At 45.4% G+C, this 144,179-nt stretch overlaps 2 protein-coding genes across 5 annotated transcripts; one reads left to right on the top strand and one right to left on the bottom strand.

Moving 5' to 3' along the window:
• The first annotated feature begins 46,617 nt into the window (after positions 1–46,617).
• On the top strand, positions 46,618–66,408 carry LOC116971381 (selenoprotein P). Of its 2 annotated transcripts, XM_033018516.1 has the most exons (5): positions 46,618–46,745; positions 51,569–51,780; positions 55,917–56,129; positions 61,724–61,841; positions 65,014–66,408. In XM_033018516.1, exons 2-5 carry the CDS (start codon positions 51,587–51,589, stop codon positions 65,284–65,286), a joined length of 798 nt encoding a protein of 265 aa, XP_032874407.1. In that variant the 5' UTR covers positions 46,618–46,745; positions 51,569–51,586; the 3' UTR covers positions 65,287–66,408. The 2 variants fall into 2 exon arrangements, with proteins under 2 accessions (XP_032874407.1, XP_032874408.1); XM_033018517.1 differs by lacking the exon at positions 46,618–46,745 and having other exon boundaries at positions 51,554–51,780.
• Positions 66,409–67,741: 1,333 nt separating this feature from the next.
• Positions 67,742–142,561, bottom strand: ccdc152 (coiled-coil domain containing 152). 3 transcript variants are annotated; one of them, XM_033018513.1, is made up of 9 exons: positions 142,438–142,561; positions 133,956–134,046; positions 114,422–114,527; positions 90,074–90,142; positions 82,969–83,033; positions 79,661–79,763; positions 76,030–76,157; positions 73,134–73,223; positions 67,742–68,229 (listed from the first exon to the last, which is right to left on the bottom strand). In XM_033018513.1, exons 2-9 carry the CDS (start codon positions 134,031–134,033, stop codon positions 68,107–68,109), a joined length of 762 nt encoding a protein of 253 aa, XP_032874404.1. In that variant the 5' UTR covers positions 134,034–134,046; positions 142,438–142,561; the 3' UTR covers positions 67,742–68,106. The 3 variants fall into 3 exon arrangements, with proteins under 3 accessions (XP_032874404.1, XP_032874405.1, XP_032874406.1); XM_033018514.1 differs by lacking the exon at positions 133,956–134,046 and having other exon boundaries at positions 142,438–142,548; XM_033018515.1 differs by lacking the exon at positions 90,074–90,142 and having other exon boundaries at positions 142,438–142,518.
• Between the last annotated feature and the right edge of the window lie 1,618 nt (positions 142,562–144,179).

Below are 144,179 nucleotides of genomic sequence, written 5' to 3'. Positions count from 1 at the left end.
TGGCGTCGCCACCCCGGTTGAGTGACAGGAGCGGAGACCAATCTGCCTGGCGCTGACTGACCAATCTGCACATGCGCGTTTTTTTACGATTTTTAAACCTTAACAACTTTTGCGATATACCATCGATCGGAACAAAACCTCTTGCACTTGCAGCACAGGGGAAATGGGAGTAAGGTGGCGATAAAAGGTAGCGCTATCGGGTACCATTTCTGGCACAATGTAAAAAAAAAGAGAGAGAGGAAGATAAAGAGAAAAAGAGAGACCGACGGAAGCGAGAGAGGATAGAGAGAGATCAGAGAGAGAGAGAGACTAGAGACGGAGAATAGCTCTCGTTCTCGCTCTCGCTCCTCGTCGCTCTCTCCGCGCGCGCGCGCTATCTAGCATCTCTCGCAGCGACCTCTATCGCTCGAGCGCTCTCGCTCTCGCGCTGCGACTACTCGATTACCTCGTCGGGGATAGCTCTTACCATCCCATCTGCAATATAAAAAGGTTCATGGGTAGGAACGCTTTTAAGGGATATGGGCTACACAGAAGCAAATGGAAATAGCTCAGATAGATAACTCATGGATGAGTTGTGCCTGTTTCTGTGCTGCCTAACAATAGGGCTTTAAGATAACAATATTGTATCTCTGTAACGATCCTAAGTTAGCAATTACTTATAATAATAAATAATGGATGGGATTTATATAGCGCCTTTCTAGAATACTCAAGGCTGAGGTAATCAGTTAAATTAATTTAATAAATATATGCATCTCAATAATGTAACCCATTATCTGAAGAAGGGTCTCGACCCACAATGTCACCCATTCCTTCTCTCCAGAGATGCTGTCCCGCTGAGTTACTCCAGCATTTTGTGTCTCCCTTCGGTGTAAATCAGCATCTGCAGTTCCTTCCTACACATTTTAGTACACAAATTCTTATTCGTTACTGGTAATTGAAGCTACATGCCAATAAAGCTGTGCTTCCTAGTCTACCCGCATGTTTGACACATATCATCTGGAATCATCGAATAGCAAGGCTTAGATACAGTTGACCATTGTACAAATTCATTGAACTGGCTGGTATATAGCCAAGATTCCATCTATAAGGTGCTTTCAGCTAATTACTGATAGCTTGCCGGTTACCATTAACCCAGCATCCCAAGCTATGAACAATCTAAATCAGCCTCTTCTCAGCTATCACCAACTGTTCATTTAGCACAAAGCAGACCAACTTCAACTGCACATTATTTGTCCTCACTTTCCAGATGGAAGAAAATACTAATTGTGCTCTTGCCTTCATTTGCTTTTCATGCATAGTCTTTTTGTGCGGGGATCGCTGGTCGGCGCGGACTCGGTGGGTCACAGGCAATCACATGCTTTAGCGGAAGGTAGAAAGGATAAGCAAATTAACAGAATGTCCAGCCAAGTTGAGTTTATTGCCGTGTGAACAAGTATGTGGAGAGATTGGTGTGGCGATAGTGGTGAGGTTGGTGCGGCGGCCAATGATGGCGCCAACCGGCCGACGGACGAGGATGGACCACACGCCGCTGCCGAGGGAAGGAACAAAGGAGAACACGGCGTGGGGGAGGAGGAAGAGCAATGGGGACCCCGCGTGGTGGGACTGTCGTGAGGGAGAGGGGAGGAGGGGTGAACAAAGGGGGAACCTGGCGCAGGGATAATTTGTAACTTTGTAAGTCCTCTTTATGGGCGACTATTTGCATACCTTGGGTGTGCAAGCAAAGAATTTCACTGTGACTTGTTACATGTGACAATAAAGTATTCAATTCAATTCAATTCAATTCAAGTATGGTGGGGTGCAGGTACAATGAAAATCTTGCTGGCAGCAGCATCACAGGCACAAAGACAGACAACGAAACAGTAAATTATACATAAATCACACGTAAGTTCTGAAAGACAGTGAAAAGTTTAGTTTAGCCTAGTTAGTTTAGAGAAACAGCGTGAAACAGTCCCTTCGGCCCACTGAGTCCACACCGACCAGCAATCCCCGCACATTGACTCTACCCTACACACACACTAGGGACAATTTTACATTTTACACTGACACCAAGCCAATTAGCCTACAAACCTGTACGTCTTTGGAGAAAAGAAAAAAGGCTGCATGAAAAGCAAATGAATGCAAGAGCACAATTAGAAAAACAAATGCATGGTGAAGCAAACGGTGATGGCAAGTGTTCCACAGTGTAGCCGTGTAAACAAGTCCTACATCACTAAAGGTATCCCAGCCGGCAAAGAATCAATGCTCAATTCTTAAACACATCATTCTCTCGTGCAAACCATAACCACAAAACATGTATTATTTTGCCAATGACGTTTAAAAAAAACAACTTTAAACAATAAACGCACCTGCGGCAGAAGATTTTTGTGTTAAGGTGAAGAGAGTCAGGATGAGTAAACTAATCACAGGCATTGCAGAGGAAAGGCTCAACCTGGTGAAGTGCGGAATTGTTTTGTAAGATTCCATCCCATTCCTCCCTCATCCAAATCTTCTGTCTCATCTGCTCCCAACCTTTATGCAAACCTGATATCCGTGTGACACAACAGGTGAATGGGGCGTGTTTCGACAGCAGTAAGTAAATAGCTAACTTGGAGCAATGCTTAAGATGACAAGTGTCTAAACAGCATATTTAACATTTCACATTAACATAAGCTCCTTGTACTTGTGCGTACGTCTTTACCTTTTAATTGAGCTGCTCTGCACTGGCATTTATATAGAACCTCCTTCAATGTTCCAAAGTACTTTACAGCCAATGGAGTTCTCTTTGAAATGTATTCACAAGTTTCAAGGCGCCCAGGCCGAATTGGGGGCAGTGAAATTCTATGGAAAGCCTGATAACTACCCGGATTTTAGGAAAGCCCGATTAGGGATACATATTGCCCAGTTCATACAGCATGGCAAAATTCTGGAAATACTCAACAGATCAAATAACATCTCCACAATGAGAAAGATTTAGTGTTGCAAGTTGAAGATTGTTCATCAGAATTCTTTGCACGGAAAACAAAATGTTGCTATTTTAATTTCACATAGTGCTGACCCCCATCAAATTTCATCCTCTGAGCAAGTAACGTTCTGGAGAATTTCCAAAGCTTCCCTGCCAAATTATTTTTTTTTAACTTTTCAATTGAAAACCTTGACTCTTCTTCAGAAATAGCTCCACGGCACTACAGGAATGCAGTGAGTTGACATTTTTCGCTCCAATCCAGTGCCCGAGAATGCTTAGTTGGTATAAAATGAATCAATCGACAATGCTCATAACAAGCATCCAGCAAACTCAAACTCTGCAACCAATAATCACTGCAATCAGCCTCCAGCCAAGTATCGTGAGCAATTTTGGGCCCCGTATCTGAGGAAAGATGTGCTGGCATTGGAGAGATTCCAGAGGTGGTTCACGAGAATGATCCCAGGAATGAGTTTGACAGCGCTGGGCCTGAACTCGTTGAAGTTTAGAAGGACCTAATTGAAACTCACCAAATAGTGAAAGGCCTGGATAGAGTGGATGTGGAGAGGATGTTTTCACTAGTCTCAGACCAGAGGTCTTAACCTCAGAATTAAAGGACGTTCCTTTAGGAAGGAGATGAGGAGGAATTTCTTTAGTCAGAGGATGGTGAATCTGGAATTCATTGCTACAGAAGGCTGGGGAGGCCATCAATGGATATTTTTAAGGCAGAGAGTCTGAAGAAAGATCTCGACCTGAAACACCCCACAATCCTTCTCTCAAGAGTTGCTGCCTGACCCACTGAGTTACTCCAGCATTTTGTGTCTATCTTCGGTGTAAACCAGCATCTGCAGTTCCTTCCTACACATTTCGTCTGTCCCACTGTGAATTTTTCTGTGCCAATGTTTTTATACAGCCGGAGCGAGTCAAGTGAAAGCTCAGCTCTTCCATGTCCTCAATAGTCACTATGGAAACCTTGTGGAGGTCATATATCCCTATCCTCCGAACGTCGACATTTCATAATACATTTCACGAACTAAAATTTGCCATGCTAGGCTTCCAAATAATTTCTTCCAGTGGGATCCTCGACTTCATAGGTTCATGTGATAGGAGCAGAATTAGGCCATTCAGCCCATCAAGTCTACTCCGGCATTCAATCATGGCTGGTCTATCTCTCCCTCGTAACACTATTCTCCTCCCCATAACCCCTGACACCCGTACTAATCAATAATCTATCTATCTCTGTCTTTAAATTATCCATTGACTTGGCCTCCACAGCCTGTGGCCACGAATTCCACAGATTCACCACCCTCTGACTAAAGAAATTCCCCGGTCGCTCAGCACTTCAACTCCCCCTCCCATTCCGAATCCGACCTTTCTGTCCTGGGCCTCCTCCATGGCCAGAGTAAGCACCACTGTAAATTGGAGGAGCAGCACCTCATATTTTGCTTGGGCAGTTTACACCCCAGCGGTATGAACATTGACCTCTAATTTCAGGTAGTCCTTGCTTTCTCCTTCAGTTCTCAGCTCTCCCTCAGCCCATTGTTGCCGCATCTTCCTTCCTTTCTTCTTCCCACCCCCCAACCCCCCCCCCCCCCTCACACCAGTCTCAAGAAGGGTCTCGACCCGAAATGTTGGCTATTTCCATCCCTCCATAGATGCTGCCTCACCCGCTGAGTTTCTCCAGCATTTTTGTCTACCTTTGATTTTCCAGCATATGCAGTTCCTTCTTAAACAAAGAAATTCCTCCTCGTTTCCTTCCTAAAGAAACATCCTTTAATTCTGAAGCTATGATCTCTGGTCCTAGACTCTCCCACTTCCTGACCAAAAGGCCACAATCAATGAGGATAGGTAACAAATCATCCTCTATGATCAACGCTGGTGCCCCGCAAGGATACGTCCTCAACCCCTCTTCTTTACTCCTTGTACACCCACGACTGTGCAACCAAATTCAAATCCAACTAAATTTACAAATTCGCAGACAACGCCACCATTGTGTGCCGGATATCAAATAAAGATGAGACAGAGTACAGGAAGGAGATTGAGAACCTTGTGTGCTGGTGTCAAGACAACAACCTTCTCTCAAGGTCAACAAGACAAAGGAGATAGTGATGGGCTTCAGGAAGTGAAGCGGTTCACATTGCCCAGTTTGCATTGATGACGCCAAAGTAGAGATGATTGAAAACTCCTAGGAGTGAATCTCACCAACAACTGGTCCTGGACAACCCATATTGAAGCAACGACCAAGAAAGCACAACAATGCCTCTACTTCCTTAGAAGGCTTAGGAAGTTCAGCATGTCCCCAACAACTCTCACCAGCTTATATAGATATGCCATAGAAAGCATTTTATCAGGATGCTTCACCACATGGTTTGGGAACAGCTCCATCCAAGACCACTTGAAATTACAGTGAAATGTGGACGCAGCCCAGACCATCACACAAATCAACCTCCCTTCCATTGACTCCACCTACACCTCATGCTGCCTCGGCAAGACCAGCAGTATCATCAAGGACGGGTCATTCCCTCTCCCCATCAGGCAAGAGGTACAGAAGTGTGAAAACGCACACCTCCAGATTCAGGGACCGTTTCTTCCCAGTTGATATCAGGCAACTGAATTATCATGCCACCGACTAGAGAGCAGTCCTGACCTCCCATCCACCTCATTGGAGACCCTCGGATTATGTTAATTGGACTTTACCTTGCACTGAATGTAATTCCCTTTATCCTCTATCTGTACACTGTGGATGGCTTGACTGTAAACACGTATAGCCTTTCTACTGACCGGATAGCACGCAACAAAAAAGCTTTTCACTGCACCCTGGTGCACGTAACAGTAAACTAAAAAAGGTGAATCTTTTTCCCTGGGTGGAAATGTCAAAGACTAGAGGGCATAGCTTTAAGGTGAGAGGAGCAAAGTGTAAGAAAGATATGCAGGATAAGTTTAATGATGGGTGCCTGGGACACACTGCCAGGGGTGATGGTGGATGCAGATACAATGTTGGCGTTAAAGAGACTTTTAAATATCTACATGAATATACATGGGATTGAGGGATATAGACCATGTGCAGCCAGAGGAGATTAGTTTAACCCGTTGCCATGTGCGGGCGGCACAGATATTGCGGGCCAGAGATCCCGTTCGTGTGCTGCGCTGTTCCAAGTGTAGGAAGGAACTGCTGATGTTGGTTTTCACCGAGGATAGACACAAAATGATGGAGCAACTCAGCGGGGACAGGCAGCATCCCTGGAGAGAAGGAATGGTCTGAAGAAGGGTCTCGACCCGAAACTTCACCCATTCTGCCTCTCCAGAGATGCTGCCTGTCCCGCTGAGTTACTCCAACATTTTGTGTCTACCTTCTGTACTGTTTGATGTCCTTTTGCAAATATACTTTGATTTTTAAAGTTAGGCCGAAGATATCTCCATGACAACAAACTCATTTGCGCTCACTCAGTACTAAACGCGCTGACAAGGGAGGTGCCATTGTAGTCTGTCAGGCTGGCCTCTACCATGCTGAGGCTAGGTGCCAGCTCTCGGACACCTACCTCCTCAACTGAAGCAGTTATGTGCTTAACCACAAACTTACGATGTCCCACCAACAAAGCTCCCAGTCTTTAGCCCACTGAATGCACTTCTGAAGCAGTGAACAGGGTGGCACGGTGGCGCAGCGGTAGAGTTGCTACCTTACAGTGCTTGCCGCACGAGAGACCCGGGTTCGATCCCGACTACGGGTTCTGTCGGTAGGGAGTTTGTACGTTCTCCCTGTGACCTGTGTGGGTTTTCTCCGAGATCTTCGGTTTCTTCCCACACTCCAAAGACGTACGGGTTTGTAGATGAATTATTCAAGAAGAAACTGCAGATGCTGGAAAATCGAAGGTAAACAAAAATGCTGGAGAAACTCAGCGGGTGCGGCAGCATCTATGGAGCAAAGGAAATAGGCAACGTTTCGGGCCGAAACCCTTCTTCAATCTGAAGATAGGTTTCGGCAAGAAACATTGCCCATTTCCTTCGCTCCATAGATGCTGCCGCACCCGCTGAGTTTCTCCAGCATTTTTATCTACCTTGTAGATAAATTAGCTTGGTGTATGCGTAAATTGTCCCTAGTGTGTGTAGGGTAGTGGTAATGTGTGGGGGATTGCTGGTCAGCGCGTTTCCTCGCTGTATCTCTAAACTAAACTAAACTATTAATGCTCTAGAATGATGATCAGCTCTGTTCAAGCTGTTCCGGTGCAAAAAAAACACGGTTGCTCAATCCAGCTAAGACTTCTACCCACTGCATGAATCAAGGGAAGTGTAGATCAATATGAAGTAGAGGATCAGGCACGTTTAGTTTAGTTTAGTTTAGTTTAGTTTAGTTTAGTTTAGTTTAGTTTAGTTTAGTTCAGAGATACAGCGAGGAAAGAGGCCCTTCGGCCCTTCGGCCCACCGAGTCCGTGCCGACGAGCGATCCCCGCACACTAACACTATCCTAAACACACTCGGGACAATTTACATTTTATACCAAGCCAATTAACCTACACACCAGTACGTCTTTGGAGTGTGGGAGGAAACCGAAGATCTCGGGGAAAACCCACACAGGTCGCGGGGAGAACGTGCAAACTCCGTACAGACAGCACCCATAGTCAGCATGGAACCCGGGTCTCTGGTGCTGAAAGGCAGCAACTCTACCGCTGCGCTATCGTGCCAATTATTTCTGAATGTTGAGCGTGCCATGCAGGTTGCTCCTGACATATTCCTCCACCAACTTGTGAAAGGCTCTTAAAGAAATACCAGCCGCGTGGGTGAAGCCCACATTAATATTCATGTAGTCATGCAGCACAGAAACAGGCCCTTTGGCCCAACTCATCATGCCAACTAAATTGCCCTCTCTAAACTAATCCCAGTTCCCCACCTTTGTCCCAAATTCCTCTTAACCATTCCCATTCATGAACCTGTACAAATGCTTTTTTAAATGCTGTTCTAGTACCTGTCTCGAACACTTCTTCTGGCAGTTTGTTCTATACCAACTACCCTTTAGTATAGTTTTGAGATACAGTGCAGAAACAGGCCCTTCGGCCCACCGAGTCCATACCGACCAGCAATCCCCGCACACTAAAGGGCCTGTCCACTTTCACGACCTAATTCACAACCTTTTTTACTCATGGGCATTTTTTATGAGGCTAAACAAACGGCCCATCCTACTTGATGCCACAAGTACCTACGACTAGCATCACGACCTACCTACGACCTCCTACAACCTCGTGACGACCATGCTGCGAGTACGAGTCAAGGGCAAACTCGGCAGAGGTTGGGAATTAGGTTGTGAAAGTGTGACAGGCCCTTAACACTACCCTACACACACTCGAGACAATGTTACATTTATACCAAGCCAATTAACCTACAAACCTGTACGTCTTTGGAGTGTGGGAGGAAAACGGAAGATCTCGGAGAAAACCCACACAGGTCACGGGGAAAACATACAAACTCCATACAGACAGCACCCGTAGTCAGGATCGAACCAGGGTCTCTGATGCTGTAAGGCAGCAACTCTACCGCTGTGCCACCGTGACGTTCTCTGTGTGAAAAAGTTGCCCCTTGGGTTCCTATTAAATTTTTCACCTCTCACCTTAAGATCCTGTGCACGCACACTATCTATTCCCCTCTTGATTATATAAATCTATATTATCATACACCTATAATTTGTACACCTATATTTTATAGACCTATATTATCGCCCATCAGCTTTCTATGCTCCAAGGAATGAATCCTAAACTCCCAAACCTCTCCCTATAGCTCAGGTCCTCAAGTCCTGGAAACATTATTGTAAATCTTCTCTGCACTCTTTCCAGTTCCTTTCACAAAATCGTGACCAGGGACTCGCACGCCACGGACGGAGGACCTGCGTCACGGACTGGGAACCCGCCTGGAATTCCCGGCTCATCCGCCGCGTATCGAGGACCCACAGGAACCCACCTGGAGGGCCGGTAAGGAGACTGGCTGTGGGAGGCCATGCAGTAGTCTGGGGCTCGGCTGGACCGGGCGCTGCTCCAAGAGGCCGAGCACGTGGACCGCACGCAGCCTACAGCGGTGGAGCAGCGGCGGAGGACACCACGGCAACGCTTGGCCAGGCCCACCCTGCAACATCGCCATGGCAACGGGCCTTCATGGTCCGGTCAAGATCCCTGCACTTACAACAACTGGGACTTGAAAATGGTGCCAAACTGGCGACTGTGTACTGTCTCAGTGTATGGTACTACTGCTATACACTTGTACTGTAGCTGAGATGCTTATCTAATATGCATCTAAATGCTTATGTATAGTGATACTGGTGCTGAACTATATACAAAAAAAATATTTAACTGTCAAATAATGTACCATACCGCACCCTTGCCTACAGATTACACAATTGGGACTTTATATAAAGACTTGCAAATTTGCCACACAATACCAATTTGCGGGCAAGTGAAAGTTTCTCAGGAAGGTAGACACAAAATGTTGGAGTAACTCAGCAGGACAGGCAGCATCTCTGGAGAGAAGGAATGAGCGACATTTCTGGGTCAAGTCCCTTCTTCAGAAAGTTTCTCACGTTGCTGCCATTGAATGGGATTTGACCATTTTATGTACAAAGGTGTTTTCTATCCAGAAGGCATCAATTCATAAGGTCATGTGATAGAAGCAGAAATAGGCCATTCCGCCCATCAAGTCTACCCTGCTATTTAATCATGGCTGATCTATCGTAGACAAAAGTGCTGGGGAAACTCAGCAGGTGCAGCAGCATCTATGGAGCGAAGGAAATAGGCTGATCTATCTCTCCCTCCTAACCCCATTCTCCTGCCTTCTCCCCCGAACCCCTGACACCCACACTAATCAAGAATCTATCTATCTCTGCCTTAAATATATCCACTGACTTGGCCTCCACAGCCTTCTGTGGCAATGAATTCCACAGATTCACCACCCTCTGACTAAATAAATTCCTCTTCATCTCCTTCCTAAAGGAACGTCCTTTAATTCTGAGGCAATGACCTCTAGTCCTAGACTCTCCCACTAGTGGAAACATCCTCTCTACATCCACTCTATCCAGGCCTTTCACTATTCTGTACGTTTCAATGAGGGGCCCCCTCATCCTTCTAAACTTCAGCGGGAGGCCCAGTGCCGGCAAATACTCCAACAAACACACAATATTTTCAACTTCTCAATAAGTAACTGAAACTCAGTAGTCTGACTGTTGGCATGAAGCTAATCTTAACCTGCTAGTTGTAATCCTTTAAAGTACTTGATTCAGACAGACAGTTAGTTGGTGGAGATTAATAAGGCATGTCGGTGTGTGCAATTAAATGCCTATTCTGAAGTTAGTGTATCATGACATCCAACACAACATAATTAACCATTGCGAAGAAGTCCTCCCAATGTTCCGTGTACATTTTGTCTTTCGGTTAACCCCTCAGAACCTTCCCCTCTCTGAACAGACTGCTTCCAGACGAAGAACTCCCCGCACTCAGTTTCCATTGTTTTATTGAAACCAGAGGCTGCAGATGCTGGAATCTTGAACAAGAGCAAACTCAGAACTCAGCGGTCAGGCAGCATCTGTGGGTGGAAATGGTAAAAAAATCCGAAGAAGGGTCTCAACCCGAAACGTCGCCTGTCCATTTCCTTCCACAGATGCTGACCCAAGTTCCTCAAGCAGTTTGGTTTCTCCATTTCATGTATTTCTGCAAATGTCAAACACGATGATCAGGCAAAAGAACAAATATTTTTGTCTAGGATTGTGTAGGAAGGAACTGCAGATGTTGGCTTAAACCGAAGATAGACACAAAAGCTGGAGTAAATCAGTGGGACGGGCAGCATCTCTGGAGAGAAGGAATGGGTGACGTTTCGAGTCGAGACCCTTCAGGTTCTTTCAGAAATATTTTTGGCTGGTCTACACTTAGTTCCTTTAGGCATGCTCCTCCCAGCAACAAGAATGTAGCAAGCTGAGTGTGCACGTATCCCTCATTTCTACATTTAAGGCTAAATGCTGGAGTCTTGATAGATACCAGTGGCTAAAGAAGACACAAATATCTATCAAGGCTCCTACAATCTCTATGGTTGTAACAATATATTCTGCACTCTGCACATTTCATTGTTTGCACTCCTGATGTTCTCACGTATAGTATGATTTGCCTGGATAGCACGCAAAACAGTTTTACACTGTATACATAGAAACATAGAAAATAGGTGCAGGAGGAGGCCATTCGGCCCTTCGAGCCAGCACCGTCATTCATTGTGATCATGGCTGATCGTCCCCAATCAATAACCCGTGCCTGCCTTCTCCCCATATCCCTTGACTCCTAGAGCCCCTAGAGCTCTACATGCCCATAATAAACTAACGCCAGCATCAATCTCCTCCCTTGCAGACCCATCTTCAGACTGAGAGTCAGGAGAGAAGGAGTCTAGAGATAGGTGTGAAAAAGACAGATGAAAGGGAAATATGTTCAAGGAAAATTTAGAATGGTTCATTGTTAGCCGAGGAAAAAGGTGACAACGAGGCATGCAATCAGTAAACATTAATCAAGAAACTAGAGAAATCAATGGGTAGTAAGCTGCACAACAAGGAGTTGAATATAGGAGCAAGGAGGTCCTACTGCAGTTGTACACGGCCCTGGTGAGACCACACCTGCAGTATTGTGTGCAGTTTTGGTCTCCTAATTTGAGGAAGGACATTCTTGCTATTGAGGGAGTGCAGCATTCGTTCACGAGGTTAATTCCTGGGATGGCAGGACTATCATATGATGAAAGAATGGAGCGACTGGGCTTGTATTCACTGGAATTTAGAAGGATGAGAGGGGATCGTATGGAAACATACAAAATTATTACGGGATTAGACACGCGAGATGCAAGAATCATGTTCCCGATGTTGGGGGAGTCCAGAACCAGGAGCCACAGTTTAAGAACTTTTTGGTGCCTTCCCTCACAATGGAAGGTGTTGATTCTGCTGTGGGGGGGACATTTATGTTGAATCCTATAGTGTATTGTGTTTTTTTTTCTTTCTTATTTTATATGGATGTATTGTAATCTAATTTCTTCTCTGTAAAGCACTTTGGCTTCAATGTGATTTAATTTAAAAGTGCTATGTAAATAAAAATTACTTACTTACTTACTTACTAAGAATAAAGGGTAGGCCATTTAGAACTGAGATGAGGAAGAACTTTTTTCCCCACAGAGAGTTTGTGGAATTCTCTGCCTCAGAAGGCAGTGGAGGCCGATTCACTGGATACATTCAAAAGAGAGTTAGATAGAGCTCTGAGGGCTAGCGGAATCAAGGGGTATGGGGAGAAGGCATGGATGGGGGTAGATAAGAAATGCTGCAGAAATTCAGCGGGTGAGGTAGCATCTATGGAGAGAAAAAATAGGCGATATTTCAGGACGAGACACTTCTCCAGACGGAACAGGGTTCTGAATGTGATCAGCCATGATCACATTGAATGGCGGTGCTGGCTCGAAGGGTCGAATGGCCTACTCTTGCACCTATTGACTATGTATCTACTGTATGTATCTATATGAGGTGCTGTTTCTCCAGTTTGCGCTGCACCTCATTCTGACAATGGAGGAGGCTCAGGACAGAATGGTCTGTGTGGGAATGGGAAGGGGAGTTAAAGTGTAAAGTGTAAATAGGCGTAGGCGGACTGTGCGGAGGTATACAGTGAAATGATCTCCGAGCCTGCGCTTAGTCTCGCCACGTGGTTCACCTCTGGGTGCTCCGGTTTTCTCCCGCATCCCAAAGACGTGCAGGATTGTAGGTTGATGGACACAAAAAGCTGGAGTAACAGGAGAAAAGGAGTAGGTGACATTTGTGGGTCGAGACCCTTCGTCAGACGGTTTGAAGGTTAATTGGCTGCTGTGAATAGGGAGAGTAAGGCAAAACAAGCCGTCAAACAACAGTAATGTTAAAATGAGAATGGTTGCCAACAATCACTGTGAAGACTTTTCCATGCATGAGTTACCAGAGGGTACTAATGTAGAGGAAAAATCATCCAGATTATAGTTCAAGTAGTGAAGAAAATTGGCAAGGGATGAAAGACTCGACACAATGTTATTTTCTGAGCACAAACAGATCCAATGTATTACATAATTAAGCACAAGATACAGCAACACAATGGTTACATCTAAGGTACCAGTTCTGGGAGTTGTTGAATTATCAAATTGTTATGGCTCGAAAGGAGGCCATTTGACCTTCTAAGTTTGCGTTCATTCTTTTGTGGAACAATCCGTTGGTCACTCTCCTCTTTCCCTGCATAGAATTGTGAATTTTTCTCCCACAGTTGCCTATCCAGCTCCTTTTCATAAAAGTTCATAACTTGTCGGAGCAGAATTCGGCCATTCGGCCCATCAAGTCTACTCTGCCATTCAATCATGGCAGATCTATCTCACCCTCTCAACCCCATTCTCCTGCCTTCTCCCCATAACCGGCCAACTCCCGTAACAATAGAGCAACACCTTACTAATTCAGAACCTTGACTAGCAAGAGAAATTCTTTAGGAATTGGACCTCTGCTGTCATTGGTCGGTGGGGGCGCTGCAATGGCGGCAGCCCTGTCAGCAGCGCGTTAGTTTTTTCAACTTTTTTTTTTTTTTAAGTATGTTTTAAAGTATGTTTTTAATGGTTCTTTGTGTGTTTTGTGTGGGGGGTGGTGTGGAGGGGTGAGGGGGAAACCTCCATGGAGAAGCGACTTTTTCCAGGTCGCCTTCCCTGTGGTCTAACAGCAAGGATCGGGCGGCCTTTCCCGGAGACGCGCCCGGGGCTTCAGCGGCGGGCGCAGCGTGGACTCTCGGCGTGGAGCGGGTGAGCCCTCGCTGGAGGGGAGCGCTCCGTTTCGCTGGCCCGGGGCAGCCGGCAGCCTGAAGCCGCGGTCTGCACAGTTCCAGCTGGCGTGGCGTCTGCAGCCCGGGATCCCTCGTGGGGGACCCGGGGGAAGAAGAAGCCATCACTGCCGGCCAGCGGCCAACTTCTACCGCGGGCGCGGTGGCGACTTACCATCACCCCTGGAGGGGAGCTTCGACCACTGGCCCTGCGGTCTGCGGTGCTTCTGGCTGCGGCTCGGCGGGAACTTTAAACTTTAAATCTTCGGCCGCCGGCCTGCGGCCTACACCAACTTAAAGCTGCGGTCTCCGGTGGGGAAGAGCCGACTCTGGACTTACCTGGACTTGTACCTTGTCCTTTTACCATCTGGACGCCCGCAGCAACGGCTGCGGAGGGTTGAGGTCCCGACCACGGGGGAAAATGGAGGAGGACTGGCCAAATTGTGTGCCTTCCACCACAGTGATGAATGCTGTGGTGGATGTTTGTGTTAAATTTTTATTGTGTTTTTGTATGTGTTTATAATTGTACCGCTGCTGACATATTCATTTCACTTGCACTTATGTGCAATGTGACAAATAAACCGTATTGTATTGTATTGTATTGTATTGTATTGTATTATATTGTATCCATGGAAACTGAGTGTTAAAATGATTGAAATATTGGGTTTACAATTGATAAATGTGAAGTGGTGGTTTTTGAGAGAAATAAGGATACAATTAGTAAATGCCTAAATAGGGAGAGAAAAAAAGAGATCAAATTAGGCGGCACGATGGCGCAGCAGTAGAGCTATGACCTTACAGCGCCAGAGACACGGGTTTGATCCTAGATATGGGTGCTTGTCTGTAGGGAGTTTGTACGCTCTCCCCGTGAACTGCGTGGGTTTTCTCCGAGTTCTTCGGTGGAATAAATGTAAAACTGTCCCTAGTGTGTGTAGGGTGGTGTTAGTGTGCGGGGATCGCTGGTCGGTGTGGACACGGTGCGGTGCGGGCCTGTTTCCGCACTGTATCTCTAAACTAAAAATACTAAAATTATTGATGTAGCAAATTAGATTAACAACTCATTTAATTTCCATACCACTGATGTAATTTTGGATCGAATTAGCCAGCTTGACTTGAACCCGATGTGCCTTAATCCTCTGGATCAACCTACCAGCTTGTCAAACATCTTACGGAAATACATGTACACCAAATAAACAACATTGCCATCATATTTCTTACTTACCTCTTCAACAAATTCAAATCAAATGTGTAAGACGTGATCACCCCAACAAAACCATGCTGACTCCTCCTAATGTGTAGATAGACTCAAAATGCTGGAGTAACTCAGCAGGACAGGCAGCATCTCTGGAGAGAAGGAATAGGTGACGTCTACCTTCTGACCCTTAGGAACCTCTCCATTAACTTCCCTACCACTGACTTAACGGAACGAGCTGCCAGAGGAACTATTGAGGCAGATACCATAACAACGTTTAAAAGACACTTGGACAGGTACATGGATAGATTGGAAGGATATGGACCAAACGCAGGCAAATGGGGCCAGCTTAGTTGGGGCATCTTGATGAGCATGATTGAGTTGGGTTGAAGGGTCTGTTCCATGCTGTGTGACTATGACTCTAGATCCAGGGAAAGCTTTTCCACAAATTTCAGACATTGTCCTTGAATGGGTGTCATAAGTGCCTCTAAACATTGGTTACTTTAATAAAATTCCATAAAACATCCCTTGCACAATTAGACCGGCAACCATTAAAATCAACCTTCGATTAATTTGGCACGGTGGCGCAGCGGTACAGTTGCTGCCTTTCAGCGCGAACAACGCCGGAAACCCGGGTTTGATGCCGACTACGTGTTCTGTCAGTACGGAGTTTGTACATTCTCCACGTGACCTGTGTGGGTTTTCTACAAGATCTTCAGTTTCCTCCCACACTCCAAAGACTTGGCTTGGAATAAATGTAAAAATTGTCCCTAGTGTGTGTAGGAGAGTGTCAATGAGCGGGGATCACTGGACAGGGCGGACTCAGTGGGCCGAAGGGCCTGTTTCAATCGTGGCTGATCTATCTCTCCTTCTTCACCCCATTCTCCCGTCTTCTCCCCATAACCCCTGACACCCGTACTAAACAAGAACCTATCTCTGCTTTAAAAATATCCATTGACTGGGCTTCCACAGCCTTCTGTGGCAAAGAATTCCACAGATTCACCACCCTCTGACTGAAGAAATTCCTCCTCATCTCCTTCCTAAATAAATGTCCTTTAATTCTGAAGCTACGCACACTGGTCCTAGACTCTCCCACTAGTGAAAACATCCTCTCCGCATCCACTCTATCCAAGCCTTTCACTATTCTGTCAGTTCCGATGAGGAGTTCCTCCCCTCATCCTTCTAAACTCCAGCGAGTACAGGCCCAGTGCCGTCAAAAGCTCCGAGCAGGCAATAGCATCTCATGTTTTAATGCTCTTGCTAGCCTGGCAGTTCCCAGATCTATTGCCACAAATGGATGCAGATTCATCACCTTGCAGTGGAGGCAATGGAGACAATTTGTGTTGTGTAATTCAAGCTAAGCTGTAAACAGGATGAAGAGAGGCTAGTTTACATTTGCAAAAACTAAAAGTATAATATCAAGTTCAAGTTCACATTCATTGTCACATGCACCAATTAAGGTACAGTGATATTTGCCTTACCATGCAGCCATACAAGTAAAAAGAACGCAATACACAATAAATTTAACATAAACATCCACCACAGTGGAATCAACATTCCTCAATGTGATGGAAGGCAATAAAGTTCAGTCATCTTCCTCCTTTGTTCACCCGTGGTGGTCAGGGCCTTGAACGTTCTCTGCGGAAAGCAGAAAGGGGTGGAGATGGGAAGATGTGGCCAGTAGTGGGATCCCGTTGGAGGTGGCGAAAATGTTGAGGGATTATATGTCGTATGCGACGGCTGATGGGGTGGAAGGTGAGGACAAGGGGGACTCTGTCCTTGTTACGAATAGGGGAGGGGGAGTAAAAGCGCAGCTGCGGGATCTCGAGGAGACCCCGGTGAGAGCCTCATCTATAATGGAGGAGTGGAAGCCCCGTTCCCAAAAGAATGAGGACATCTCCGGTGCCCTTGTATGGAAAACCTCATCCTGGGTGCAGATGCGGCTTAGACGGAGGAATTGGGAGTAGAGGATGGAGTCCTTACAGGAAGCAGGGTGGGAAGAAGTGTAGGCAAGATAGCTATGGGTATGGCGCGCTGACCTTTACCGGTCTGTGGTCAGGCGACTACTCTCAGACACTTCCTCCTACTTATCCCTGGACCATGACCCCACAGCCGAGCACCATGACTTAATCTCAAGCACTATCACTGATTTCATCACCACCAACCTTTGTGTGAAAGAATGACCACTCAGATTCCTATTAAATCTTTCCCCCTTCACCTTAAACCTATGTCCTATGTCCCGAAAAATTGGATTTAGATTGCCGACAGCACATAGTTTGTGACTGATTGTTTGCTTTCATATCTCTCTTCAGTCTGACGTCATCACCCTTCAGTCTGAAGAAAGGTCTCGACCCGAAACGTCACCCATTCCTTCTCTCCACAGATGCTGCCTGTCCCGCTGAGTTACTCCAGCATCTTGTGTCTACCTTCATATCCTTCAAATTGTGCAGCACAATAAATTTGGTCATCAGCGCCTGATTACCACTTCCAGATCATGTAGAGAATAGACTGCAGAAACAGGAAAAGACTCCCCTATACAGTCCTCACCTATTCTGCTGCAAGGGACAAGATGGCAATTACATACAAATTTATCGTTGAGATCTGAGAGGAGAAGTGGTGATGATGTCAAAAGAGCCTTAATTGTTATCACACAGAGCTGAACACAGATCAACAGAGGAAACTGAAAATGAGCAATAGCAAGAATGACATACCTGCTCCGTACACAGTGTCCTAAACACTTTGGAATACTCTCTGTACTTTTGCAAAAAAGATTTTAAAAATTAACCAGGACACCAATTTTCTTTTATGTGCTTGCTATTTGCTTGCAAACACTAAAGGAAACGATAATGTCACCTTGATGTTTAATTGACAGTCTTCATTGTTCATTTGATTCACTAAATCCACAAGGACCATTTGAAAAGATAAAAGAAACGGTGCTGAATGGATGCAGAACTTGCCCACGTTCGACACTCTGAACGTGGGAAAGGGACTATTCCAATGACGTGTTTCATTCAAATTCATGGCATTGCAACATAAACTGATGGAACACTCATGAATTATTGAATCATTGCTGGCAATATCACATAGAATCACAGAGTCGTAGAGTGATACAGTTTGGAAAAAGGCCCTTCGACCCAACTTGCCCACACCTGCCAACAATGTCCCAGCTACACTAGTCCCACCTCCTTGCGTTTGGTCCATATCCCTCCAAACCTGTCCAATCCATGTACCTGTCTAACTGTTCCTTCAACGTTGAGATAGTTAGTCCCTGCTTCAACTACCTCCTCTGGCAGCTTGTTCCATATGCCCACCACCCTTTGTGTGAAAAAGTTACCCCTCGGATACCCATTAAATCCTTTCCCCTACACCTTAAACCTATGCCCTCTGGTCCTCGATTCACCTTCTCTGGGCAAGAGAATCTGTGCGTCTACCCAATCTATTCCTCTTATGATTTTAAACACCTCTATTAGATCACCCCTCATCCTCCTGCTCTCCAGGGAATAGAGTCCCAGCCCACTCAACCTCTTCCTATAGCTCAGACATCCCAGTCCTGGCAACATCCTCGTAAATCCTCTCTGTACCCTTTCCAGCTTGACAATGTATTTCCTATAACATGGTGCCAAGAACTAAACACAATATTCTAAATGCAGCCTCACCAACATCTTATACAACTGCTACACAACCTCCCAACTTCTACACTCAATCTGGCCACCTTAAATGTCAACACTGAAAAATAATCGGAGACAGTGAAGGAAAGCCAAACAGAATAGACAAGACAAATAACTTAAACAGTGTTAGATGAAGGCAAACTGGGTCTGAAGAAGGGTCTCCAACAGAAACGCCACTCATCCCTTCCATTTTGTTGCATGCTAACCAGTCGGCGTAAATGGTAAATGGTAGGGAATTGAAGAATACAGTTGAACAGAGGGATCTCTGATCAAGGATTATAGTTCCTTGAAGGTGGAATCTCATATAGATAGGGTGGTAAAGAAAGCTTTTGGTATGCTAGCCTTTATAAATCAGAGCATTGAGTATAGAAGCTGGGATGTAATGTTAAAATTGTACAAGGCATTGGTGAGACCAAATCTGGAGTATGGTGTACAATTTTGGTCGCCCAATTATAGGAAGGATGTCAACAAAATAGAGAGAGTACAGAGGAGATTTACTAGAATGTTGCCTGGGTTTCAACAACTAAATTACAGAGAAAGGTTGAATAAGTTAGGTCTTTATTCTCTGGAGCGCAGAAAGTTAAGGGGGGACTTGATAGAGGTCTTTAAAATGATGAGAGGGATAGACAGAGTTGATGTGGACAAGTTTTTCTCTTAGAGAATAGGGAAGATTCAAACAAGAGGACATGACTTCAGAATTAAGGGACAGAAGTTTAGGGGTAACATGAGGGGGAACTCAGAGAGTGGTAGCGGTGTGGAATGGGCTTCCGGTGGAAGTGGTGGAGGCAGGTTCGATGGTATCATTTAAAAATAAATTGGATAGGCATATGGATGAGAAGGGAATGGAGGGTTATGGTATGAGTGCAAGAAGGTGGGACTAAGGGAAAATAATTGTTCGGCATGGACTTGTAGGGCCGAGATGGCCTGTTTCCGTGCTGTAATTGTTATATGGTTATATGGTTATAAAGACAATAACACGTGATTACAATCGAGCCAGTCAGTGTACAGATACGTAATAAGGGAATAACGGGAATAATTTAGGATTCCATATCCTAAATAGAGTGGAGGGGAAGACAATGGGGGACCCGGAGTGGAGGGACCGCCGAGAGGGAGGGTGGGAGAACAAAGGGGGACCCCGTGTGTGGGGAGGGGGGGCACTCTAGTTTAGAATCCTCTGCCCAGGGGATAAGCCTGTGTTTGTTTGTTTGTTCATTCGTTCGTTCTAGTGAAGGCGCTGTGAACAAGGCAGCCAGACAACACTCGCTTTTCACAATTAAATTTAAATTTCAATTCCAGTTTTCGTGTACCTTGTTGTGTGTTGTGACTGTCGGCAGTCCAATTTCCCTCATAGGATGAATAAAGTTGTATTGCATCGTATCGTCTCGTATCATATATATCTTTCGTATCTTGTGTTAAAGCAAAACTTTAAAACATACTGCAAAGATCGGGTAAGACAATCGATACTTTATTTAAGAGCGTCAAATACAGTGATCACTGGGAACAATCTAGCAGATTGCTCACTTAACAAAGATTCATCTAGTTAAAGCCCTGTCCCACGGTACGAGTTCATTCCAAGAGCTCTCCCGAGTTTAAAAAAAATCAAACTTGTGGTAAACACGGAGAATGAACGTAGCGGGTACGTCGGAGCTCGGGGACGTCACTTAGCGGCTCATAACGCTAACGGCAGGTTTCCGGGAAGACTCGCTAACGACAGCTAAGTTCTGGATAACTCGTGAGGATTTTTCAACATGTTGAAAAATGTCCACGAGAGCCCCGAGTACCGACGAGTGGCCATTACCGTAAATCTCCGAGTTCGAATCAGGGCAAACTCGGGAGAACTCTTGGAATGAACTCGTACCGTGGGACAGGGCTATAATGGACAGAAATAGTAAGATTAAACGAGAACTTACCAGTTTGAAGTTTGATCTTTATTTTATGAGGAGTTACGTCGAGGGACTACATGAAGAAGGCCGTCCAGGCGCACGCGCGTCAAACTTCAAAGCAGCGGTGTGAAATCACAGATGATATATACCGAAGCATAATAGTAAGCTACGTGATACAAACTTAACTTACCTTTGATCTTTATTAGGGTGGGAGCGGAGGGCACGTAGTCCCTCGACGTAACTCCTCATAAAATAAAGATCAAACTTCAAACTGGTAAGTTCTCGTTTAATCTTACTATTTTACTTCGGAGTCACGTGAGTGACTACGTGAAGATTTTAAAGCTTCTGTGATTTCAGGCCGTAGATTCAATTCCGGCGTATCACTGCATTTAGATCGACTCTATGAGTGAAAAACAGTCAATAACATGCAACCCTAACATTTGTTAATCAGTTAATGGTTTGTTTTATGATAAACATTATGTCCCATTTTAATCACTGGGAACATTTAATACTGAATCCAAACAGTACCACCAATTACACCAGGGTCTGCAATCTCTTTGTGTTAATATTTGTAAACATCCTTTCATTTGACTAACCTGCGGCCGTGAGGGTATGGTCTATTGGAACGTCCAAATCCTTGGCCGCCGATGTTGCCAAGATTAAAAAATTTTCAGTATCAATTCCTGAATCCAATAGCACCTTATTCAGCCATCTTGAAATTGTTTGTGTTGTCACTTTTTTGTGTGGTTATTTATGGTTGATAAATAATGCGGATTCTACACCTCTAAGGTGCTTGGTGGTCTCAATGTAGTGTTTCAAATATGTAACTACACCTGCACATTGACGACTGCTTTGGGGCCACCTCCTGCACCCACACACAACTGACTGACTTCATCCACTTCACCACCAACTTCCATCCGGCACTCCAATACACCTGGACCATTTCCGACACTTCCCTACCATTCCTTGACCTCACCATCTCCATCGCAGGGGACAGACTTCTGACCGACATACACTACAAACCCACTGACTCACACGGCTATCTGGACTACACATTTCCCACCCTGCCCCCTGTAAAGACTCCATCCCCTACTCCCAATTCCTCCGCCTACGCCGCATCTGTTCCCAGGATGAGACGTTCCACACCAGGGCATCGGAAATGTCCTCGCTCTTCAGGGAACGGGGATACCATAGATGAGGCTCGCACCAGGGTCTCGTCCATACCCCGCAATACTACTCTCTCTCCCCATCCCCGCACTCGCAACAAGGGCAGAGTCCCCCCTAGTCCTCACCTTTCACCCAACCAGCTGGCAAATACAACAAATAATCCTCCGCCATTTCCGCCACCTCCAACGTGACCCCACCACTCGCCACATCTTCCCATCTCCCCCCATGTCTGCCTTCCGCAAAGACCGCTCCCTCCGCAACTCCCTTGTCAATTCTTCCCTTCCCTCCCGTACCACCCCCTCCCCGGGCACTTTCCGTTGCAATCGCAAGAAATGCAACACCTGTCCCTTCACCTCCCCCCTCGACTCCATTCAAGGACCCAAACAGTCGTTCCAGGTGCGACAAAGGTTCACCTGTATCTCCTCCAACCTCATCTACTGCATCCGCTGCTCTAGATGTCAGCTGATTTACATCGGTGAGGCTAAGCGGAGGTTGGGCGATCGTTTCGCCGAACACCTCCGCTCAGTCTGCAATAACCTACCTGAACTCCCGGTGGCTCAGCACTTCAACTCCCCCTCCCATTCCCAATCCAACCTCTCTGTCCTGGGTCTCCTCCATTGCCAAAGTGAGCAACACCGGAAATTGGAGGAACAGCACCTCATATTCCGCCTGGGCTGCTTGCGTCCGGATGGCATGAACATTGAATTCTCCCAATTTTGCTAGCCCTTGCTGTCTCCTCCCCTTCCTTAACCCTCAAGCTGTCTCCTCCCATCCCCCCGCCCTCGGGCTCCTCCTCCTCCCATTTTCCTTCCTTCTCCCCCCCACCCACCATCAGTCTGAAGAAGGGTTTCGGCCCGAAACGTCACCTATTTCTTTTGCTCCATAGATGCTGCTGCACCCGCTGAGTTTCTCCAGCATTTTTGTGTACCATGTAACTACACCTAGTCTTTTCTGTAAGATATACTGAAAATTTACTCCCCGAGACTCCTGGTCTGCTCTGTTTTAGCAGGTCATAGACATAGAATGTAATTTCCTCTTCTGCCATTCCCATTCTGTCTACTCGTAACTTGTGTAAAGTTTGTACTCTTTGGGCTGAGACTAAAGCCATTAACATGACTACTTTCATAGTGATTTTGTCTAAAGACAAATTTGAGATGGGACTCCAATCCCTAAGTAGTGTGAGTACATCCCAGATCTCCGTATATCTCGGTCTGGGAGGTTTAGCATTAAAGATGCCCTTCATATATCTACAAATCAAGGGGTGTGATCCTAGAACTTGTTGTTCCGATGTTCTCGATAAATATGCAGAGAGGGCACTCCTTGCAGCGTTGATCGCACTATACTCAAATTAGCATCAAAATGTAATGTTGACAAGAATTCTACAACATCTGACTTGTGTGCAGTATGATAATAATATTTTGTGTTGAACAAACTGCTCCCATTTCTTAATGTAAGAGATATACTGCTTCTGGGTATTATCCCTCCAGCATCCTGTAATTACATACATACTGCGATCCGTTAGTCTCTTCCAAGATATCTGCAAATTTGAATCTGCAAATCAATAAATCAATACGATCATGTAAATGATGAAATCACCAGTTACAGGGTGCACGAGTAGGTTTTCTTGTCTTGAGACATGCATTATAGGTTCTGTCATAATTTTTAACACTAGTTGATAGCATGGTTGTGTGGCCAGTCTGGAACCACGAACAATCCTGAAGCATTATCTTGTTTGATCTTCTGTAGACTCTACTGATCAGACAAAAGGGAGGAAATGCATATAAACATTCCACCCCAATTTAACGTAAACACATGTACCCTTGTTGCACCTAGGTCTGGTTCCCACAACCATATTGAGGTACAGTAACTGGTGGTTCAATCTGGATGCAAACAAGTCAATTTCTGGTTTCCCAAATTTATTCACAATCTTATGGAAAATGTCACGGTTTAACAGTATACTGAGTTGGATGATCAGCCATGATCACACCGAATGGCGGTGCAGGCTCGAAAGGCCGAATGCCCCACTCCTGTACCTATTCTCCACGTTCTATGTTTCAAACATCCATTCTGTATTGTCATTAAATTTTCGTGACCTAGTGTCTGCAATATATTGAATTTACCTGGTAGGTAAATTTCAGAACCAAATGTCTCTCTTAATGCACCAGTGCCAATTCCTGTTTGCTAATCTGTCAAATGCTTCTGATTTGATTCCACCCATATGATTGACAAATGCTACTGCCGTAGTATTGTCTATCTGAACCTGAACATGCAAATTTTGTACCTTGCGGCAAAGGGATTTAAGCCCATGAAATACACTTAGTAATTCAAGATAATTAATGCCATGTGTCTCGAGCAAAGGTTCTTCCTCTGCATACGATCTATCTCCACAGCTTGAGATGGTATCAGCATCTCCCCAATCTAGTGCACTTGCATCGGTTTGTAGGCTGATAGCTGGTGATTCAACCTGAATCTTTCTGTAAGATCAATCAACATTATTAATCGACCATTTTATATCATAATTGCTGTGTTTGGTAGTTACATGGGTCTATCAAATACCCGAAATGTCTTTTAACCTTTGCTCACTGCAGTTGATGGTAATGCAGTGGGCCAAGCTGAACAGCTGGAAAGAAACAATTAGTTTGCCAATTAGGCTTGTCACTTGCCTGATTGATGGTTGTTTGCCTGCAATTAGTTCCTTACAACCCTCAATTCACTGTAGCTTTAGTCCTTGGGTAAATCACTGTCATGTGCTCTGAATTAATTGTGAACCCCAAGTAATCAATTATATTGTTAGGTGTCAATCTAGATTTATCTGGAGATAAAGAAGCCCAGATTTTGAATGTTAATTTGACTTTTAAAACTGATGCTGTCGTTATGGCTTCAGTGCCACAACTAAATGTCATCCAAATAAACCATTATCAAATGGCCTTGGGCTCTTAACAATGCTAAGATTGGTTTTAGCAGTTTAGTAAACAATCTAGGGCTGAGGTTAACGCATAAGGCAATGCTTTGAATTGCCACAATTGATGCATCCAGATAAATTTCAAATATCTACAATCTTATCTTGCACAGCCACAGAGTAATATGCATCTTGGAGATCTATGCTTGCCATATAGCCTCTTGTTGAATTTAACTGCAAAGCATAAGTAAATGTCTCCATTTTGAAATGTTTATACTGTACAAAAGGGTTGAGACTTGTAAGGTCGAAATGATTCTACTGCCACCATCCTTTTTTAGGTATAGGGAAAATACTAGATATGCACTGGTGGTTTTGATAAGTTGTTTTCTCAATTACCCCTTTTTTACTCAATATGTCAAGTTCTACTTGAATAATTCTAATCTCTTCTTTAGAGAACATGTATTCGTCTTGGAATATGTTGAGTTGGGGAATTTTCATTTTTTGGTAGAATTCAATTCTAAACCCCATTATACTGCACAGTATATAGGCATCAGATGTTATTTGTTGCCCTTCTATTAGGAAGAATTGTAATTTTCCCCCAATTTGTGAATAGGATACATCTGATATGTTTGTCTCAGAACCAGAACCACCTACCTCAGGATTTGCTGGTGTCACTTTTTGTACCTTGCCCCTTGTGGGAATAACCATGTCCTCCACATCCTGGGGTCGTACGCCAATATCGTGTGTGCGGGTACGAGCGACTTGTTCCTTCACCAGTTCCAGCCACCCTTTAGTATGAATATTGCCTTTGTTATGGCAATTGTCTATTAGATGGTTTACAGAGCCCTGCAAACTTAGGATGTATGTTAGGTCTTATCGTATTTTTACAAATATATTTCAAATTGTGCATTACACATCATTCCCATAACATCCTGATGTGACTTTATCACATTTCCTTCTTCCAGGTCTCTGGCAAATGCCGTGATGCTTGACCACATTAATCTTAGTACCCGCTGTAACCTCATTTCTTGAACGCATACTGCAATGCCCATATAACTCCACACTTCACTGTTGACAGATGGGACTACTAGCAGAGCGCAATTCTGTGGGATTTCATATATGTTCTCAATCTCATCCATCATTGGTTATTCCAAATGATGTGAAAGCAGGTATTTATACTTCTGCTATATCCTCTTTTAGAGGTTGTCCTTTTTTTCCTGGGACTAGAGAACTTATGGCCAGCCCTGGTACAATTCTTTTTTTGTATGGGCTCTGGTCCTTATATTATTCATTGTCAGAATATTCTGGATATTCCTCCGCATAATGGGTTTCACCTGGATATTCATCATCAGGTATTTCATGCGATGGCTCTCTCATAAGCCTACGCTTTTTTGTCCCTCTTTGGGGTACATCAAGCATTGAGCTGTATATTGGCAGCCCACTTTTGGGTGCTGCTCCATATTCTAGGTCTCCTGTAGACCAACGCCTGTATTGTCTTTCAGACATTTCTGGTGCTGCCTCCGTGTCAGGTCAGCCCATATATTCATCTTTATCATCAGGCATTTCGGTCGTTGGCTCAAATCTGGGCAAACGTTTCCCAGAACCTCTTCTGGGTGTTCCATGCTTTTGCTCTTTAAGCCTACGTTTTTTATACTCCTTCTGGAGTTTGTTTTACCCATGAGGAATTCCAGTTTATAAATTTTGTCTGACATGATTTATAGTTCAGACTCCTGCGAGTCTTCCAGACCTATTATTTCTTTATGGCCTTGCTCCCTGTGGGAGTTTCAACGGGACTTTTTCCCCCATGTAAAATAGTAATTTCTTTACAATCGACTTTTTAGTCGGGCGCCCGCTACTCTCAGCCACTTTGTCTTATTGAGTGCTTACTGCGGTGCGCTTACCATTCTTCCTCCCACCTTTCTCCATACATAAGACTTGCCTGTGTCTCTGAAAAGCAGCCTGAAATGAAAGTAAAATACTTTCAGGTTTTCTTTCACTCATCGCTTGGAGGTCCGTCCTCCTACCGCGGTCGCAGCGCAATGCGTCTGACGAGATGACACGCATGCACCTGGACGGCCTTCTTCACGTAGTCACTAACGTGACTCCGAAGTAAAATTTCCTTTGATGTGATGTTAAGTGTAGCAGGCACTTAAGCATTTTTCCTTCTTACGAATGGTCTTAAAGCAATTATAACCAGCTTATAACAATAATGGGCCTGTCCCACTTAGGTGATTTTTCAGCAGACTGCCGGTGACTGTCAAGTTGCCGGCAGTCGCCTGAAAAACCGGCAACTGGAACGGCGACTGTCAGAATGGAACACACACACACGCACATCGATTCCTTCACCAGCCCGTTATGCAGGCGGGGGACAGGGCAAGCAGGTGGAGCGCTGTCTAAAAAATTCACATGGTGCAAAGCCAAGGTGAAACAGACACGCACCGCGATGAACAGGAAGGTTGGCGCTGTAAAAAGACGGCTAAAGCACAGTGTACAGTAAGTCCTTTAAAAGAGGGGGGAGAGGAGGGGGAGAAGGTGGGAGAAGGTGGGGGAGAAGGAGTGGAGACAACTTTTAAAAAGCCAGAGATACACGGCTGTGAAGCTCGGCGGACATTAACATTACGAACAGTCGGTTATTCTTGGTTCTGAAAACTATTGCTTACCTTTTTTTCCCCCAATGAACCAAGGAAATTCATCGGTCAGCACCGGCTACAACCTATGAGAACCTTTGAGAACCTTCGACCTCCTGGCAACCCGTTAGGACCTCCTGGCGACCCACCCACGGCTCGAGAATTCTCGCTACTCTCCATGGCGGCTTCATTCTAGTTGCCGCTAATTTTTCAACATGTTGAAAAATTCACGGCGACCATAATGAGGCCGCGACTAGTTCCCAGAAGGCGGGAACGCCTCACGACCATGAAGGCGACTCCCCAGCAACCACCCGCGAACATGCGGCGACTGCATAGTCTCCTGCAGTCGTCTAAAGAGTCGCCTAAGTGGGACAGGCCCATAAATCATGCACCTTGGAAAGACACAGATCAGTAAACACAGCCCAATTACACCCCATTACAGATTAGCAAACAAAATGTGTAGGAAGGAACTGCAGATGCTGGTTTACACCAAAAATAGACACAAAATGCTGGAGTAACTCAGCGGGACAGGCAGCATCTCTGGAGAGAAGGAACGGGTAACGATTCGGGTCGAGACCCTTCTTCAGACTTCCAGCAGATGTCCAGTTACCCTTTCAACCTCATTTCATTGTTTTCCGATTGCCATTTGTCTTTTGACAACAGGGAACAGAAGCTGACTAAAGTAGACTGCAGTAGTGTCAGCTACACATGCTCCATTTCAGCCTTCTTTAAAGCACAGAATGGTAATGACACATGAAGAGGACTTTGACCAAAGAAGGGTGCAAAGAATCACTTGGATTGATAGAATCCCTGAGTTCCTTTGTACTAAACAGACATTATCAATTCCTGCTGTCATATTTGAAAGTTCTCTGCCACACTTATAATGCAATGGAAGGGAATACCTCCCTCTGCTGCACGTCACAGATAAAGCAGCTATTTAAAAAATGTTGAAACAATCAGACTGAAGAAGGGTCTTGACCCAATACGTCACCTATCCATGTTCTCCAGAGATGCTGCCTGACCCGCTGAGTTACTCCAGCACTCTATGAAACGTCACCTAGCCATGTTCTCCAGAGATGCTGCCTGACCCACTGAGTTACTCCAGCACTTTGCGCTTTTTTCTTTGTAAACCGGCATCTGCACTTCCTTGTGTCTCAACTTACTCATGTGAAAGCTGCCACTTTAATATGAGAGCACTAAAAAGAATTAACTTTGGAGCTTGAGTATTGATCTCCACAGAGACGTTACGGATCTATTGAACCTAGGCCGGCATGTGAAGGCCTACTACTGCCAAAGATGGCAAATCTCATTCGTTTAGAATTCCCCGTGGTCTTTTGTCAGGAAATGGTGGCTGTTCTATCCTACCGTTCAAGACACAAACAACACACTTGCAAGTGCAACTCTGAAACCTATTCAAGTTGATCTTCAAGAATCAGATGATCCTTGTTGTGGATGTTCCATCACCCAACCTGGTTCATTACCATCACTTCTGAACAAATTTAGTAACCTTGTGTGTGTCCTTTGTCCATTGAAAAAGAGTTGCCTAAATGGGAAAAGGACTTTCAGTGATAAGACCATCAGCTGGATCATGGGGCTCAGAACATACTCCGTGGAACAGCATAGCACAGGACCAGACAAAATGTGTAGGAAGGAACTGCAGATGCTGGTTTACACCGAAGACAGACACAAAATCAAGGAATCAAGGGATATGGGAAGAAAGCAGGAACGGGGTACTGCTTTTGGATGATCAGCCATGATCATATTGAATGGCGGTTCTGGCTTGAAGGGTCGAATGGCCTACTCCTGCACCTCTATTCTATGTTTCTATGTTTCAATGTAAAAAGCTGGAGTAACTCAGCGGGACAGGCAGCATCTCTGGATAGAAGGAATGGGTGCCATTTCAGGTCGAGATACTTCTTCAATGGGTGACGTTTCAGGTCGAGACCCTTCTTCAGACCCTGAAGGAGGTCTGAAGAAGGGTCTTGACACGAAGCACCACCCATTCCTTCTCTCCAAAGATGTTGCCTGTCCCACTGAGTTACTCCAGAATTTTGCGTCTAAGGCACCAGCAGGCCCTTCGGCCCTCAATGTTGGTGCTGACCATGATGCCAAATTAAACTAAGGCCATCTTTCTGTAAATGATCGATACCCCTCAATCCCTGCATATTAATGCAGCTGCTTAAATGCTAATGGCAATAAACAACCTGGGTGCTCGGCAAATCGAGTAGCATCTGTGGAGGAAGAAACCAAATGAATGTTTAAGGTTGATGAACTTTTATTGGAACTGAGTAATAAAAGTCATGGGTTTTTGCATGAGTCAAGGAAGAAGCCTTGGAAATTATATGAAACAAAAGACAAGAAAGATGCTCTGGTATAAAAAGGAATAGATGTTTGCAATGGGTAGTGAGCTGTGGCTGTATGTCGGATGGAGGTGAGTTTCGTGTTTTTAAATGGGCCAAGTGGGGTGGTATTCCATTGTGCCATATCTAGTTCAGTTCATTTAATTTACTTTAGTTTTAGTTAGTTTAGTTTATTGTCACGTGTACTGAGGTACAGCTTTTGTTGCGTGCTATCCAGTCAGCAGAAAGACAATACATGACAATTCAGACAATACGTCTGAAGAAGGGTTTCGGCCCAAAACGTTGCCTATTTCCTTCGCTCCATAGATGCTGCTGCACCCGCTGAGTTTCTCCAGCATTTTTGTCTACCTTTTGAATACATGATTACAATTGAGACATTTACAGTGTATAGATACAGGATAAGGGAACAACATTTAGTGCAAGGTAAAGCCAGTGAAGTCCGATCAAAAATGATCCGAGGGTCACCAATGAGGTAGTTGAGGGGGAGGGTGATGGAGGGGAGGGTGATGGGGTGGAGGAGGGTGGAGGGGTGATGGTGATGGAGGACATTTGGTAAATGTTATAAAGCTGCAACATGACTTCCTGACTCTTCCACTCAATGCCATGACTGATGGATGCAAGCGTTCCACGTTGACGTATTGCAGAGCAATGGACCTGGACCCCAAATCTCCATGTAAAATCACTGCTGTTAAGTGTTCATAAGTTCACGTGATAGGAGCAGAATCAGGCCATTCGGCCCGTCAAGTCTACTCCACCATTCGATCATGGCTGATCTATCTCTCCCTCCTAACCCCCATTCTCCTGCCTTCTCCCCATAACACCTGACCTGTACTAATCAAGAATCTATCTAACTCTGTCTTAAAAATATCCGACGACTTGGCCTCCACAGCCGTCTGCGGCAATGAATTCAGGTGTTCATTTTTGGTCACCCTCTTATACGAAAGATGTCATCAAGCCTGAAAGGGTGCAGAAAAGATTAATGAGGATGTTGCCAGGACTCGAGGGCCTGAGCCCTAGGGAGAGGTTGAGCAGGCTGGGACTTCATTCCCTGGAGCACAGGAGTCTGAGGGGTGATCTTACAGAGGTGTACAAGATCATGAGAGGAGTAGATAGGATAAATGCCGGGAGACTTTCACCCAGGGTAGGGGAATCATAAACCAGGTTTAAGGTGAGGGGAGGAAGATTTAATTGGAACCTGAGGGGCAACTTTTTTACACAAAGGGTGTGAATATTATGGAACAAATTGCCAGAGGAGGATGGTCAGGCCCTGGAGATTTGTCTGACTTTGTAAATCCTGGCCAGAATAGAGCCAAATTATAGCAGAGGATTCATGCATTCACAAGGCCTTTCAGCCATTTCTGTATTTCAGTATAAGAAGCCACAGGCTGCTAGCTGGTGCCAGGAAGTCTAGGTCCCAGATCAGTACCTCAGACAAGGAAGGTCTAAGTATCTTTGTAATTGTTAGTATGTATGAGAATCTTGCAGAGGAACTCCAAGGCATTGTAACGGCATGAGTTTGATTGGATTGCTGCAAAGGGATAGTAAATAATGTTGCAATACAGTTACCCTGCTGTTTCTTGATTGGCCATAGTGTTAAGCCCTGGCAGAATTGTTTTGTGTTCCAGGGTAAATGTTGCATTATTCAGTTAACTAGCTTCCTTCCAGAAGCTTCTGTAAGAAACATTGTTTAAGACTTTCTGTAATTGGGTTGGGGAACTGTCAATAATATATTGATGTAATTTATATGTATGATTGGATTGTTTGGGGAACCACCGCTATGTAGTTTGGCCCCTCAAGGTTCGTGGACCTATAAAAGGTAGCCCCCATTTAGATCGGTGTCGATCTTCTGGAAGGGCGCTTGGGACTGCATGACCTTTTGGGCAATATCTGCTTGCACGAGGCCGAATGGCTTGGCCAGGCAGAGACAAGGATCGAACCTGCGTGGTTAGGTATTGTATAGGGGAATTTGTGTTTGTTCTAAAAATAAGGATTAGTTTGTCCAGTGCTTGAATCAGTGAACTAGATTAGGAGGGTAAGCTTTAGGGGCGTATTTACACCTTCATACACAATAGTACTTTCAGCACCTCTTCGACCATGCCACTGACTGCTCTCATGTTCCTCCGTCCTCCTGCCTTTCTCCTCAGTAAAAACAGAGGAGAAATACTCATTGAGGATGCCCATCTCCTGTGGCTTCACACAGAGGTGACCGCTTTGATTCCTGAGGGGTCCCACTCTCTCACTGGTTACCCTTTTCCCCCTTATGTATTTTTCCTTGTGGCAACCAGAACTACACACATCTACTAAAGGGTGGAAGGGACTTGACTTCATAAGACGTATGCGCAGAGCAGTTTTTCCTTGAGGGATTATCTAGGAGATGAGTATTTCCGAGTGGCCTCATTAACCTCACAAGGCACAGTTTTTGGACAGTTTGCCAGATCAGTAACTCTTCCAGCTGATGGTAGCAAATAACGATTTCACAGAAGATGGACACAAAAAGCTGGAGTAACTCAGCGGGACAGGCAGCATCTCTGGAGAGAAGGAATGGGTGATGTTTCGACGTCGAGAGCCTTCTTCAGACTGAGAGTCAGGGGAGAGGGAGTCTACAGATGTGGAAGAGTAAGGAGTGAAAATGACAGATCAAAGCACATGAAGCTACGGAAATGTAGAGTGGTTCATTGTTGGGTGAGGGGAAGGTGACAACGAGGCATACAATCAGTAAAATTAATCAGGAGGACAGGGAAACTAGGAGAACTAGGGTGGGGGAGGGACAGAGAGGGAAAGCAAGGGTGACTTGAAGTTAGAGAAATCAAATGCATACCGCTGGGTTGGAAGTGAAATATGAGGTTCCGTTTCTCCAAATGAGCCTCACTCTTTGCTCAAATCCCTGATAAATTCTCTAATCCCTAAATAGATCAAGCAACGTTGTTTGTGTTGTGCTGCTTCATGATTTATTAACTTAGAATGACCCTGTAAAGCTGATTGTTTTAGTTTTGCAGATAGATCATTCTGATACAGATAATGATGATAGGTGGAATTATTGCTGGAAAAGCCACGAACAAGGGGACAAATGTCATGTGAAGAGTGGTTATATGAACTGGAACAGTGAAAGCTTCTGTGCTGCTGCTTTACAGATGCTTCAGTGCGTTAACAGCAATAAAAACACAATAAATCATCAGTTATTCTAAGTAAACCAGATCATGAGACAAAATGAGGTGCTGGTAATTTAAAACTGAGGTCCGCAGAAAACTGTCTTTTCTCAGAGGGTGATGAGTCTCTGGAATTCTCTAGGTGGTGGAGGCCAGATCATTCGATATGTTTAAGGTGAAGATCGATAAATATTTGGAAGATCGAGGAATCAAGGGTTATGAGGACCTGGCGCCTCAAGAGGAGTTGAGGCCAGCATAGATTAGTCACAAATAAATACAAAATGTTGGAGTAGCTCAGCGGGACAGGCAGCATCTCTGGAGAGAAGGAATGGGTGAGGATTCGGGTCGAGACTCTCCCTCAGACTCAGAAGTGTCTCGACCCGAAAGGTCACCCATTCCTGCTCTCCGGAGATGCTGCCTGTCCCGCTGAGTTACTCCAGCATTGTGTGTCTATCTTCGGTGTAAACCAGCATTTGCAGTTCCTGTGGATTATCCATGATGGGGCACACTGGAGGGGCCGAATGGCCTACTCCTGCTCCTGTATTCTTAGAAGCGAATGAAGAGACTTCTATTTCTATCAGTTTATTGTGTCAGAAATCATTCTCCTACACTGCTGCAAAATAGTTACACAAGATATGTTTGCATTATCTCTCTTATCTCCTTGTTTACAAGGGAACGGCCTTGTTGCACTGAATGTTCTTTAAGCACATCGGTCAATGGTAATTATTTCCAAAGGCTACATTTTGACCTTAGTAACTATTTTATTGCCTTTTCCAATTGACAGCTGAAAATTCCACCAAAGCTCAGTTCACTGAACTGCTCAGAGCTCCAGGTAATTCTCGTGGGGAAATCATTTTTGACATATCTGTTCGTTAAATTCTTGTAACTTGAAGTCAGTTATCAGAGACCAGCATAGATAGAAGATAGACACAAAAAGCTGGAGTAGCTCAGCGGGCCAGACAGCATCTCTGGAGAAAAGGAATAGGTGACGTTTTGGGTCGAGACCCTTCTTCGGACTGAGAGTCGAGGAAAGGGAAACAAGAGATAGAGACGGTGATGTAGGGAGATATAGAACAAATGAATGAAAGTTATGCAAAAAAGTAACGATGATAAAGGAAACAGGCCGTCGTTAGCTGTGGGCTAGATGAAAATGAGTTACAGCCAATGAGACTCAACAAAACGACTTTGTAGCTGGTACGACTTGGGTGGGGGAGGGATAGAGAGAGAGTGGGGATGCAAGGGTTACTTGAAGTAAGAGAAGTCAATGTTCATACCACTGGGGTGTAAGCTGTCCAAGCGAGATATGAGGTGCTGTTCCTCCAATTTACATTTGGCCTCACACTGACAGTGGAGGAGGCCCAGGACAGAAAGATCAGTTTGGGAATGGGAAGGAGAATTAAAGTGTTTGGCAACCGGGAGACCAGGTAGGTCTACGTAGACTGAGCAAAGGTGTTCAGCGAAACGATCGCCCAGTCTACGTTTGGTCTCGCTGATGTCTAGATAGATTCTGTAGCATGGATAGATTCTGCTACAGAGTGCTAATCCCAAAAAATCTGTCTGTAAAACTAAAGATTTCATACCCCATTTGATATTGCAATCTTAGTACCAGCAGATCAGCAGACCATTGTCTAGTTAGGCCCTTGGATGTTGACATAGTTAGTCATTGATGATGAAAATACACCATCCAATTTGGGCACCTTGCCCAAATGCCTCTAAACCTTTCCTATCTATGTATCTGTCCAAATGTCCTTTAAATATTGACGCCAGACCCGAAATGCTGGAGTAACTCAGTGGGACAGGCAGCATCTCTGGAGAAAAGGAACGGGTGACATTTCGAGTCGAGACCCTTCTTCAGACTGAGAGTTAGGGGAGAGGGAGACACAGAGATATGGAAGGGCAAGGGGTGACAAGGAGCGATCAAAGGGAGATTGTTAATGTACCTATTTCAATTATTTCTTCTGGCAACTCATTCCATATACCCCTCTCTGTAAAAATGTTTCCTCTTGGATTCCTATTACATTCATCCCCTCTCACAAGCCTATCTATGCCCTCTAGTTCTTGTTTCTCCTGTTCTGGGAAAAAGACTGTACATTCACGATACATGTATAGGAAAAGTTTGGAGGGACATGGATCAACGCAGGAAGGTGGGCCTCATGTAGGTGGGACATGTTGGCCGGTGTGGGCATGTTGGGCCGAAGGGCCTGTTTCCACACTGTATCACTCTATGACTCTATGACATTATACATCTCTATATTATAATCCCTCAGGCTCCTGCAATTCCAAGGAATAAAGTCCCAGTCTGTTCAACCTCTCCCTAGAGCTCAGGGACAGTCCTGGCAAAGTCCTTGTAAACCTTCTCTGCGCTCTTTCCAGCTTAATGACATCTTTCCTACCACAGGGTGACCAAAACTGAACACCATACTCCAAATGCAGCCTCACCAACGTCTTGCAACTTTAACGAGATGTGGAAACCACCTCCCATCCCTTCCCTCCCCACCCATCCCACCCCTGTGCCCCATCTAGACTTCCACTACTTCTCCCCTTCTCCTAGCCCATCCCTCCTGTTACCTTCCTCCCTTAGCCTTTACAATCCGCAACTCTTCTAACCTGTTATATACCTTCCGTTCTTACTTCTGACCTTTGTTCCAATTATCTGCCTAACAACCCCGCCCCACCCCCTACCATTGTCATCCTGTTACCTGCAACACTTTGTCCTACCTCTCCCCTTTACCAACTTTCATCTCCCCCCCACCCCCATCAGTCTGAAGAGATCTCGACCCGAAACGTCACCTATCCATGTCTCCAGTGATGCTGCCTGACCTGCTGAGTTACTCCAACACTTTGTGTCCTTAACTTAAAAAACATGATGCCAACTTCTACACTCAATATGTGTAGGAAGGAACTGCAGATGCTGGTTTACACTGAAGATAGACACAAAATGCTGCCTGTCCTGCTGATTACTCCAGCATTTTGTGTCCATCTTCCTGATTGCTGAAGGCCAATGTGCCAGAAGCCTTCTTGTCCATCCTATCTAGCTATGACACCATTTTCAATAAATCATGTACCAGTACTGCTGGATTCCCCTTCTGTACGACACTCCCCAGGGTTCACTATGAAGGTCCTGCCCTGGTTTGGCTTCCCAAATGCAGCTTATCTGAATTACCTCTATTTGGCATTCCTCAGCCCACCTTCGCAGCAGGTCAAAGTCCCGCTGTAATTTTTGATAACCATTTGCACTATCTACGATACACCCGTTTTAGGACAATCTTGGAGACAGAATCCTTAGGTCACCAGGGAACAATTTTCCTGAAGGTCTGAAGAGGGTCTCGACCCTAAATGTCACCTACTACTTTTCTCCAGAGATGCTGCCTGACCCGCTGAGTTACTCCAGCACTCTGTGAAACGTCACCTATCCATGTTCTCCACAGATGCTGCCTGACCCACTGAGTTACTCAGCTATTTGTGTCTATCTTCAGCTTTCCACCACTGCTCTGTCATAAAAATCAAGGCTGAATGAAATAAGGTGGTGATGAATCTGTGTCCTGGAGTGAGATGGAACACTTGGTTGAGTGGTGGGTCAACAACAACCTCTTCACTGATCGTTGAGCTCAGGAAGGGGAAGTCGGGAGTCCGTGCACCCATGTTCATTGGTGGGGCAGCAGTGGAGAGAGGAATCGGCTTCAAATTCCTGAGCATTAACATCTTGGATGACCTGTCCTGAGCCCAGCATAGAGATGTAGTCAAGAAGAAATGTGGATGAAGGAGCTGCAGATGCCAGTTTGCACTGAAGATAGACACAAAAAGCTGGAGTAACTCAGTGGGAAAGACAGCATCTCTGGAGAGAAGGAATGGGTGACGTTTCAGGTCGAGACCCTTCTTCAGATTGCCCCTAAATTCGTAGAAGTTTAAAGAGATTCGGCATGTCACCGAACACTCTAACAAACCTCTACAGAGATACAGTGGAAAGTACCCTGACTGGTGGCATCATGGCCTGGTACAGCAATTCCAACACACAGGAACACAAGAGGCTGCAGAGAGCGGTGCACTCAGGCCAGTCCATCACGGGCACAGCCCTCCCCACCATCGACAGCATTGACACCAGTCGCTGCCTCAAGAAGGCGGCATCTATCATCAAGGATCCCCACCATCCGCGCCGTGCCCTCTTCTCACTGCTACCGTCGGGCAGGAGGTACAGAAGCCTGAAGTCCCACACCACCAGCTTCAGGAACAGCAAAGTACTTACAACTATCAGGTTCTTGATCCAATCTGCACAAACCTAAACCAACCTGGACATTGAAACACTATGGACCTCCTCGTGCCTCACCAAACAAGACATTGCATATCACATCCTTTTTATTGTGCAGTCTTCTTTCTTTTTTTCTGTCTTACAGAATTTGATGTGTAAATTTTTGGTCTAATTTATGGACAATTTATGTGTTTGTGTTTAGTTTAGTTTCGTTTAGAGATACAGTGTGGAAAAGGGCCGAGTCCGCGCTGACCAGCGATCCCAGCACAGTAACACTATCCTACACACACTAAGGACAATTTACATTTTATACCAAGCCGATTAACCTACAAACCTGCACATCTTTGGAGTGTGGGAGGAAACTGTAGATCTCAGCGAAAACCCACGTAGGTCATGGGGAAAACGTACGAACTCCTTACAGACAGCACCCATAGTCAGGATTGAACCCGGGTCTCTGGCGCTGTAAGGCAGTAGCTCTACCGCTGCACCACCGTGCCACCCTCAAATCGTGTTGTCTAAGTACTTGTACCTTGCTGTACTGGTTCATATGACAATAATATTTACCTGTCTTGAACTCATAAGTGGTAATTAAGACACTAGTATTGGTTTATTATTGACATATATATCGAGATGCAGTGTAAAGCTTTGTTTGCATGCTATCCCAGTCAATATATATGAGTACAATCAGGCCATAAGTACAACAGGTAATGCAAACCTCCCTTCCATTGACTCCATCTACACCTCACGCTGCCTCGGCAAGGCCAGCAGCATAATCAAGGACCAGTCACACCCTGGTCAATCCCTCTTCTCCCCTCTCCCATCCGGCAAAAGGTATAGAAGTGTATAGGTAAGTAAAAGGTATAGGAGGAAACCGAAGATCTTGGAGAAAACACACGCGGTTCACGGGGAGAACGTGGAAACTCCGTACAGACAGCACCCGTAGTCGGGATCAAACCCGGGTCTTCGGCGCTGCATTCACTGTCAGGCAGCAACTCTACCGCTGCGCCACCGTGACCGTGATGGCAGTATATTCCCTACAGCCATTCGGCTATTAAACACTACAACCTCAAATAAGCTATGAACTACAAAGACTATTATTGTTATTATTGCACAACCACTGTTTGTTTGTTTGTGTGTACTTATGTGTACGTGCGTGTGTACGTGTGTATATATACACACACAGAACCTTTTTCTCTCTCTTGTGTATCATATTGTTTACAGTGTACTATGTTTACATATTATGTTGTGCTGCTGCAAGTAAGAATTTCATTGTTGGGACACATGATAATAAAACACTCAGCACAGACACGGTGGGTCGAAGGGCTGTTTCTATGCTATACAACTCTATAACTCTGCAAGAGAAGGCCATTTGTCCCATTGAGTTGGTGCCAGCAACAAGTAGGTCAAGCTAGCCAGTCCTATTCCTCCACTCTTTCCCATTCGCCTTACAATTCATTCTCTTTCCTGCTCATTCACCTCACTGTACAGGCCCTGTTCCATTGTCTGTAATGCAGTGAATTCCATCTTCAAACAGTCCGTTTTATCCTTTGGTCAAAATTGTGTTTTTCTGTCAACCCTTCTTAAAACATAATCAACTCTCTGAAGAACCTGCCTGTGCCACAGTTTAAATTGCCTGATTGCATTGTAATTAAAAGCCTGAACACATCTTCTACAACTTCTGTAAAGCAAGCTTTTCATGCTGGTATTGAGCTTGTTTGCTTTGGACGGCACGTGCTATGAATTCTTCACCTAATCCATAGAAATAATACTTTTCTGAAAACGTGCAGGAAGGAACTGCAGATGCTGGTTTAAAATAGACACAAAGCGCTGGAGTAACTCAGCGGGTCAGGCAGCATCTCCGCAGAAAAGGAACAGGTGATGTTTTCGGGTCCCGAATGGTCTCGAACCAAAACCGTTTCTCCAGAGATGCTGTCTGATGCGCTGAGTTACTCCGGCTTGTTGTGTCTTATCTCACATTTCTGAAAACGTTGGATTGGAGAGGTTGCCTGCAAACATTCCAGGTCGTTGCTAGTTTCGATCGGGCCCTGATCCAAATTCCTGCCCTATTTCCTACACATTGACAGTTTAAACTAATCTGGAGAGGATAAATTACTATCAGCCAGTTGTTCATTAGTGCGAGTGATAGCGCAGGTTGTCAGCCACTGTCTGAAGCTGGGAGCTGTGACATTTTGCTGTTGCTGTTGCTGTCAGTGTGACCTTCGACAGGACCAAGGCTCACTGGAAACGTTTGACTCATCAGAATTCTCATGCGAGCACTAAATAGACTTGAATGGGCACTCTGCCACCACCGAGGATTTCTCAATCTCTGTAACCTTGACGCCGAGTATTGTGTTGCTTGTTGTTCTGTACTCTAACCTTCCTCTGCACTCATCGTGCCAAGTTACTGGCAAATAACAAATCTAGATGCTGGTCAAGCAGGTCAGGCTGCTGAAGAAAGGTGGTCAATGCACCGTTCAGCAGGGGGGCTGAGGAGAGCCATGATTGAATCGGCTTGATGGGTTGAATGGCCTAATTCTACTCCTATTCCTTATGACCTTATGAGAGGGATGGTGGTTGTGGGGAGGGGCTGTCAGGTAGTCCCCCTCACTCATCCAGGGGCACGGTGAACAATGAAAGAAAGTGTCGCCATTAAGGCTAAATGTTGGCAAGGGAAGATTACTCACCCCCTTCACCCCACTGGTGACACAGGTACAATAACTGCACTTAAAGGACACTCGTTCAGGTCCCTGGACATAGAGGGATGTGGGCCAAACGTGGGCAAATGGGGCTAGCTTAAATTGGGAAATAGACAATAGGTGCAGGAGTAGGCCATTGGGCCCTTTGAGCCAGCATCGCCATTCACTGTGATCATGGCTGATCATCCCCAATCAGTACCCCGTTCCTGCCTTCTCCCCATATCCCCGGACTCCGCTATTTTTAAGAGTCCTATCTAGCTCTCTCTTGAAAGCATCCAGAGAACCTGCCTCCACCACCCTCTGAGGCAGAGAATTCCACAGACTCACCAATCTCTGTGAGAAAAAGTGTTTCCTCGTCTCCGTTCTAAATGGCTTACTCCTTATTCTTAAACTGTGGCCCCTGGTTCTGGACTCCCCCAACATCGGAAACATGTTTCCTGCCTCTAGTGTGTCCAAGCCCTTAACAAACTTATGTGTTTGAATGAGATCTCCTCTAATCCTTCTAAACTTCAGAGTGTACAAGCCCAGCGGCTCCATACTCTCAGCATATGACAGTCTCGCCATCCCGGGAATTAACCTTGTAAACCTACGCTGCACTCCCTCAATAGCAAGAATGTCCTTCCTCAAATTAGGGGACCAAAACTGCCCACAATACTCCAGGTGTGGTCTCACTAGGGCCCTGTACAACTGCAGTTGGGCCGAAGGGCATGTTTCCCTCTTCTACGACCCCATGACATTACTGGTTGCCTGTCTTAACTTACACTGAGTTAAATCTCTCCAAAGATAGACACAAAGAGCTGGAGTAACTCCAGGCAGCATCTCTGGAGAGAAGGAATGGGTGACATTTCGGGTCAAAAACAAATCTCTCCACTCTGCAAGGTCTTATGTACCATCCAAGTATGTTATTTTTGTTCTAGGGAGATATGGTGAGGAGACAAGCGATTGAGTGACAGCAATGCAGAGAGGGCTGACAATAAGGGGTCCCTACTAAGGGCCTTCAATAGCTCAGCTGGGAGAGCGCAAGACTGTAGGATGTACGGAGATATCCTTAGGAAAGGGCGGCACGGTGGCGCCACGGTAGAGCTACTGCCTTACAACGCTGGAGACCCAGGTTCGATCCTGACTATGGGTGCTGTCTGTACGGAGTTTGTACGTTCTCACCGTGACCTGCGTGGGTTTTCTCCGAGAACTTCGGTTTCCTCCCACACTCCAAAGACGTGCAGGTTTGTAGGTTAATTGGCTTGGCATAAATGTAAATTGTCCCCAGTGTGTGTAGGACGATGTTAGTGTGTGGGGATCGCTGGTCGGTGCGGACTCGATGGGCCGAAGGGCCTGTTTCGGCACTGTATCTCTAAACTAAACTAAACTAAGCAATGTAGAGGTCTTTTGAAGAGAGGCAGATGATGTGTGGCCAATGCATTAGGACACACTCCTGCCCACACTCATTCCTTTGTGCCTTGCCATGGCTGCATATTCCCATAGTTTTCATCGTTTAAAATTCTCCATCCAAAATCCAGCAGTATTACATTTTTGTGGCTCAGGAGTAGTGGGTTTGAATATGTCCACAACCCGACCTCACCAATGATCTACTTTGTATTTGTCTAGCTTGCACGATGGACTTTGCTTTGCACTATTATGGTCTGGCTGCCTAGATGGCGGGACTGTCTTATGAGGAAAGATTGGAAAGACTGGGCTTGTATTCACTGGAGTTTAGAAGGATGAGAGGCTATCTTATAGAAACGTATAAAATTATAAAAGGACTGGACAAGCTAGATGCAGGAAAAATGTTCCCAATGTTGGGCGAGTCCAGAAACAGGGACCACAGTCTAAGAATTAAGGAAGGCCATTTAAAACTGAGATGAGAAAATAACTTTTTCACCCAGAGAGTTGTGAAATTGTGGAATTCTCTGCAACAGAAGGCAGTAGAGGCCAATTCACTGGATGCATTTAAAAGTTAGATAGTTAAAAGTTAAGAGTTAGATAGCTCTTGGGGCCAGCAGAATCAAGGGATATGGGGAGAAGGCAGGCACGGGTTACTGATTGTGGATGGTCAGCTATGATCACAATGAATGGTGGTGCTGGCTGAAAGGGCCTGCTCCTCCTGCACCCATTTTCTATGTTTCTATTTTTCTACTACTGATAATTTCTTGTGTTGATTATTGCGTATTTATTTGTTGAGTTGATGAGTTAATGGTTCTTCAAATCTGCAGCAAGAATGAATTTGATTGTTCGGTTCCTAGTACGTACGACAACTAAACACTCTTTACTCTCTCGGTGACCCAGATTTCACTGTACCAATTGGTGCATGTGACAATGAATGTCTCTTGAATCTTGAATCTTGAGACTCTTCCCATGGATGGCGAATGAACCCACTGATCAAAAGATCTTCCTGAGGACCACTCCAACCCCGGCCATCCCCACTTCTCCTCTCGCCAGTCAAGCAGGAGATACAAAAGCTTGAAAGCACAGACTACCAGATTAAGGAACAGCCTCTTGCACCTTATGTTTTCATATTTAATGTTTTCACATCTTACACTTCCTTATCTCTAATCTCACTTTCCCCTGACTCTCAGTCTGAAGAAGGGTCTCGAGCTGAAACGTCACCCATTCCTTCTATCCAGAGTTGCAGCCTGCCCCGCTGTGTTACTCCAGCATTTTGTGTTTACCGTCACAGCTTCTACCCCGCTGTTACGAGTGCTGAATGTCCTTGCATAAGCTCGGGAGTAGTCCCGATCTCCCAACCTACATCACTGTGGACATTACATTTTTTTACCTGTACTTTCCCTGTAGCTGTAACTCTATAATGTTACAAGATGTTCCTGTATCTCGGTACACATGTCAATAATAAACCAACACGAATACCACTGAGGGAAGAAATTCCACCTCATCTTCACCCAAAATGGCAAACGTTCTCCCTAGTTCCAGATATCCCTACTAAGGGAAAGTCCCTTTCTCAATCCATCCTCTCAATCCCCCGCTCAAAATTCTATGTTGCAGTGCGATCCCTTCTCAGCCCCCTGTAGTCCAACAGTCGCAACCTGCTTGCCCTCTCCCATTCGTCAGCCCTTCACCACAGGACCCAGTCCAGTGAACCTTCTCTGCACTGCCCCCTGGGGTTGTGGACACATTCAAACCCACTACTCCTGAGCCACAGCAATGTAATACTGGTGGAGTTTGGATGGAGGCTTTTAGACGTTGAAAACTATGGAAACATGCAGCCATGGCAATGCACAAAGGAATGTGTGTGGGCAAGAGTGTTGGTAGCAATGGCCACACATTATCTGCCTCTCTTCAAAAGACCTCCGCATTGCTTAGTTTAGTTTAGAGATACAGCGTGGTAACAGGCCCTTCGGCCCACCGAGACCGCACCGACCAGCGATCCCTGCACATTGACTGATTACGTTTATTTCTAAATACGTGTGAGGATGATATGATCAAAGGATCAGGATTTTGCACAGGTTTTTCTCTCAGCTCATTCGGATTCATTCACGTACTTTAGCTCTTCAACCTTCTTGCTGGAAAATTACTTGGCACAACATATTAAAACATTCTGACCTATTTTTTCTCAATTCACGCAAGTTGTCTTTTGTGCCTCCTTGCTATCTGCAGGGTTGAAGGGTTTAGTTGTCGTAACTCACTTTAAAAATGGCTTTAAGATTAACCAGGGTATAGATTAATCATTAAAGGATTTTTGACCTTTTGAACAAAAAACACAATTTTGAACCTTATCATGGGATCATCTGGATGCATGACACCATGTCCATGTTGACCTGTTACCTAACTACACTAATCCCATTTGCTTACATTAGGATCGTGTTCGCTTTGTCTGTGTACGTGTCTGTCCCAATGACTCCTAAACGCAGTCAGTCCCCAGACAAACAACCAGGAAGGCAGTCCTGGAAGGGTGTCCTTCTGCCTGTGGTCTGTGACAAATGGGGTGTTGCAGGAGTCTGAGCCAAACGTAGATGGCTTGATTAGTGAGTTTGCAGATGACACAGAAGTTGCTGAAGTTGCAGACAGTAAGGAGAGCAGGATTTATGCAGGGAGGAACTGCAGATGCTGGATTCAACTGAAGATAGACACAAAAAGCTGGAGTAACTCTGTGGGTCAGGCAGCATCTCTGGAGAAAAGGAATGGGTGACGTATCGAAGAAGGGTCTCAATCCGAAATGTCACCTATTCCACTTTCTCCAGAGATGCTGTCTGACCCACTGAGTTGCTCCAGCTTTTTGTGTCTATCTTCAGTTTAAACCAGCATCAGCAGTTCCTTTCTACTCAACGAAATGACCTGGCTTGTTGCAGAATAATTACTGAACGTATTAAACAACTGCTGAGGTACTTCAGCTTTTTGTGTCTATCTTCTATTTGAATGCAGGATATAGTTCCGTTACCAACAGGGCGGAGAAATGGCAGATTGAGACTAATCTAAGCAAGTGTGAGATGTGCCAAATGCAAGCAGAAAGTATACAGTGAATAGGGATAACGGAGGGATCTTGGCGTCCTAGTCCTTAGCTCCCTGAAAGTAGCAGCACAAATAGATGGAGTGCTGAAGTAGTCCTCTGGTATGCTTGCCTTCATTGGTCGGGGAATTGAGTATAAGTGTCAGGAAACCATGAGTGTAGACACAAAATGCTGGAGTAACTCAGCGGGTGAGGCAGTATCTACGGAGAGAAGGAATTGCCGACGTTTCGGGTCGAGACCCTTCTTCAGACTGATTCCTTCTCTCCATAGATGCTGCCTCACCCGCTGAGTTACGCCAGTATTTTGTGTCTACCTTTGATTTTAGCAGCATTGGAATGGTCAGACTCATCATGCAACGGTGAAAGCAACAGGTGTCCTAAACTTTCTGAGGCGCAACTTTCATCATTGTTCAACTTCTGTCAAGGAGAAGCTATACTTCACCCTCGTTAGACCTCATTTGGACTACGCAGTTGCAGCATGGGACCCATACACAAACAAAAACATTTCTTCCATCGGACGTGTCCAAAGACAGGCAGCTCGATTTGTTACTAGCACCTATGAGAGAGAAGCGAGTGTCACCAAACTTCTGAATTCTCTGGGGTGGAACCCTCTCCAAGACAGACGTGAAGCTCACCGTTTGACCTGTTTTTACAAAATGTTAAATGGTCAGCTCGACATAGACTACAAGACCTACACCAAACCCAAACCAATTAGTTGCAGATGAGGGCATTCGATCCAATTTGTGATCCCAGCTACAAAGACAGATGTGTACAGCAATTCGTTCTTCCCCCGCACAATTAAAGCATGGAATAATCTCCACCCTACTATAGTTACCCAACCAGATGCAACTAAATTTAAAGTAGCTCTTTCTTCCCAATAACCCTTTCTGGCTTAAGCCCTCCCTCCACCACCTCCAGTTTAAATTCCATTTGGAATATTTTAGAGGACCAAGAAACCAAGAACCAAGAAACCAAGCATCTGCAGTTCTTTCTTACACAGGAAGCCATGATGAAGGTTTATAAACCTGTGGTTAGGCCGCATTTGGAATATTGTGTGCAGTTCTGGTTGCTCCTGCATAGGAAGAATGTGAAGGCTTTGGAGAGGGTGCATAAATTATTTACCAGGATGCTGCCTGGATGAGAGGTATAAGGAATGGTTGGTGAATTATGTTCTATGAAGTGTCAGAATCTGAAGAGTAACCTGATAGAAGCATGTAAAATTAATGGCGGTTATAGATCAGTATTAGTTTAGTTTATTGTCACGTGTACCAAGGTACAGTGAAAAGCTTTGGTTGTGTGCTAATCAGTCAGCAGAAAGACAATACATGATTACAATTGATCTGTATACAGTGTATAGATACATGATAAGGGAATAACATTTAGTGCAAGGTAAAGCCAGCAAAGTCCGATCAAGGGTAGTCCGAGGGTCACCCAAGAGATAGATAGTAGTTCCGACAGTCAGTAGGATAGATAGATAGGGTACACAGTCAGAATCTGTTAGAAATAGTTGAGTTTGGCATCATGTTCGGCACAAACATTGTGGGCCGAAGGACCTGTTTGTGTGCTGTACTGTTCTATGTTCTATTTATTCCTAAGAGCTTAATGTTCTCTAATGCCTCCACTTCAATTCTAACTGTTGGGTCCCTGGCTGTTGGTGTTAGTATGTGCGTGCTGTCGGTAGACAACTTAGAACACTTGTGTGGATATATCTAGGTCTATTTATAACATTATGACACTGTCTAAGTGTTCAGTGTCGAGCTGTAGAAGCTTGAAGCAATCCTCTAGTTAGCCTAAACATTCTGGATGCACACACCAAATCAATACTTTGATCTGTCGTTTGCGCGCCTTACCCTTCCATATCTCTAGACTCCCTCTTTCCCCTGACTCTCAGTCTGAAGAAGTGTCTCGACCCGAAATGTCGCCCATTCCTTCCCACCAGAGATGCTGCCTGTCCCGCTGAGCTACTCCAGCATTTTGTGTCTGTCTTCGGTGTAAACCAGCATCTGCAGTTCCTTGCTATACACCACTGGAAATGCTCGGATCAATCACATCCAGTATTACTAAACCTGTCGGGGTCTCGACACCCATTCCTTCTCTCCAGAGACACTGCCTGTCCCGCTGAGTTACTCCAGGATGTTGTATCTATATCTCTATTCCCAAACAAGAACCATCTACAACATCTAAAGTCTTCTCAACGTGGAATTCTGGAACTTTCTCTGAGCCTCGTGTGATGATATGGGAAGGTTTTGAGCCAAGGTTTTCCACACAACAGAAACTCTTTGAATCCACTTTTCTTTTGCCGAAAGGCTCACTAAAGTTTAGAGACTCATGCTTGCATATGGATTATTTATTTCCTTGGTTGAATGAAGCAGAAGCTTCCAGAATAAAGAAAAGGCAGCAGTGAGAAGCTGGCATGTGAGTTGTTTTTTTCACTTCTCCGTTGACACATCTGAACTTTGAGCCAAATCCTGTGACCGCTGAGAGAGGGCGGGAGGAGGGGGAGAGAGGGAGGAGGGAGAGAGAGAGAGAGAAAAAAGAGGGAGAGAGAGGAGCAGAGAGAGATAAACTGAGATATAAATAGCGGAGAACATCTGCGATTTCCATAGCAAGAGAAAGATCAGCATAGGAACAGGCGGTGAAGAAAGTTACTACACACGTAAGACTGTGACTATAATCTTGTTTATCATTCATTTATCGGGGAAACAACTTTTAAATTTTAGAAATTTTTGAATTGGGTGAATGGGAATAATCCAATGTCTGAATTTTCTCTGTGTTGTAATGTCTCATGTTTATCCCTCAACCCAACAGAATTTTAACAAATTGGACACACAGTCTAAATTTTGGAATAATTTGAATGGCTGAATCTAACTTTTAATGCATTCATGTTCAGGAGCCATGTAAAACAAATACTTTTTAAAGATACATTTCACCCACGGTGAGATTGTGGTGTTAAGATTATTTTTCGAGCAGAATTAAGAATTTCAGAATTAAAGTACGTTCTTTTGGGAAGGAGATGAGGAGGAATATCTTTAGTCAGAGGGTGGTGAATCTGCGGAATTCTTTGCCACAGACGGCTGTGGAGGCCAAGTCAGTGGATATTTTTAAGACAGAGATAGATAGATTCTTGATCAGTACGGGTGTCAGGGGTTATGGGGAGAAGGCAGGAGAATGGGATTAGGAGGAAGAGATAGATCAGCTATGATTGAATGGGCCGAATGACCTAATTCTACACCTATACCTTATGACCTTATGAGAAAGATTTAGCAGGAACCTGAGGGGCAACATTTTCACATTTATGAGACCTCCTGCGCGAGAAGGTAGTTGTGGCAGGTACTATAACATTTAAAAGATAATAATATTAAAAATACGTGGATAGGAAAGGTTTAAAGGAATATGGGCCAATCATGGTTAAATGGTCATAGTGCAGATAGGGCAAGTTCGTCGTGTGTATGCAACCAGCTGCCAGTGGAAGTAGTTGAGGCAGGGACTATCACACGTTTAAGAACTAGTTAGTCAGATACATGGATAGGACAGGTTTGGAGGGATATGGGCCAAACGCAGACAGGTGGGACAAGTATAACTGGGACGTTGGCCGGTGTGGGCAAGTTGGGATGAAAGGTCTGTTTCTGTGCTCTCTGTTAGGTGTATGACTTCATCTAACTATCTGTTGCTAGAATGGTTCTAGATTAAGGGGTGACTAGGTAGAGAGAACTAAGAAACTGGGATCATTAGCAAAGAGAAGAATTTGACAGAAGTGTTCATAGCCATCAGTGTTCAGAGTTAGGTGGAGTAATAACATAGAACTTTCCGAGGCTGATTAAAACCAAGGCCCAGATTTAAGACGCTTGGGGAAAGAACCAGAGGTCACAGACAGAGGGAGAAAGTTACTTTAGCTGATGAGTATTTACCACACACTGCCAAAAGGGATCTGGAGACGGATTCAATCACAGCCTTCAAAACAAATGTGGTAAAATAGCCGAGGGGGGAAATGTCAGAAAGATGCGGGGAAAGTGAAATGAGAGCCAGTGAGCTAAATAGGCTCATTCAATGCCGCTGTATAGAATCTGCAAATCCACAACACTCTATATTCTCCCTACACCTTGAAGCAGGCTGCGCTGCACATCGCAGTAGTTCGGGTGCCTCGAACAGATATTCACACTCAAAGATAGTCACAAGCAATCGTCACCACAAGAAGCTGTCACTTTAACTTCGGACTCTTGCTTAAAGGGCCTGTCCCACTGTACGAGGTAATTCAAGAATTCTCCCGAGTTCTCCCCTGATTCGAGCTCGTGTAATGTACGTAGCGGGTACGTAGGAGTTTGTGGATGTCCCGTAGCGGCTCATACGAGTAACGGTAGATACTCGCGGAATCCGGTAAACTCGTGACGTTTTTTCAACACTGTGAAAAATGTCCACGAGTAAAAAAATACTCGTGATGAAAAAAATGGTTACTTTTTACTCGTACGAGCCCCTACGTACCCTCAGGGGAGAACTCAGGAGAACTCTTGAATTACCTCGTACAGTGGGAACGGCCATTAATATTTATACTCCGAACTTTATAGTTTTGGACTGTTAACTCCACACTGAGCTGGATAAGGTGCAGAGAAGCTTTACGAGGATGATGGCAGGACTCAAGACCCTGAGCTATCTATAGGGATAGGTTGGGTTAAATAAAGGCTAGGACTTTATTTCTTGGAGCGCAGGAGGCTGAGGGGTGATCTTATAAAAAGGTATGAGTGCAATACACAGGGTGAGTGCATAGAGACTTTTACACAGTGTTGGGGAATCAAGAACTAGAGGAAAAAGCAACATGATGCAGGAACTCAGCAGGTCAGGCAGCCCCCTCTGGAGGGAATGAACAGGCAAGGTTTTGAGTGGAGACCCTTCATCAGACTGGCAAAGGGTTTCCGACCCACAACCTCGTATTTCCACTTCCCTCCACAGATGCTGTTTGACCTGCTGAATTCCTCCAGCACTTTGTGCTTTCTGCTCAAGATTCCAGCAAGTCCAATTCCTCATGTATCCAAACGGGATAATACTGGGAAGTTTCGGCAGGCAGGTAGCAACTGAGGAGAAACCGTTCAAAGATCTTTCTCCAGGGTTTTGACAGAAGAGAATCAGACTGAAACATGACACGCTTTATAGAGGTGTATAAGATCATGAGAGGAATAGATTGGGTAGATGCACAGAGTCTCTTACCCAGAGTAGGGGAATCGAGGACCAGAGGACTAGTAGGTGAAGGGGAACAATTTATTAGGAATCTGAGGGGTAACCTTTTCACACTGAGGGTGGTGGGTGTATGGAATGAGCTACCAGAGGAGGTAGTTGAGGCTGGGACTATCCCAACATTTAAGAAACAGTTAAGACAGTTACATGGATAGGACAGGTTTGGAGGGATATGGACCATACGCAGGCAGATGGGACTAGTGTAGGTGGGACATGTTGGGCGGTGTGGGCATGTTGGGCCGAAGGGCCTGTTTCCACACTGTATCAATGACTCTATGAGGTGGGACTAGTATAGCTGGGACATGTTGGGTGGTGTGGGCAAGTTGGGCTGAAGGGCCTGTTTCCACACTGTATCACTCTATGACTCTCTATGACTAACCACCAGCTGATCATCTGTGTAGCTAGTCAAACAGATATCAGGAATTGATGGCATTTTGTTGTGGATCTCAGTGTTAGCAGGCATGGCCAGTATATAATGGTCCATATGGAGAAATTGTCAAGATCCCTGGAATCCCCCTCCATTGATAATTATATTTTATTGTATACATAGAACAGGGCAGCACAGGAGCAGGCCCTTCGGCCCACATGTCTGTGCCAAACATGATGCCAAGTTAAACTAATCTCCTCTGCCTGCACGTGATCCATATCGCTCCATACCTGGGAGCACCAATGTGAAAGCCTCTTAAACTTCACTATTGTATCTGCCTCCACTGACACTTCTGGCAGTGTGTTCCAGGCACCCACCACCCTCTGTGTACAAACCTGCCCTTGCACATGTACTTTAGACTTTATCCTCTCATCTTAAAGCTATACCCTTTGGTCTTTGAAATGTTCACCCTGGGGGAAAAAGGTTCTGCCTATCCCATCCACGCTTTCATCATTTTTATCGACTTCTATCAGCTTTCCCCTCAACCTCTGACACTCCAGAGAAAACAATCCAAGTTGGTCCAACCTCTCCTTGTAAATTGCCATGACCTGACGAGCCTCCTCACAAATGTTGGTAACACTAAATATAATTTCCAAATAACCAGGAACTCTCTCAGAATCTATGGACGATGGACTTTGGGCTCTGTTTTGTTTTTAGGCTATCATTGGGTTTTTTTTAATTTGTTTTATTTATTATATTATCTATTTATAAAGCTGCTGTGCTGCTGCTGCTGCTGCAAGTATGAGTTTCATTAGGACATGCGCTGGTAACATTGCAAAGGAGATGTTTTAGGAAGGAACTGCAGATGCTGGTTTAAACCGAAGATAGACACAAAAAGCTGGAGTAACTCAGCAGGACGGGCAGCATCTCTGGAGAGAGGGAATGGGTGACGTTTCTGGTCGAGACCCTTCTTCAGACTGAGAGGCAGGGGAAAGGGAAATGAGAGATATAGACGGTGATATAGAGAGATATAGAACAAATGAATGAAAGATACACAAAAAAACGATGATAAAGGAGACATTGTTAGCCGAGGGCTAGGTGAAAATGAGTTAAAGCCCTGTCCTACGGTACGAGTTCATTCCAAGAGCTCTCCCGAGTAAAAAAAATGAAACTCGTGGTAAGCACGGAGAATGAACGTAGCGAGTACGTCGGAGCTCGGGGACGTCTCTTAGCGGCCCGTAACGCTAACGGCAGGTACTCGTGAAGACTCGCTAATGGCAGGTAAGCATGGGAAGACTCGTGAAGATTTTTTAACATGATGAAAAATGTCCACGAGAGCCCCAAGTACCGACGAGTGGCCATTACCGTAAATCTCCGAGTTCGAATCAGGGCAAACTCGGGAGAGCTCTTGGAATGAACTTGTACCGTGGGACAGGGCTATTACAGACTCAACAAGACGACTTGAAACAAGTGCATTGACTGGGGTGGGGGAGAGACGAAGAGAGAGTGAATGCAAAGGATACTTGTAGTTACAGAAAATCAATATTTGTACCACTGGGTCGTAAGCTGCCCAAGTAAAGTTTTTGTCTGGAGATACAGTATGATGCAATCAAAACAGTATCTCCCAGCACTGACCTGCAAGTCTGAGTCCAGAGATAGACACAAAATGCTGGAGTAACTCAGCGGGTCAGGCAGTATCTCTGGAGAGAAAGAATGGGTGACATTTCGGGTCGAGATTCTTCTTCAGACTGAATCCCCATCTCATTCCCAAAATAGTTGAATGTAGCAGAGGTGAACTTTATGTGAATCAAATGATGAAGTGGCGTTTGGTGCAAGAGTTATGTCGAAGACCAGATGGAGCTTTGCCCTTTGTTCTTCTGTTTCAGCCAAAGGCCTCTGTGCCGATGCAGAGGTGCCTGGGTGTTGCCCTGGCTCTCTGCCTGCTCCCTGTGGGCTGGGCAGAGAGTCAGGGGCAATGCGAGAAGCCGAAAGCATGGACCATCGGGGAGGAAAATCCCATGGAACAATCCTTGGGGAGAGTGACTGTGGTGGCATTACTGCAGGCTAGCTGACATTTCTGTCTGGTGCAAGCCACCAGGTAAGGAACTCCAGAAGCAACGCTGTAGATATTATTTGGGATATTATTTTCCCTGCCTGTAGAAACGGTTTAATTGCATAAGCAGCACAACATTGATTAACCATATTTAATAATTAATAAGCAATAACTAGTGTGGCACAGTGGCTCAGCCGTGGAGTTGCTGCCTCACAGCAGCAGAGACCTGGGTTCGAACCTGACTATACGGTGCTGTCTGTACGGAGTTTGCACGCTCTCCCTTTGACCGCCTGGGTTTTCTCCGGGAGCTCTGGTTATGTCCCATACTCCAAAGACATACGGGTTTGCAGGTTAATTGGCTTCTGTAAATTGTCCCTAGTGTGCAGGACATAACTAGTGTATGCGTGTGGGTTTTCTCCGGGTGCTCCGGTTTCCTCCCACAATCCAAAGACGAACAGGTTTGTAGGATATTTGGCTTCTGTGCATTTCCAATTGTCCCGAGTGTGTGTAGGATAATGCTTGTATACGGGAGTGATTGCTGGTCAGCATGAACTCGATGGGCCGAAGGGCCTATTGCCACGCTGTCTCTCTAAAGTTGAAATCATTAATATCTTACCATTTTTCAACCGTTGCTCGCTATGTTCATGAAATAAAATCATTTAACATTTCTCTTGATGGTATCTATCTCAATGTTCCAATGGCATAAGAGAGGCATTCTCGTTCAAGGTAACGGCATGCCTTCAGTTCAGTTCCCTTTCCAGAGCTCCATTCGTGCTTGTTAGAACTTTGTCCTTTTTGTAGCCATGTGGGGAAGCAGCATGGAGGGTGAGGGTGGCCTGGCATGGAAAACCTTCAGGCAATGCAACCAATACAAACTGGCAAACTTCCACCAACACTGGAGATTGGTTCAATGGATCGATGGTCCTTTATTGCCACGTATACCGAGGTACAGTGCAATGTGATTTAGCATACAGTCCTACCAAAAGGCAACAAGATACAAAACTACATATAGATTAAATATTAACAGCCACCACAGCGGCGTGTGCGAATCATAGAAAATAGGTGCAGGAGGAGGCCATTCGGCCCTTCGAGCCAGCACCGCCATTCATTGTGATCATGGCTGATCGTCCAAATCAATAACTGGTGCCTGCCTTCTCCCCATATCCCTTGATTCCACTAGCCCCTAGAGCTCTATCTAACTCTCTCTTAAATCCATCCAATGATTTGGCCTCCACTGCCCTCTGTGGCAGGGAATTCCACAAATTGATCAGCCATGATCACATTGAATGGCGGTGCTGGCTTGAAGGGCTAAATGGCCTCCTCCTGCACCCATTGTCTATTGACTATTGTCTATAAATTCACAGGGCACACAGCATTCCCCAGGGCACACAGCATAAGCGGAGACCCACAGCCATCAGTTCAATGTCCGGGCCACACAGGCGCTCCTTCACCGTGCTGTGACCAGAGTTGTACCGACCGCTGTCGCTCTCTCTGCAGTCCCTGTCCGCCTGAACAGTCAGAAAGCCGTCTCCACTCGCACCAGACTGCGGGATGTTCTCATGGAGCCGCGGTCCCTCCCACGCCGGGTCCTTCTTTGATCCTCCCCCCGGCAGCGACGTCCTCACTCCACAAGGTCCCTCATCGACTGCCGCACCAAATTCTCCACTATCGCCACCGGGTCCCCACTTGACGCCTCCGTGGTGCCGACCCTGCACGCTGGGCAGTCAGCTCAGGGAACCACGCCACAGGATCCATCGAGTCCATATCCTGCAGTGCCTGCAGGATGTTCCATGCTGGCCACTGCCCGATGGACCCGCAGTCAAAGGTGTTGGGCTGGAAAAACTGTTCCACAAATGACTGGCAATATCCAGCTATATTTCACTACCTGAATACCACCACTAGAGGACCTCTGTCCCACACAGCAGAAATGTTGCTCCTCGTGACTGCATGCCACACACCTGAGCAAACTAGAATCTGTCTGCATACCACCTGTTTCATCCAGTATTTCCCATTTTAGATTATGTAAGATTTGTTACTGCTTCCTTACAAAGTAAGTAAATCAGGCATTTTTCTCCCAACCATCTAAATTAATCACACAGACCATAGAACAGTGCAGCATTAGAACTGACCCTTTTGCTCTCAATGTCCGTGCCGAACATGATGCCAATTCTTTACGCTGTGTTTTTAAGAAACACTACTGGGGCTTTTAACAGATAATTGAGACCTCTATAGCATTAGCCTCTCACGCTAGTTCATAGCTTCTTCTGTGGTTCTCAAAGGTAACCATAAAGTGCCAAAATATGAACGATAGCAAAAATAAAAACTTTCCTCCGATTTGACGACCTCGAAAAGATCATCCACACATTTATCTCCTCCCGTCTTGGTTACTGCAACACCCTTTACACTGGCATTAGCCAATCATCCCTGTCCCGCCTGCAACTGGTCCAAAACGCCGCAGCGAGACTCCTGACGGGCACCCGAAAAAGGGACCACATCACCCCGATTCTGGCCTCTCTCCACTGGCTCCAAGTGTGGTTCCGAATCAATTTCAAGCTCCTTCTTTTGTTTACAAAGCCCTTAACAGGCTTGCCCCCACCTACATCAAAAATCCCACCATTCTACCTCCAGGTCCCTCAGATCGGCAGACTTGGGGTTACTGACCATCCCGCGGTCTAGGCATAAGCTCAGGGGTGACCGCGCTTTTGCGGTTGCTGCGCCTAGACTATGGAACAACATCCCTCTTCTCATCAGAACTGCCCCCTCCATCGACTCCTTTACGTCTAGACTTAAAACTTATTTCTACTCACAAGCCTTTCTTGAGGTTCCCTGTATGTATGTATTTATGTATGTATTGTTGATCCATGTACCACTGTATGTAGCACGTTAGTACCTGCACTGATGTAAAGCACTTTGGTCAATGAGACTTGTTTTTAAATGTGCTATAGAAATAAAATTGACTTGACTTGCAATGCTTTTTTCTATTCCTCTAGTCTCTTCCCCGCTGTTATCAGGTTCTTGAACAGACCTTTCAAATGCTTGGGATGAATTCCCGATCTTCCATTCTACCTCTGCACTTTTTCTGTCGCTGTTTATTTTCTCTTTGCACTAACTAATGTTCTCACGTACGGTATGGCTTGCCTGGAAAGCAAGACAAAGCTTTTCACAGCATCTCGGTACACGTGACGTTTAAAGAACCAGAACAGTTCTTTAAATGAGTGAGATTGCAGGCAGCACAAGACTGGGAGCTCCACTAAACTAGTGTTCTCTTCAAGAAAAAAATACCATTGTTAACGTCCTTAATCCTTCGTTTAACGAACCATTATTGGTATTAATGTATTATTATCACATGTACAGAGATACAGTGAAAAACTTTATTTGTGTGCTGTTGTCAAATCATATTATACAATGAACCCATACATAAATACAACAGGTAGTACAATGAGAAAAATACCAGAATGCAAAATATAGTGATACAGCTCACTTACAATGGTTTTCATCTGTCTAATATGTTTTGCTTAGTGCAACCAGACTCATCAATCTACTATGTGCAGGAAGGAACTACAAATGCTGGTTTAAACCATAGACACAAAAAGCTGGAGTAACTCAGCGGGTCAGACAACATCTCTGGAGAGAAGGAATACAGTAGGTACGGTTTCGACCCAAAATGTCACCTATTCCTTTTCTCCAGAGATGACAATAGACAATAGGTGCAGGAGTAGGGCAATCGGCCCCTCGAGCCAGCACCGCCATTCAATGTGATCATGGCTGATCATCCACAATCAATACCCCATTCCTGCCTTCTCCCCATATCCCTTGGCTCTGCTATCTTTAAGAGCTCTGTCTAACTCTCTGTTGAAAGCATCCAGAGAACCTGCCTCCACCGCCCTCTGGAGCAGAGAATTCCACAGACTCACAACTCTCCGTGTGAAAAAGTTTATCCTCGTCTCCGTTCTAAATGGCTTACCCTTTATTCTTAAACTGTCGCCCCTGGTTCTGGACTCCCCCAACATCGGGAACATGTTTCCTGCCTCTAGCGTGTCCAAACCCTTAATAATTTTATATGTTTGAATAAGATGCTGTCTGAGCCACTGAGTTACTCCAGCATTTGGCATCTGTCCTCATCGTTCTACATACCTTGTGATACCAGGTACATTTGTTTTTCAATTGGTTCATAATTTCAGTTTGAAGCGCCTAAAGCACAGCCTGGATCGCCGTGGGTTCGTGAACATCTCCTACCTGGTGGTAAATCACCAAGCCAATGACTCGCGTAAAAATTACCAACAGCTGAAGGAGAAGGTGGAAGGACAGCTGCCCGTGTATCAACAAGGCACTGATCAGCCGGACGTTTGGAATCTACTCCGCGGCGAGAAGGATGACTTCCTCATCTACGACAGGTCAGTAACTCCATCGTGTGGCTGTCTGCCGGCTTTTGACTGCCTTTCCTGCTGTAAATCATCGGCTATGATCAACAAATACCTCCGATACTCTCTCCCTCGCTGCTGCATCGGTATTGTGAAAAGAGCTTTGCTTTTCATCAAGCCCTAATCATTCCCCCTCTGAGGGATTTATTATTTTTTACCCCCTTCTTGCTAGACTATAGTTGACCATGAAATAAATGTGACTATAGGCGGGCCTTTGACTCCAGTAGAGGATGAGGGAGAGGAATTTCTAAGTGTGTGTAGGTTATCCTCATTGTTGTACAACACAACGGGTCCGGGCTGCACGTTCCAGATTTCAAAACCACTCTGAGTAAAAAGCTTCCCAACGCAAATTGGAGGAACAGTACCTCATATTTTGCTTGGGCACCTTACTACTTAGCAGTATAAATAGATAGATAGATAGATAGATAGATAGATATAGATAGATATAATTTATTGCCACACAACCAGGGTCAGTGGAGATTTGGGTTGTCAGCAGCAGTACAATAATAAAGAACACACAATAAAACTGTAACACAAACATACACCACAGCATTCATCACTGTGGTGGAAGGCACAAAAATTTGGCCAGTCCTCCTCCATTTCCCCCCCCGTGTACAGGACCAGAGTCCAGTCAGTCCAGGATCGGCTCTTCCTCACCGGAGACCGCGGCTTTAGATTGTTGTAGGCCACAGTCCGGCGGTCGAGATTTAAAGTCCCCGCCGCAGCCAGAAGCACCGTAGACTGCAGGGCCGGCGGTCGAAGCTCCCCTCCAGGGGTGTTGGTAAGTCCATGCCGGCCCCGCGGAGGAGTTGGCCGCGGGCCGGCAGTGATGACTTCTTCTTCCCCCGGGTCCCCAACGTGAGATCCCGGGCTGTAGACGCCGCACCAGCTGGAGCTCTGCAGACCGCGGCTTCAGGCTGCGACTTCAGGCTGCCGGCTGCCCCGGGCCAGCGAAACGGAGCGCTCCCCTCCAGCTAGCCCCAGCGAGGGTTCACCCGCTCCACGTCGAGAGTCCACGCTGCGCCCGCCGCTGAAGCCCCGGGCGCGTCTCCAGGAAAGGCCGCGTCGATCCTTGATGTTAGGCCACGGGGGAGGCGACCTGGAAAAAGTTGCCTCTCCATGGAGGAGGCGACCGAAGCGGTTTCCCCCTCACCCCCCCACACCACCCCCCACACAAATCACACGAAGAAACACAAAATACATACTTTAAAACATACTAAAAAAAATTAAAAAAGCTGGAAAAACTGACGCGCTGCTGACATGGCTGCACACAGAGGAGCGCCCCCTACAAAATATTGACTTCTCTAACTTCAAGTAATCCATGCTTTCCCTCTCCCTCCATCTCTCCCCCATCCTAGTTCTCCAACCAGTCTGACTGTCCTCCTGATTACATTTTATCTTGGTATGCTTCATTGTCACCTTCCTACAGCTAACAATGATCTATTCTACATTTTCCTTTTTCCTTCCTCCCCTTTGATCTCGTTTTCACACCTTATCCGTCCCCATCGCTGTGTCTCCCTGTCCCCTGACTCTCGGTCTGAAGAAGGGTCTTGACCCAAAACGTCACTCATTCCTTCTCTCCAGAGATGCTGCCTGTCCCGCTGAGTTACTCCAGCATTTTGTGTCTATTTCTCATTCTAAAACGTCATCTTCTCACCTTAAACCCTTGTCCTTATATCCTACGTTAATGGGCCTACTATGCTGCAGAAAGTAAGAATTTCATTGTTCTGATGCTGGTAGATATGACAATTAGATACCTTTGACGAGTTTGAAACCACCTATCCTATGAAAAGGATTCTGACTCTGTACCCAATCTGGACCTCTCCTAATCTTATAGATGTCTGTTATGTCATCTTTCAGCCTTCATTCTGGAAAATCTAATCTAACCTATATCCAACTCCTCTCCATAGCTAAAATCCTCTAATCCAGGTAGTATTCTGGTGAATCTCCTCTGCACCCTCTCCAATACATTCACATCCTTCCTGAAGGCGACCATGAACTGCACACACTACTCAAACTGCAGCATAAACGTCCCAGCTCTTAAATTATATCACCTAACCTATGAAAGAAAACAATATCTTAGAAACAAAATGCTGGAGAAACTTAGCTGGGCAGGCAGCATTTCCGGAGTGAAGGAATGGGTGATACCTCGAGTCGAGACCCGAAACTTCACACGAATGATCCCAGGAGTGAGTAGGTTAATAACCTATGATGAGCGTTTATCGGCACTGGGCCTGTATTCACTGGAGTTTAGAAGAAAGAGGGGGGGGGGCGATCTCATTGAAACATACAGATTAGTGAAAGGCTTGGATAGAGTGGATGTGGAGAGGATGTTTCCACTAATGGGAGAGACTAGGACTAGCCTCAGAATTAAAGGACGTTCTTTTTGGAAGGAGATGTGGAGAAATTTATTTCGTCAGAGGGTGGTGAATCTGTGGATTTTCTTTGCCTCAGAAGGCTGTGGATCCAGGTCAGTGAATATTTTTAAGGCAGAGATAGATAGATTCAAGATTAGTACGGGTGTCAGAGGTTACGGGGGGAGGCAGAAGAATGGGATTAGGAGCAAGAGATAGATCAGCCATGATTAGAAACATAGAAACATAGAAATTAGGTGCAGGAGTAGGCCATTCGGCCCTTCGAGCCTGCACCGCCATTCAATATGATCATGGCTGATCATCCAATGATCAATATGCTGGTAGATATGATCAATATGATCATCCATTGAATGATGAAATAGACTTGATGGGCCAAATGGCTTAATTCGACTCCTATCACTTATGACATGACATGAAATGTCACCCATTCCGTTTCTCCAGAGATACTGCCAGTCCCGCTGAGTTACTCTAGCCTTTTGTGTCTATCTTCGGCGTAAACCAGCACCTGCAGTTCCTTCCTACACATGCAATACGTCTTCTTCACCACCTTATCTGGCAGTGTTGCTGCTTTCAGGGAACTATGGACTTGGACCCTAAGGTCCCTGTGCTCATTAACGTTTCTTACCACTCTACCATGTAATGTATATATCCTATTCCATATGAATACATCACCTCTTCTCCACCCTGTCCAACCCTTCCACATCCTTCCTGCAATGGGGCAACCTCAACTGCAAACTATACTCCAAATGCAGCCTGCCCAAAATTATATAAAGCTATATTGTGACTGCCTGACTCTTGCACTCAATGCCCCAACGATGATGAAGGCAAGCACAACATACTCCTTCAGGTTTGATCCAGACCTTGGATACTGTTTGTACAGGTTCTCGGTTTTACAAGGTTAATTCCCGGGATGGCGGGACTGTCATATGCTGAGAGAATGGAGCAGCTGGGCTTGTACACTCTAGAGTTTAGAAGGATGAGAGGGATTCTCATTGAAACATACAAGATTGTTAAGGGTTTGGACACGCTAGAGGCAGGAAACATGTTCCCGATGTTGGGTGAGTCCAGAACCAGGGGCCACAGTTTAAGAATAAGGAGTAAGCCATTTAGAACGGAGACGGGGAAACACTTATTCTCACAGAGAGTGGCGAGTCGGAGGGCGGTGGAGGCAGGTTCTCTGGATGCTTTCAAGAGAGAGCTAGATAGGGCTCTTAAAAATAGCAGAGTCAGGAGATATGGGGAGAAGGCAGGAACGGGGTACTGATTGGGGATGATCAGCCATTAGCGGTGCTAGCTCGAAGGGACTCCTGCACCTATTGTTTATTGAAATGTGAAGTTTTGCCAGATGCTCCGGTTTTCTCCCCTATCCCCCAAAACTCTGTGAATTGCCCTTTATGTAGGTGAGTGGTAAAATAATTAAAATGGGAGGTACAGGGCATGTGAGAGACTGCAGTCACAGAGCCACGGGGAAGCAGAGGGGTGAAGGGACTGTCCTCTGTCTCCATCAATGGTGTGGATGTGCAGTTTACCAGGGATTACAAACACCTTGGAGTTTACCTGGACAGTAAACTGGACTGGCTGAGGCCCTGTACAAGAAGGGACAGAGCCGGCTGGAGTTTTTGAGAAGGCTTCACTCCTTCAACATCTGCAGTAAGATGCTGCAGATGTTCTACCAATCGGTGGTAGCCAGCGCCATCTTCTTCGCTGCCGTGTGCCGGGGCAGCAGGGCGAAGGTTGCGGACACCAACAGGATCAACAAACTCGTCAGGAAGGCTGGAGGCGGAGTTGGAGTTGGATTCACGGGAGGTGGTCTTGGAGGGGAGGATGCTCCTCAAACTGCGGAGCATCCTGGACAATACAGCTCACCCACCCATGACACACTAGTCAACCTGAGGGGCACCTTCAGCAACAGACTGGTTCCACCGAGATGCAGCACAGAACGCCACAGGAGATCCTTCTTCCCTGTGGCTATCAAACTTTACAACTCCTCCCCCTTCTGTCGTGGGGTAGACTGATACTGACTCCCCCCCCCCCCCTCAATCTTTACACATCCCCCAAGACCTTCCACTCATCATGTTAATTTCATGTTTCATGTATTTTTATGACTGTTTATAATAATAATAGATTTTATTTATGGGCGCCTTTCAAGAGTCTCAAGGACACCTTACAAAAATTGAGCATGTAGAGGAAAAACATGTAAGGGGAATGAAATAAATAGTAGAGACATGACTAGTACACAAAGTAAAGACAGAATTCAATACAAAACACAGTATGAGGCAATTAATGCACAGATGAAAAGGGACGGGGACGAGGGGCTAAGGATAGGCAGAGGTGAAGAGATGGGTCTTGAGGCGGGACTGGAAGATGGTGAGGGACACGGAATTGCGGATCAGTTGGGGGAGGGAGTTCCAGAGCCTGGGAGCTGCCCTGGAGAAGGCTCTGTCCCCAAAACTGCGGAGGTTGGACTTGTGGATGGAGAGAGGAGACGGGCTGATGTGGATCTGAGGGACCGTGAGGGTTGGTAGGGGGAGAGGAGGTCAGTGAGATATGGGGGGGCCAGATGGTGGAGGGCTTTGTAAGTGAGGACCAGGATTTTGTAGGTGATCCGGTGGGAGATGGGAAGCCAGTGAAGTTTTTTGAGGACTGGAGTGATGTGATGCCAGGATTTGGTGTGGGTGATGAGTCGGGCGGCTGCGTTCTGGACCAGTTGGAGTCGGTTGATGTAGGTGGAGCTGATGCCAAGGAGAAGTGAGTTGCAATAGTCCAGTCGGGAGGAGATGAAGGCATGGATGAGTCTTTCAGCAGCAGGCGGTGTGAGAGAGGGTCTGAGTTTGGCAATGTTGCGGAGATGAAAGAAGGAGGTTTTAATGACATGGCGGATGTGAGGTTCAAGGGAGAGGGTGGAATCAAAGATCACGCCAAGGTTGCGGGCCTGGGGAGATGGGGAGACAGTGGTGCCGTCGATGGTGAGAGTGGGGTTATTGATTTTGCTGAGTGTGGCTTTGGAGCCTATGAGGAGGAATTCTGTTGGCAGATCAGTTTCCCTCCTGGGATAAATAAAGTTCTATCGTATCGTATCGTAAGATTGCTCGATTGCGAGCCAGCATGGATGTGGAGTCCCTGTGGTTTATAAGTAATGCCTGCAACTTCCCCTCTTTGACGTGCAAAGATAACAAGTTGTTTCTCCATCAGGTGTGGCCAGCAGACCTTTCACTTGGAACTGCCATTCACCATCCTCAGCCAAGCGTATGTGGAGGAAGCGATCGTGCAAACCTATTGTCACACAATGTGCACCAACTGTTCTCTGGTGGTAAGGATCAAGCAGTGAATTTACTCCGTATTAATGTTGGTGACACAGAGCCTGACACAGAATGTGGGAGGTGGTGCAGTGGGTGGAGTAAGGGCCCAGGAGCACGGACTGACCACACTGGAGCTGCTGGGATGCCAGCATGTGGTCACATACAGACTGATAGTAACAGAAAGTGTAATCTCTATTACACTTTACATGGCCCTCAGTTTAGTTTAGAGATGAATAGAATGAATAATTAATTCAAAAATGTATTGCCACTGGTGGCTATATCCTGAAAATTATTATTTTGAACAATATTACATTATTGATTGTATCTTTATTTGAGGTTAATGTGCCCGTAAGCTGCTGTAAGTAAGGATTTCATTGTGCTGGTCTTAGTGCATTTGATAATGAAACTTCCTTGCTCTTTAGCTACAATGATATTGTTTTCCTTCAGAAGGTAGTGAGTCTTTAGAACACTCTTGGTATTGGTATTTTGTATTGTTTTATTCTTGACATATATATCGAGATGCAGTGTAAAGCTTTGTTTGCATGCTATCCCAGTCAATATATATGAGTACAATCAGGCCACAAGTACAACAGGTAATGCAAACCTCCCTTCCATTGACTCCATCTACACCTCATGCTGCCTCGGCAAGGCCAGCAGTATAATCAAGGACCAGTCTCACCCTGGCAACTCCCTCTTCTCCCTTGTCCCATCGGGCAAAGGGTACAGAAGTGTGAAAACACACACCTCCAGCTTTAGGGACAGTTTCTTCCCAGCTGTTATCAGGCAACTGAACCATCCTACCATAACCAGAGAGCAGTGCTGAACTACTATCTACCTCATTGGTGACCCTCAGACCATCTTTAGTCGGACTTTACTGGTTTTACCTTGCGCTAAACTTTATTTTTCATTTATCATGTATCTGTACACTGTGAATGGATCGACTGTAATCATTCATTGTCTTTGGACTGACCGGTTAGCACGCAACAAAAGCTTTTCACTGTACCTCGGTATATGTGACAATAAACTAAACTCAACTGGAAAGATACCAAAGTGCAGAGCATAACATTACAGCTACAGAGAAAATGCAGATGAAAAAAATGCAGCGTCCACGATGAGGTTGGTTGGAAGATCGGGACTATACCTTAGCTTATGGGAGGACCATTCAGTAGTCTGATAACAGCGAGGAAGATGCTGTTCCTGAAACTCTTCTGTGAATAGAGTCTTTGAATATTATTAAAGCAGAGTTAGAGAGGCTCTTGATAAGTAAGTCAGTAAATGAGAAGTTGACATATTTCTGTCGGCAAAAGGTTACTGTGGGTACATGGGAATGAGTCGAAGGTACAATAAGATCAATCTTACTAAATGGTGAATTAGACTTGAGAGACTGTGTGCTCAACTCCTGACCTGTATTTCTATATTTGTAATATTTGCAATTTAGTAAGAAAGTTCCTAAAGCACTAACAAAAAGGAAGAAAACTTCAGTATGGGAATTTTCAGTGAAGATTAAGCAGGCTGAGCCATTATTTCTGGGAGATATCCAGAAATATACCAACTTCTCATTCCGCTAAGCTGTCCATGTTCAAATCCCTCCCTATTTCTAAACTCGTCTGGGCCTTTCAATCCAGCAAGGATCAGTGTGAATAACGATGATGGGTGGGGGTTGATGCAAGGTAAGATACGAGCAACAGTTTGAGGTAGGTTCATGAAGAGTGAAAGATGGGAGATTAGTCCATATGACAAGTCAGCAGTGACAATGGCAGGGATGGGGATGGAGTGGATGAGTGGTCAGAAGCCGACTGGATTCAGATAGAATGTGTAGGAAGGAACTGCAGATGCTGGTTTAAACCTAGGATAGGCACAAAACGCTGGAGTAACTCAAGCGGGACAGGCAGCATCTTTGGAGAGAAGGAATAGATGACATTTTGGGTTGAGATCAAGTCTGAAGAAGGGTCTCGATCTGAAACGTCTTCCATTCCTTCTCTCCAGAGTTACTCCAGAATTTTGTGTCTATCTTTGGATTCAGAGAGTCTAGTTTATGTCTCAGTAAAGCCTTTAATGTACCATATAAGTTCTAGGAGATGAATTAGGTCATTTGGCCCTCAAGTCTACTCCGCCATTCAATCACGGCTAATCTATCTTTCCCTCTCGACCCCATTCTTGTCTTCTCCCCATAACCCCTGATATCTGTAATATTCAAGAACCTGTCAAGCTCTGCCTTAAAAATATCCATTGATTTGGCCTCCACAGTCGTCTGTGGCAATGAATTCTACAGATTCACCACCCTCGGACTAAAGAAATTCCTCCTCATCTCCTTCCTAAAGGTACGTCCTTTTATTCTGAGGCTATGCCCTCTGGTCCTAGACTCTCCCATCATTGAAAAAATCCTCTCCACATCCACTCTATCTAGGCCTTTCCCTATTCAGGTTACAATGAAGTCTCCCCTCATCCTTCTAAAATGTATGCGCTTATGTGTGTGTTGGAGATTGACTATGAAGTGAAGTCGCATATCATTGGGTGATGTGTGATTCTCCATGAGTGTGCCCGAGTTTAAAAAAAAGAGGAACCCTCCCTCACTCTGCTCCATCACCACTTATTTCCCTCTCCTTGCACTATCTCCTGCTGAATGGAGACACTCGCAGAGGAAGTAGTCCGAGATCGAGAGTGGTGGGTGTATGGAACAAGCTGCCAGGTGAGGTGGTTGAAGCTGGAACTATCCCAACGTTTAAGAAACAGTTAGACAGTTACATGGTTCGGGCAGGTTTGGAGGGATATGGACCAAGAGCAGGCAAATGGGACGAGTATAGCTGGGACATGTTGGCCGGTGTGGGCAAGTTGGGCCAAAGGGCCTGTCTCCACACTGTATCAGTCTATGACTCCTGTAAGTTAGCCTCTGTTTGTCCTTAAAGAGAGGTTATTCAAACTTCATGCTGGAACTATAGTCACGCTTTACTGATATATTGAGTGCATTCGTCAGAATTTCATCTCTGTTAATGCATTTAAAGCAAATGGGAACATTTTAATGGACGGGAGTGTTGTCTGGTGTGAGTGCGTCATGGTTTTATTTGGAAAACATGATTTGTTTAATTGCTGTCCTCATAATATATGCACAGATTCTAAATTAAAGTGTGTCGAACTGTAAACTGTTCTCAGAGAATTTGAAATCTCCTGTGTTCACTCCTGCAGGAAGTACCTTTGGAATGCCTCGCCAGAAATGCAACACAACCAAAGGTGGTAGGGGGCCATCGCGGGAAACACAATCCACATCGGGGCCACGGCCACGATTCCCATAAACCAACCTTAAGACAGCGTCTGCCACAAAACAGGACCCAGATCGAGGACCAAGAAGGCAGGCACCAGCATCCGCACCACCACCACCACCAGCAACATCCGCACCTGGACCGCGCCGCAAAGAGGGAAGAGGAAGACCACTCGGCGGTAATCGAGCAAGGTCCATGAAGGAACGCACTGAAGTGCAAGAGAAAATTCAGCTGAACGCCCAACGGCATGTCAGAAGTAGCGGGAATCAGATGATGCTGATACTGCCGCCAACTGCACGGTCAGAACGCTTCCAACAGCGAAGTGTCTTGACAGTGCAGGAGACGGTCGCCATCCTGACAGTGACAGGGACAGCTGGACGGGCAGAGCCTGTCCGAATCCTGACAGTGACGATGGCCGTCTCCTCTCTGATCAATGCCAACTCGGGTAGGGCAGAGCCAATGACAACCCGGCAGAAACTGAGAATGACAAAGCAGGCAGCAGTAAACATTCTGGCTGGAATGTAAACTGTCGTCTGCTGTCGTAAAGCTTTGAAATCAGCTTTATGGTTTGCTCTAAGTCCTGTGTTCCACCATGAGGGCTAATCTGCTGCCAAACAGTACCACCCGCCCGATCAGTATAACGTTCAGGTTAGTCCTTGTCAGTCTTGCTTTATTCCCCCCAGTCCTTGTGGTTGTTTCTATGAGGCCAGCAGCAAAAACTACTCTGTAGTGGCTGCTGGCTGATGTAAGACAAGCACAAAGGGAGGATGAGTAATAAAGAGAAGCTAATCCACGTTATCTGCAACTATTTAGCACAACATCGACCAATTTGCAGTTTGGATCCATCAAATTTTACCCTGCGATAATTCTGATGAAGAACACTTGTCTCTTGGTCAGAAATGCTGCAAATTGAACTAAGCAGGAACATTTCTTAACAATTAGCAAATAACAGCTGGTGTTGCTGGAATTAAGTACAACCAGTGCAAACTGTGATTGGGGCCATTAACACTTGAGCTGAATCCCATCTCACAGCTGCTTCACCCTCGATCAAATAAATCCTTAAGCACGATCCTCAGCGTCCAGCTAACAGACCAGGTTTAATGGTTTAGTCAAAAACAAAAGACTTGATTCTGAAGAAAGGCTATTTGTAGTTTGTTGTAAAGCAGGCGCCATATTTCATGATAGTCGCTAGGGAAATGATAACCCTAGTTTACCTGAAACCCCTGTATGGCAATTGCAGGCAGATTACATTTCCTGGAAGGTGCATGAACCATTGAAAGTGCAAGAACATGTCAATAAAAGTCTGTGTCTGGAAACCAAAGCTGTGTGTTTGCGAGCATATCTACCTGTGGTTAGGTCACATTTAATACTGGTTAATCGACAATTGAAAGATTAGTCTTTTCAATCTCCACACTACACCCCAAGTATATATACAGAACCGATGAATTTAACATAGACCGTTTTTCAACTATCACTTTGTACTTTGTGGCATTATAGGTTTGATGTGACTGCATTAAATGGGAAGGATTATCTTGCCTTTAGAGAGTCTTAAGCCCCTGTCCCACTTAGGAAACCTGAACGGGAACCTCTGGAGACTTTGTGTCCCGCCCAAGGTTTCCGTGCAGTTCCCGGAGGTTGCAGGTGCTTGCCGGAGGTTGCAAGTAGTGGAAGCAGGTAGGGAGACTGACAAAAACCTCTGGGAACCACCGGGAACCGCATGGAAACCTTGGGTGGTGCGCAAAGTCTCCAGAGATTTCCGTTCAGGTTTCCTAAATGGGACAGGGGCATTAGAGTAAAACAGCATGGCAAGAGGCCATTCGGCCTGCCTTGGGTTATACAGCCTGGGAAAGAGATCCTTCAGCCCATTGAGCCAGAACACACAACGCCAATTTAATTTTTCCACATTTACAATCAACATTCACCCCATTCCACCACTACCACAGCACCAACAAATGGCAATTGACCATGACCATTTAATCTACCAGCACCCAATGGAAGTTTGCACGGTTTATGTGGTCACAGGGAGAACATGCGAACTCCACACCAAGAGCACCAAGGTCAAAATTAAATCCTGATCATTGAATCGTAGTGAGACAGAGGCTCCCTCATTGTGGTGCCGTTGGAATTAATTAGTATTCCATTAATTAGTGCTTCCATTTTCTATGTCGGGATCCTAGAATCTCGACTGAATTTCTTTCAACTTCACCTGCAACTTAAAGCATGTGGTCAGATTATTTAAAAAACTATTGGTCTATAGTGCTGCTCACTCCTTCTACCCAACTGTACCACTGCCTATGCTAACCTTCATTGAATTATCTGTATGATCTTGCAGTCCTCAATGAGATAGACACAAAATGCAGGAGTAACTCAGCGGCTCAGGCAGCATCACTGGATAGATAGAATGGGTGACGTTTCGGGTCGAGACCCTTCTTCAGACTGAGAGTTAATCTGAAGAAGAGTCTCGACCTGAAATGTCACCCATTCCTTCAATTCAGAAGCTGTCTGTCCCTCTGAGTTACTCCAGCATTTTGTGTCTATCTTTGGTGTAAACCAGCATCTGCAGTTCTTTCCTTCGCATTTTGTCCTCAATGGGAAATGACGCTGCCTACAATACTGCTGCTCGTCTGCTCCACAATCTAAACCATTACAAGCACTTAATAATAACTGTAACATTTATTTAAACTCATTTGAACAATGAATGAAAGACGCATCCTTATACATGGAAACACTTGGGACAAATTCATTTATGGCGCCTGGAATTAAACACTTGCAGGAGTGACATCCACCGGCGTTCTCTACCTCCATGTCAGTCCCCGTCAGTGAGACTGAATGAGCAAGAAGGCGAGTGCAACCAGCAGCTAGCTGATCCTCTCACACACCTTCAACATTCAGAACCAAAACTGAATTTCCCTGCCACAGCAAAGCTCTTTGTAAGACCAAGAGCAGCTGAGTGGCAGGAGCTGAACAACCGTCTCAACCCATGCCTCAGGTCGTGGGTGGCTGTGCCAGTAAACCGACACTAAAACTTCCTGCGTTTCAGCTGCAGGCTGTGACTGTAGTCTTGCTGCTGTTCCAGCTCGCGAATGATCCGCCGAAGACCTGCAATCTCTCGGTTTTTCTCCTCCTGCAGATGCTGCAACTTCTGTGAGAGGGAGAGAGAGAGAGAGAGAGAGAGAGAGAGTAACAAACCGACAGGCTGGTCAATCTGACAGTGGGACTGGCGGGCGCCAGAGAGCCTGAGTTAACGTCATCCAGCACACATTTGTTACATAAACTTTGGTTGGACCAACTATGTTGAGATTATTGATGATGCACAGTTTGATGAAGGTAGTGTAGTTGATGTACACAGAGACTTGCAAAAGACATTTGACAATGTACAGCATCATAGACTTTTAAAGGAAGAAGCATGTAGTTTAATGGGATGCTGATAACCTGAGGATAAAGTGGGAACAATTGGAACTTTGCTTAGCTTATTTTCTTCTGAACATTTCCCATAATCTTCGGATTAATTCCCGGGATGGCGGGACTGTCATGTGCTGAGAGAATGGAGCGGCTGGGCTTGTAAACTCTGGAGTTTAGAAGGATGAGAGGATATCTTATTGAAACATATAAGATTGTTGAGGGATTGGACACACTAGAGGCAGGAAACATGTTCCATATGTTGTGGGAGTCTAGAACCAGGGGCCACAGTTAAAGAATAAGGGGTAAGCCATTTAGAACGGAGACGAGGAAACACTTTTTCTCACAGAGAGTTGTGAGTCTGTGGAATTCTCTGCCTCAGATGGAGGCTGGTTCTCTGGATACTTTCAAGAGAGAGCTAGACAGAGCTCTTAATGATAGCGGAGTCAGGGGATAAGGGGAGAAGGCAGGAACGGGGTACTGATTGGGGATGATCAGCCATGATCACATTAAATGGCAATGCTGGCTCGAAGGGCGGAATGGCCTACTCCAGCACCTATTGTCTATTGAGTAAGAAGCATGCAGTACGACCTCCCAAGGATAACATTTCTGGAGATATACAAGCAAGTAGAGTCAGCTAAGTTATAGCACATAAACAGCCCTTCAGCCCACCATGCATATGCCAACAACCCAACCATCAGCTACCCATTCGCACTCATCCAATTTACCAGCACTTGAATCCTAGACTCTCAGCCCTTGCGATTCAAGTGCCTGTGCAGATACGTTTGAAATATTGTGATACTACTCGTCTCCACCGCCTTTTCAGGCCGATTGCAACCATGCTCCGAGTGAGAAAACTTCCCATAAACCCCCTCTAACATTCTTACACCTGAAACCTATGCCCACTGGTCTAGGCTGTCTCCATTACAGAGAAATGTTTCTCACTGTCTCCCTTATCATAGATTTCTCTATCTCTCTCTGACTCCCCTTCAACCTCCTCAACTGTCAGGAAAACAACCCCAGCCTCTCCAATCTCTCCTCATTTCTGTAACGTTCCATCTCAGGAAACGTCCGGGTGAATCTTCTCCGCACCATCCCCAGTGCAAACACACCCTTCATGGCTCGATCGTTGGAGGTATTTCAAGGGGAAGTAAACGTTTTAAAAGTCGGGGAATTCGAGGCAATGAGAATCTGGCACTGTGCAAGGTTTGAGACCGGGGGTAGATCAGCAATGACCATATTGAGTGGTGGGGCAGTTTAGTTTGGAGGCCTACTCTTCCATCTTTACCTGTGTGCTCACCTGTTCTCTACTGGGGACACTGGGATTCCAACAGCGGCCTAATAAATGTTTTCTGAAGTTGTACCATGACCTGGTGTATAAAATTATGAGAGGAATAGATCGGATAGGTGCACACAGTCTCTTGCCCAGAGTAGGTGAATCGAGGACCAGAGGACATAGGTTTAAGATGACGGGGAAAAGATTTAATAGTAATCCGAGGGGTATCTTTTTCACACCAAGGGTGGAGGGTGTATGGAACAAGCTGCCAGAGGTGATATTTGAGGCAGGGACTATCCCAATGTTTAAGTAACAGTTAGACAGGTACATGGATAGGATAGTTTTGGAGGGATATGGGCCAAACACGGGCAGGTGGGGCTAGTGTAGCTGTGACATGTTGGACGGTGTGGGCAAGTTGGCCGAAGGGCCTGTTTCCATGCTGTATCACTCTGATCTATAACTTTATGACCTACATACTCTTATATCCTGTGCACAACTTATTGAAGGTCATCACTCTCTGGCAGAAGAATGTTCTGCTGATCACAGTTGTGATGATTGATCTCTCGCTGTCTCTCTGGAATTCCCGGTCATCGAAACTAGAGATGTCAGAGGTTATGGGGAGAAGGCAGGAGAATGGAGTGAGGAGGGCAAGATAGATCAGCCATGATTGAATGGCGGAGTAGCCTTGATGGGCCGAATGGCCTAATTCTGCTCCGATCACTTATGATCATCCCTCATGTACCTGATTCGTCCAGTGCTGCTAGAATTTTGCAGGTTTCACCGATTCCTCTCATTTTCCTAAACCCCGCTGAATGCAAGTCGAATTGACCCAATCTCTCTTCGTTTATTCGTGATGCCATCATAAGGCCTCCCCTCCACTGACAACACGCACTCCATGGCAAGAACATCCTTTCTCGGAAAAGGAGACCAAAACTGGAGTAGTCCTAACAATTACAGAAGGATATTCCTTCTCCTGTGCAATGTGCTCACTAATATACCTTCTTAATTGCCTGCATTTACATTAGCAACTGGTGCACCAAGAGCACCCTTGCCTCATGGCATCTCCTCTATTACAATTCTATCACTGTTCAGGTAATATTCCTCCCCGTTGGATTGCAACCTTGTCGTGATCGGGGAGCAGTGGGACAGCCCCTTTAAAATTAATGTTCAATAAATTTAAAATACTTCATAATTTTAAGGTGAGAAGGAAAAGATTTAATAGAAACCTGAGGTGCAATTTTTTCAACACAGTGGGTATACGGGACAAGCTGCAGAGGAAGTAGTTGAGGCAGGTACTACGTATAACAACATTTAAAAGACACATGGATAGGAAAGATTTAGAGGGATATGGGCCTAACACCGGCAAATGGGATTAGATTAGATGGGGCATCTTGTTTGGCATGAATGAGTTGGGCTGAAGGGCCTGTTTCTGCGCTGTATGACTATCATTCTATTCCGAAGCTAATTGCCAAAAGAATAAGATAACAAATTAGGAAAGGTATACAGTGTTCGGGACAGGGTTAGGATTTTAGAAAGAGGATCCAGCAAAGCTGAACATGTTTGATAGACCCCAAGTTCAACTACCAAGAATCTTATATATTCCGACAACCATAATTAAACAACAAAAGCAGGAATAAAATCCCTGGTAGAACAAGTGTAATGAAGGGTCCGAAGGGCAGAAAAATGTTGTGTATTCAGGCAAGATCTCAAAATATGACGTCTAAGAATTTGGCATGTCAGACCGGGTGCTACATAAATCAACACTTGGTTGGCTAACAGTATAAACATTGAATTCTCTCATTTCAAGTAATTCCTCTTATCTCTCCTCTCCTTCCCCAGACCCACTGCCCACCCTAGTGTGTACATATTTCTCCCATCATCTCCCACCACCTTGGTCATCCTGCTCCCTTTTCCGAAGGCGTTAAAACACTGTGGCATTAATGAGGATCATGATTAGGTGAAGCCCCAATCTGATCCACAAGATAGCCATAATTTGCAAACATGCAGATGTTGTAAGTGTTCCCCCCAACATGGTGTGCACCCATTTCTCCCACCATCTCCCACCACCCCAGACACCCTACTCCTTTCCCCTTCCCCATGCACTCATCTTCCATGCCCGAGTCCCATATTTGTTTTGTTGCCCTTCCCCCCCATGTCACTCCCTCCGGCATTACATTCCACTCCTTTTCTTTCCTTATCCGACACCCATTTGTCTCCTTTTCATTCAAGCCTTTGTTACTTAATCCAGCACCTGCCAAACACCCACTTGTATTGACCTATGTCTTGCCAGGCATTAATCCTCCCTCCCACTCTCTCTTCCAGCTTTCTCCCCCATAATCCAGTCAGGGTCCCGACCTGAAACATTGTCTGTCCATTCCCTCTACAGATGCTGCCTGATCCGCTGAGTTACTCCAGCACTTTGTTTTTTGTTCAGGATTCCAGCATCTGTACTTCCTTGTCTCCGGTGCCACATAACTCAGTACATGGTTGTTCCACGGACAGGACTAAATTGATCGCTCACATGGAAAGCCTTGCTGGCAACGTCTGTGGACATCCATTAGGGATAAGAGCAAAGCCTGCCGGAAAGTTGCTGAGCACTCTGCAAGCCGGCACCCAACTATCCTCGGAGAGGTGATGGGTGCCTCCAGCTCACTGGCCAAAGAATCACCCACGTTGCAACGTAATTAAATGAATCTCACATTTGACTGGTAGTGGGCCAGATCAGCAGCAAGCACAGAGTCACGGCTGCCTTGCCTTAACAACGTAACTGATGCACTTTAGTTCCAAGGGGTTGTTAGTGACTCTGTGGGTAGTCTCTGGGCCTGGGTTTGCCTTCCCCTTCCCTCTGGTGGCGTTTGCATCTTCTATTTGTGACTAGTTTCCTCCCACATCTCAAACATGCTGATTGTTGAGATTCGTTTAGAGATACAGCGCGGAAACAGGCCCTTTGACCCACTGAGTCCGTGCTGATGAGTTCGTCCGCACCTACACACACTAGGGACAATTTGACATTAATACCAAGCCAATTAACCGACAAGCCTGTACGTCTTTGGAGTGTGGGAGGAAACCGAAGTTCTCGAAGAAAACCCACGCAGGTCACGGGGGGAACGTACAAACTCTGTACAGACAAGCACCCGTAGTCGGGATTGAACCCGGGTTCCTGGCGCTGTAAGGCAGCAACTCTACCGCTGTGCTACCGTGCCGCCTATTGTGCGGTTAATTGGTAACTTGAAATTATTATAGTGTACAGGTGAGTAAATAATTACTCAAGAGTCAGCATTTACTCAGGAGGTTGAATAGTCTCCTTCTGTGATATAAAAGAATATGAAAATACAAAACCACACAGGGAATATTCTTATTTGGGAACTCACCCTCTTGAAGATGTTGTGAGGCAGGACAGACAAATCGTGATGTGGTGATTTCATTGAGGTGCTCTGGATCTTCACAAGCTTGCTGTTAAACTGTGTGAAAAGTATTCCACACTTTATTCATTATGAAGCAGTACACAGGTAATTCTGCTGCCAAGCGTATTTCCATAATCCCAGTTGGATATAACACAAATGAAGAATTAGGGAAAACTAGTTGCATTAGGCAGGCTGAATTGGTTATAACACATTTTAGATTGTGAACTAGAAGAGCCCTTTAGTTTATTATTGTCACATGTTCTGAGGTACAGTACAAAACTTTTCGTTCAATGCTATATAAAAAAAGCTCAGATATGCCATATATAGATACAATCGGTTCAAACTCGTACAATAGATAGAGCAAAGGGAAAACTACAGTGTAGAATATAGTTCACAGCATTGTAGCGCATCAGTTCCATAGGCAAAGTCCAATGTCCTCAATGTGCACCATGTGAATCGATCCGTACCCTAACTTATAAGTTGCGTTGGAATTTGGCTAGCAGAACAAGCTGTCTAACAAATATAAGCAGTAGACCATTACAAAAAACTGTCCTGTGTATTTGTAAACAGTGATTCTAATTCTGAAATTCAATGGTTAAATGAAATTGGGAAATCATTACCTTTAAAGAAAGAAGCATTAGCTCTCAGACAACAAATTGCTAAACTGTTCTGAGAACAATGCATGCTGAGCCTTTTCTAAGAATGACACGCACAACTTGTTTTTCAGAGAACACTGTCAACACAGTCAGTTTACAAAAATAGTTCAGGCGATAAGCTGTCTGGGCCTCATTAAAATGTCGATGGCCAATGACACCTTCACTGGCTTGCTCTTTGTGCAAGGAACGAGTAGTCTGAAGAAAGGTCTCGACCAGAAACGTCACATATTCCTTCTCTCCAGAGATGCTGACTGACCCGCTGAGTTACTCCAGCTTTTTGTGTCTATCTTAGGTAGTCTGAAGGCCTCTCAATTGATGCTTTGGGTGCCAGAGGATGGGGGAGGGAAGGGCGATGCTGGGTTGATTCAAGAGGATCTCACTGGTGCTATCGAACAGGGGAAAGTCCAAGACTGCAGAGGCTCTTTGAGAGGAATGTAATCTAGAAAGCGTGAGCTGGCATACGGGCCTGATGGCAGCCAGGACTCAGGTGCAGCAGACCTCAGCTGAAAGGTCTGTAGTGGCGGCAGCGTAAAGAGAGATGGGAGAGAAGGGGAAAGATAAATGAGGGGAAGATCAGTGGATGGGAGAAGAGAGGAGGTATGGAATAAGGAGAGGCAGAGAGAGAAAAGGTGGGGAAAGAGGATGAGGGGGGTAATGTCAAAAGTTGGAAGAGAGACCTCGTATTTATTCATAAATATTGTATCTCATTTAAAAAAGTCTTGTTATTGCAATAGATACAACAGTGATGAAGGAACTTGGAGAAAGGAATGCAGCATTTATATGCAGGAAGAATAGGTGAGCTAGATATGGGAGGCTGTGGGCTTGTAATGAGACAGAGGCAGAAGGACCCAGAAAGAGAAGTAAAGACTGGGCGTAGGTAGCACAGTAAAAGTTGACCATGAAGTATTGACCATGAAGCAGTGCCAATGGAGTTGGTATTGGTTTTTTATTGTCACCCGTACCGAGCCACGCTGATAGTGATTTGTTTAAGTGCTATCCAGTCAAATCATACTATACATACAAATCATACTATACTATACAATCAGGCCGTACACAAGTGAAAAGAGAAAAATACCAGAGTGCAGAATATAGTGTTACAGCATTACAGTTAGAGAAAAAGTGCAATGAGCTAGGTTGGGAGATCGAGACTACACCTAGTTTACGGGAGGACTGTCCAGTTGTCCGATAATAGGGGAGGAAGAAGCTCCTCCTGAGTCTAGAGGTACGTACTTTCAAACTTTTGTATCATCTGGCCGACGAGAGAGGAAATGACGAGGGGTGAAAAAGATCCTTCACTATCCCTCTGACACAAAGTAAGCAGCTCACCACCACCCAAAATTTCAATCCCTCCTGGCAAAAAAGAGAAGGATCTGCATTTTCGGGAGGATGATGACGGGCGCGCCGGGGGTGAGGAGTGAGGCCGGTGGGAGAGGAGAGGGAGTCGGGGGTCTGGCCCACCGCGCCCTCGAGGTCGGCTGCAGGAGGTGGACGGGCGAGGGGAGGGACGTGGCGTCCGAGGAAGGAGATGGCTGGAGGCCTGCAGTAGCCTGGGACTCGCCTGGAACAGGATCACTGGAGCGTGGACTTTCGACACATTGCATCAAAACATGGCACCTCCTGCATGCAGGCTCAGTAGACTAATTCTGTACACCTGCTAATCGGGGATCAGGGGTATGGTAATACTCTACTAGACTGTCTGTGTGATAAACATAGAAACATAGAAAAGAGGTGCAGGAGGAGGCCATTCGGCCCTTCGAGCCAGCACCGCCATTCATTGTGGTCATGGCTGATCGTCCCCAATCAATAACCCGTGCCTGCCTTCTCCCCATAAAGAATTTCACCATGTTAGCACTTTGCACATATGACACTAAAAGCATCATTGAGCAGTGGGAGTTGAGGGAGAGTCATTGTTTTTTTTTAATTCTCACAGAAACACAGGCGTAAGCCATGCAATTTCCCTTTGCCACACATTTGATGTTTTGCATTTACACATTCCTGTCTTTAATGGCTCTCATTAATCTATTAACCGGATGATCTGTAAATGGTGTATCACTATTGCTACGCTGACACTTTTCTCTAGGATATCCTTACGTCACATCCATCCAGAGCTGCGGAATGTTTTGTGTTTGTATTTCAGTCTTTCGGCCCCACCTCTCCCATTTCAATAACTGGTTTAAGCGATGTCAGAAAGCTCCACTTGCACTTACCTCCATTTGTAATTTGATGATCTCACTTTGCTTTTCCCTCTCTTGAGAACAGAGCTGTCTGTTCAGCAGCTGAATTTCCGTCTCCTTTTTGTCAATAATTCCCTTGAGTTCAGCCTCCTTTGTTTCAACTGGCAATAATGTAAATCACAAATTGAAGTAGCAGAAATAGGTCAGAGGCAAAGCAAATAAGACGTCTCCCAGGAGGCCGCTGCGGCAGACGCCGGCAGCCTCGCGGGTCGCTGTAGCCTCGGGCAGCGGAGCCCAAGCTTCAGCCCACAGATCACAAGTTATTGGGGCAGAATTAGGCCATTCGGCCCATCGAGTCCACTCTGCCATTCAATCATGGCTGATCTCTGCCTCCTAATTCAATTTTCCTGCCTTCTCCCCATAACCCTTGACACCCGATCTAATCAAGAATCTGTCTATCTCTAACTTAAAAATATCCACCAACTTGGCCTCCACAGCCTTCTGTGGCAATGAGTTCCACAGATTAACTACCCTCTGACTAAAGAAATTCCTCCTCATCTCCTTTCTAAAAGACAGCCCTTTAATTCTGAGGCTGTGACCTCTAGTCCTAGACTCTCCTACCAGTGGAAGCTTCCTTTCCACATCCACTCTATCTATGCCTTTCACTATTCTGTATGTTTCAATGAGGTCCCCCCTTAGCCTAAACTCCAGCGAGTACAGGCCCAGTGCTGCCAAGTGCTCATCATATGCTAACCCACTCATTCCTGGAATCATTCTTGTAAACCTCCTCTGGACCCTCTCCAGAGCCAGCACATCCTTCCCCAGATATGGTGCCCACATTTGCTCACAGTACTCCAAATGCGGCCTGACCAGAGCCTTATAGAGCCTCAGCATTACATCCCTGTTTTTTGTATTCCAGTCCTCTTGATATAAATGCTAGCATTGAATTTGACTTCCTTACTACCGATTCGACTTCCAAATTAACTTTTTGGGAGTCCTACACCAGCACTCCCAAGTCCCTTTGCACCTCCGATTTCTGGATTCTCTCTCCATTTAGAAAATAGTCTACAGCTTTATTCTTAATACCAAAATACACTGAATTTCATCTGCCACTTCTCTGCCCACTCTCCTAACCTGTCCAAGTCCTTCTGCAGAGTCCTTGCTTCCTCTACACTGCCTGCCCCTCCACCTATCTTACCATCATCCACAAACTTGGCCACAAAGCCTTCAATTCCCTCGTCCAAATCATTAATACACAACGTGAAGAGAAGCGGTCCCAGCACCGACCATTGCGGAGCTCCACTAGTCACTGGCAGCCAACCTGAAAAAGTGCCTTTTATTGCAAATCTTTGCTTTCTGCCATCCAGCCAACCCTCTATCCATGCTAGTATCTGCCCTTTGATACCTTAGGCTCTCATTTTCCCTAGCCGCCCAAAGCAGCACCTTATCGAAGGCGTTCTGAAAATCTAGGTAAACAACATCTACAGCCTCCCCCTCGGTCTGTCCCACTATTAACTTCCTCAAAGGACACCAGCAGATCTGTCGGTGGAGCTTGGGTCGACGAGCCTCAATGGGTTGGCGGAGACTCGCGGCCGACGGAGCCTGTGTTGATGGAGCCCACGGCCAGGGCTTCGGTCAATTTCCGCATCCGGCCCGCAAAGGGGTGTAAAGTTAATACACACAGCACTGCCAGTTTGGCACTCAATGGTTTAAACAGAGCACTGTCAGTTTAACAAGTGGGAATTTAAACAAAGAGCAGTCGGCTGCAGCGCTATGGGTTGTAAATATAGCACTACCGGCTGCAGCGCTATGGGCTTTAAACATAGCGCCATGGCCACAGTGCTGTGGGTCACGGATTGTTCGGGAGAATTTTCATATAACCATGAGTCTTTGGAATTCTCTTTCTCAGCGGAAGTTGAGCCTTTGATTATTTTTCAGGCAGTGGTAGAATTCTGGATAAGCCTAGTGGTGAAAAGTTACCAGTGGGTAGTGGGATTGCAGTTACATTGGGATTGGCCTTGATTTTATAGAACGGTGGGTGGGCTCAAGGGACCAAGAGGAAGGGGTGGAGGGAGGGAGAGAGGGAGAAGGATGGAGGGAGGGAAACGGGGAGGGAGGGAAACGGGGAGGGAGGGAAATGGGGAGGGAGGGAGAGAGAGGGAGAGAGAGAGAGAGAAGGGGAGAGGGAGAGAGGGAGGGGGAGAGGGGGAGAGGGGGAGAGGGAAGGAGAGAGAGGGGGAAGGAGGGAGGGAGGGAGAGAGACGGATGTAGAGGGAAGGAAAGAGAGGGATAGAGAAAGAGAGGGAGGGAAGGAGGGAGAGAGAGAGAAGGAGGGAGAAAGGGAGCGAGGGAGGGACAGAGAGGGAGGGATGGAAAGGGGGAGGGATGGAAAGGGGGAGGGACGGAGGAGGAGGGAGGGAGGGAGAGAGGGAGGGAGGGAGGGAGGGAGGGAGGGAGGGAGGAGGGAGGGAGGGAGGGGGAGGGAGGGAGGGAGAGTGGGAGAGAGAGGGAGGGAGGGAGAGAGAGTGGGAGGGAGTGAGAGCAGAGACTGAGACACATGAGAGCAGGTTGAAAAAACGAAGATAACGAAAGCTGTTGGAGGCAACGAAAGCTGCCTTGCATAACATTCTACATGTGAGTAACAGAAGCAGGCAGATTCGGTGTCGTCACATAGATCTGTTTTACCTTGTTCTTCTTTGTGTTGTTAACGTGTTCGCAAAAAAACCCAACAACAAATAGCACGCAGGAAGCATTTTTGAAAATTTCAGGAAATACCATCAAATTCCAGGAAATTTGGGATTCTATTTAAGGAAATGTTTGTTTGAGGTATGGAAGCACTGAATTAGCTTGGCATTCTGGGCTAATCCCATTTGCTTGCATTTAGCCCTTATCCCACTAAACTCATTCTACCCATATATCGGCTTAAATGACTTTTAAAAGTCATAATTATATCCGCTTCTGTACCTTCCCCATGCAACTCGTTCCAGATATTCCACTCTTTGAGTGAAAAGGTTTAACTCTCTTTAACTCTCCCCCTCACCAACAGCTCCCATTTGGCAGAAATGAGGAGTAAGCGACAAAGGCTGAAGGTGAAAAGGAGACAAAAGGGTGACGGATAAGGAGAGAAGCGGAAGGAGTGAAATGTAAAACTGGAAGGACTGATATGGGTGGAAGGAGACGGAGGGAAGGGAAAGCGGGGTTAGGTTGGGATAATGTGAGAAGGGAGATAAGCGTACAGAGGAGAAGGGAGCATGGTGAGTGGGGCAGTGGGAAATGGTGGGAGAAATGTGTGGGCACCAGAATGGTTGGGGTAGGGGGCTGTGAAGGGGAAAGAACTGCGGGGAGAGGGCGGTATTACTTGAAATTGAAGAATTCAATGTTCATATTGTTAGTTTGTAAGCTACCCAAGCGGAAAATGATGTGTTTTTCTTCCATTTTGCACGTGTCCTCATTTTTGGCAGGCCAATGAGAGAAAGGTCGTTATGGGAAAAGAAAGAGGAGTTAAGATGATTGGCAACCGGGAGATCCAGCAGACCTTGGCAGCGGGTGTTCGGCAAAACAATCTACACTTGGTCTCACGGATATGAAGGAGCACCGAATGCAGTAGATGAGGTTGGAGGAGGAATGTGGCAGATAGCACTATTGATCCCGAAAATCCACTTACATTGTCTGGTCAGTTTCTGGTGAATCTCAGCACGCTCCACCTGGTGCTCCTGCTCCATTGTGTTCACCTGTAACTGCAGCTTCTCCACATGTTCTTTATCTTCCTGCAAAGATATTGCGACGAGGCTTACACTTCCTAACGACAGCATCAACAAAATACATTGCAACATAGATGGTGGACATGGAGAGGGTATTTGAGGGTAAATCCACACTTGGCCGGTAGAAGTCTATTAAAAAGCCAGCTGGCTAGTGTTCGGGGCCAGTATGTTCCTGTGCGGATGAAAGATCGGGATGGCAAGGCTCAGGGACTTTGGATGATGAGATATTGTACGTTTAGTCAAAAAGAAAAAGGGAGCACAAGTAAAGTCTGGGAAGCTAAAAATCAGACAAGATCTTGAGGAATATAAAGGATGGAGGAAAACTTACCAAAGAATTAGGACAGTTAACGGGGCCATAAAATACCCTTGGCAAGTAAGATTAAAGAGAATCACACAGAATTTTTCTACTCTACATAACACAATCATACTCAAGTACAAGTGTGTAAGAATAATAGATTATACTGAGAGAGTCTTCATGTTTCTGGTGTCATCTTGTATCCTTCAAATTCAAAATAGTTTTAAATGTTAGAGCGTTAACTTGGGCGTAGAGGCCCTTTGTCCATGGGGGCACGGCGTTGGAGTTGTGGTGTCAGCCTGGCCAGGCAAAGTTGTTAATGTCCTCCACCACTGCTCCAATGATCTGAATCGCTGCAGGCTACGTCCCATCCACTTGTTTGGCTACTTGGAGCAGCGCCCAATCTAATCGAGTCCGAGGCTGCTGCAGGTCCTCCAGTGGACAACTCCACCAGCGCAACGGTCCGAGCACATCGACCCACAAACGCGCCATCCCTCGCCTCACGAGGCTACCGTTCACCCTCCAAAGCCCGGGGCGTCACTTGCAGCCGACATCGGCACACCCAGAGTAGAGTGCATCGATCCTCCACCCCATTCACCAACAGCCACCCTTTCTTCCGCCCGCCGCCATCGTGAAGATTTTGGTGTCATCTGCAAAGTTACTAATCAACAGGGGACCCAGCACTGATCCCTGCTTCACAAGTTATAGGAGTAGAATTAGGCCATTCGGCCCATTAAGTCTACTCCACCATTCAATCATGGCTGATCTATCTCTCCCTCCTAACCCCATTCTCCTGCTTTCTCCCCATAACCTCTGGCACCCGTACTAATCAAGAATCTATTTATCTCTGCTTTAAAAATATCGACTGACTTATCGACGGCCTCCACAGCCGTCTGTGTCAATGAGTTCCACAGATTAACTACCCTCTGACTAAAGAAGTTCCTCCTCACCTCCATTCTAAAAGAGCGCCCTTTAATTCTGAGGCTATGACCACCAATGGAAACATCCTTTCCACATCCACTCTATCTATGCCGTTCATTATTCTGTAAGGCACACCATTGGTTTCTGGCCTACGATCTGAAAAACAAGCCTCTGCTACCACCCTTTGACTCCCTCCATCAAGCTAATATCGCATCCATTGGATGGATCACACTGGATTCCATGTGATCTATCCATTTGGATCAGCCTTGTCCTTGACCAGGCAAGTATCTTGTCAAAAACCATGCTGAGGCCCACATAGACAACTGCCATGTCGTTAGCAATTCTCTTGGTCATCTCTTTAAAAAACATGGCCAAATTCATATGAAACAATTTCCCTTGCACAAAGCCAAAGTGACCATCCCCAATCTCCTTTCCAAATGCAGATGAGTGTGTCTCTCAGTATCCTCTCCTGTAGCTTTCAAACCACTGATGTCAGGATCACCAGCCTGTAGTTCCCTGGCTTGTCCTTGCAGTCCTATTTAAAAAGAGGCACAACATTAGTCACTCTCTAGTTTTCTGGTGTCTCATAGGTGGCGAAGGAAGATACTAAAAATCTCTGCCAGAGCCTCAGCAATTTCTTCCCCTGCTTCCCCCAATGCACTAGGAAACACTTGGTCAGGCCCTGGAGATTTACAGTATGTGCCTCAAGACTACCACCATCGCCTCTTTCATAATGTTGATATGCTTTAGGACATCATTGTTCTCTTCCCTAAATTGGCTAGCTGCCCCAAACTTGCAGACAAGAAATATTCATTTTAAACTTTGCCCATCTCCCAAGGCTCCACACACACACTCATCACCACACTGATCCTTAAGGGATAATATTATTTTCCGAGTTATCCTTTTGCTCTTAATGTACTTGTAGAATCTCTTATGATTCTCATTTACCTTATCTGCCACTGCAAGCTCATTTCCTCTTTCTGGCAAAATCTTTGAGTGTTTGTTATGGCTGGACTTAACACAGCTTTTAGACTGTTAAGAGAGGTTAAAAGAACAACTCATATCTGGTTCCAATAACTGAAAGCTAGAAGAACTCAGTGGGTGAAGCAGCGTGTGGAGGCAAAGAATGTAAATCAAAGTTTTGATTCAAGATCCTGCTTTGGGACCCTTTGTTTCAATAAATGCTGCTCAACCTGCTGAGTTTCTTCCAGTGCTGTTTTTTATTGCAGGTTCCAGCGTCTGCACATTCTTTTATCAGTCTCATCTTAGACAATAGGCAATAAGTGCATGATCATGGCTGATCATAGCTTATGCATTGGTCTATGGTCACAAAGTCAATCAAAATGTTCTGGTTAAAGCTGTAATCAAAAAGGCGATTTCCTAATGGTAACGGCGATGGGATTAATAAGTAGCTGGAGGTGCAGGACAACGTATTGATAGTTTAGTTTAGAGATACAGCGCGGAAACCGTCTCTTCGGCCCACTGAGTCCGCACCGACTGCCGATCACCTCACACTACCCTATACACACTACGGCCAATTTAAATTTATACCAAGCCAATTAACCTACAAACCTGTACATCTTTGTAGTGTGGGAGGAGACCGAAGATCTTGGAGAAAATCCCACGCAGGTCACGGTGAGAACGTACAAACTCTGTAGAGTTAGCATCTGTAGTCAGGATCGAACCCGGGTCTTTGACTTTGGAGTAATGCAGTTACTCTACCGCTGCACACCGTGCCGCCATTGATAGTAATATCAATGTTAAAAAGGAAGTGAAACATAATGAAGGTAGATTAGAAGGTGATAAGTGCACTTGGTTTGCCAGTCAATCACACAATCAGCGTATTCTATGTAGGCATTATATACTGACATTTCAGGTGATTTAGAATAAAACTACAACTGTACAAATTTGATATCAGTTCTAGTTCAGGAATGATCATCCTCATCACCCGACTGGACAATCACAAAATAAAACGGGTCTAAAGTCACGCCCTACCTGTTCAACCAATTTTAAGTTCTCCTCCATTTCCTTGATCCTTCTTTTTAAATTTCCATTTTCGTCTGCAAGAACAGTGATTTATAAAAATGTGTTAATTTATCTGAGTAATTGCCCAGATTTTAGCTGTAACTCTGTGAAAGCACTCACATACATGCACATGCTGACACAGACCGACAGAGGCACTCACTCCACCAACACACGCTGACCCACACTCATGCAAACCTACAAACGCATGACTCACGTCAGCATCAATCCACCAACCTCCGGACAGACACAATTACCCCTTTCCCCACTATCAGTTGAAATTTGGTGGTGCTGTAAATAGCAAGGAAGCTTGTCTCAGGCTTCAAAAGGATAGAGATCAGTTGGAAAGCTGGGCCGAGCATGGAATTAATGGTGACAAATGTGAGGAAATATACTTTGGAAAGTCAAATAGGGACAGGACACATACAGTAGATGACAAGGTGCTTAGCAATGTTGATGAGCAGAAAGACATAAGGGTCCAAGTCCACAATTTCCTGAAAGTTATTGTCACGTGTACAGCGATACAGCAAAAAGCTTTCATTTGCATACTATCCAGTTAAAGAAGACTCGACATGAATACAATCAAGCTGTCCATAGCGCACAGATAAGGGATCAAGGGTGAAAGTAGCACCATAGGTGGATAGGGTGATGAAGAAGGCATATGGCATGCTTGCCTTCATAGGTTAGGGTATAGAATATAAAAGTTGTGATGTTTTGAAGAACTTTACATGGATAGGAAAGGTTTAGAGGGATATGCAGCAAATGCAGGCAAATGGGACCAGCCTAGAATGAGTTGGGCTGAAGGGCTTGTTTCATGACTTTATGACTATACAATGTCTAGACTGCATTGTGTGTAATTCTGAAAGCCACACTATTTGAAAGATGTGGTTCTGATGGAATGTGTGCATTGGAGATTCACCAGGATGCTGCCTGGATTGGACGACTTTAGTTATGGGAAAGATTGGACAGGCTGGGCTTATTGTAGGGCCAGAAGAGGCTGAGGGTGACCTAATAGAAGTATTAAAAATATCATGAAACATAGGATTGATAGTCAAAATCTATTATTCCTTGGTAGTGGCATGAAAAACAAGAGAGCATGAGTTTATTGTGAGAGAGAGTTGTTTTAAAGGGGAACTGAGGGGTGTTTTTGTTTTACACAGAGTGGTTGATATCTGGAACATGCTGCGAGAGAAGATGAAGGAATTAGATATAATCCTAATGATTAGGATAGAACATAGAAAATAAGTGCAGGAGTAGACCATTCAATATAATCATGGCTGATCATCTAAAATCAGTACCCCGTTTCTGCTTTTTTACCCACATCCCTTGATTCCGTTAGCCTTGAAACAACACGAGATGCATTTAGACAGGCATTTGAATTGGCAAGGCATAGAAGGATAAGGTCCATATGCAGAAACATTTAATTAATGTACTGTAGATGGCCAAAAAGGGGGAATGGACGTGGGGGCTGAAGATTGCATAACTCTATACACAAATAATGCTTCATGCCCAGTGAATGTAGTTGTGCAGTCGAGTAGCTGTCATAAAAGCTTTTCAACCTTATTTATGCAAAGCTAAGATGTTTCAAAACATAGAAGCTAAAGGCTTGTGACATGACTTTAGCAGCAGTCCATTCTCACCACAGATGAAGCAAAAGGAATGTCAAAGTTCAACAGTCAAAGTCAAAGCCAATTTTATTCGTCACATGCACCCAAAGGTGCAGTGAAACAAATTTGCCAGCAGTGATACACTTAAAAAGAACACACAATGCACAATAAGATTTAACACAAACATCCACCACAGCATTCTTCACTGTGGTGGAAGGCAACAAGGATCTGCCAGTCCTCCTCCCTTGTTCAAGTCATGTTCAATCAAGTAAAAGGACTCTTGCAAGTGGGATTGGTAAGAAACGACCATTCAATGCAGAGTAAGTAAGTTCTAGCTAGAGTAACTCTACAGAATGGTAAAAACAAATGTAAATATATGACTCAAAACTGGAATGAAATTTCAGAACTTGCCTGTGACTGGTTCATTTTTATTGCTGTTTAACACAGCAAGTTAGGGTAGTACTTCATGAGCCTAGTTCAACTATTCTAGTTCAACTGAGATTCACGCATAGCCATCCTCTTCCTCAGGTCCTTGCCTCACCACCCCTCCACCTGCTCTCCACTCACTCCTGAAACCCCTCGCCTCTTGTTCCTTCAGTATGGGAAGTGGCTGATTTATGATTCCGTGACTGACGTTCAGTGCGGCATCATAAGGTCATAAGTGATAAAAGCAGTGATAGAAATTAGGTCATTCGGTCCATTAAATCTACTCCACCATTTAATAATGGCTGTTCTATCTTTTCCTCTCAACCCCATTCTCCTGCCTTCTCCCCAAAACCCCAGACACCCGTATTAATGAAGAATCTATCGATGTATAGGAAGGTACTGCAGATGCTGGTTTAAACTGGATAGACACAACATGCTGGAGGCAGCATCTCTGGATAGAAGGAATGGGTGATGTTTCATAATGAGACCCTTCTTCAGAAGCTATCTATCTCTGCTTTAAAAATATCCATTGACGTGGCATCCACAGCCTACTGTGGCAATTAATTCCACAGATTCCACACTCTGACTAAAGAAATTCCTTCTCATTGTCCTAAAGGAATGTCCTTTAATTCTGAGGCTATGACATCTCATCCTTGACAACATCCACTCTATCCTGACCTTTCACTATTCAGTACCCTCACGTTCCCACTCATCCTTCTAATGCGTAGCTTCGCTGAATTAACAAATGTTTCTGGCACAAGCGCTTTCCACCTCAGTATGACTATTAGCTGCGGTATCTCCGTTTTCCTGCAGATGGGAGTGTTGGCTGCTCCCTGCTCCCAGCTGGAAAATACAATCACCAACAACCAGTTGGAATGCATGTTAATCCTATTTTTAAACTATTATGGTCATTGGCATTTGATCATAGGGCATGATTTCCACTATGGTTATGTCGATGAATGTGTTCACACAACCATTTGTTCTGCAGTCAGAGCAAGATAGGAGTGTTTGATGATCGAGCAATTTGTTTATCTTAGTTTATTGTCACGTATACCGAGGTACAGTGAAGAGCAATTTTGTCGTGTTAACCAGTCAGTGGAAAGACAATCTATGATTACAATTGAACAGTCCACAGTGTACAGATGCATGATAAAGGGAATAACATTTAGCGCAAGATAATGGGCGGCATATGATGGCACAGCGGTAGAGTTGCTGCCGTACAGCGCCAGAGTCCCGTGTTCCATCCTGACTACGGGTGCTGTCTGTACGGAGTTTGTACTTTCTTCCCATGACCTGCATCGGTTTTCTCCGAGATGTTCGGTTTCCTCCCACACTTCAAAAACGTACAGTTTGTAGGTTAATTGGCTTTGTATAAATGTAAACTTGTCCCTAGTGCGTGTAGGATAGTGTTAGGTGTGCGGGGATCGCTGGTTGACGCGGACTAGGTGGGTCGAAGGGCCTGTTTCCGTGCTGTGTCTCTAAACTAAACTAAAGTCCAGTGAAATCCAATTAAAGATGACCCGAGGATCTCCAATGAGGTCGACTAGATCAGGAGCACTCTCTGCTATGCACTGTCTTCCCAGTGGCACCAAGAAGAAACTTGAACAACATCCATGATGGGATCACTAATGCTTGGCTGCCTGAACTGAACAAGTATGAACAGGCAGCTGGATGATTGGTTGCCGGAAGATGAAGTCCAGACACTCTATTCTAGAGCAAACGTTGAAGTAAGGGAATGGGGGTAGATATGAACATCATTCAACTGTACAAGATCATGAGGGGCGTGGATCAAGTGAACACTCACTGTCTTTTTCCCAAGATAGAGGATTCTAAAACTAGAGATCATAGGCTTAAGGTAAGAGGGGACAGATTTAAGAGGGAGCATAGGGCCGACTTTTCATTCAGAGGGTAGATGGTGTGTGGATTGAGCTGCCAGAGGAAGCTATAGACGTGATTATAATTGCAACTTTTAAATGACATTTGGACAGATATATGGATAGCAATGGTATAGAGGGATATGGGCTAAATGGGACTAGACCAATATGGCAACGTGTTTGGCATGGACAAGATGGACTGAAAAGCTTTTTTCCACGCTGTGTGGCTCTTTCAGGTGAGCATTGAGTAAAATCACTGACATTTTTTCCTTTCAAGATCCTGCAGTGCAGGCAAGCTTTCTTGAAGCGTTCCTTCTAGATTGTGGAAAAATCTCCATCCTCTTACGATTGACTAAGCCATCAACAATCTGGTGTCATGGTCACCTGGCGAGGATTCCAAATACAAGGCGTAGCTATGGGCACGCGCATGGGCCCCAGCTACGCCTGCCTCTTTGTCGGGTACGTCGAACAGTCCTTGTTCAATATGTACCAGGGCCCCATCCCCGACCTCTACCTCCGTTACATGATGACTGCTTTGGGGCCACCTCCTGCACCCACACACAGCTGACTGACTTCATCCACGTCACCACCAACTTCCATCCGGCACTCAAATATACCTGGACTATTTCCGACACTTCCCTACCATTCCTTGACCTCACTATCTCCATCGCAGGTGATAGACTTCTTACCGACATCCACTATAAACCCACTGACTCCCATGGCTATCTGGACTACACTTCTTCCCACCCTGCTTCCTGTAAGGACTCCATCCCCTACTTCCAATTCCTCCGCCTACGCCGCGTCTGCTCCCAGGATGAGGCGTTCCACACCAGGGCATCTGAAATGTCCTCATTCTTCAGGGAACGGGGGTTCCCCATCTCCACCATAGATGAGGTTCACACCAGGGTCTTTTCCATACCCCGCAGCACTACTCTCTCTCCCCATCCCCGCACTCGCAACAAGGGCAGAGTCCCTCTGGTCCTCACCTTTCACCCCACCAGCCGTCACATACAACAAATAATCCTCCATCATTTTCGCCACCTCCAACATGACCCCACCACTCGCCACATCTTCCCATCTCCCCCCATGTCTGCCTTCCGCAAAGACCGCTAACTCCGCAACTCCCTTGTCAATTCTTCCCTTCCCTCCCGTACCACCCCCTCCCCGGGCACTTTCCGTTGCAACCGCAAGAAATGCAACACCTGTCCCTTTACCTCCCCCCTCGACTCCATTCAAGGACCCAAGCAGTCGTTCCAGGTGCGACAGAGGTTCACCTGTATCTCCTCCAACCTCATCTACTGCATCCGCTGCTCTAGATGTCAGCTGATCTACATCGGTGAGACCAAGCGGAGGTTGGGCGATCGCTTCGCCGAACACCTCCGCTCGGTCCGCAAGAACCTACCTGACCTCCCGGTGGCTCAGCACTTCAACTCCCCCTCCCATTCCCAATCCGACCTCTCTGTCCTGGGTCTCCTCCATTGCCAGAGTGAGCAACACCGGAAATTGGAGGAACAGCACCTCCAACCTCACCTCTGCATCCTGCGGGCATGAACATTGAATTCTCCCAATTTTGTTAGCCCTTGCTGTCTCCTCCCCTTCCTCAGCCCTCGGGCTGTCTCCTCCCATCCCCCAGTCCTCGGGCTCCTCCACCTCCTTTTTCCTTCCTTCTCCCCGCCAACCCCTATCAGTCTGAAGAAGGGTTTCGGCCCGAAACGTTACCTATTTCCTTTGCTCCATAGATGCTGCTGCACCCGCTGAGTTTCTCCAGCATTTTTGTGTACCGAGGATTCCAAGGGGACAGAAGGATGAAAATTGGACAAAAAAAAATTGTCCCTTCACAAACTGAGAATCAAAATCTCCAATGGGACAAGAAATGAGGTGGAGGGAAATCCCTAAAGAATAAGCATTCCCAAAGTAAACTCTTGTGTACAATGTGGAAACACTGAACTTTCATCCAGTATGAATTAACCCAAATCTCAGTCTCAATGTGTCTCTTCAGCACAATCTCTGCTGCTGCAATTAAATGCCAGATTTGAATGGATGGTTGAAAACACTGAGAAAGGGAAGAAAAGATCAGGAAAATAACTGAATCAATGGAACAACATTCTCACCTCTTTCTTTTTATTCCTTCCCAACTCCATTGCAGTTCTCTCACTATCTCCCATCTCTAGTCATTTTACTTCTTCTCCTCCTTCATACACTCATCGCTCATCTCTGTCGCCCATTTCCCTTTTATCCACCGTCTTTCCCTCCGCCTATCCCTCTCTCTGGCTTTACATTTCACCCATCTTCTCTCCTTATCTGACACCCTTTTGGTCTCCATTTCACCTCCAGCCTTGGTCACTTAATCCACCCATCTCCCAATCAGCCCCCTGCCCCTCCCCTCATTGGTATCCATCTATCATTTGTCAGGCTTTGTACCACCCCATCTTTAGTTTAATTTAGTTTAGAGATACAGCGCGGAAACAGGCCCTTCGGCCCACCGAATCCGCGCCGACCAGCGATCCCCACACACTATCACTATTCCACACACACGAGGGACAATGTTTACATTTACCAAACCAATTAAACTATAAACCTGTACGTCTTTGGAATGTGGGAGGAAAGTGAAGATCTCGAAAAAAAAACCCACGCAGGTCACGGGGAGAACGTACAAACTCCATACAGACAGCACCCCTAGTCAGGATCGAACCCAGGTCTCTGGTGTTGCATTCGCTGTAAGGCAGCATCTCTACCGCCGCCCTAACAGGGCGTTTATCTCTTTTTCCGTTTTCTCCCCCCTAATGCATCAGTCTGAAGAATGATTCTGACTTGAAATGTCGCCTCCCCATTCCATCCCCTGACCCGCTGAGTTCCTCCGGCACTTTGTGTTTTGCTCAAGATTCCAGTAACTGTAGTCTCTTGTGTCAACATTCCATTACTTTCTGTGTAGAAGGGAACTGCAGATGCTGGTTTAAACTGAACGTAGACACAAATGCTGGAGTAACTCAGTGGGACAGGCAGCATCTCTGGAGGGAAGGAATGGGGGACGTTTCAGATCAAGACCCTTCTTCGTTTGAAGAAACGTCACCCATTCCTTCTCTCCAGAGATGCTGCCTGTCCCGCTGAGTTACTCCAGCTTTTTGTGTCAATCTTGCATTACTTTCTGCCTAATTTACCATGAACTCTTACCTCTCACATTATATTGTTTTTGGATGGTGCCTTGCAGTCCCTCTATCACTCCATGCAGCAAAACACATTCTGAAAAGCAAAAATATTCAATCCATTACTGGATATAAAAGTTGTACACAAATCTAGTTTGCTCAACTCTGACTTGCACTGGGATGCGATTCCTGAGAGGGCTGGGGACAAGTTGTGGCAGCAGATCTGGAATCTGGGCTTTCTCACAATCTTCTGAGATTTGACTGAAAGTGATGACACAGGTTGACAGGAGGAAGAAGATGTTGTTTGGAACGTTTGTTGAGGAATGATGGCATCACATTACAACTGCAGAAGATGCTGGCCAGACCACGTTTGGTCACTATGTGCAGTTCTGGTCACTGAGCTATAGGTAGATGCCATTATGCTAAAAGAGTACAATGCTCTTACCAAGACAGAATGCCTTGAATTACAAGGGGATGTTTGCCTTTTCTGAATGAGAAGAGGTGACGTTATAGAGATAGGGGTATTTGAGTTTTATAGCAAGTTTCCATGATGCAAATCAGATATAATGCAATCGGGGAATACTATTTATATTGCACGACCTAGGTTGAATCTAATGCAGAAAAAAAGACACAAGGTGCTGGAATAACTCATTGGGTTAGGCAGCATCTCCGAAGAACATGGATAGGTGATGGTTTTGATTGGGACCCTTCTCCAGACTCATCCATTGACTGAAGAAGGGGCCCGACCCAAAATGTTACCTTTCCATTTTGAGTCTGAAGAAGGGTCTAGACCCAAAACGTCACCAATCCATGAGTCTGAGAGGGATCTCGACGTGAAATGTCTCCTATCCATGTTCAATCTGAAGAAGGGTCCCGACCCCCGAAACTTCACCTATCCATGAGTCTAATGAAGGGTTCTGACCCGAAACGTCACGTATCCATGCTCTGTAGTGATGCCTCCTGACCCCATTGAGTTACTCCAGCACTTTTTTTGTAAACCAGCATCTGCAGTTCCTTGTTTCAACATTCCGGATCTAACACAATTTTGATTGGGAATTAGAAAACCACTTGAAAGTGACTTTGGAAATTGAGAAGCAGTCACAGAGTAAGGGAATAAACTGCCTCCACGCAGTAATCAAACACCTTAACCTCTTAACACAGTCTGTCAGTTTCACAGGGGAGACCATTGAAACTGACAAAGGATGGCCACTATCGACACTTGTGCGAGGATACTCTATTAAGCAATATCACATATTGTCTTTAGTACAACATTAAACATAACTATTAAAAACATTTGGGTTTGAAAACCTTACGATAAAAATAACTTTGTCATTGTGAGTCTAACCCCAGGAAAAAAGAAACATGGTCAGGGCTAGGTAGCTGGCATAGTATGATGGGATAGCATGCAGAGCAACCCTTTTTCAACGTGTCTTGGTACACATGAAAATAATAAACTAAACTTTTTATCCACGAGTAGTTGCTCTACTCAACAGCCAAAAATCTGTAGCCTCCCTTTGGGTATCTGGTATTTTGTTGGTTCACATGCTTGATCAATGGTGTTTTATCATTAATGTTTTATTATCATTAATGTTTAGTGTTTTCTGAGTCATTCGTAACTGTCACTATATGTCATGTTGTTACTTGTGGGCGGAGCACCAAGGCAAGTTCCTTGTATGTGAATACTTGGCCAATAAACTTACTTACTTACTTACTTAAACTAAACATAATCCCAACAAATTCATCTCCAAACTCCTAGACCGAGGAGACTGCACTCCCCTCTGCCACTGGAATCTTGACTTCCTGACCCACAGACCACAATTAGTGAGGGTTAGGCATAAAAATATCCTCCACACTGGCGCCCGCACAGATGCGTTCTCAGCCCTACTCCCCGACACTCCCTATAAACTCACACCTATGCAACCACATTCTGCTCTAACTCCATGTACAAGATTGAAGATGACACCACCCCAGAGTTGGCCGGATCGAGTCAGAGTTCAGAAAGGAGATGGAGCTTAGTAGAATGGTGTGAAGAAAACAACCTCTTCTCAATGTCAGCAAAACAAAGGAGTTGGTCATTGACTTCAGGAAGCAGAGTGGTGTACATGTCCAGTGGAGGGGAGATGTTCGAGAGTTGCAGGTATCTCAGATTAAATATCACCAGCAATTTGTCCTGGTCCAACCACACTGACACTATGGTCAAGGAAGCATTCCATTGCCGCTACTTCCGAGGAAGCCAATAAAAATTTGGCATGCCTCCAATGCCTCTTAACAGTTTCTGCAGATGTACCATAGTGAATTGTTCGTGGATTGTCACCTTGTCGTGGTGGAGAAGCTTGTGTGGTCCTGACATCCGGAGAGCGATGCCGTCTGGAGTTCTGCTCCTGGTAGGGCCACCCATGGTGGTAAGGTCGAGGGGGAGGTCTCTGACAAAGAGCTATTCAACCTAGACCTCAACGGTGAAACCGGCGGAGGACGATGGCTGACCTTAGTGGAGCGTCACAACGGCTGGGAAGGCGGATGAAGGCTGCAGCAGAAAAGGGTTTCCGGTCGTCTTGGTCTCCAAGCCACTGGATTCTGATCCAGATCTGTCAAGGACCCTGGGATGGCTGTCTGTGCACCAGTCCCCCCACGTTTAACAAAGTCACGCACAGGCGTCCTCCATGAGAGGACAGTCATACTCGTTTCGAGTGACAGCCGATGATGATGATCATAGTGAGCATCCTACCCAGATGCATCACTGCTTGATACAGTAACGGCATTGCCCAAGGCCACATTAAATTGCAGAGAGTTGTGCATGCAGCCCAGACCATCAACTCCATCTACACTTCACCCTGCCTTGTTGTCAATATTCCTCCTCTATGTCTACAAAGCCCTCAATGGGCTTGCCCCCACCTACATTAAAAGTCTTCTCACCCACCACTCCACCTCCAGGTCCCTCAGATCGGCCGACTTGGGGTTGCTGAATATCCCGCGATCTAGGCATAAGCTCAGTGGCGGCCGCGCCTTTGCGGTTGCAGCTCCTAGACTGTAGAGCAGCATTACTCTTCCCATCAGAACTGCCCCCTCCATCGAATCATGGACTACTCACACCATGGTCATTCCCTCTTCTCCTCTCCCCCGTCAGAAAGAATATACAAAAGCTTGAAGCCATACCACCAGACTCGGGAACAGGTTTTTCCCAGCCGTTATCAAACTCTTCCACAGACAGCTCATATGCTGGGGATGAATATCCTGATCTTCCATCCCACCTTATTACAGCCCTTGCACTTTATTTTTTCTGCACTTTCTCTGTAGCTGTAACATTATATTCTGCAATCCGTTCATTTTCCTGTTTTCACTACCTGATGTACTCAGGTATGGTCTGACCTGCATAAATAAACTAATACCAATACCACCGATTTCCAGGTGAATCAAACTCAAACATGTGTGGATAACAGTTTTGAAGAATCATCCTCTGTAGTCTTGAAACTATCAAGCTTTTGCCTTCTGCTGTTTTAGCTCAGATACTTCCCATTGCCTGATTCCAAATGGTATTTCCAGCACTGCTCATTCCTTGAACTGTTGCAGCTCGCTCCTGCTTAAATACTAATTCTCAGTTTGCAAAATTAAAAAATGCTAGATAAGTCAAACAAATCCAAAGGAAATCTGCATACATTCTGCGAATTGTTAGTTTACCAAATACTTAAAAATGGGCCTGACATATTAATGCTAGGGCAGTTAATGGATGTTTACAGGAAAAATTTAAGAATGTTAGTAAATACTAATATCCACTTTATGATTTCTAATATTATTGCTGTATTTTAGTGCCCTATTAGCATTCACATCAGCTCTTACACTTGGTATAAATTGAAACGACTGGCAGTCTAACCAAGACTAACGTCATGTCATGAGAATTGTAGAACATGGAAACAGCCCACGTAGCCCAACTCAACCTTGCTGGTGTTTATGATCCGTAAGCCTCCACCAATTCCACTTTAATTCATCCTATCACAATGTTTGCCTTTTGATGCAGTAGGTAAATGGACTCAGGAGTGCACGGCTGCAAATATGCTGGAGGCAGTTCCACTGTGGCCTCACTGAGTGAATTGGATAAATATATGTATGGAGAAATGACAGAGGATGGAACAAGGGAGGCACCGGAGACTGCAGATGCCAGAATCTGGTCGCCTTAGTGTTCCCGCTTATCATCTTCCTAGCTGTCTCCAATCTCCCCTCTCCCCACCTGGCTCCATCTGTCTTTAATATTGTTTGCCACCTTCTAGCCCCAACGGGCTGAATATGCCCGTCACCTTCACCCCTCAGTCCACCTACCGCACACTGGGCCCTGCCACTCTGCTCTTTACATTATCTCCCCATTCACTGAGAGTCCTGATGCAGGGTTTTGACCAAAAGCATTGACCATTCCATTTCCCCCTTTAGATATTGCTAGACCACTGAGTTCCTCCAGCAGAATGTCTGTTGCTGGAACAGGGAGTTGCTCTGGTAGAAATATGATGAGGCAATTGTCCCCCAAGAACTGACCTGGATTATCTGGTAATATTCAGCAGCTAAGGAAGATTTGACATCAATGACTTATTTTCAAAAAAGAATAATGTTAGACATGTCATGGGCAGGGAAAAATACACTAATGGTCAGCAACAGATCATGTTACTCACAGATACGAGCAACCAGAGATGCTGGAATCTTGTGCTGGAGGAACACTAGAGCAGGAGTGGAAAATGTGCCAGAAGCTATTGACAAGAATGTTTAAGAAAGACTGTGCAGGAGGAACGGGAGTGGGGAAGGAAGATATTGAATTAATGTATTGCTGAGTTTGTGTCTGCAGGACAATATATCAACGAGAGACTATCTGGGGAGTGAGGTAAAAGAATGCACAGACCCCTAAGAACGGGAAGAAGACAGCGAAAGGTAATGTAGCTCCCCAGAAAAAGGTGACCAGCAGAAAGAACTGATGCTGTCCTGCCCCTTTAAGACATTTGGGAAGGCCAGCAGGCAGCGCAATATGCTCCTCAGTATCCCTACTCCCGAGTAACTGAAACTACCATCAGAAAGGAAGAAGAAAAGGACCTACCCTAGTGCCCAACTTTGATATCCCCTAGCTATTGGAGAAAGAAAAGGAAGGGGAACAAAGGACACTTTAATCACCTTCAAAAGAAATAACTGACAACTTGTAACGACTATTGGGATAGCTCCTCTTTAGAATTGGATCTGAATAAAAAAAGGAATTTCTCTGTGGTTCGGGGCAAAATACTCACTTTGCGCCAAAATTTAGTTCTAAGTAAATTAATTCAAAGAGGGCTTATGGGATACATTCTTCAAATTGTTAGAGAATTGACTGTTAAATTAGCATTCTTCTTTAGTCTCACCCATAGGAGGATAGTCGAAGATAGGACTGGACTATTTAGTTACTACCAAGGAAGGGACAGGCCCTAACGGATATCAAGAATTAAGGCATACCCTGGAAACGTAAGGTGGTGGTATAAAATGATGAGGTAGACTGAAAATTTATGTTCCCCTCGGAACTGGAGGACGAGACAGATGTTCGGCAGCTGTGGCAGGGTCTGAATGCAATCACCTCCTACAAGGCAAAACCAGGAGGCAGCTCGAATGCCGGTGTAACATCACTCCCTGACGAGCTCAATGCGTTTTACGCACGCTTTGACAGGGAGAATACCGATGTGCCTTCCCGATCCCCCATTCGCTGTGATGGCATTTCAGTCTCAGTTACAGAGGCCGATGTCAGGAAATCCTTCAGAGGGGTGAACCCCCGAAAAGCACCTGGACCTGATGGTATACCCGGCCGTGTTCTAAAAACCTGTGCGGACCAACTGGCGGGAGTTTTTACGGACATTTTCAACCTCTCACTTCTGAGGTCTGAGGTCCCCACCTGCTTTAAAAGGGCATCAATTATACCGGTGCCCAAGAAGAGTAAGGTGACGTGCCTCAATGACTATCGACCAGTAGCACTAACGCCGGTGGTGATGAAGTGCTTTGAGAGGCTGATCATGGAGCAAATCAACTCCTACATCGACAAAAACCTGGACCCGCTGCAGTTCGCGTACCGCCACAACAGATCAACGGTGGATGCGATCTCGCTGGCCCTCCACTCCGCACTGGACCACTTGGACAACAAAAACTCATATGTCAGGCTGTTATTCATTGATTACAGCTCGGCATTTAACACAATCATCCCCTCCAAACTGGTTACCAAACTCGCAGAACTGGGTCTCTGCGCATCCCTCTGCAACTGGATCCTTGACTTCCTCGTCCACAGACCACAGTCTGTTCGTATTGGTGGAAATGTGTCAGCCTCAATAACAATCAGCACGGGAGCACCTCAAGGCTGCGTGCTCAGCCCCCTGCTGTACTCACTCTATACCCATGACTGCGTAGCGAACCACAGTGCGAACTCCATCATCAAGTTCGCTGACGACACCACTATTGTGGGGCGTATCACTGATGGGGATGAGTCAGAGTACAGAAGAGAGATCGAGCAACTGTCCATATGGTGCCAGCGCAATAACCTGGCCCTCAACACCAGCAAAACCAAGGAACTGATTGTGGACTTTGGAAGGAGTAGGAGGGGGACCCACAGCCCCATTTATATCAACGGGTCGATGGTTGAAAGGGTCAAGAGCTTCAAATTCCTGGGCGTGCACATCTCTGAAGATCTTTCCTGGTCCGAGAACACTAATGCAATCATCAAAAAAGCACATCAGCGCCTCTACTTCCTGAGAAGATTACGGAGAGTCGGATTGTCAAGGAAGACTCTCTCTAACTTCTACAGGTGCACAGTCGAGAGCATGCTGACCGGTTGCATCGTGGCTTGGTTCGGCAATTTGAGCGCCCTGGAAAGGAAAAGACTACAAAAAGTTGTAAACACTGCCCAGTCCATCATCGGCTCTGACCTTCCTTCCATCGAGGGGATTTATCGCAGTCGCTGCCTCAAAAAGGCTGGCAGTATCATCAAAGACCCACACCATCCTGGCCACACACTCATCTCCCTGCTACCTTCAGGTAGAAGGTACAGGAGCCTGAAGACTGCAACAACCAGGTTCAGGAATAGTTACTTCCCCTCAGCCATCAGGCTATTAAACCTGGCTCGGACAAAACTCTGATTATTACCAACCACTTTCTGTTATTTGCACTATCAGTTTATTTATTCATGTGTGTATATATTTATATCATGGTACATGGACACATTTATCTGTTTTGTAGTAAATGCCTACTATTTTCTGTGTGCTTAAGCAAAGCAAGAATTTCATTGTCCTACACAGGGACACATGACAATAAACTAACTTGAACTTGAACTTGAAGGTCAATACTAACCATCTAGAAAAGTTACGTAGAGATAAGAAGAACTAGTACCAGCGAGAACCCCGAGACAAAGAACGAAGCCAACAGACTAAAAGCGAGAACCCCTAGACAGAGAGCGAAGCCAACATAGTAAAGAGCTAATAGAGTAAAGAGCCATCAGAGTAAAGAATCAACATAGTAACGAGTTACCATAGTGAAGAGTGCATACATAAATAAGAAGAGGTATTGGAGGAAAGACTTGGTTAACTGTAGGGGGAAACTTGAATAGGTATTGAAAATAGCTGAGCCGATGCATATTTGCCCGATGGATTTGAATTGTTTAACCCTTGATGTTAAAGCAGCTTCTAATATTAAGGTGGAAAGAAATTGTCCCTGGGTTTGGCATTCTTGATTGGATTTAGGATAAAATTAATAGCAAAGGAAATTGATTATTTAAACTTGAACAGCTGGGAATTCCACAGGAATTGGAAGGAAATTGTATTATCAGCTACAATGCTGTGGAATGAGAAAGATGAAATAGGCATTGGAATTTGAAATGGCAAATAGAAGGCCGAGACTGAATTTGGTTACATTGGAACATTTATCATGGTTTGCTTTAAATTAGAGTGGACTGAACCCAGCTAAAATTTATATGATTACCCGTCATCAGATATACATTGTGTGAGTATGAAGAAGGCTAATTGCCATTGGTCCCAGAATAATAAAGAGTACTAGACTAAGTGGGACCCGTTGGGTCCCAGCATCACACGGGAGGGCTGGTCACCAACACAATATTCCACCTCTCCACCAATTCCAATATTGCTCACCGGGGGGGGGGGGGGGGGGGGGGCTTTCTGTTGCGCTAGTATCGGTGTTGCGGGCCAAAGGTACTGGTTTCCAGAGGGCTAGTATAGACATTGTGGGCCGAATGGATTCTTGGGCTGCCAACCAACTGTTGCAATGATTTTAAAAGCCAAGCCAAGACAATCAATTTGGCTGCAGCCACCCGCAACCAAAATTCATTTTGTGAACACAAACTTTTTTTAAAAGGCGAGGCAAACAATTGGGCAGCAGCTACCTGATAGCCAAAATTCACTTTGTGAACACAAACTTTTTTAAAAAGGCGAGGCAAATAATTGGGCAGCAGCCACCTGACAACCAAAATTCATTTTGTGAACACAAACTTTAAAAAAAAAGGCTATGCAAACATTTGGGCAGCAGCCACCTGGCAACCAAAATTCATTTTGTGAACACAAACGCTTTTTAAAAAGGCAAGGCAAACAATTGGGCAGCAGCCACCTGACAACCAAAATTCATTTTGTGAACACAAACGCTTTTTAAAAAGGCGAGGCAAACAATTGGGCAGCAGCCACCTGACAACCAAAATTCATTTTGTGAACACAAACTTAAAATAAAAGGGCAAACAATTTGGCAGCAGCCACATCGAGAGGACTCACCGTGGAGTAGACGTGCGTTCAGTGTTATTCACAGCTCAGAGAGCCATGACCCTCTCGCTTCCTTTGTCTGGCAGAGACTGAGTGAGGCACGACACTTCCGGGTTTTATAGTCCCTCCTCCTCTCCCCTGCCGCCAGCGGGGGCAGCAAAGAGAATGGGGAATTTTTTAAAAAACATTAATATCTCTCTGATTTTTCATCGATGTGAAATATCCTCCGGTCCCGGAAGGCGGAGGGGGGCTCTGAGCGAGGTGGCCAAAAATGACGGCCGTAGGTGGCGGCGTTCTCTCGGAAATCGCAGCACAGTGGGCCAAAAGCGATCAAGATCAGACTTTTAGTAATATAGATATTAGGGAACAGAATAGGATAGTATCGCGAATGTGTGGGAAAGCATGAGTGCATGATGGTAACTTGCTTTGTCCCAAGTTTCTCAGGATTTTCTAGGTTTTAGGCTCGACTGTGAAAGGTGATGGAAGATTGGGCAGTAACACGGATGGAGGGAATTCGCGCCCACGAAAACTCAGGAGGTGAAGACTCCTCAGACAGAACTTGTGAAGTTATGCCCATGAAAACTCGGGATGCTTGACAAGATTCTGGGAAGAAATATCATCATCTTGTGTTGCTGATATATGCGAAAAGTAAAACACACTTATGTATATCTGGTTGGTACACAAAATTGCTGGAGGAACTCAGCGGGTGCAGCAGCATCTATGGAGCGAAGGAAATAGGCGACGTTTCGGGCCGAAACCCTTCTTCAGACTGATGGGGGGTGGGGAAAGAAAGAAGGAAAAAGGGAGGAGGAGGAGGAGCCCGAGGGCGGGCGGATGGGAGGGTGGGAGGTGACAGCTAGAGGGTGAAGGAAGGGGAGGAGACAGCACAGGCTAGCCAAATTGGGGGAATTCAATGTTGATGCCATAAGGGCGCAAGGACCCCAGACGGAATATGAGGTGCTGTTCCTCCAATTTCTGCTGTTGCTCACTCTGGCAATGGAGGAGACCCAGGACAGAGAGGTCGGATTGGGAATGGGAGGGGGAGTTGAAGTGCTGAGCCACCGGGAGGTCAGGTAGGTTATTGCGGACTGAGCGGAGGTGTTCGGCGAAACGGTCGCCCAACCTACGCTTGGTCTCACCGATGTAAATCAGCTGACATCTAGAGCAGCGGATGCAGTAGATGAGGTTGGAGGAGATACAGGTGAACCTTTGTCGCACCTGGAACGACTGCTTGGGACCTTGAATGGAGTCGAGGGGGGAGGTGAAGGGACAGGTGTTGCATTTCTTGCGGTTGCAACGGAAAGTGCCCGGGGAGGGGGTGGTGCGGGAGGGAAGGGAAGAATTGACGAGGGAGTTGCGGAGGGAGCGGTCTTTGCGGAAGGCAGACATGGGGGGAGATGGGAAGATGTGGCGAGTGGTGGGGTCACGTTGGAGGTGGCGGAAATGGCGGAGGATTATGTGTTGTATTTGCCGGCTGGTGGGGTGAAAGGTGAGGACCAGAGGGACTCTGCCCTTGTTGCGTGTGCGGGGATGGGGAGAGAGAGTAGTGCTGCGGGGTAGTCCAGATAGACATGTGAGTCAGTGGGTTTGTAATGTAGGCTATCTGGACTACACGTCTTCCCACCCTGCCCCCTGTAAAGACTCCATCCCCTACTCCCAATTCCTCCGCCTACGCCGCATCTGTTCCCAGGATGAGACATTTCATACCAGGGCATCGGAAATGTCCTCGTTCTTCAGGGAACGGGGATTCCCCTCCGCCACCATAGATGAGGCTCACACCAGGGTCTCATCCATACCCCGTAACACTGCTCTCTCTCCCCATCCCCGCACACGCAACAAGGGCAGAGTCCCTCTGGTCCTCACCTTTCACCCCACCAGCCAGCAAATACAACACATAATCCTCCGCCATTTCCGCCACCTCCAACGTGACCCCACCACTCGCCACATCTTCCCATCTCCCCCCCTGTCTGCCTTCCGCAAAGACCGCTCCCTCCGCAACTCCCTCGTCAATTCTTCCCTTCCCTCCCGCACCACCCCCTCCCCGGGCACTTTCCGTTGCAACCGCAAGAAATGCAACACCTGTCCCTTCACCTCCCCCCTCGACTCCATTCAAGGTCCCAAGCAGTCGTTCCAGGTGCGACAAAGGTTCACCTGTATCTCCTCCAACCTCATCTACTGCATCCGCTGCTCTAGATGTCAGCTGATTTACATCGGTGAGACCAAGCGTAGGTTGGGCGACCGTTTCGCCGAACACCTCCGCTCAGTCCGCAATAACCTACCTGACCTCCCGGTGGCTCAGCACTTCAACTCCCCCTCCCATTCCCAATCCGACCTCTCTGTCCTGGGTCTCCTCCATTGCCAGAGTGAGCAACAGCGGAAATTGGAGGAACAGCACCTCATATTCCGTCTGGGGTCCTTGCGCCCTTATGGCATCAACATTGAATTCCCCCAATTTGGCTAGCCTGTGCTGTCTCCTCCCCTTCCTTCACCCTCTAGCTGTCTCCTCCCACCCTCCCATCCGCCCGCCCTCGGGCTCCTCCTCCTCCTCCCTTTTTCCTTCTTTCTTTCCCCACCCCCCATCAGTCTGAAGAAGGGTTTCGGCCCGAAACGTCGCCTATTTCCTTCGCTCCATAGATGCTGCTGCACCCGCTGAGTTCCTCCAGCAATTTTGTGTACCTTCGATATTCCAGCATCTGCAGTTCCCTTTTGAACACTATGTATATCTGGTTAGCTGATTATTGAGCCATTTTGGTTATCATTATTGATGGGTTATCATTATGATTAAAAAAAAGGAATGTTAATCCTGGCTAAATTGTAGAGGCTAGGACTTCAAAATGGGGTAAAAGCTTCAGGGTTGCTGGGAAATTTGGTCAATTTGGAGTTGCTCTCTGCAGTGCTGGGACAAGCTGCGAAGAGGTGCCAGAGTGTCTGAAGCTTAGATACAATTTGCAAGCAAAGAATGAGAACATCTGCAAACCCTGTCAATTAGGTGCAAAATACATAGAATGGATTGGATGGCTGCAAACCAGCCATACACCTTGTAAATAATTGTAAATAATGTTTGACTTTGCCGAGTGTTGATTGGATGAGGTATTGAGCCTTGTCTGGGTTTCCTGTAGATCAGGGTAAATGTTTCTCAGTTGGCTCCCTTATGAAGTCCGTTTTGAATACAATGTATTGAGCTGTTGTATTATTGGGTTACGGAAATGTCTGTTATGTGTGGGGTTAATCGATATCTGTAATTGGGTTATTAAGAGACTACCCCCATGTGGTTCGGCTCCTCAAGGTCCCGGGACATATAAAAGTACGCTACCACGAGGTTCAGCGTTGATCTTCTGGGAGAGCGCTTGGGACTGCGTGAACTTCTGGAGTGTCTCTGTCTGAGCGAGGCCTAAAGGGCTTGATCAGGCAGACACGAGGATCGAACCCGCGGTGGGATAGGTACAGTAGTTGAACTGTGACGCGCTTTTGTTAAAATAAAATTATGTTGTTTCAAGTGCTTGATTCAGTGTTTTTACTGAAACCAAAGACCATAGTGTAAACAAGAACACAGTCCAAAGAAGATCAAAATTGCTGAGGCTGGTGTTATGTAGTGTTCGAAACTGTCACCCGTTTTCATCAGTCAGTCATGAATAAGGGGACATGGTTACAATATTGGGGCCCAGTCATTTAAAACTGATGTATGGGGAAATTTATTCTCCCAGAGGATGTTGCTGCTGCAAAAAAGATTTTTATTGTACCTGTACCTCACCATACGTGTACATGACAACAAACCCGACTCGACTAGACTTGACTTGAAGCATTGAGGAATCAAGGATTTGGGGAACTGGCACAGAAGAGGAATTGAAGCCAGCAAAAATCAGCCATGATTCAATTGGGATGGGGGAGGGGACTTGAGGGTCTGTGACCTACCCCTACTCCTATTTCCCTGAGGAAAACCCAAATTCCGTGTGCCCTTGACTTAAATGACAGTAGTCATGTAATTCAAGGACACACGGACATAGGGGCAGGTGTAGGTCAGACAAGACAAGTGGGACGACAGATGGCACAATGGGCTAAGTGTTCGGCTGGCAGCCGGAAGGTAGCCGGTTCGAATTCTGCTTGGAGTGCATACTGTCGTTGTGTCCTTGGGCAAGACACTTCACCCACCTTTGCCTGTGTGTGAATGTGTGTGAATGTGTGTGAGTGATTGGTGGTGGTCGGAGGGGCCGTAGGCGCAGATTGGCAGCCACGCTTCCATCAGTCTGCCCCAGGGCAGCTGTGGCTACAGAAGTAGCTTACCACCACCGAGTGTGACTGAGGAGTGAATGAATAATGCGATGTAAAGCGCCTTGAGTATTAGAAAGGCGCTATATAAATCCCATCCATTATTATTATTAAGAGTTAGTCGTACTTTCTTCACATATGCAATAGTTTCCTATTTGAAAACTATCTTTCTTTGGCTAGTCACAACCTCAAGCCATTTGACTTGAAATACATTTGATTTGAACCTGATCATTAGGCATATAATGATGCCAGGAGCATCATTATCGTGATGTCTCTGGGCATACTGAAAGATAGTGTGTCCTAAATTAGAATAATTTTGAACATTAATCACAGTGAAAATAATATATAACAAGTGAAATCAAATAAGTAAACTGAAAATTATTTACTGTCTTACAAGTTAAACAGCCCACTCCAATTTCCTATCCCTTTCCCTTTTAAGTTTGTACAAAGATGCTTGCAGATACATGAGAAGGTGTTGCATAAGATAAGTCTTATAACTGCTGCCCCAGGCTAATTGAAGGAACAGTCAGAAATTGCTGACTATGGGCCAGGACTGCAGCATTGCTGCCTGAAGGCAGGGGTAGAAGGTGCATTACTGATCTCATGGGAGGAAAAGACATCAGGATACTGAAGATCAGGGGAGTGATTTCAGGGGAGTCATCTGTAACTCAATTGTTGGATATTAATATATCCTAATATGTAGGATCATTAATATATATGGTAACCCCCATATGTTATATATGTTGGCTCAGTGTTCTTGGTTCTTGGTTTCTTGGTCCTCCAAAATATTCCAAATGGAATTTAAACTGGAGGTGGTGGAGGGAGAGCTTAAGCCAGAAAGGGTTATTGGGAAGAAAGAGCTACTTTAAATTTAGTTGCATCTGGTTGGGTAACTATAGTAGGGTGGAGATTATTCCATGCTTTAATTGTGCGGGGGAAGAACGAATTGCTGTACACATCTGTCTTTGTAGCTGGGATTACAAATTGGATCGAATGCCCTCGTCTGCTCCTAATTGGTTTGGGTTTGGTGTAGGTCTTGTAATCTATGTCGAGCTGATCATTTAACATTTTGTAAAAACAGGTCAAACGGTGAGCTTCACGTCTGTCTTGGAGAGGGTTCCACCCCAGAGAATTCAGAAGTTTGGTGACACTCGCTTCTCTCTCATAGGTGTTGGTACCAAATCGAGTCGCTTGTCTTTGATGGAAGAAATGTTTTTATTTGTGTATGGGTCCCATGCTGCAACGGCGTAGTCCAAATGAGGTCTAACGAGGGTGAAGTATAGCTTCTCCTTGACAGAAGTTGAACAATGATGAAAGTTGCGCCTCAGAAAGTTTAGGACACCTGTTGCTTTCACAGTTGCATGATGAGTCTGACCATTCCAACGCAGATCATTCTGCAATTTGATGCCAAGATACTTGGTTTGTTTGGATTCTTCAAGGGTGGCACCAAGTATACTGTAAGATATTTCGCTTGGATTCCTCTTTCTGGTGACACGCATGGTTTCACATTTAGAAGGGTTGAACTGCATGCCCCATTGTTTTGACCACTCAACCATAGTATCGAGATCCTTTTGGAGAGCATCTTCATCATCAGCTGACTTAATTGGACGGTACAGCAAACAATCATCAGCGAATAGTCTGGTCGTACTTGCGATTTTTTCATGGATGTCATTTATGTAAAGCAAAAATAGGTGTGGGCCAAGTACTGTGCCCTGAGGTGTACCACTCAACACTGGATGCCAATTGGAACTCTTTCCGTTCACACACACACACACGCTGAAGACGTTTTGTCAAAAACTGAAAATCCATCGTTTCTTGTTGGAACGAATACCATAGAAGTCAAGCTTCCAAAGCAGTCTCTGGTGTGGGATGACATCACATGCTTTAGTTATTTTTGTTATCCACTTTGGCAGCAAAAACAGGGGGGCAGATTATTATCTCAATGGGGTTAGGTTAGGCAAGGGGGAGGTACAGCGAGACCTGGTCATCCTTGTACACCAGTCACTGAAAGTTGGCGTGCAGGTACAGCAAGCAGTGATGAAAGCTAATGGAATGTTGGCCTTCATAACAAGAGGATTTTAGTATAGGAGTAAAGAGGCTCTTCTGCAGTTGTATAGGGCTCTGGTGAAACCACATCCGGAGTATTGTGTCCAGTTTTGGTCTCCAAATTTGAGGAAGGACATCCTTGTGATTGAGGCAGTGCAGCGTAGGTTCACGAGATTGATCCCTGGGATGCGGGACAGTCATATGAGGAAAGATTGAAAAGACTAGGCTTGCATTCACTGGAGTTTAGAAGGATGAGGGGGTATCTTATAGAAACATATACAATTATAAAAGGACTGGACAAGCTAAATGCAGGAAAAATGTTCCCAATGTTTGGTGAGTCCAGGACCAGCAGCCACAGTCTTAGAATAAAGGGGAAGCCATTTAAGACTGAGGTGAGAAACAACTTTTGCACCCAGAGAGTTGTGAATTTGTGGAATTCCCTGCCACAGAGGGCAGTGGAGGCCAAGTCACTGGATGGATTTAAGAGAGAGTTAGATAGAGTTAAGAGAGTGTTAGATAGAGGCTAGTGGAATCAAGGTATATGGGGAGAAGGCATGCACGGGTTATTGATTGGGGATGATCAGCTATGATCACAATGAATGGCGGTGCTGGCTCGAAGGGCCGAATGGCCTCCTCCTGCACCTATTATCTATGTTTCTATGTAAACCGTTGTGGCCCCAACAAGGAGCGTTACGGCACTCCACTTGCCACTGCCTGCCATTCTGAAAAGTACACATTCACTCCTACTCTTTGCTTCCTGTCTGCCAACCAATATGTTTATCGCTTCAAAAACTTGAACAGATTTGTGAGACATGATTCCCTCACTAATTAGTCCTTGTTCATCCAAATGCTGACTCTCTCAGAATGCTCTCCAGTGACTTACCACTGATGGCTGGCTGAGGGGTACAAAATCATGAGAGGAATAGGTAGGATGAATGCACAGAATATTTTCTTCAGAGTAGAAGATTCAAGAATCAGAGGACGTAGGTTTATGGTTAGAGGGGAAAGGGGAGCAACCTTTTCACAGAGGATGATGGGTGTATGGAACGAGCTGCCAACCGAAGTCATTGAGGCAGGTACTATAACAACATTTAAAAGACATTTGGATAGAGAGAGTGTTTGGAAAGCTTGAGGGTGACATGGGCCAAGCACGAGCAAATGGGACTAGCGTAGATGGGGCATCTTGGTCAGCATGGATGAGGAATTTATTTTGGACAACAGAGATGTTTTCAAAGCAGTCACCCAATCTACATTTGGTTCCTTCAAAGTAGATAACCAAATGTAGGTCTCCACAGTGGGAATGCTGAATGTAGTATGAAGAAGTGAAAGAGAACTCTTTCTTCACTCAGGAGGAGCATTACGGTCCTTGAATTATTGGAGAGGAAAAAGGACAGCGGTTGCATGGGCAGGTACTTTTAGAGGCGTGTAAGAATTGACCGTAACGATCATACCACTGCCGTTTGTAGAGTTCACTTTTGTAATCTCATCTTTATTATAGTAAGTAAGTAAATTTTATGTATATAGCACGTTTAAATCAACTCGTGTTGAAACCAAAGTGCTTTACATAGAATAAATAATTAGGTTTCCGTACATCCATAGAAAAATTAAAGAAAGAAAAATGACATTATGGAATTTAACATGAACGTCCCCCCACAACACAATCAACATTTTCCACTGTGAGGAGAGGCACTAAAAAGTTCAGTTCTCTTCCTCTGTGATCACCCGAGGTCGGGGCCTATTTGTGCCCTCCGCAGCCAGTCGCCGCAAAGGCAGCCCGATGTTTTCAGGCCCTCTTGTCGGATGATGGAGCTCCGGCGTTGGGCGAAACACTCCTCAGCGGCTTGGAGTGTCTGGAACGGCCGCTCCCTCCCCGGAGACCTCGGCTCCTGAAGCCCACAGGCCGCGCTGGTCGGAGCTCCGACTCTGGCGATCTCTGCGAGAGATCCCAGGTTCGGCGGTGTTCAAAGTTCAGCGCCGCCCGCGGCTGCACGCTCCGCAGACCGCAGCTCCTCAATGTTGGAGTCGGCAGTCACAGCACTCCGGAGCTTACCGCACGACGAACCGGGCAAGGCATCGCCCGCTGCGTGATGGTGCTTCAGTGTTGCGCTGCAGCCGAAGCTGGGGTTCTGACCAGTCCCGGCAGGAGAAGCCGCTCCAGTCCCGATGGTAGGCCGCTAGGAAGGGGCGAAGAAGCAGCTCGGAATTATACATTCGCTTTGTTTCCATTGCACACCCCATTTCTCTCCACAAACCCTCTGTTCCCCTCACCACCACATAGCTTTAACTTTAAAAAGTGCTTGTCTTTAATTTTTCGAGCTTTGATGAAAAGTAATTGACTGCAAATATTAGCTCCGTTTCTTCAAGATGTCATTTGACCTGTTCAGTATTATCCGCATTGAGCATCCTAGCTTTTCTTTCTTCAGGTGTTTGTTGTTTGTAAGTTCATAAGTCGTAAAGAAGAATAGTAAGATTAAACGAGAACTTACCAGTTTTAAGTTTGATCTTTATTTTATGAGGAGTTACGATGAGGGATTACGTGAAGAAGGCCCGTTCAGCCGCACGTGCGTCAATCTTCAAAGCAGCGGTGTGAAATCACAGATAATAATAGTGACTGAAGTATGATAGTAAGATGAAAGAAGACTAGAACTACCAGATTATCTTAATGAGGGCTGGGAGCGGATGGCACGTAATCCCTCATCGTAACTCCTCATAAAATAAAGATCAAACTTCAAACTGGTAAGTTCTCGTTTAATCTTACTATTTTACTTCGGAGTCACGTGAGTGACTATGTGAAGATTTCAAAGCTCTGTGATTTCATGCCGTGAGAAACAAGTCTACACAACCACAACTGCCTCATTGACAAATGAGGGAAAACATTCATAATGCATACAGTCATGACATAGATTTAAACATGCTGATGCTGTTAAATAAGCAATAACAATAGTCACATCTCTCATCCAGATGGAACCTATAACAGAACATAAAATAAATTGAGAATACCTCTGGTCTGGCAACGGGTTATTATAACATGTTTGAAATATTGTTCATTTGACCACACTACAGCCATTAGGATGTGGTCCAGCGGAACGTAATTAACCCTTGCTGCTGCTGTTATAGCAGCCCTGGTGGAGCGAGATCCGGATCAGTATCTACTCCTGCATACCTCAACTCCGTTTTAACACCTGACAAGATCTGAGCGGATAGGTTCTTATAACATCTTTTGTAACTAACAATCATAGTTAGCTCAGAGTCTCAAAAGCTCTTGGTGACCTTGACGTATTATTGTATATGTGTGTCCCCACATAACGAAAAATCCCTGGGTGTGTCTTGAACTATTTTGAGACCTGACACCCCTACTGCTCTGCTTAAATTAATTATAGCATAAAATACTATGCATATATTTGCAGATGTAATCATCCTCTCCTGTCACAATAATGTAGCGAGTGTCCTTTTGCGCTAACCAGCGCCAGGAGGTTAACTACCTAATGAGATCCGATCAAAGCTAAGGATGTAGCTGGAACCCCCTGGTTAAAATAGTGTTACACAATGTCAATCTCCCATACTGCATTGTACTTGTCCTGGGAAACCTGTGTAACAGATATCCTTTACTAACTCGATATCCGAGGTGAACTCAACAACTTGGACCTCGTTAGCTGCAGTAAGTCTGATGGAAAGCCCCTTGGCACAGTTAATGACCCTATAATTCAATATTGTCAAAGACCATTTAAATGAACTGCAATAACTCAGAATCTGTACCATTTTAAATATAACATGAGCATTAAACAAACGCTTACCATCTGAAGCAGCAAAGTACCGCTTTTTGGTACCATTCCAGCACTGTGAATACATACAAAAATAGGCGTGACAACCCAAGCCGTAAGCAGTCTATTGAGAATCTGTAGAACATATATTAATTTAATCATGCAACAGCTGATCTCTCAAGCCACAGGCTGAACCAGCAAGTTACGTTTAAAATAACCATATAATGTTGCATTATAGCAAACTGCATAGGCCAATTCCACAGCTGGAACCTAAAGCGACTCTTGATGACTCTATTTCAAGACCAGACTCATAAAGTAAATTGGAGGAAGACATAAAAGACCATTCCTCATGCTTGTAGCGAGAATGTATCTTTTGCCACTGTTATACCACACATTTTGCAACCTTTAATTAGCATGAAAACAATATATCTATATTCAGTGTTGCATTAAATCAGAATTTCATAAATAATGCGTGGTCCAACACCCATTCTGTGTTGTCATTGATCTGTACTTAATGATACTCCAGTGGCAAATTAGATTATGTACCTTTTACAGGATCTTTTTCCTGATTGCACCCTTGTGCTTATCATCTGCCACATCTTAGTGTATCAACATGAAGTTGAGCATGCACCTATGCATATTCACTCAATAACTCTTTAACCCATAAATGCACTTAGGGTCTATAGATAGTTGATACCAATACTGAACAGTTAATAACTCATTGCAAATCTCCTGCACCTCCAACTAGAGATGTCATTCGCATGTTCCCACCTTAAGCCATAGCATCTTTTTTTGCAATATAATGACATATTTATTGATCAACTACTGGAGCAATGCTGAATACTGTTTGTCCATCATAGTGGCTTTATTAGCTTCAGCTGGCAATAGCAAGTTGTATTATCAATGACCTTCATGACCCTTATTGTTTGTCAATAAGCATGCTGTCAGTTCTCCCACTTGCACAGCTGCATCACATCTATTACATTGCCAGTTAGTCTAATGAATAGAACTCCTTTATAACCACAAGGTTGTTCCAGGTTTCTATTGATTCCAATCTGTTGCCCAGGGCGGAGTCACAGGCCAACTATCCATTTGATAACAACCTAATTTACCGGATAGGAGAGAACAATTCCTCAATTAGCTTGAGACTGAGTGGATTTTAGCCAAATACAGCATCAAAATATAATCCAGACAATACATCACAAGTGTTTTTGAACTCTGAGTAGTCCTTTGAATGATTTATTGTTATCATACTGTTTAAATTGCCTCATCATAACAATGCCTTCAAATATCGCTCATGTTCATTGTACATGGAAAACCCTATGAAATCAGTTTGATCACCCTTCTTTCATAATGAATAGGCCACACCTGCCATCATTTCGAGTCTGCCCTGAATGGCAACTCTGGCCCGGTTCCGATAATTCTCATATGTCTCAAGACAACTCTTGCCATAATTCTGACCTTGCCTTGAAAGACAATTCCCCATATCTCCGAGCCTGTCTCGAAGGCAACCTGGCTAAAATACTGGACCAGGCTCAACACTCTTCTAGCCAAATTCCAACCTTCTTGGATTACTAGTATTGTCCAGTTTACCTGGTTAAAATGCCTCTGAGTAGGTGACAATGTCTCAATCATTTGTGTATTGCACAACCAATTGTAAATCTTACCAACTTGTTCGTGGTCACTTAGTTGTAGAGTAACTCTGGTCAGCTTTAATGCTGCTACCAGCTTTAGTGAACTGCTTCCTGCCGATGAAGCCGTGGGGTGCGTTTTCCTCTAACTATGAATCCTTACTTGTCATTGGCCTAATTGGTCCAACAGTTTATGCTTCGTCCTTCAGGTTTTGCCCGTGGAATAGGTTTTACCTGAATAGAAGTTTCGGCGGGTGGCTCTAACGTCCCCTGATAGCGGTGTTCACTGCATTATGTTGGGATGGCAACCTTGCTGCCAGGAATCGTACCTCTGACATGTGCCCTTCATCCCTTGAGGTATGCTCCACGCTATACCCTCAGCCTCGGCATCAGATTTACACTGACCCGGCATGTTCTCCTCTTCCATAAGGGAGACATTAAGCAGCCCTAGTACAAGGCATTGCTGGTGCAACCTCTCCAACAGGCCCACCCTTCAGGGTCAGAAAATGCCTCCTCCTCCATGAGGGAGACATCATGCAGCCCTTCTACAGGTGCTGCTGCCATACATTAAGCAGCCCTATTACAAGGCACTGCTGGCATGGCCTAGAGCAATAGGCCAGCACTGCCATAGACCCGGCATCCCCATTATGCAGCCCTGTTACAAGGCGCTTCTGGCAAGGGCTCTCCCATCTGCCCAACACTGCCATAGACTCAGCATCCATCCCCTTTAAACAGCCCTGCTGCTGGTGCGAACTTTCCCATAGTCCCCCACTGACACAACTCCGGATGTTAGGATGTATGTAGCTTGAGCCTCCTCTCAAAAGGGCTCCATCCTGGTCAGAATCAGAATCAGAATCAGAATGCTTTATAGTCAATAACCACATTTTCCATTTTACCGGAAGGGAACCCTCCCGGCACCAGGACTGACCACTTGGGTCGGTTTACCCCATATCTTGGGGACCTCTTCGGTCTGCGCACCGCATTGCTGGTGGATTTCCCCTCCCCCGGGAATCCCAGCGCCTATATATGTATTACCGGAGGGAAAACCCCTACCGGCACCATGGCTGACCGTTCCGGTTGGTTTAACCCCTTTCCTGGGGACCCCATGCGGTCTGAAAGCCGCATAACTACTGGATTCCCCTACCTGGGAACCCCAGCCTCTATATGTATATCGGGGAAAATCATCCCGACACCCGGCATCTATATTTATATCAGAGGGAAACTCCTCCAGACACCCGGCATCTATATATATATCGGGGAAAATCCTCCCGACACCCATCTACTGGAGGTCCCCTCCCCGGGAACCCCAGCATTTATATTTATCTCGGAGGGAAGCCCTCCCGACACCCATCTACTGGAGGTTCCCTTCCCCGGGAATCCCAGCATTAATCTTTATTGTCGGAGGGAAAAGACTTCTTGGCACCCGGCCTACTGGAGGTCCCCTCCCCGGGAACCCCAGCTTCTCTGTACATATTGAAGGGAAAAACCCTTCCGGCACCCGACGCGCCTAGAAGTCACTGACCACCCGTCAGCGACCCACTTCTGCGATACCCGACAACCCAGCTACCCGCTCCTGCGGCAAGAACCGGGGTTTCCCCACAGCCCATAGCTGGTTCCCTCGTCGGGCCTCGTGAATCCTCCGGCAGGAAGCCTCTGGAACAAGAGGTTCCTGCAGGGAATAAGACAGGTAAGAAAACCAAGCTTACCTGAGTTTAACTTTTACCGCGCTGGAGACGCTCCTGCTGCTCCAAGTGGCCGCCTGCACCAATGCGTCTGACGTAATGACGCACGTGCGGCTGAACGGGCCTTCTTCACGTAGTCACTCACGTGACTCCGAAGTAAAATCAGGCCATTCGGCCACATCAAGTCTACTCCGTCATTCAATCAAGGATGATCTATCTTTGCCTCTCAACATTCTCCTGCCTTCTCCCCATAACCCTTGACACCCATATTAATCAATAATCTGCCAATCACTCCCTTAAATACCCGATGTCTTGGCCTCCACAGCCGTGTGTGGCAATCAATTCCACAGATTCACCACCCTCTGACTGAAGAAATTCCTCATCATCTCTTTCCGAAAGGTACATCCTTTTATTTTGAGGTTGTGCACTCTGGTCAGAGACTCTCCCACTAGTGGAACTATCTCAGCACCCACTCTATCCAAGCTCTGGCTGTTTCTGGTTAATTCTGGCTCTTTATTTTATAATATTTCAGTTGGACAGTTAGGGGCCTGTCCCACTTTCACGACCTAATTCATGGCCTTTTTTACCCGTGGACATTTCTCATCAGGCTAGAAAAACGCCCCGACCTACTTGATGCCACGAGTACCTACGACCTACCTACGACCCCCTGCCGACCATGCTGCAAGTATGAGTCAAAGGCAAACTCGACAGAGGTCATGAATTAGGTCGTGAAAGTGGGACAGGCCCTCTGGCTGTATGGAGGGTCACACCTGCAAGCAAAGTCTGCTGTAGCATGTCTAAAACAATTTGTGAAGAACAAGATGTTCCAGGTTTAGCACTTTCTAATCAGGAACAGATTGTACACTCCCTCAAGTACAAGCCTCAAAGCAATTTACAAAAATTGGCTCAGATCATTGGGGTTAAGTGCAGCTAATAGCTTTTTACTGTTCTGTCTGATTAAAAGTGTCTTTTCACCACGCTACAATTATTTTTCTTTTCCTTTTTACTGTTTTGGTAATTATTTTAAAGAAACCAAGGTGAAGACTGAGTGTTGGTAATAGCTTAGAACATAGAGCACAGCCCATGCAATGTCTGCCTCACACATAAAACTCAGTCAATTTAATCCTTCTATTTTCTCCCTCATTAACTTATCAATATCCTGTAAAATGCAGATAAATGGACTAGCCCAGTAGTTGGCATGGACAAAGTGGACCAAAAAACCTGTTTCCATGCTATGCTGCTCTACAACTCTATTGGTAACAAAGGCATAGGTAGTACAGTACTAAAACAATAATGAGTGCTAATAATTGTTGAGGTGGGCTGAAAAATTGGTGCCAGAAATAGTTTGGGGTATTAAGGAGAAGTACATGGATGAACAGACATTTCATGTTAAATGGAAAGTTGCAGGCCCAAGGATTCTACAACTGAGATTTTGAAAGTGCGGTAGAATTGAATTAAGATACTGCTTTTTTTTTTTTTGGAACTGGACAAAAAGTTGGGTTTCAGAAGGGAGAAGAGGAATATGGATAAAGAGTAACAGAAGAAAGTATGCAGAGAGGGCTTATCACTGATTCAATGTTTCAAAAAAGCGACACAATCTATTCAAGGAGAATTATAGCAATTTACGCTGACCTACTGAGCGCTTCATTTTTATATGCTTCTCCAATCGCTTAAATTGCTGTGTGATATATAAAATAATTTTCATTGAATATTGGGACATTTTATATTTTACCACTGAGCTAACCAGACACCTTTTCATGTTTGCGACTGAAGTTATTAGATTGGTTTATCTCACATACACACGATTTTTAGGATTCAATCAGTTTAGTTTAGTTTAGAGATACAGCGTGGAAAGAGGCCTTTCGGCCCACCAAGACCTCGCCGACCAATGATCACCCACACACTAGTTCTATGTTATCCTAGTTCCACATCCTACACTCTAGGGGAATTTTACAGAAGCCAATTAATCTTCAAACCCGCACATCTTTGGGATGGGGGAAGAAACTGAAGCACCCGGAGAAAACCCACACAGTCACAGGGAGAATGTGCAAACTAACATAGACAGCACCCGAGGGAAAGATTGAATACGGGTCTCTGGCGCTGCAAACTCTACCGCTGTGCCGCCCGGGAATGAGAGAGTGATGGGTTTTGTTGTAAAGGTCATGAAGGAATTATTCAATGAAGATGCTTGAGGGAAAATTGAACCAAAGATTGCAAATAAATGAAGCATTTCCATCAGACCTAGTTACCTTCTTTCCAACAGTTTTCTTTAGTCTGCGTCAGTTTCACCAAACGATTCGCTTCCTCCAGTTGAATTTCCAGGAGACTGTTGTTCCCCTGAATATCGGCTATTTTCTAAAGCAAGTAAATGACATATTTAATGGTAACACTGGCTTAACATTGTATATCCTAATTATGAATAGACTTAGGACCTGTGTACACACTGGTTGATGATAAACTGCTTGAGCTAAATATATTGTACTTTCTGAACAACTCCTTTGATGCGATATAAATAAAGTGTTTGATAGTGGATTCAGGGTGACAAGACTACGTTTAAGAAGCATGAAGCACATATAGGTAGCCCAGCTATGAGTATAAAGTCGCCCCCAAAAATATCAAATCTCAAATAGACTCATAGAGCTGTACAGCATGAAAACAGGCCCTTCGGCCCGCCTTATCCATGCTGACCAAGTTGGCATTCTGGGTTAATCCCATTTGCCTGGGACTGACAATGATTGTTTCCCCATGAAAGATTGACTGCACAATGGGTTTCTGGCAAAAGTATTAACTTTGTGCTCATTTACTCTTTCATAAAACAGGAGATTACATATAAATTAGCAATGGACATCAGTCTGAATAAATTTCTGATAAATTGTAAAAGTGTAGAAATGTTACAACACAGCAGGAGACCATTTGGCTCTTTGAGTCGACACTAGTTCTAACCTCCTCAACATTTGTACCTCTGCTTTCATTCAGTGATCGCTGCAATATCATCCAATAAATCTCAGTTGATGCAACGGAGTGTGTAGGAAAGAAGTGCAGATGCTGGTTCACACCAACGATGGGCACAAAACAGAGTAACTCAGTGGGACAGGCAGCATCTCAGAAGAGAAGGAATGGGTGACGTTTCGGGTCAAGGAAACTCTTGAGGAAGTCTCGGCCTGAAACGTCACCCATTCCTTCTCTCCAGAGATGCTGCCTGTCCCGCTGAGTTACTCCAGCATTTTGTGTCTAATTTTGATGTAACTGAGTATTGATACGTTAATACATTGCCCAGCAAGGAAATGTGTCACATCCCTTTTAACAATCTGTGCTCCAGAACCTGCTCCGCCAAAACTATTCTGGTACATCTACAACACTGGCATTACTCAATGATGTGGAAAATTGTCTAGAAACATCATGTCTACAAGTAGCAAGACAAATCCAAATTGGCCATTTACTGCCCCATTCGTCTCCTCTCAATCGGCAAAGTGATGGAAGGGATGATAGATGGTGTTATTAAGCAGCTTTTGCTCAGGGATAATCTGCTTACAGAAGCCCAGTTTACACAAATCCAGTCACTTAACTCCAGACCTTTTGCCGCTGTGGTTCAAACAGGGACAGAAGAGGTGAACTCCAGCGGTGAGGAGAGAAGAACTGCCCTTGACATCAAGGCAGCTTTTTATTGCGAATGGCATCGAGAAGCCCAGGCTATTTCGGAGTCAATGGGAATGGAAGGAAAACCTTGCACTGGTTTCAGTCATGCCCAGCACAAAGGAAGATGGTTGTGTTAGTTGGAAGTCAAGCATCTCAGCCACGGGACATCTCAGCTGGAGATCCTCAGTGTCATGTGTGAGGACCAACCATCTTCAGCTGCTCCATCAATGACCTTCCTTCAATGGTCAGGTCTGATGTTGGGATGTTCACTGATGTTTGCACAATGATAGCACCATTCAACACTCCTGAGATAATGAAGCCATTCACATCCAGATGCAGTAAACCCCAGATCAATATCCAGGCCCGGGCTTATAGTTGGCAAGTGACATTTGTGCCACCCAAGTGCCAGACATTGATTGTATCCAGCAAGAGAAAATCCAGCCATACCCCCTGACATTCACTAAATCCCACATTATCAATACCCTGAGTTACCATTGATCAGAAATGGTGGTGGAACAGCCATATACACACAAGAGCAGCTGAGAGGCTGGGAATGTTGTGGTGAGTGACTCACCTCCTAACACCCCAAAGCCTGTCCACCATCTCCAAGGCTGGAGTCGGGAGTGTGATGGAACTATCTCCACTTGTGTGGATGAGGGCAGATTCAACAACACTCACAAAAATTGACACCACACAGGACACCCGCTCGATAGGCATCCCATCTACAACCATCACTGACGTACAAAATCAAGTCTGTATCCAGTCTACAGGATGTACTGCAACGACTCACCAAGACTCCTGAGACAACACTATCCAAACCCCCCACCACTGCCAGTTAGAAGGGCAAGGACTGCTAAAGCAAGGAATGTAGACACATGGAACTGCAGATGCTGGTTTACAAAAATGGATGCAAAGTGCTGGAGTAAACTTACAGGGTCAGGCAGCATCTCTGGAGAACATGGATAGGTGACGTTTCACAGAGTGCTGGAGTAACTCAGCGGGTCAGGCAGCATCTCTGGAGAACATGGATTGGTGACGTTTCACAGAGTGCTGGAGTAACTCAGCGGGTCAGGCAGCACCTCTGGAGAACATGGATAGGTGATCTTTCGTGTCAGGAGTCTTCTTCAGACTGGTTTTAGTTGGGGGGCGAGAAAGTTGGAAGAACGGTGAGGATGGGACAAAGTCTGCCAAGTGATGGGAGGAATAATAATAATAATAATGGATGGGATTTATATAGCGCCTTTCTAATACTCAAGGCGCTTTACATAGCATTATTCATTCACTCCTCAGTCACACTCGGTGGTGGTAAGCTACTTATGTAGCCACAGCTGCCCTGGGGCAGATTGACGGAAGCGTGGCTGCCAATCTGCGCCTACGGCCCCTCCGACCACCACCAATCACTCACACACATTCACACACAGGCAAAGGTGGGTGAAGTGTCTTGCCCAAGGACACAACGACAGTATGCACTCCAAGCGGGATTCGAACCGGCTACCTTCCGGTTGCCAGCCGAACACTTAGCCCATTGTGCCATCTGTCGTCCCAATAGAAGTGAGGGGGGGGTTTGATCGGCTGATAGTTGGACAAAGGTCAAAAATGTAGACAAAAAAGTTGTGAAATAAGAGGAGTGAAATGTGAAGTTAGAGGAAGGAATATAGGTGGAAGGGATCAGGGAGGGGGGAAGGGGAGATGGGTGCACATCCAGCTGGGCTACAGGACAGAGAGGGGGAAAATAGGAGAATTGTTTGCAGGTTAGTTACCTAAAACTGGAGAATTCAATGTTCATACTGTTGGGTTGTAAACTGCCTGAGAAGAATATGAGGTGCTGTCCCTCCAGTGGCCTCAATCTTGCAATGGAAGAGGCCCAGGACAGAAAGGTCAGTATTGGGAGGGGAAGAGGAGTTAAAATAGTTAGCAACCGGGAGATACATTAGGCCTTGAATTGAATTGAATTGCCTTTTATTTGTCATCCAGACCGAAGTCTGAACGAAATTTAAGCAGTCATTACATATAATACAATACAATAAAAAACAACAATAAACACATATTAACATCCACCACAGTGAGTCCACCCAACATCTCCTCACTGTGATGGAGGCAAAAGTCTTAGGGCTGCAGTCTCTTCCCTCCTCTTCTCCTTCTGCGCTGAGGCGATACCCCCCGGGCGATGTTAAAACCTGTCCTGCGGCTCAAACACCGCGGCCCGGGGTAGTCGAAGCTGCCGCTCACCAGACCTGCTGACGCAGCCGCTGGCCCGCGGCCGAACCCCCGGTCTCAGGCCACCGCCACCAGAACTGCCGTCCCAGCCCCCGGAGCATCGTTCCAGCCCCGAGCCGGATCGCCCTCACGTGAGTACTGCCACCGTCTCAGCCTCGCGCCAGGCCGCCGCTCCTCCCTCGCGCCAGGCCGCCCCGACTGGGCGCCGCTCCTCCCTCGCGCCAGGCCGCCGCTCCTCCCTCAGGCTGGGAACGCCGTACCTCCCCGAGCTCGGCTACTCTGACGGGAGCACCGTTCCTTCCTCGGGCCGGCCGTCACAGCCCCTCACGAAAGCCCTGCTCCAGCCCCGAGCCGGGCCGTCCTCACGGGAGCGAGCTCAGTGCGAGTCCTGGCAGGCTCTGCCTCCTGAGCCTCGAGGTCGCCAGCTCCGCCACTAGGCCTCAGCGCAGACGGAGGCAGAGAAGGGGAATACGACAAAAAAGTCGCATTCCCCCGCAGGGAGAGACAGCAAGCCCCGTTTCAACCCCCCCCCCCCCCAAAACACAAACTAAAAACCAAAACTAGACTAACCAAAACGAAAATAAACAAACCAAAAAACACAAAACTAACAGGACTGCCGGAGAGCCGCTGCAGCCAGAGCCGCGCCGCCACTAGGAGCGTATGTGTTGGGCAAAACGGTCGCAGAATCTATGGTTGGTCTTGGCGATGTAAAGAAGGTCATATTGGGAGCACCAAACGCAGTAGATGAAGTTAGAGCAGGTGCTTATAAATCTCTATTTCATCTGGAAGGGCTTCTGGAGTCCTTGAATGGATGTGAGGCAGGAGGTATCAGCAATGAACGTAGTAGATGAAGTTAGAGAAGGTGCTTACAAATCTCTATCTCACCTGGGAGGGCTTCTGGAGTCCTTGAATGGATGTGAGGTAGGAGGTATAGGTGCAGGTGTTGCATCTCCTGAGGTTGCAGGGGAAAGTACCTGGGGAAGGAGTGGTTTGAGGGAGAAAGGATGATGAAAAGCAGGGGACATCACCACCACCACATGGATGTTGTTCTCTAAGCCAGACACGATCCTGACTTGGAAATATGTCACTGTTCCTTCAATTTCCTGGATCAAAACCCTTAACAGCATTGTGATGCACCTACATCTCAAGGACTGCGGTGGTTCAAGAAGGCAGCTCACCACCAACATCTCAAGAGCATCTCGGGATGGACAATTAAATGATGGTTCAGGCTTCGAAGCTCACATCTATTGAATAAATAGAAAAAAATGTATTGCCTGAGAAAGATGGCAAGCTGAGCAGCGAACCAAAAAAATGAGCTATTAATTCAAGCCAAACGTTGCACTGTCAGAAGTCAGCATGGTGATAATACAATTGCTTTCAAGGAGATGCAAACCAACTGAGATGTTGCATCTATGATTGTGAAAATTATTTTAAAGAAAAAAAAGTCTTGTTTGAAGGGAGCTCATAAGGTAAAGTGGTAATGTCACTAACTATAAATGTCAGTAATGTAATGTAGACGTGGGACAGAAGGCTGTGGAGGCCAAGTCAATGGATATTTTTGACTGATTCTTGATTAGTAAAGGTGTCAGGGGTTATGGGGAGAAGGCAGGTGGATGGTGTTGAGAGGGAAAGATAGACCAGTCATGATTGAGTCGTCAAGAGTGTTTTATTGTCATATGTACCAGATAGGACAATGAAATTCTTACATGCTGCAGCACAACAGAATATGTAAACATAGTACACAACGGGAGAGAAAAAAAAGTTCAGTGTGTATATATAGACTTGCTCAATAAATAAACAAATTGTACAGTAGACTTGATGGGCCAAATGGCCTAATTCTGCTCCTAGATCTTATGACGTTTTATGAAATGTTGTGTCCACCATTTCAGCATTCACCACTCCATGATCCTGCAGACTCCACAATGAGTACATTCTTCATTGCACAATTGTGAGGCATCTTTCCCATGTTAATATTAATTAATTTTTGTAATGAACAAACTATTATGCTAAGACAAGGAAATTACAGTCTACGATGCTTAGCCTGTGCTTGTAATTAGACAAAAATTGCACATTTAAGTAGTTCAACGACGTATTGCCTGAGGTTTATATTCCCTGTGCATTGTAATACATGGCTGCATGAATAGAGTGCTCCACTGAGGTTGCTAGATCGAGGTACGTTCTATTATTGTCAACAGAGATTAGTTCATTGTTTACCACTCAACTCCTGAGCAGCGTGCATGATATATTCAAGTGATTACATGAAACTGATGCACAAATCTTTATTGATCCACAACAAAAAAGGTCTGTCCTGATTTTTCCCATAAATCTATTCCATTTCTCATGATCCCATGCAGATATGTCGAGACTAATCAACTAGCTGCTGCCATTTTTCTCAGAACTCTGACATACTGAACTAAAATAAATGTACATGGACAGAGAAAGTGTGCATCACCGTGACTCATTTATCAGAAACAATCTTCTACCAGTTCTTGACAACGTAATGGAAATTGAAGTCAATTGCCTCTGCTGCTCATAAAGTATAATCAGGTTCTGGCTCAGACAGTTCATAATACATTTTTCTTAAATTAATGATTCTAATAAACTGTATGCCTGGAAATGACAGGTATTAGTGTGAGATTACGAAATAGATCAGCAAAAGTAAAGGTCATGCCTAAGGATTGGTGAACCTCAAACTCTTGCTTACCCCAGGCAAAATACAAGTACAGAAACACACCGATAATCTGCTATCAAACCATTTGGAAATCACAATGGTCTGATTGGTTGCTAATGACAAAATAGGAATACAAATATGGAAAGTGAGGAAAGTTGTTGGCAAATTGCTGGGGGATTTACCAGTTGATGGCTTACTGGCAACATCCACAAGTCAATAGTGTTTTATTGTCATACTAGACTAAGAGGGACCCGTTGGGTCCCAGTCACATGGGAGGCCTGGTCCCCCCCACGCAACCCATTCAGCAATGCAATATTCCATGGTGAGGGAGAGGGGGTGGTGTGGGGGAGAGGGTTGGTGTGGGGGAGGGGAATTGGTGTGGGGGAGGGGGCTGGTGTGGGGGAGGGGGGATGTGAGGGAGGGGGGTGGGTGTTGGGCAGTGTGGGGAGGGGAGGTGTGGGGGAGAGGGGTGTGTGGGGGGTGTACAGGGGGTGTATGAGGGAGGGAGGTGTGTGGGAAGGGAGGTGTGGGGGAGAGGTGTTGTGTGGGGGAGGGGGGGTGTGGGGAGGGGGGTTGTGAGGGAGAGGGTGGTGTGGGGGAGGAGTGGTGTGGGGGAGGGGTGGTGTGGGGGGGAGGGGTGGTGTGTGGGGGTGGGGTGGGGGTGTGGGGTGGTGTGGTGGTGTGGGGGGAGGTGGGGTGGTGTGGGGGGTTGGGGGGAAGGGTAAAGGAGCGGTGTGGGGGAGGGGGTAAGGGTGAGGGGTGAAGGGGGGTGTGGGTGTGTGGAAGGGGGGTAGGAGTGTGTGTGGGGGGGAGGGATTCCACTCAGCGGCCACCGGCCGCGGCACCACACAGCACCTCCCAGTTCCACTCAGTGGTTTCCCCGACTCCACAGTGGCTTCCCCGACTCCACGCACGGCTTCCCCGACTCCACACAGCAGCTCCCTCGACTCCACTCATCGGCTTCCCGACTCCACTCAACGGCTTCCCCGACTCCACTCTTGTGGGCTCAATCAGCACGGCTTGTGGACTCAGCCCCGCCTCTGTGTCTTTATTCTCCTCGCCCAGGTGATTGACAGCGGGTGCCGGAATGGGCGTTACCTTCATGGTGACTGACAGGTGAGAAGACCAATCTGCTGATCTCACAATGTTTTAAACTTTCATAACTTTTGTAATATGCCACCGATCGGAACAAAACTTGGTGCACTTGGAGCAGAGGTGAATGGTGAGTAAAGTGGTGAAAAATCCTAGCAATATAGGATACCATATTTGGGCAAATTTAAAAAAAACGCAAACCGGAAGATTACAAGATGAGAGTTTTAGTAATAGTATGAATAGATAGATGTCTCAGAAGTCAAGAGCTTATTTGAGGTTGTAGTGTTTAATAGCTAATGGCTGTAGGGAAGAAGCTGTTACTGAACCTGGACATTACAGTTTTCAGGCTCCAGTACCCTCTTCCTGATGGCACAAAATAATCAAGCAGACGTGATGACATCCCGGGTTAATGTGCGAGAACAGAGATGGCTGGCATCTTGGCAGAGATGTTTGTATCCTCTTTAACATAGAAACATAGAAACATAGAAATTAGGTGCAGGAGTAGGCCATTCGGCCCTTCGAGCCTGCACCGCCATTCAATATGATCATGGCTGATCATCCAACTCAGTATCCCGTACCTGCCTTCTCTCCATACCCTCTGATCCCCTTAGCCACAAGGGCCACATCTAACTCCCTCTTAAATATAGCCAATGAACTGGCCTAGACTACCCTCTGTGGCAGGGAGTTCCAGAGATTCACCACTCTCTGTGTGAAAAAAGTTCTTCTCATCTCGGTTTTAAAAGATTTCCCCCTTATCCTTAAGCTGTGACCCCTTGTCCTGGACTTCCCCAACATCGGGAGCAATCTTCCTGCATCTAGCCTGTCCAACCCCTTAAGAATTTTGTAAGTTTCTATAAGATCCCCTCTCAATCTCCTAAATTCTAGAGAGTATAAACCAAGTCTATCCAGTCTTTCTTCATAAGACAGTCCTGACATCCCAGGAATCAGTCTGGTGAACCTTCTCTGCACTCCCTCTATGGCAATAATGTCCTTCCTCAGATTTGGAGACCAAAACTGTACGCAATACTCCAGGTGTGGTCTCACCAAGACCCTGTACAACTGCAGTAGAACCTCCCTGCTCCTATTTAGCCACAGAAGACTAGATAATACGTAATGTTATTAGGCTGGTGAACAATACATAAGTGCTTGGGGAAGATTTGTACTCACATGATAAGCATGGACTTATTGGGGATAGTCAGCTTGTTCAGACAGTTCATGTCCTACAAACTTGATTGAGATGTTTGAACAGGATGATGAAGATGATTGATGAGGGTAAAGAAGTAGATATTGTCTTTAGTGTCTTTTGATGACTTTAGTGAAGCATTTGACAAAGTCCCTCATTTTAGGTTAATCTGGAAAATTAAGGCACATGGGATCCATTGTGACTTGGATTCAAAATTAGCTTGGTCAACCAAGAAGAATAGTGGTGAAGGGTCGTTATTCTGGCTGGAGGCATATGACCAGTGGAGGTCAGCAGGGGTCAGGGATCAGTTCTGAGATTTTGTTAATTGTGAGATTATATATATAAATGTTTTTGACAAAATGTCAGTGGGCTGATTTGTAAGTTCACTGACACCAGAAATTGCTAGAGTTCTATATAGTGATAAAGGTTATCAAAAGATATAGCATGATATAGACAAGTTTTAAATTTGGGACGAGAAATGGCAGATGAAGTTTAATCCAGAAAGGTTATATGTTCTAATTTTGCACTATTGCACATTAGGAGAACAAATGCAAGAGAAAAGTATGCAGTTAATGGCCCTTGGGAGCACTGATATACAGAGGGATCTTGGGGTATAAATGCAAAGTTCTATGAAAGTGAGTATAAACGTTGGCAAGTCATCTTGCAGCTGTATAAAACTTTGGTTTGGCCACAGGTGCATGGCCACTGGTTGCCCCGTTACAGGAAGGTGTGGAGGCTTTGGAGAAAGTGCTAAAGAGGTTCACTTGGATAAGGACATAAGGAATAGGAGTAGAATTAGGCCATTTGGCCCATCAAGTCTACTCCGCCATTTAATCATGGCGGATCTATCTCTCCCTCCTAACCCCATTCTCCTGCCTTCACCCCATAACCTCTGACGCCTGTACTAATAGAGAATCTTTCTATCTGTGCCTTAAAAATATCTACTGGTGGCCTCTACAGCCTTCTGTGGCAAAGAATTCCACAGATTCACCACCCTTTGACCAAAGAAATTTATCTTCATCTCCTTCCTAAAAGAACATCCTTTAATTCTGAGGCTATGACCTCCAGTTCTAGCCTCTCCCACTAATGGAAACATCCTCTCCACATCCGCTCTATCCAAGCCTTTCACTATTCCGTATGTTTCAATTAGGTCACCCCTCATTCTTCTAAACTCCAGCGAGGTCCAGTGCAGCCAAACGCTCATCATAGGTTAACCTAGTCATTCCTGGGATAATTCTTGTAAACCTCCTCTGAACCCTCTCCAGAACCAAAGGTTCAAAAGTTCAAGGGTCTCTTTATTGTCACGTGTACCAATTAAGGTGCAGTGAAACTCGAATTACCACACATCCATAGTAAAAAAAAGCAACAAGACACACAACTACATAAAAGTTAACATAAACATCCACCACAGCGGATTCCTATATTCCTTACTGTGACAGAAGGCAATAAAGTCTAATCTTCTTCCTATTTATTCTCTGCAGTCGGGGCAGTAGAACCATCTGCAGTCAAGGCGGTCGAATCTCCTGCGTTGGGGCGATCGAAGCTCCTAAGGCTTGGAGCCCCCAAAGTCGGTCTCTCACCAGAGACCGCGTGCTCCACAATGTTAAAGTCCGCAGGCTCCCGCAGTTGGAGCTCCCGAAGTCGGTCCCCAGCAGAGGCCGTCAAGTCCACGATGTTGGGCCGCAGTGCGGACGGTGATACGATATAGGAAAAAAATCGCATCTCCACCGAGGTAAGAGATTAAAAAACATTTCCCCCAAACCCCCCCACCACATAAAACAAGCTAAACAACAATAAAAACATACATTTAACACATACTAAAAAACAACAAAGAAGGGACGAGACAGACTGTTGGCGAGGCAGCCGTTGCAGGCGCCACTCAATGGTATTCACAATCTCTAATGCCACCTCTTTCAGAACCCTGGGGTGCAGTCCACCTTCCACCTTCCCAAGCACCCACTCCACTAACTTTCAACCCCTGATTCTTTTGAATTTCAGGCACGTTGCTGGTGTCTTCCACTGTGAAGATTGATGCAAAAATGTTATTCAACTCCTCTGCCATTTCTTTATTCTCCATTATCACATCTCCTGCATCATTCTCCAGCAGTCTAACATCCACTCGTGCCTCTTTCTTGATCTTTATATAACTGAAGAAACTCTTGCTATCCTCTTTTATATTATTGGCTAGCTTACCTTCATATTTCATCTTTTCTCCCCGTATTTTCTTTTTAGTTACCCTCTGTTGTTCTTTAAAAGCTTCACAATCCTCTGACTTCCCACTAATTTTTGCAATGTTATATGCCTTCTCTTTTAGCTTTATACCGTCCTTGACTTCCCTTGTCAGCCACGGTTGCCTTTCTCCGAATTATTCCCAGAAATTCCTGCCATTGCTGTTCCACTGTCATCCCTGCTAGGGTCCCTTTCCTGTCAACTTTGTCCAGCTCCTCCCTCATGCCTCTGTAGTCCCCTCTGCTCAGCTGCAATACCGACACGTCTGATTTCACCTTCTCCCTCTCAAATTGTAGATTAAAACTTATCATGTTGTGGTCGCTACCTCCTAATTCTTCCCTTATCTTGAGTTTCCTATCAAATCCGGTTGATTACTTAACACTAAATCCAAAACTCCCTTTACCGTGGTAGGCTCCAGGCACGGAAATCGCTATCAAAATATGGAGGGGACAGGGAGACACAATTTCTATGCGGCCACCCCCAGGGGTGGCCAGGAAATCAATAAATGGAGACCATATTCTAGTAAATAATTCTGATTTGTCAATTAAGACAAGTCTAATTTTTTCCAAATGTAAGGTCTCAGACATTTCCATAATCCACATTTTAATTGTGGCTGTTGCTGGGTTTTTCCAAAATTTTTATATTAATTTTTTCCCAATTATTATACTATAATAAAGGAAATTTGTTTGGTTTATTGTAAGTTTTAAGCTTTGTTCTGATATTCCTAATATTATTACTTTTGGATCAGGATACAATTGGATATTAACAACTTCAGAAATAATTTTAAAAATATCCGTCCAGAATTGTTTAATTTTTGTACGAGTTTGGCTTCTAAGTATTGACATTTGTCACAGATAGGAGAAATATTTGGAAAAATTCAGTTTAATTTTGTTTTAGAATAGTGCAGTCTATGTAGTACTTTAAATTGTATTAAAGAGTGCCTGGCATTTAACAAGCATTGATGTATATGTTGTAAACTTTCATCCCATATATCTTTCATTATGGGTTGAGCTTGTCTATATAGTTCCGTTGACGGGACCTCACTATCTAAAAGAATATTATAAATGTGAGATATTAATTTATCTGTGTTAGGATGTTTATTCAAACATTCGACAAGGATCTCTGGCTCCCTAGTTCTATATTCTTGTGCATGTGATTTAACATAATCTCTTAAATTGCAAATATTAAAAAAATATATTTGAGTGTAGTCCATAATTCTGTTGTAACTCCTGAAATGAAAGAAAAAAACCTTTACTGTAAAGGTGTCCCACCTTTTTAATTCCATAATTTTTCCATTGTACAAAACCTTTATTCAACACAGAAGGTTTAAATGAAGGATTATTTACAATGGGGAGAAGGAGTGATAAATTATCCAGTTTCATAGCTTCTGAGCTGACTTATTAGGCTAATGAGTTATTCACATAATATTACACAGATGACACAAGAGACTGCAGATGCTGGAATGTTGCGCAAAACCTAAAGTGCTGGAGCAACTCAGTGGGTCAGGCAACATTTGTGAAGGGAATGGACAGATGTCATTTTGGGTTGGGTCCTTTCTTTAGAGTGTTTTTTTGCTCTTGCACAGATGTGTCAGAAGGTGCCTGAAGGGTGAGGTAGGTGGGTAGTTTGTAAGAAACAAGTGCTACTTCCATTGTTTCCTCTAGTCTTCTGATGGAGTGAAAAGCTTTAGTTAGGTCATGTGAAGAGTATCCTGACAGTGATTTTCCCTGGGAAAGGGGTTTGTCAACTTTCTTGAAAATGGTCAAGAGAATGTGCCATCTCTGACGTTCCTTCCTCTTCCTAACTGATGAAAATGGCATTATAGATTCATAATTGAATGTCATAATAGCTACGTTTTATAACTGCAGTGATGATACCGCAGTGTACCATCTACAGAATGCATTGTAGTCTGCACCGACCAGCGATTCCGCATATTAACATTATACTACGCTAGGGACAATTTTTCTATTTATACCAAGCCAATTAACCTACAAACCAAGATTCAAGAGAGTTTATTGTCATGTGTCCCTGATAAGACAATGAAATTCTTGCTTTGCTTCAGCACAACTGGACATAGTAGGCATGACTACAGAACAGATCAGTGTGTCCATATACCATTATATAAATATATACATACATGAATAAATAAACTGATAAAGTGCAAATAAACAGATAATGGGCTATTAATGTTCAGAGTTTTGTCCGAGTCAGTTTTAATAGCCTAATGGCTGTGGGGAAGTAGCTATTCCTGAACCTGGTCGTTGCAGTCTTCAGGCTCCTGTGCCTTCTACCTGAAGGTTGCGGGGAGATGATTGTGTGGCCAGGATGGTGTGGGTCCTTGATGATACTGCCAGCCTTTTTGAGGCAGCGACTGCGATAGATCCCCTTAATGGAAGTGAGGTCAGAGCCGATGATGGACTGGGCAGTGTTTACTACTTTTTGTAGTCTTTTCCGCTCCAGAGCGCTCAAGTTGCCGAACCAAGCCCCGATGCAACTGGTCAGCATGCCCTCTACTGTGCACCTGTAAAAGTTAGAGAGAGTCCTCCTTGACAAACCGACTCTCCGTAATCTCAGGAAGTAGAGGCGCTGATATGCTTTCTTAATAATTGCATCAGTGTTCTCGGACCAGGAAAGATCTTCAGAGATGTGCACGCCCAGGAATTTGAAGCTCTTGACCCTTTCAACCATTGACCCGTTGATATAAACTGGACTGTGGGTCCCCATCCTACACCTTCCAAAACCCACAATCAGACCTGTACGACTTTGGAGTGTGGGAGGAAACCGAAAATCTCGGAGTAAATCCATGGAGGTCATGGGGAGAATGTACAAACTCCGTACAGACAAGCACCTGTAGCCAGGATCCCACCCGGGTCTCTGGCGCTGTAAGCTCTGTAAGGCAGCAACTCTACCACTGCGCCACCGTGCTGCCCAGATCGCTCGTAGTACCTGCCGTAGCATCTGCTTCTACTGCCTGGAAGGACAGGGGCAGCAGGCAGGTCGCATCAGAATCACCACTCCTCCATGTCAGACACCATCTTATACTGTGAAATTATCATTAGCCCTTCATCAACATGCAACTCTCTACCCATCAACATAGTGAGAGTGCCTTTAACCAGAAGGACTGTAGTGGCTCAGGAAGGTGGCTCACTGCTACCTTCTTAATGACATTTAAGTGCGGGACATTATACCAGCCAACAATGCTAGCATCCCAATAAAACATAAATTTAAAAAGATCACCTTTAAAATATATCTTCCAGAACTTATTGTGCAAAATTAACCCAAGAGGTAGAATGTCTATAATAAATTGATTGAATAGAGATGGCTTGGATGGGGCATCATCTTAAAAAATATATATATTTTTTTAAATTCAATCTCTTTTTGGAGGCTAAAAAACACTCCCTCCCCTTCATACCAATGCTCATAGCCTTTCAATCTCCTAAAGCTTTGCTTTATTTCTATTTTGGTAGAACCTGGATACTTCTTGTGTTCAAGTGACATTGACAGTGTCCTGAATAAATCAAACTCTTCCATTCTACAAAATCCTTTCAGCCACCATTCAGATGATCAGCAAATATCCAGTTGTGACTGCACTAAATTAGTCATTTCACTTCGGAGTCACGTGAGTGACTGTGAAGACCCCGTCCAGCACACATGCGCGACATAGCGTCTCACGCAGTGCACAGCGACGGACGGGAGTACGAGCTCTCCCGCAACAATTTGAAAGCGGACCTTCAGGTAAGCAAACTTACTCTGAGGACATGGTGTTTTCGAAACACTGTTCTGTTTTATTTTTAAATAGGAACATGAACAGGGAAAACACCAAGGAAGGTCGTTTCCGTCGGACTGCAATGGACCAGGAGGGTTCTAGCAGTGGGGGGCGACCGGCGGCACCTGGATCGCACATGCTGCGGTCCACAGTCACCGACAGCATTCCGAGCCGAGCCCAGCGCCGCTAGCATAGCTCAAACAACCGCAGCGGGCTGGATGTAAGGCACAACGGAAGTCGGACTGGCCGGTTCACTCAGACGAGCCCGGCACGAGAGCGGCAAAAGGTGACCGTTTCAAGCCTTATGGAAAGGCTCATGGAGCAAAAGCTCCAGCGAGACTTGCTCCGGGAGATGGGGCAAGCTCGCCAAGGGAGCACAAAAACTCCCGCTCCAGTGCACTAACAAGCACTGGCCATCGCATCTCCCTCAACAGAGGGGAGCGTTGGCGACCAGGACTGGGCTGGTCAAGAACAGGGGTCACTGGCTGAAGAAACCAGGAGTATGCTTGAGGTACAGGACCAGGAAGAGCTGCTGGGAGTGGTGAACCGCTACGTGGCAACACCACAAGCGGGACGGCCGTTACAGCCTAAACTGGCGGCCAGCTTACCACCTGTCCTTTAAACCTCTCCAAGACAGGTAGTCAATGAGGCGTTGGACCTTATCACGCCTCCCCAAAATTGCATTTGCTCAATGTGCCTGATATTACTGGGGGTACATTGAGCAGGGTATCAAAACCCCAAAACTTAAATTGCAAAAAATGTTGATACCCCTGACGTCGGCTATCACTTCATATGATCATTCCATGGACAGGGTTGACATGACAAAACACCCTGGCTCTACTGTGCAACACAGTATGTGATTAACAACCTCCGGAAGGAGGTCATAAGACCTGCCCTCAACCCCAAAAATTTGCAGGACTGTGTAGAAGGCTGGCCTCAGAACCACAGATCCTGCTATCTAGCAAAGAATTACCAAAACAAGCCAAAACATCTGGACGAAGAATCCAAGGCATTTGGCCTCATGAGGGCAAGACCTGGAACGAGCAAATCACGCAAACCCAGACGGCAGTACCTCTACGCATCCACCAGTAGGCGTCTACTTCATGGTACTGGTGAAAGCTCGGGGCCCGCATACCATCCCCGGAAGTCTTTCGGGACAGGGCCCAGAGCGGGCCCCATGGAAAATGTGCCACCTCCCAACAGCACCACCCCGACAGACAAGGAACCAGAAACCGAAGAAATGAACACACCACCAAACAACAGTGGAGGTAGGTGGGTCTGGTTCAGGTGGGGATTGTGCTAACGGGGGGGAGACTACACCTGTTTTTGGAAGCATGAAGAACTATCACACTTGGTAGTTATATACCAAAAAGTATTCAAGGATAAAAATTGAATTCATTCAAGAAAACTTGCCACCAGTTCAGCATGCACCCCAAAGGGGTTTTACCCTCTCACTAAAAAGAAAACATGAGGGACAAGCTGAACTGGAGAAGTTACGTACAAAGGGATCATAGAGAAATCTAAACATGAACCTTTGGAATTCGTATTAAATTTACTAAAACCAAAAAAGATAGTGAATGTCGTGAAGGGAGAGTGGACGCTGGCGCGTTTTAGCTGCCGCTGCTCTCTCTTCACATTGTGTTTTTGATTTTTTGTTTTTGGACTGAATTCTGTTTTTAATTTGTGTTTCTGTGATGTCTTTATTATTTATTTTATTCTGATTATATGTTTATATTCCTGTTAATCTATGTAAGGTGTCCTTGAGATGTCTGAAAGGCGCCCAATAAATAAAATTTATTATTATTATTATTATTATCATCATTGACTTAACCACATTGAATACTTTCGTCAGGTATACACACTTTAATGGAAAACATTTGTAACTGCCAAACAATGGATTTCCTAAGGATACTTTATGGCAGGCATCGACTTAAAAGATGCATAGTATTCAGTACCCATTCATAAAGATCATCGTAGATACCTAAAAATTTACCTGGATGGGGTAACTATGGCAGTACAAATTATTGACTAATGGTCTAACATGAGCCAAAACTGTTTACCAAGATATTAAAACCAGCCCTGACACTATTAAGGAAATGTATTGTCATGGCATATCGCGATGATATTTTAATAATAGACAAAACCATGGAATTAGCTAATTCAGCAGCATTAGCTACTAAAAACATATTTAACCTTGGGCTTTGTCATACATCCAGATAAATCTACGTTGACACCACCCACAACTATGGACTATCTGGTATTCACAATTAACTCAGTCCATATGTCTATAACGTTGCCAAAAGAAAAGTCAGCAGAATTGGCACAAACCTGTAACAAATTAATGGTTAACAATCGACCAACCATTCGACAAGTGGCAAGAGTAATTGGGAAATTAGTAGCAGCATTACCAGCTACCTAGCTTGGACCTTTGCATTAGAGCAAAGGTGCTAGCGTTTTAAACAACATGCAGGTCACTTTGACTGAACCATGAAATTGCCTATTTTCAGATTTATAATGATGGAAAGAGAACATTTGGCATAGTTCCAGTCCCATCATTTATCAATAACCCATATTCAGAACAGGTGGTAGATGGACTAATCTAGAATCATCACTACTACAGACACTGGACATAAAAACTATTCGGAAATGTTGGGTGCGTTCTATGGGTTAAAAGCATATTGTTCAAAAGTGCACCATTTGCATGTTCGTTTACAAATTGACAATACCACAGTGGTGGCCTATATTAATCACATGGGCGGGATAAAATCGATATCATGTGATAATTTGATCAACATAATCTGGTAATGGTGTGTCGACAAACATATTTGGCTATCAGCAACTTACCTACCAGGTAAGCTAAATACAGTGACAGACATGTTAAACCCCAAAGTATTTGCTGAAATTACAAAGCAATATGGAATGCCAGATATCGATTTCTTTGCATCCCGACTGAATCACCACGTACCAATGTATGTCGCTTGGGAACCAGACCTTGAGGCAGCGGCGATGGATACATTCTCGCTAAACTGGGGGGAACTAATCTCTATGTTTTTCCCCCCTTTTCTGACTCATCAGTCAGGTACTACGCAAAATACAGATAAACTTTGCTTCGGGCTTTTTGGTAGTACCCGACTGGTCTACCACAAGGTTCCCAGTGGTCCTTGACAGGGTAATTGAAACCCATGACCATTCCCAGCGGACCAGATCTACTGTTCCACCCTGTATCAGGCAAAAGTCACCCATGCCACGACAGAATAAGCCTACTGGGTTGCAGATTCCAAAAAGACCTTTTGATGGACCTGGGATTGTCAAATAGGACCACGGACACGATAACAGCATCTCACTGACTTTTCACCAAGAAATAATATCTCTCCAGTATAAGAAAATGGGGAACATACTGCTCGAGAACAGAGACAACCTACTAATCAACCACCATATCTATGTACCGGAGTTCCTGGCCAGCCTTCACCACGATGAAGGTCTGAGCTATAGCACTATCAAATGTGCTAGAAGTGCATTGTCAGCCTATCTAAGACAGGCACCAGGGAAACAGGCCATAGGGTCTCATCCACTGGTGGCCAAATTAATGAGAGGTACCTTCAATTCAAAACCCCCTAGACCTAGGTATACCAAGATCTGGGATGTCAGCATTGTCCTGACATGCCTAAGGGATGGCCACCAGCGAGATCCCTCACTCTGGAAACAGCTACCCTGTATACGGCCATGCTGATGGCTTAGTCTCAGCATAAGGGTCCAGTCCTTTTACCTACTCAGACTGGACAATATGGTCGTAACATCAGACCAAATAACATTCACCATTCAGGAGCTGGTAAAACAGAGTAGACCAGGAACTTCAGGACTCATTATGGAATTCCGGGCGTACCCACCTGACCCCCGTTATGTGTCATGACTCACCTTCTACAAAATATCAACACAACCTAAAATTCCCACGGGAGACAAAAAGCACGATGGGTCAGCCACAAAAAAGCCACATGGTCGGGTACCGAGTCAAACCATCTCTAGATGACTCAAACAGTTATTGGGAGCTGTTGGAGTGGATACCGATATTTACACATCTCACTCCACCAGGGCAGCATCCACGTCGGCGGCTAACAGAATGGACGTGCCATTGGACCTACCCTGGTAACACCGGGGTGGTCCATGGAAAGAACTTTTCAAACATTCAACAACAAGCCATTAATAAAACCTGTTTCATTTGCAGAGAGAATTTTAGACACTGCAAAAAATATATAATTTAAGGCCGGGGGAGCATTAATTTCTTTGTTATTATTTTCAAATAATACCATTATTGTTTTACAAACAGATTCATGTTTGATTACGATAACATATTTCCTCCCTTGGATGACTTCGGCAGCGAGTGAAGTATGGACTGTTACACGGTTTGAAATCACAGAGCTTTAAAATCTTCACGTAGTCACTCACGTGACTCCGAAGTAAAATAGTAAGATTAAACGAGATCTTACCAGTTTGAAGTTTAATCTGTATTTTATGAGGAGTTACGATGACGGATTACGTGCTCTCCGCTCCCACCCTCAATTATAGAGATCAACTGGTATCTTAGTTCTCTTTATCTTTACTATGTTTATTTCAATTATTCTGTTGTATCTGTGATTCCACACCGCTGCTTTGAAGTATGTCGCGCATGCGTGCTGGACGGGGTCATCACGTAATCCCTCATCGTAACTCCTCATAAAATACAGATCAAACTTCAAACTGGTAAGTTCTCGTTTAATCTTACTATTTTAATTTAAAAACAGAGTTTTACATTCTCACAAGATGCTTCCATGTTAATCCCCTAGCGTTTATCCATATCCAATTAGACTCATAATTTTCTATATGTTTTTAAAAATAGTTTCATCTATCTTTGCACTTTGGGAAAAGTTACAACCTGAAGCCGCTGCTAATTCTGGCATACACCTTGTTGCCTAGCTGCTCATGTGCATCATCTAACCATCCCAATTCACATACCTGTTCCAAAAGGACAAAGTCTTCAACCAATTTGTCCAGATTTGCTGTGTGTGTTACCTTCTTCATCTTGTCCTCCATTTTCTTTTTGTTGCTATTTTTTTTAAACAAAATGGGATATTATTGCTCAGTTTTCCAAAATATCTTGTTAGTTTTTGAATTTGTTTCTTTTCTTAAAACATTGAAATCTGTTTCTGTATTTAAATAAATCCTGAATTGGAAAAAAAGTTGTGTGTTGAGATATTTTTTCAGAATGTGTCCGTATTTGTGGAATATAGAGGCAAATAAATAATCCTGTTTCAATGTCACCCCTTGCAAGGGACTGAATTTCATTCCTCACCAACAGGGTAACCCCACCTCCTCTGCCCACCTGTCTGTCTTTTCGATAGGAGGTATACCCTTGAATATTCAGTTCCCAGCCCTGGCCCTCTTGCTGCCATGTTTCAGAAATTCCCACAACATCATACTTGCCAGTTTCTAACTGAGCTTCAAGCTCGTCCACTTTATTCCTTATACTTCGCGCATTCATAGACAGTACTTTGACCTCCGTATTCACTTCCCCCCTCGCAATTGGCGCTGACCTTACTCTGTTGTCCATTCTCAAGCTTTCCTTCCCATTAACTCGAGAATCTTTTGTAATTTTTCCTGCAGCCATTTCCCCTTCAACTACATCTTTATACTCCCAATTTGTCAACCCCCCCAACTATTTAGTATAAACCCACACGTGCAGCCCTAGCAAACCTGCCTGCCAGAATGTCGGTCCCCCTCTGTCCCTTTTGCACAGGCACCCCCACCCCAGAAGAGATCCCAGTGGTCTATAAATCTAAATCCTTGCTCCCTGCACAGCTCCTCAACCACACATTCAAATCCCCTATCTCACTGGTCCTGTTCTCACTAGCATGAGGTACTGGAAGCAACTGGGTGAAAAATGTTTTTCTCATCTCGGTCCTAAAAGACTTCCCCCTTATCCTTAAACTGTGACCCCTTGTTCTGGACTTCCCCAACATCGGGAACAATCTTCCTGCATCTAGCCTGTCCAACCTTTAAGAATTTTGTAAGTTTCTATAAGATCCCCCCTCAATCTTCTAAATTCTAGCGAGTACAAGCCGATTCTATCCAGTCTTTCTTCATATGAAAGTCCTGCATCCCAGGAATCAGTCTGGTGAACCTTCTCTGTACTCCCTCTATGGCAAGCATGTCTTACCTCAGATTAGAAGACCAAAACTACACAATACTCCAGGTGTGGTCTCACCAAGGCCCTGTACAACTGCAGTAGAACCTCCCTGCTCCTATACTCAAATCCTTTTGCTATGAATGCTAACATACCATTCGCTTTCTTCACTGCCTGCTGCACCTGCATGCCTACTTTCAATGACTGGTGTACCATGACACCCAGGCCTCGTTGCATCTCCCCTTTTCCTAATCGGCCACCATTCAGATAATAGTCTACTTTCTTTTTCTTGCCACCAAAGTGGATAACCTCACATTTATCCACATTATACTGCATCTGCCATGCATTTTCCCACTCACCCAACCTATTCAAGTCACCTTGCAGCCTCCTAGCATCCTCCTCACAGCTAACACTGCCCCCCAGCTTCGTGTCATCCGCAAACTTAGAGATGTTGCATTCAATTCCCTCGTCCAAATCATTAATATAAATAGCTGGGGTCCCAGCACTGAGCCTTGCAGTACCCCACTAGTCACTGCCTGCCATTCTGAAAAGGACCTGTTTACTCCTACTCTTTGCTTCCTGTCTGCCAGCCAGTTCTCTATCCACATCAATACTGAACCCCCAATACCGTCTGCTTTAAGTTTGCATACTAATCTCTTATGTGGGACCTTGTCGAAAGCCTTCTGAAAGTCCAGATATAACACATCCACTGGTTCTCCCTTATCCACTCTACTAGTTACATCCTCGAAAAATTCTATAAGATTCGTCAGACATGATTTACCTTTCATAAATCCATGCTGACTTTGTCCAATGATTTCACCAATTTCCAAATGTGCTGCTATCCCATCTTTAATAACTGACTCTAGCATTTTCCCCACTACCAATGTTAGACTAACTGGTCTGTAATTCCCCATTTTCTCTCTCCCTTCTTTTTAAAAAAGTGGGGTACATTAGCTACCCTCCAATCCTCAGGAACTACTACAGAATCTATAGAGTTTTGAAAAATTATCACTAATGCATCTACTATTTCTGGGGCTACTTCCTGTGGATTTGGGGATTTATCGGCCTTTAATCCATTCAATTTACCTAACACCACTTTCCGACTAACCTGGATTTCACTCAGTTCCTCCGTCTCATTTGACCGCCGGTCCCCTGCTATTTCCGGCAGATTATTTATGTCTTCCTTAGTGAAGACAGAACCAAAGTAGTTATTCAATTGGTCTGCCATGTCCTTGTTCCCCATGATCAATTCACCTGTTTCTGATTGCAAGGGACCTACATTTGTTTAACTAATCTTTTTCTCTTCACATATCTATAAAAGCTTTTGCAGTCAGTTTTTATGTTCCCTGCCAGTTTTCTTTCATAATTTATTTTCCCTTTCCTAATTAAGCCCTTTGTCCTCCTCTGCTGGACTGAATTTCACCCAGTCCTCTGGTAGGCTGCTTTTTCTGGCTAATTTGTATGCTTCATCTTTTGTTTTGATACTATCCCTGATTTCCCTTGTTATCCACGGATGCACTACCTTCCCTGATTTATTATTTTGCCAAACTGGGATGAACAATTGTTGTAGTTCATCCGTGCTGTCTTTAAATGCCTTCCATTGCATATCCACCGTCAACCCTTTAAGAATCAATTGCCAGTCTATCTTGGCCAATTCACGTCTCATACCCTCAAAGTCACCTTTCTTTAAGTTCATAACCCTTGTTTCTGAATTAACAATGTCACTCTCCATCCTAATGAAGAACTCAACCTTATTATGGTCACTCTTGCCCAAGGGGCCATGCACAACAAGACTGCTAACTAACCCTTCCTCATTACTCAATACCCAGTCTAGAATAGCTTGCTCTCTCATTGGTTCCTCTACATGTTGGTTTAGAAAACTATCCCATATACATTCCAAGAAATCCTCTTCCTCAGCACCCGTGCCAATTTGAATCACCCAATCTATATGTAGTTTGAAGTCACCCATTATAACTGTTTTACCTTTGTTGCACGCATTTCTAATTTCCTGTTTGATGCCATCCCCAACTCCACTACTACTGTTAGGTGGCCTGTACACAACTCCCACTAGCGTTTTCTGCCCCTTAGTGTTTCGCAGCTCTGCCCATATCGATTCCACATCCTCCAAGCTAATGTCCTTCCTTTCTATTGCGTTAATCTCTAACCAGCAACGCTACCCCACCTGCATTTCCTTTCTGTCTATCCCTCCTGAATATTGAATATCTCTGGATGTTCAGCTCCCAGCCTTGGTCACCCTGGAGCCATGTCTCTGTGATCCCAACTATATCATATTCATTAATAACTATCTGCACATTCAACTCATCCACCTTATTACGAATGCTCCTTGCATTGAGACACAAAGCCTTCAAGCTTGTTTTTACAACACTCAATACAATTATGTTGAAAAGTGGCCTTTTTGATTTTTGCCCAGCATTTGTCTGCCTGCCTCTTTTACTTTTCATCTTGCTACCTATTGCTTCTACCCTAATTTTACACCCCTCTGTCTCTCTGCTCATGCTCCCATCCCCCTGCCACATTAGTTTAAATCCTCCCCGACAGCACTAGCAAACACTGCCCCAAGAAGGGTTTCGGCCCGAAACGTCACCTATTTCCTTCGCTCCATAGATGCTGCTGCACCCGCAGTTTCTCCAGCATTTTTGTGTACCTTCGATCTTCCAGCATCTGCAGTTCCTTCTTGAACACTCCCCCAAGGACATTGGTTCCATTCCAGCCCAGGTGCACTGTCCTGTTTGTACTGGTCCCACCTCCCCCAGAACTGGTTCCAATGCCCTAGAAATTTGAATCTCTCCCCCTTGCACCATTTTTCAAGCCACTTATTCATCTGCAATATCCTATTTCTACTCTGACTAGCACGTGGCACTGGTAGTAATCCAGAGATTATTACCTTTGAGGTCCTACTTTTAAGTTTATCTCCTAGCTCCCTAAATTCACCTTGTAGGACCTCATCCCGTTTTTTACCTACATCTCCCCCCCTGTCTGCTTTCCGCAAAGATTGCTCCCTCCGTAACTCCCTGGTCAATTTTTCCCTTCCCTCCCGCACCACCCCATTCCCGGGCACTTTCCCTTGCAACCGCAAGAGATGCTACACTTGTCGCTTTACCTTCCCCCTCGACTCCATTCAAGGACCCAAGCAGTTGTTCCAGGTGCGACAGAGGTTCACCTGCATCTCCTCCAACCTCATCTATTGCATCTGCTACTCTAGATGTCAGCTGATCTACATCGGTGAGACCAAGCGCGGGCTTGGCGATCGTTTCGCCGAACACCTCCGCTCGGTCCGCTTTAACCAACCTGATCTCCCGGTGGCTCAGCACTTCAACTACCCCTCCCATTCCGAATCCGACCTCTCTGTCCTGGGCCTCCTCCATGGCCAGAGTGAGCACCAACGGAAATTGGAGGAGCAGCACCTCATATTCCGCTTGGGCAGTCTGCTCCCCAGCGGCATAAACATTGAATTCTCCAATTTCCAGTAGCCCTTGCTGTCTCCTCCCCTTTTCAGCTCTCCCTCAGCCCTCTGGCTCCTCCTCTTCATTTTTCCTTTCTTCTCCCCACCCTACATCAGTCTGAAGAAGGGTTTCGGCCCGAAACATTGCCTCCTATATCCTTCGCTCCATAGATGCTGCTGCACCCGCTGAGTTTCTCCAGCACTTTTATCTACCTTATATAAACTATATATATCGTCTATATAAACCATGTATATAATGCCCCCAGTCTATATAAACCGTGTATATAATGCCCAGTCTATATAGACCATGTATATAATGCCCAGTCTATATAAACCATGTATATAATGCCCCCAGTCTATATAAACCATGTATATAATGCCCAGTCTATATAAACCATGTATATAATGCCCAGTCTATATAAACCATGTATATAATGCCCAGTCTATATAAACCATGTATATAATACCCCCAGTCTATATAAACCATGTATATAATGCCCAGTCTATATAAACCATGTATATAATGCCCAGTCTATATACACCATGTATATAATGCCCAGTCTATATAAACCATGTATATAATGCCCAGTCTATATAAACCATGTATATAATGCCCAGTCTATATAAACCATGTATATAATGCCCAGTCTATATAAACCATGTATATAATGCCCACAGTCTATATAAACCATGTATATAATGCCCCCAGTCTATATAAACCATGTATATAATGCCCACAGTCTATATAAACCATGTATATAATGCCCAGTCTATATAAACCATGTATATAATGCCCCCAGTCTATATAAACCATGTATATTATGCCCAGTCTATATAAACCATGTATATAATTCCCAGTCTATATAAACCATGTATATAATGCCCAGTCTATATAAACCATGTATATAATTCCCCCAGTCTATATAAACCATGTATATAATGCCCCCAGTCTATATAAACCATGTATATAATGCCCCCAGTCTATATAAACCATGTATATAATGCCCCCATTCTATATAAACCATGTATATAATGCCCCCAGTCTATATAAACCATGTATATAATTGCCAGTCTATATAAACCATGTATATAATGCCCCAGTCTATATAAACCATGTATATAATGCCCCCAGTCTATATAAACCATGTATATAATGCCCCCAGTCTATATAAACCATGTATATAATGCCCCCAGTCTATATAAACCATGTATATAATGCCCCATCTATATAAACCATGTATATAATGCCCCCAGTCTATATAAACCATGTATATAATGCCCCCAGTCTATATAAACCATGTATATAATCGCCAGTCTATATAAACCAGGTATATAATGCCCGTCTATATAAACCATGTATATAATGCCCCCAGTCTATATAAACCATGTATATAATGCCCAGTCTATATAAACCATGTATATAATGCCCCCAGTCTATATAAACCATGTATATAATGCCCAGTCTATATAAACCATGTATATAATGCCCAGTCTATATAAACCATGTATATAATGCCCCCAGTCTATATAAACCATGTATATAATGCCCAGTCTATATAAACCATGTATATAATGCCCAGTCTATATAAACCATGTATATAATGCCCAGTCTATATAAACCATGTATATAATACCCCCAGTCTATATAAACCATGTATATAATGCCCAGTCTATATAAACCATGTATATAATGCCCAGTCTATATACACCATGTAGAAATAGCAGGGGCTATGGCAGAAATATTTCAAATGTCATTAGAAACGGGAATAGTGCCGGAGGATTGGCGTACTGCGCATGTTGTTCCATTGTTTAAAAAGGGGTCTAAGAGTAAACCTAGCAATTATAGACCTATTAGTTTGACGTCAGTGGTGGGCAAATTAATGGAAAGAATACTTAGAGATAATATATATAAGCATCTGGATAAACAGGGTCTGATTAGGAACAGTCAACATGGATTTGTGCCTGGAAGGTCATGTTTAACTAATCTTCTTGAATTTTTTGAAGATGTTACTCGGGAAATTGATGAGGGTAAAGCAGTGGATGTTGTGTATATGGACTTCAGTAAGGCCTTTGACAAGGTTCCTCATGGAAGGTTGGTTAAGAAGGTTCAATGGTTGGGTATTAATGGTGGAGTAGCAAGATGGATTCAACAGTGGCTGAATGGGAGATGCCAGAGAGTAATGGTGGATGGTTGTTTGTCAGGTTGGAGGCCAGTGACGAGTGGGGTGCCACAGGGATCTGTGTTGGGTCCACTGTTGTTTGTCATGTACATCAATGATCTGGACGATGGTGTGGTAAATTGGATTAGTAAGTATGCAGATGATACTAAGATAGGTGGGGTTGCGGGTAATGAAGAAGAGTTTCAAAGTCTACAGAGAGATTTATGCCAGTTGGAAGAGTGGGCTGAAAGATGGCAGATGGAGTTTAATGCTGATAAGTGTGAGGTGCTACATCTTGGCAGGACAAATCAAAATAGGACGTACATGGTAAATGGTAGGGAATTGAAGAATGTAGGTGAACAGAGGGATCTGGGAATAACTGTGCACAGTTCCATGAAAGTGGAATCTCATGTAGATAGGGTGGTAAAGAAAGCTTTTGGTGTGCTGGCCTTTATAAATCAGAGCATTGAGTATAGAAGTTGGGATGTAATGTTAAAATTGTACAAGGCATTGGTGAGGCCAATTCTGGAGTATGGTGTACAATTTTGGTCGCCTAATTATAGGAAGGATGTCAATAAAATAGAAAGAGTACAGAGGAGATTTACTAGAATGTTGCCTGGGTTTCAGCAACTAAGTTACAGAGAAAGGTTGAACAAGTTAGGGCTTTATTCTTTGGAGCGCAGAAGGTTAAGGGGGGACTTGATAGAGGTTTTTAAAATGATGAGAGGGATAGACAGAGTTGATGTGGAAAAGCTTTTCCCACTGAGAGTAGGGAAGATTCAAACAAGGGGACATGACTTGAGAATTAAGGGACTGAAGTTTAGGGGTAACATGAGGGGGAACTTCTTTACTCAGAGAGTGGTAGCTGTGTGGAATGAGCTTCCAGTGAAGGTGGTGGAGGCAGGTTCGTTTTTATCATTTAAAAATAAATTGGATAGTTATATGGATGGGAAAGGAATGGAGGGTTATGGTCTGAGCGCAGGTATATGGGACTAGGGGAGACTATGTGTTCGGCACGGACTAGAGGGGTCGAGATGGCCTGTTTCCGTGCTGTAATTGTTATATGGTTATTATATGGTTATATAATGCCCACAGTCTATATAAACCATGTATATAATGCCGTCTATATAAACCATGTATATAATGCCCAGTCTATATAAACCATGTATATAATGCCCAGTCTATATAAACCATGTATATAATGCCCAGTCTATATAAACCATGTTTATAATGCCTCCAGTCTATATAAACCATGTATATAATGCCCAGTCTATATAAACCATGTATATAATGCCCCGTCTATATAAACCATGTATATAATGCCCAGTCTATATACACCATGTATATAATGCCCACAGTCTATATAAACCATGTATATAATGCCCAGTCTATATACACCATGTATATAATGCCCCAGTCTATATAAACCATGTATATAATGCCCCCAGTCTATATAAACCATGTATATAATGCCCAGTCTATATAAACCATGTATATAATGCCCCCAGTCTATATAAACCATGTATATAATGCCCCCAGTCTATATAAACCATGTATATGCCCAGTCTATATAAACCATGTATATAATGCCCCCAGTCTATATAAACCATGTATATAATGCCCACAGTCTATATAAACCATGTATATGCCCAGTCTATATAAACCATGTATATAATGCCAGGTGTTTCTCACCGTCGCGTCGACGATTCCTTTCCCACCGCGGCCGGGCAACAGTTGGGATGCCCCACCGGCCATTGCGGGGGGGGAGTGTCACCCCCGGGTCCAGGGCGCAGGTGGACCGTCCCTGGGCTCAGCGCTGCCCCCACTGTCCCCGCCCCCTCTCCCAGCCCCGCCCCCCACTTTTCCCAGCCCCGCCCCTACTGTTCCCAGCCACGCCCCCACTGTTCCCAGACCCCCCCCCAACCCCCGCACTAGCCCCGCCCCCCAGTGACCAGCCCCGCCCCCAGTGTCCAGCCCCGCCCCTCACCAAGCCCCGCCCCTCTCCCAGCCCCGCCCCCCACTGTTCCCAGACCCCTCCAGCCCCGACCATCCCAGCCCCGCCCCCCAGTTTCCAGCCTCATCCCACTCACCAAGCCCCGCCCCTCTCCCAGTCCCGCCCCCACTGTTCCCAGACCCCCACCAGCCCCGACCATCCAAGCCCCGCCCCCGCACCAAGCCCCGCCCCCTCCCCAGCCCCTCTGTTCCCAGCCCCATCCCCGCACCAAGCCCCGCCCCTCTCCAAGCCCCGCCCCCCCACTGTTCCCAGACCCCCCCAGCCCCGAACATTCCAGCCCCGCCCCCGCACCAAGACCCGCCCCCAGTGTCCAGCCCCGCCCCCTCTGTTCCCGGCCCCACCACCTCATCAAGCCCCGCCCCTCTCCCAGCCCCGCCCCCCACTTTTCCCAGCCCCGCCCCTACTGTTCCCAGCCACTGTCACTGCAATCACTGACCCTCCCCATCAGTGCTGCTGCCCTACCAAGCAAACTCCATTATTTGCGTCTTCATATCTGACCAGAAGCATCTATATCCGATGATGTCGTTTTGAAATTCGGGTGGGAGAGTGGCGCAGCTGGTAGATCCGCTGCCACACAGCACTGCTTCCTCACTGCACCGGAGGGCTGGGTTCGGTCCTGATCAAGTGTGCCGTCTGTGTGGAGCTTGCATGTTCTCCTTGTAACCTGGTGGGTTTTCTCCCACATCCTAAAGAGGTGTGGGTTTGCAGGTAAATTGCCCCTCGCATGTTGGGAGAGGATGAGAAAGTGGGTCAATAAGGAACTCAGTGTGGACTCATAGGGCCGATAGCCTTGTTTCCATTCTGCATCTCTAAACTAAGCTAAATACATGTCAAAAATGTATTGAGGTGGAATATGAGTGATGATCAGACCTTCCCTCTCAAGTTGTGCACCAACACAATACAACATGGACCTTTGGGCCAAGCTAAATTGATCTCAAGTTCAAGTAACCCTTGCATCCCCTCTCTCTCCACCCCTCTCATATCCTAGTCCTACCACAGCTAACAATGGCCTGTGCCTCCGTGCCACCCAAAATGCGTGAGTGTGTGTGTAATTCCCAGAGTCTATATGATCATGGAGCTTAACATCGGGGAGCTCGTGGTCCCTGGTTAGAGACTGACTTCGGGAGCTCCAAGCCGCAGGAGCTTCGACCGCCCCAACGCGGGAGCTTTGATCGCCCCGACGCGAGGGCTTCGATTGCCCTGATGGGGGAGCTTCGACCGCCCCAAGGAAGAAGATTGGACTTTATTGCCTTCCATCACAGTGAGGAATGTGGGAAACCCGCTGTGGTGGATGTCCTTCCTTTAAATTGGAGGAAGGCCATTCTTGCTATTGAGGGAGTGCGGTGTAGGTTCACGAGGTTAATTCCCAGGATGGCGGGACTGTCATACGTTGATAGAATGGAGCGGCAGGGCTTGTATC

This window comes from Amblyraja radiata, chromosome 3 (genome assembly GCF_010909765.2).
Source record: "Amblyraja radiata isolate CabotCenter1 chromosome 3, sAmbRad1.1.pri, whole genome shotgun sequence".
In the NCBI taxonomy this organism is placed as follows: domain Eukaryota; kingdom Metazoa; phylum Chordata; class Chondrichthyes; order Rajiformes; family Rajidae; genus Amblyraja; species Amblyraja radiata.
The sequence above is the reverse complement of the archived record's forward strand: the minus strand, read 5'-3'. Positions and strand labels throughout refer to the sequence as shown.

Bases quoted from the DNA above. Each gene is read 5' to 3' on its own strand.
- ccdc152 (XM_033018513.1), bottom strand. From the start codon at position 134,033: ATGGAGGACAAGATGAAGAAGGTAACACACACAGCAAATCTGGACAAA. The intron at 114,528-133,955 runs GTATGTGAATTG...TACTTGCTTTAG, and splicing joins ACTTTGTCCTTTTGGAACAG to AAAATAGCCGATATTCAGGG. The intron at 79,764-82,968 runs GTAGGGCGTGAC...ATATCTTTGCAG, and splicing joins ACTTAAAATTGGTTGAACAG to GAAGATAAAGAACATGTGGA.